Here is a 144179-nt window from a genome sequence, read left to right as displayed (position 1 = left end):
TATTAGACACCATGGGCTTCTAGACCAAAGTGAAGACAGAAGTATGTTAAGATTTGCTCCGATTTTGCATTTCATTACACACTAGTAGGTTGGGAAGCGCCCACATCCAACTATGCGCGGCCCCTCGTAAGCGAACTACTCCAGATAAATCTCTACAAAGTTCCTCTACTCGACGGTCTCTAGCACGTCGTGCTAACAAGCGCGAGTTCGGTTCACTGGTGCTATCATTCCCGAGCAAACGCTCCAACAAGTGCCGTGCACTCTACTATGAACTCAGTGCTTTAAGTTTTCCCCCGTTTGTCGACAGTTCGAGTAGCAGCCCGCCCACGCGGTGCTAGCCGTAGAGTCTTGCCCCCTAGTTTGGCTGGCTCACTGTCCCGCTTCGCTACGATGACGCGCGAATTGTGTGTGCATCGCTCCAGTAAGCGCGACATCGCGTTAGCTTCGCTTTCTGTGTGATCTCGCCATTGTCTCTATTAAAGCGAGTGGTGTTTTTTTTTTTTATTTGGTCGTCGCCTGCATTTGTCTAGATCACACCCCTCACCCATGCGCCGCTTACACCGACGATCCGGTCATCCGTTGCTACAGATCTCCAAACACCCTCGCTAACGGCCTCGCCCAGTTACGATCTCACTCCCACCAACACCCACTTCGCGTTCCTGCGGCACTTTGCACGGGGGCTCCCCCGTCCACAACCCATCGCACACACAGACCGGCCGACCGATACACTACTCAGGGAACCTCCTGCCCCAGGCCTCCGACCTCGCGCAGGTGCCGCCCTCGGACTGGGGGTCGCCACCACGACCCGTAGCGGGCCACGGCGCACTATGAACGCCGGCCCCTACCAGAACCGACTCTGACCGACTAAAGTAAGCTGATGGCCTCCGTCCGTGAGCAGGCCCCGCCGCCACACCTGATTCCCCGGTTTCGAGCCAGATCATCAGACGTTCTCACGACACCCCTTCAAATTTGTATACACGCACCCGTATCCCTCCTCCCCTGCGAAACGGCCTTATTGACAGCCCACAGTTGTGCCTGTTGCCCTATACCAGAAGCCCGTGTCAAAATCGTCTTTCATTTGAGGTCCCATTTAATTAATTGTGAATCTCTTTTAATGCATCCGGCCCCGATGCTGCCACTGTATGTGGGCCGCTTGGCCTGGAGTGCGTGGTCAGAAAGGAGGTAGTTTAGTTTCTCACGCTGCCTGCTCTATCGCAAACGTCACTGTAGACATACTCTCGATTATCGTGCTGTATGGCCCCAACGTGGGCACCTGCCTGTATCCGCCACCTCACAATTTGCCCACTTTCTACGGGTATCTGTCAGATCTCTTCGTTTATTTCTTTCCTCAAATTTCTCTTCTACATCCCCCGCAGCGGACTGGATTAGACGGTTCAATGTTATGCGTGGACTCGCTATGTGAGCCCGCTTACGCCCCGCATCCCGCCAGGACAACTTGGCTAGGCTCCTGCTCGCCTTCGAGAGATATGTTTCGGTGCTTCCGGGCCTTGGTTTTGCACAGCTACGCCGCCCTGCGCCATTACACGCGCAACGGTGCGCTACAAATACGCCCGCAATCTCTGCGATTGCTCACTGTCGAAGACAAACTCTCTACTCGGTCTACAGCGCATATCCGCTCTCTCCGCCGGTCTGCTGAAACGGACCCGGGTGAATAGAAGCTAGATTTTGGGCGAGATTATAGTCTTGTGACTTACCAGTATCCTCGTCTCTGCCGCATTAGCTGCTGACTACGAGAAGAGGGTTCGGCATCTCGCCTACACGTCAGATCGGTTCAGCCTACTTTTACTTCGTCTTCGTCCTACTACATGCCAAATCTTCCCGAATGCTAAACGCTTGATTTCACGCTGCAGCTTTCTATACACTTTGTTTTGAAGTTTGGACTTTCCGATTCCTGTCTCTTCCATTGTAGTTGCCACGTCATTCCTGAATTTTTACTTTGTTATTAGAAAAATAATCAGTATCCTCCATTAGTATCCGCTGGTGGCGGCACTCTCATTGTAGGAGTGATTGCGTACAATTAGGTCCTGTCCCTTTTGAGTCTTACTGGAGATTTCTCCGTTTGAATCTCCTTGCTGCCTTGGCGTCTCTTTTTCGATCTCAACTGCGCTCCTCGACCACAAGAGATCTCAGTGCTAATTTATACAAATCGGTCACTGGAGTAGTTGACCTGGTAACCTAAGAAAACCCTAGGGATCCATTGACTAAACTCTCACCCATGGGGGTGTAGTTAAGGACTAGCCTTCAAACTCACGAAGGGTTTACATGTGTTGTTCCTTTCTTTTTTTTTTTTTTTAATCTTTTATTAAATCTGTGAATTAAATCGAACAATAAGTAGCTTTATCATGGTGAAGTAACTACATGGATTAATAGTGTTGTACATTGTCACACTTCCCTTTAATATCCCATACTGTTATGGTTTATTTGAATAAATTAATTTCAAAGTATCTAGACACTTTAGAGCTAGTACCACATTATCGGAAAACTGACATGTAATTTAGGTAGAACAAGCTTTCTTTTATCCTACACTTATGAAATAGAAGTCATTGTATAACGATGTGGTGAGTCACAAGTTTGGAATGGGCATGATGATGTTTTAACAATATACTTTGAAATTAGTTATGCGTCTTTTTTTACTTAGAATTTGAGATATCTCTTACAAGATCCTCCTAAAATTCGTACCACTTATGTAATTTTTGAACATCAAAAGGACATAAAGGGCCAGTGATTCTATGTTTTATTATGGCTATATTTATCTTCATTTTTACCAAAATTTGTAGATATTAAAAAGCGTACATTAAGTCTATGCCCTGCATACATAATATTTGAGGATGTTTGTTTGTTCAAAGCTCTTGATTATGTATGCAGCATTGATGAAAGTTGGAAGTTCAGCTGAGACACAGTAGATCTGATACCAAAACAGGCACTACTTTTTTTCTGAGTCACTACACTGAAATTTTTCAAAAAGTGAACTATGAAGCTCCATTGTCCTTACTCAGTTTCTGTGAGACTTTCAATTTCTTGGTGTGGGCATCCTGCCTCACTCTTCTTCCAGAGTAATGTTCTCAGAACGGCACTCCTAGAGAGTCTCTCGATGCGTAAAGTAGATTTGGCAGAAGCCCGGTTGATGCCCAAGAAGTGATCGGTAAACTCCTTCACCGCCTAAAAACGTGCTGGATGGGAACCATTTTTTCTTACTGGAGAAATAATAGCGAGGATCATGCTATCTGCAACTCACTAGCATAGGTAGAAGGATCTTTGCGTTGATTTAAAAGAGTATATGAAACTATCCTATGCTCCTCTTATTATATGTCTTGGCGATGAACCAAGATATATTGAAACTATTATCTATCGAGACATATTTCTCGAGGATTTGTTCACAATTTGATTTTCTAACATTGCCATAAGCCTTTTATGTATGCTAATACAAAGCGTGGACTTTGTAACAGGCTCTGAGTATGAAGTATGACCGCCATATTGTAATAAAGTGTACAGATTTACACCTGAACTGGCTCGACCTCTCCCTGAGCACGCAGATTGGTAATTCTTTAGCGCCCAATTGCTTGCATCATTACGAAGCTTTCTAATCCACGGTGACTGAATGGAACAACTAGTAATGGCTATGAGTGCCTTAGGTAGCCACAGCCACGGTGTGGCCTTGGCTGCATTTCGTGAGCGCTCATTAATGTCTTAGTTTGGAAGAAGGACCACGGATATGCAGACTTTCTGATTATAGCACGACTGCGGCCCGATGTTACATGGAGGTCATCACAATTCGGGAAACGCCCACTCCCAAAAAAGTATTTACACTACTACCTAACTTACCGTACATGGAGTGGTGAAGCATCATAGACTCTGCAACGCATATATTACTACGTGAGAGTTTCTGCATGGGAACCTAACCTAGAGTTCGCTCCCTATACACGTGATCCTGCGTGCTTCATTTTTGTCGGCCTTGCGTTTTTTAGAACTTGTTTGTCATGTTCCCTGTGGAACCCAAAATTGATATTACATTGTGCGGAACTTATCTGAGTAGTGTGAATCAGGCACGTCCCTAATGCATCTTTTGTATCCGTTTTTTCTGAGACTCGTCAAGGAAGGCATTGCGCTCCGTCCCCTGGGTTGGCTTGATTAGTCTCACACGACGCGTTGTGCCTCAATAAAGGGAGTGGATAGTCTAGTTTCTTTCTCCTATACACGCCTACCACTTTTAATTGTACCCTGCTACTATTATTTTTTATGAGGCAGGCCTCGTCCCCTTTCTACAGTAAACTATGAAGAGGAAGAGGGAATACATCTGTGGAGGATGGAAGAGACAAAGGAGGAGTGCCCGTTGAACTTGTCTTTGATGTAAAATAAAATGAATAAATTTAATAATAATAAATACTTTAATAGATGATAATGTACAGCAATCGTTCATTTAGATAGACAGCAACATCTTCCCAGCTCACTAGAATAAGACCATCTATAACTGACGTGCCTTCAAATCCGGTTGAATATGTGTCACGTTTTCATGTGAAACATTATTGTTGTAGAATTGCGAGTCGCGGGTAAATTAGAACATTTTAGGAGTGTAAGGTTTTGAACGTGATCCAAAACGTTTATGCTGTAGTCAAGATGGGAAGCATAGTACCAATAAAGAGCAGTTAAATTAAGAGAAATGAGATAACATAGAGAATAGAAGAAGATTTGTCAGCTAAGAAAAAGTATATGCATTATTGTGAAAAGATAAAAACATTTTGTTTTTTGATAAGATGGTAGTCGTATATTTTTGCTTAACGTCGACATGTGGGTGTAAGTTTTGAAAGAAGAAGTGAAGGCGAAGCGAGATACCGAAATTAAGGCTAGTGCGAGGTATACAGTATTGGAAATGGACAAAAGACAGATGCTTGTTGAAACTATGGTTCTAAGTTTTCACCCAAGGAAGAAAGATTATTTTGAGTTAAAACAAATTTATAGGTTCCGTAAGAAATGAGCTGTGCATTTTTGAGATGATTCTGAGACATGAAACTGTTTAACACCTCGTCTCGAATGTTGGCCATAGAAACGAGGTCGTGAATAATGCAAGGAAAACGATCGTCTATTATGATAGAGTATGCCTCCACTTAACTAAGAAGGAAACGCGGAAAATCAGCACAACTTAGAATCAGGTAAGCAAGACTCAGTATCCAACGCCGGAGATAGTGCTCAGACCTACCTATCGGAGATTGACCATGAGCTTGTCCAAACGAATGTAAAGTGTTAAATTTCTATTTATATGGTTCCGAAGCGAGTGAAACATCCCTCTGTAGGTGCTATAACTACAATCACATAAAAAATAAGTTGCGCAGAAATTCAAGCCTAGCTTATGTAGTGCAATCACAATCTCCCAAGATTGAAGAGAAGACAATACCGCTCCCTCGAAACCTAGCAAGTAATTTGTTTGCTTTTTTATGCACAGCAGTGACTGGAGGGTCAACTAAATCTTATTCGGCCAACTGAAGTCTCAGGAACCTGCAGGATGATGAATTGCATGTCGCTAAGAATTATGTATTACATTTCACATTGCAGACATAATATCCTTTCCTTCTCTATCATACCTCCACCCCCACTTCAAAGAATAATAATACTCTTAATCATACGACTTACTGCTCTTCTCTCTCCTGCTTAAAACCCCATACATCCTAATATTAGCTAATCAATGACATAACACGCCCACCACTGTGGTGCCACTCGCCATTTGGCAAGAAAAACTAGGCCTGGAACTTTAACCTATATCCGCGCCAAGTATATGATAATATGAATTTCATCTACTTTACAAGATAGTGTCATACCCACTCGATGAAGAAGACCAACTTAGGGATGACAAATAGATAGTTCCTACTCTGCTATATGAAAAAGCCTATATAAACAATTCTCATTGGCACACCTCTTAAACTATAATAATGTGCCTTACAAATTTCCTTATTCTTAAGATTTACGGGTGATGACGTACTTTAGTTTCCATAGAAGTTTAGCATTAATGTGCTTCATACTCTCAAGACTAGTCTTTATCTCTACAGTGTCGATTTTAGCTCTGTTTTGTCTTAGTTCCTAGCGCACTCATTACTGACATAAAGCAACATTAGCCAAGGTCACTTCTAGGGAGAAAATGTTTAATTGTGCGCCCAGACGTTCAGAGGCTCAGAGTATGCATGTGAAAACACTAGTCATTCCAGCATGAACTGCATGAACGTGAGCAACTTGGCTTGAACCAACCCATAGGACCAGACCAGAGCACAATAGAGACACACGTGTATGACTCGCATGCCTGATACATACCCAGGCGCCCTACGTTATCAGTGCACCACCCTCCCTGCCATACTAGACTCAAACCCCATAATTCTTACCTACAGTTCCATTGAACCTGAGGACGATAACTAGTACGAACACACCGCTACATAAGTCAGGACAGAGAAAGAGGCTCATTTTCCATTTCCAAACTACCACGTTTCAACACTCTCTTTTATATTCTCCTGCGTTTTCTTATGTCTATTGGCCTATCTAAACATTAATGTTTCTGTTGACTACCTTGTCATGGCGTATAGACATATTAGGCAAATGTATACCTCCTCTTATCTTACGTGTTTTATATACCCTAAACTATCCTTCTAATTTATTAGCTGTCTTTTTGCATGCGTGCATTAGGTTAGTGCAATAAAGCGACGCATTAAAATGAGGATCTCACATATAATTGCCTACTTTTTGGAGCATACTATATATTAATATTCTATCAGTATTTAAGCATTAATTGTCTACTCCCTACTGCGATGTTTTATTGCACTCTCTCGTTGGTTCAATATACATTTATTCCTTCATTAAAACACAAAATCTCCTCTCAATATTCCTTCTTGGACAATATGACTTCTAGAATTAACCTAGAAAGGCTATACATTAGCCCATTGTTCTCTTCTAGGAAATTATCTTTGACAGATTTTTAGCTTCCTATTAAGACAGACAGTAGTGCTGACGTTCATGCGCTGATGGTCTTCCACCTATCGATCACCAGGTGATTATTTTGAACTGTGCTGAGATCGTTAATCATTGCTCTGTGCCTATAATTCCACGCAACTGGGCATCTGATGTCGCCCAAGAGCATCCTTTCTAAATAGAGAGGATCTGTGCTTGGTATCGTATAAATAGAGAAGGAACAGAAGCAATAAAGAGGCGAAATGACTCTTGTGAGAGTGCAGGACACAGAAGTGTGCAAGTGCGAGCTATTACAATATTTAGGAGATATTGTTAAGGTATTTTCTCAATAAAGGTTACAGTTTTCCTCAAGTGATTAGAATCTAGTTTTATTCTGCTAAGATGGCCTCTTGCACAGTTGATTGCCCTGAACTGTAGCATAAGCGCATGCATGGTATGAGGCAAACAAAAAAACAAATCGACTCGCACTCAGCTCTATCAGTACTACCAGTTAACTAGTTGTCTCTTATCATCATCCATTATGAGCTCGGGTTCTTATTATAGGCTTTCATTTTTTTCTGTCTTCGGTTAAACACTAGAGAATGTTTTTTGATCGCTATACCATTCTGCTTTGGAAACAATCATTCTGAAATGCACGTCTGCAAACTGCATGCACTGATACATTTGGATTTTAAGTAATAGGGGATTTAAAAACCTGCGTCCCTGTCAAAAGGAAGAGAGAAAAGAAGAGAACAGGCCAGTAGGCTTCAACATGTCACTGCCATGACTTTGTAATAGAGCAAACAGTGAAGTCAGAGTATTTCTATTTGGCTGTGGTATCCCAGGAGTCAAGGATTTGCTCTAAGTCACACAATTCACAATGGTTCACAGTAAAATCATACTCAACATAAAGTCTTTGTGTTCCGTTTCCGCAATGAGTATAATGCTGAACACTGAAGTACTTATTCAACATGTCTACCTCATGCGATTTGATCATAAACAGTGAGACACGCCAGTTTTGTTCTGCACCCTAGGCAGCCGATCTCCTGTCATCACCTTTTCATGGAAAATTGTAAATAAAGGATACATTGTCTTTTAACACTTTTTTTTTCTAATTGCTTTCAATATGTTTGTCAAAGCGTTCAAGAAAAGAAACAAATCTTCTCTCTTATATCCTAATTTTTTTATCTATCCTATATATTTTCTCTCTCCTTTTTTTATACCAAACCATGTGTCCTGTCAACGATACTATTCCTATACTAATCTAAGCTTTCCATATCTTTTGATAAACTCAAATTTTCTAGCTGAATGCTCAATCTAACGAGAGCTAACACCACACAATCACAGACACCAGACCACAGAACATAGAATGACACATACCATGTACATTTACTCTATAACTACAACAGCAGCACACACACACCACACATGCTGGTTATTAGATAGTTTTGAGAACAGGAAACTCACTTCCAAGTGTATACCCTCGGTCCTCTAAAGCCCACTCCATGATCTTTTTTTTTTTGAATTTGTAAATAGTTTCTCTGTTTTTGTGTATCTTTGAGTCCTGTCCTCGATAGCTCTGTAGCACAGGTGGCCTTGAACTCACAGAGATCCGCCTTGCCTCTGTCCTCCGAGTGCTGCGGATTACAGGCGCTTGGCTTTTTTTGTTGTTTGTTTTTTGTTCTTTAGTTTTTTTTTTCTCCTTTTTGATATTACACGAATGCAGTTTCAGTTTGAAATGGAAAAGGACGAAACCTTAAATAACAGGATTTAAGTTCACAATGGGTTAGATGGACCCCGTAAGAAGCTCAAAGAAGTTCCCTACCGAAATATGTTATTTGGGACAACTAAATATCCAGCATTCGATAAAGCTGTTAATGCCCCTCAATAATAATGCCAGCTCACAGTACTAAGAACCTCCTGTAAGCATCGCAGGAGATGTTCCTAAACTTGCAGCGGATAGATATAGGAGGAATCATGATCTGCTATTGAGTCACAAAAAGCTTTCTAGAGCACAAATCAAATCATAATCCGTTGACCCTTCTCCCCGGATCGCTATCGTGGATCCTTAGACCTGACTACCATAAAAAGAAGGAATGACATACCACTCCAAATCTAAAGAGTCTGTCGTAACAAAGAATTTTATGGCCATTTGCTTACGCCAGTAGTATGAGGGTTGAAAGGATAATACTATTAAATAAAGGGCAGAAAATTGACCTCTCGCAAAAACTAGATGCAATCCACCAAAGACTCCTCACGCATAGTAACACCCTACAACAGAGAGCTAGGGAGGACCTGGAGCACACGAATAGCTCTCCAAGTGTATATGGAGAACTCTAATTAATTCGAGGTGCTCATTTTCTAATATTAACTAATCGTAACAGGCAGGAACATTGCAGGTTTTTGTTTCAAGCAGGAAATCCCTCCTGTGCCTCCCTCCTACAAAAGAAAATCTTGGCAGCTGCCGTGTGTCTGGTGTCTTCTTTGCAGCAACAGTTTTTGTTTGTTGCTTTTAAGTTTGGCTTTTGCTCTCTTGAGCTTCCCTAGTACCTCGAGGCTCTACTCTCTGCTTTCTTGCGCCTCTTAATCTGAAGGTAAGGGCTGGAGCATCTGGTCAGCTCCTTTGCAGGAATCTTACCTTTCTTGAAAACCTGAGATTTGGAGTGCTTATCTCTCCTGCCTTATAGGAGATCTCCCTGCCACGACCGGAAATTCGTTTGTTTACAATCTCCGTGAGCGGGAAACTCTCCTTACAAGAACAACTTAGCTTGTTGCATTGTAACCCTCAGCACATCGGCGGGACATATGCTCTGCCGCTGTACCACCTTGAGACTAAAATAGAGCTGCCGAATCAACTAAAGCGCTAGCCCCTCCGTATTCAGATGTACTTGAGGCTGTCTACTGATTAGTCCTCTGAACTAGACTAACGTTTGCGAAGAGAGGAGAGTACTGAGTGCAGTTAATAGGCGAGAGGCGAGCGAGCGTGTAGCGGAGGTTGCGTGCAATAGAGCGCCTTCTGGGGGGCTCCAGAGTGCGAGGATGAGAGGGGGAGAGGAGCGGTCCACGAAGTTGACCAGCATAGTTGATCCCAAGTCTAGGTATGGTTAAGCAATGTATGCCTAGAAAGAAAAAAAGAGTAGGAGAGGAGATGAGAGAGAGCAGTGGCGTGTGGAGCGCGCGGTGAGAGAGGGCAAAAGAGCGGGGGGTCGACGAGCGAGGGGCGGAGGGGTGAGGAGGAGCGTGCGCGAGGGGCGCGAGCGGCGCGTGTCTGAGAGAGAGCAGGTGAGAGCGAGAGGAGGGGGGTACCTCAAGAACAAGTTGCAGCACAGAGGAATTTGATTTGCCTTGCAAAGGAACAAAGAGCCGGAGAAAAAGGGACAGGAGGAGCAGGAGGAGACAGGGAGTGGTGAGAGAGGAGAGGAGGAGAGACGAGACGAAGAGAGAGAGAGGCGAGAGTGGGTGGGCTGGGGGAGAGTCGAGAGAGAGCGTGGGCGCGCGGCATGAGAGGACGGGGGGGCGGGGTGAGCAGGATTGTGGTCCCGGCCTCTCCTACCGACCTTTTTGAGGAATGCACAATTTCGTTATAGCGTGATTGCTAGGTGACAGTATGCCAAATGAATATTAGCGCCTGGGCTTGCACGTGGTCAACTAACAATCCTTGTCTTTCATACAAATGTCTCTTTTCCCCCCACTTTGACAAGATCAGGATTAGTTAGGCGAGTAGCCAACACCAAACTTGAGGACTACGATGCGAGGAGGCTTTACATTGGCTCGGTTTCGGACTATATCTTAAGGTACTGTCGTGAATAATTGAACTTAGAATAGTCAAACTCACGAAGGAGAAAGTGCCAAGTAAAGGCGAAGGACCCATTGCGTACCATAAAGAGTCTGTGACTAGCCCTTGATACTATTTTCCTACGATAGGTGGGCAACAGGTTATGCATGAGATTTTGCGGCGAAAAACGCCGGAGAGAAGAGCGAGGACCTCTAAGCTAACGCCTTTTTTAAGACCAGCAGATTAACAACTTATTCCTGAGTCGCGCTGAATGCAATCACTTAAGAGAGCCACACGGGACATTAACGACCGCGCATCCAACAACGCCTACTGACTACAAGCCTTTGCTAACCAGTCCTCCCACCAATCACACCTTACAAGATCACTCACTCAACTCCATGCATGACTCTACAAGGCCTAATTAATACTCATGACATTGCTATTAGATTTCTCTTTGGTTATTTGTGCATGGCATGTCTTCAATGTTTAAAATTCTGAGAACCGATCAGAAGCAAACAACAACATTCAATCAACATTACTAAGAGTACTGAGGAGACCTTTTTTTTGTTCCCTGAAACCAACATTTGACCAGCCTCTATTTCAGAGAAATCACACGCTAAATAATTGTGTTCGTCTTATCTTTGTAGAATAGAAGTAGATCAATTTGGCCTATTATCCTGTAGGCAATTCAGAAACTCTCTTGACTCTGTGGGCATGTTCCACATCTTGCCCGCGTTTTTTCTCCTCCTCGCTGTCACCCAGACAAAAATGACATATCTGTACCTGCAATAGTCCAGTCGAAAAACTCTGCCCAAATTTTCTATCGTTTAGTTATATCAGCACCACCATACTATGTTGTGAAATATGTTGTTATAAAACTATCACATCTAAATATTTTAACTAGACAAAACTAGAGAAATAAGTTACCGGAATTGTTGGCCTATGATGACAGATAGAGAAGGAGAAAAGTCATTACAAATTCCATATCCAGTCAGTCCCTGTACTACAGGACTGTCTCTCCAAGTGCGTTCCTACCTTACCTATACCCCGAGACTGATAGTTGGCGGACTGAGCTCAAAAATATAGCACCGTATCAAGTAATCTACTGAGAAGTAGCCACCTTTGCCCATAAATGCAGGTTCAGAGCAGTGCTCAGTGTGTCTTTCAATCATTTTCTACGTTGTAATAGCTTTGTCTTGCCTTTACATTGCTGCAAAATCTAGCACTACCCTTGGCTACGAGCAGGCACTCCCTAGCTAAAGCATTATCTTTCCAATGCATGGACAGATACAGCGCGTGTGTGAAATCTCACTGAGTTTCCAGCGTCAGTTGAGTAAATATTGAGAAACCTTTACTAGACCTTAGTTTCCCAAAATTGTTTGTAGAATTCTAAACAACGCAATCTATATTTTATAAGCTCTTACATCTAAAACAGTTTCTAATTATCATCATATACTTTACTTAGGATTGGCCATTAGTGTTTGTTTCATTCGATTTCTATGCTATCAAGACCTTGCCTCATCTTAAGCCTGTAGTTGGCCTGCTCTTTGGATTTGTATGCTCTACACACCAGGGTGAATGAAACAAATATTGATTCTTTTAATAAATACCTGGAAGAACTGCTGGCTACTGCTTTGGTATTAAATGTACAGTTGTAAAAATATAACTTTCCTGTTCACAAATGTCTATCGTCAAGACAGGAAGCCAATGATATGTTGAAGGCTAACAAGTTATGAAGCCATTTTGCTTCAGAAACAACATATACCCCAATAGTTAAATACAGAGCATTAGGAACCACACATATCTCTTACATTCATCTTTTTCAGTACTTGAAAGAAAAAGTAAAATAGTCTTGAAATCAGTGAACAAATGCCACTAGATGTTAAGACCACACAAAGGAAGTCCATTCATTTTGTATTCTTTTTCAGTTTTTGGATATTCTTTTGATAGAAGATACTTCATAATAAAGGAGCATGAGAATTTCAAGAGGAAGGGTCTTTCCAAAATTCTTGAAGTTGATCTGATACAGTAAATACAGTAAAGCCTCCAGCTCTTCCTATCACTTTTGACTGAGTCCTTTGTAACCTTTCTTATGTGGATGCAGTCAGCTGGCAACCGCTCTGAAATGAGTGGTTAGAACTAAGATGGAAACAAGAAACTGCATTTTTTTTTCCTAGAAAGCAGATCTGAAAATGGCAGTATAAAATCCTTTAACTCCATGGAGTTCAGAGAGTAGACAATACCTAATTACTGAAATGAAACATTTTCTGAACCAAAATCCCAGATAACTTTGATTATGTATAACTAGAGAGATCTATTTTAAAACCTACTGTGCTGTGTACTAAATATGGGCCTTACCATAAAGATAAGAATGGAAAAGATGGGCTGCATTGGAACATAGTCACTTCTATTTAAACCTATGAACTGTAGCCAAACAGTAGATATCACAAATGCCATAGGTAATTTTAATTCAAAGGAAAAATCCCCAGGAAGAAATAAATCAAGACAATCTGACAGGTATTGGAAGAAACTCTTTTAGGTTAACCGATTCCCGATATCTCCCAGATGAGTGGGGATTTGTATTAAAAGAGATATCCTGTTCCTGATACATCATTATCACATACAAAAAATGAAATTCCATAACATCTGCAGGGACTTTTAACTGTCAGGCAAATGATAAAATCCTTTTTTTTTTTTTTTGAGATAGGGTTTCTCTGGGTAGTTTTGGTGCCTGTCCTGGATCTCACACTATAGACCAGGCTGGTTTTGAACTCACAGAGATCCGCTTGGCTCTGCTTCCCAAGTGCTGGGATTAAAGGCCTTTTAAAATGGAGGCATTGGACATGATATGTATGCATGATGCATGTAACAGTAATAACTAAGGAAGAGATGATGTATTTGGTGAAGAAGGGTAGGACATAGGAAGAGGTGGAAGGGAGTGGAGAAAGTGATGCTGATGAAGTGCTCATATGAAGTTCACATTAAAATACCCTGAGAAGTGTACACACACACACACACACACACACACACACGTATGTAACAATAAGTAATGAATGCAAGGCTGTGAATTTGAAGCAGAGAAAAGGAGGGGTAGGTATATGGGAGGGTTTGGAAAGAGGAAAGTGACCGGAGAAATAATGCTATTATATTAGTGTCTCAAAAAATGGGGAAAAAATTAAATGATATTACAGGGGGAAAAGTCAATCTAAAAGTCAATATATCTAATAAAGTATATACACAAACATCATTCATGATAAAATAGAATGTAATGGAAGCATGTGCTACCAACGCTTGATGATCATTTGGAAGTAAATCATACAGTGGATTGTAGTGCCCTAACTACACATAATTCTTATAGTTCTCCAGAAGATGCTATGTCATCCAAGAGTTACACATAGAAAATGTGTTTATGTCTCAAATATTGCTGTCACATTCTAAAAGAGTACTTTGGTGAGGACAAGAGATCGTAATCTGTCACTATTTGTAATTAACAGAAAACACACCAAAAAAATAAAGTACTATCTAAACATGACATCATTATGTAACAGGGGGCTTGAAACAACACTTTGAATGAAATATATCCAATTGTACATATAAAACATTCTGCCCAATAGTAGCAGAGCAGCTATTCCTCTACAGACAGCATCCATGAAGCATTCTCTATGGTAGAGAATAAGTCTCAGAAAATGTAAGGGTGGATAGTTTACATTCAATATATATTATTACTATAAGGGAATAAAACTAGAAATTCAAATAAAAATTTTAGAAAACACAAAAATACTTGGAAATTCCACAGCTTATGAACCAACAAAGAATTGTTAAAAGAAGTGATAATGTAAATGTAATGAAAATGCAAGCCCAGCATAGTAAAGCTCAGGGAAAGAAAGTGCAGGTTAAAAGATTAAGCTCAGAATAGAAATTTGCACATCAAAAAAGAACAACCTCAAAGGGTGTGCAAGTCAAGAAACTAAAAAGAGAAAAAAATATAAACCAAGTCTAGCAGAATAAAGAAAACAATAAAGATGGAAGAAACCAAGTGTGGAAGGAAGTAAAAATAGGACAATGAAAGTGCCAGGTGCCTCTTTGGAGAAAATGAACATGACTTTTATCTGAAAACAGAAAAGAAGATGGAATTACTCAAACAAATACAACGAGAAATTTAAAAATAGATATTATAACATATGACACAATAATAGAAAAATCAAGGTAAATCACATGTAGCTCTTTGTCAAAGTGAAGTGCATAAGTTAGAAAAAAATGTACACTTTCCCAGAAATGTATATTCTGCTACCCTGAATCATGAATATATCTGATCAGACCAATAATAAGCAAAGAGTCTGTGTTAAAAATTCCATAAAATATAAAACTGTATTCATGCTGCACTGGATTTCTAAAAACACTTATAGAAAGGCTAATAGTCATTTTTAAAGTCTTCTAAAATGTTAAGCTAAAAACTTCTAAAATCACTTTACAATTTCAGCATTATTTTGATATCAAAGATAGACAGATCCTAAAACAAACCTGAAGAATATTATTCCAATGAATGTACTTGTAAAAATCATTAATGTAACACTAGTAAACACCACAAAAATGTATTTATTCTCCATGGAGAAATAAGATTTGTACCAGGCATTTAAGAATAGCTCAACATATACAAAACAATAAATGTCATGTAGCTTATTAATTAAGAAGATAAAAGTCATGTTAGCACCAAAAATATTTGTATTTGACAAAATTTAGTATCTTTTGTGGTCAAAGGCAAAGGAGTAGTGTATTCCAATAAACTAAAGATTATTTATAAAAAAAATCTACAATTAATATCATACTAAATGGTAAAAAATTTGAAAAAAAATGCACAATTACAAACAAGATAAGGATACTAATTGAAAACTTCTGCTTAAAATAGTCCTGGAAGTTCTGATTGAAACAATTAGACAGGAGAAGGAAGGAAGGAAGGAAAGAAGGAAAGAAAAAAATGAAGGAAAGAAGGAAGGAAGGAAAGAAAGAAAGAAAGGTGATATAGTATAAACAAACAGACAGAAACATAATATAGGATTTATCAACATGTAGATGACAGTTGATAAACTATAGATATTGCTCAATAGAGAAATAGAAAGATAGATGAAAGATAGATTGGTAGATAAATACATCAATTGATATGTAAATATATATATATTAAGTGACAGAGCATCCTGTTTTTGCCTGGTGGTCCTATAGATTTCTATTGTTCAAATTCTCATTGAGAATTTTCGGGAGGTATCTGGGAAAGAAGCATCAGGTTCCATGCGCAAGCATGCATAATGCGAGGTTTGCCAGTGAAGACAGTCATGGCTGGCATACTGAAAGGTATCTTACCTACAGGTATGGGGAAGTTTTAAATAGTCATCAAATATATGGTAGAAGGCTATGTTTCTCTGATGTAAAAGAACTGTAAATAACATCACAGCAGCATTAAGACACATGCTATTACAACATGGGAGAAGTTTTGTAAACCACTCTTTAATTTAATTTCATATATATACATAAAATAAGCATATACATACAGATATATACATTATATATGCTTGTATAAAATATACATATATGACATATAATCTCTTACTGAAGTCCTTGATCCCAGAATATTGTCTGTTATATATCTTACCTTCACTATCCCTAGTCCATGAACCACATAGGATACCTGGTTTGTTGAAATTATTAATTTTTGAAAAGATGATTTAGAAATAATGATTTGATTGACATCATACACTTGATATAAAGAAAAAGTGAAATCCAGAATTGTGAGTAAAGAGAAGTTACTATAAAAATGATATGAGACTGTGAAAGGACCAAGAGTATTATAAACACGTTTTTAATATTGTGGTAAGTACTATATAGTATAATAAAAATATAGATTAGATGACATTTCCATTTGGAAGTTTGTCTTTTTGGCACAAAATGGCCTACTGGGCAAAGAACTGCCCTTGCCTTGATGGCTGACAGTACAAATGCAATGCTGTCCTTTCTGGACAAGCGGGACACAAGGAAAGCGACCACTGTACTCTGCCAAGACAGGGTAAGATGGTCTTTCAGAAATCCTGCTTCTGAAAATGGTCTGTCAGATACTCTAGGCCTGTAGCCAATTTGAATGCACCAACAATGCTGAGAAACATTAGGTGACTGTCCAGGCTGCCAGCTGTCTTGGTCTACTTTTGCAAGATTCCTGAAAGTTGCTTGCATCCATCTACCATTTCTCAGGTACCATTATGTTCCTTCTCAGGTCTTTGATGTGGTTGAAAACTAGATAGTTGTAATTTGCTCAGTTATGATAAAAGATAAGTTAGATATAAAACCTTAAACTCACAAATATAAGATAGATAGGACATCTTCTTTAATATTGTAACTATAATTCTTGCTCGGTAATTGTTTTGTTATATATAATTTTACCATGTTAAAGTTAAAACCTTCCTTTTTTAAAAAAAAGAAAAAAGGGGAAGTGCTGTGGATATTGTTCTATATAAATAAAACACTGATGGCCAGTGACCAGACAGGAAGTAGGTGGGACAAGGAGAGAGGAGAATTCTGGGAAGTGGAAGGCTGAGGGGAGAGACACTGCAGCCGCCGCCATGACCAGCAGCATGTGAAGATGCCGGTAAGCCACCAGCCACGTGGCAAGGAATAGATTTATGGAAATGGTTAATTTAAGATAAAAGAACAGTTAGCAAGAAGCCTGCCACGGCCATACAGTTTGTAAGCAATATAAGTCTATGTGTTTACTTGGTTGGGTCTGAGCGGCTGTGGGACTGGCGGGTGACAAAGATTTGTCCTGACTGTGGGCAAGGCAGGAAAACTCTAGCTACAATTAGATAAATAGATGATATATAGATAGATGATAGACTATAAATTATAGAGAAATAGATGATAGATTGATGGATAAATAGATTATGAGATACAAATAGATAGATAGATAGATCAATAAATAAATGATAAATGATAGGTAGAGAGACAGACACACAGATAGGAAAAACAGAACTGATATTGTTCTCTCTATGCTGGTGATAGCACCTGTTAGGTAGAAAAACTGCACAAAACTACCCAGTAATAACAAAACTTCTAAAATTGACCAATTCAGTAAACTTGTAGCATGAAAAATTCCAGACGGTAACCAGTCACTATCCTTTATGTTAGCTGTATCATATCTGAAAATGAATTTAAGGAGTGCTCTTCTTGCAGAGGACTGGACTTTGATCTGCAGCATCCATGTCTGTTTGCTAAACACCATCTGTAACTACAGTTCTAATGCTTCCACAATCACCTAGGTGCACATGTTCATACCCCATCCCACACACGACACACACACACACACACACACACACACACACACAGATAAGTTAAAAAAATTAGAGAAAACAACTGAAATGCATTTCATTCATAGAAACGAGCAGAATAAACTAGTTAGAAGAAACGTTTACCACAACAAAGAAAGAAGTATAACCTAAATATATGTCAATGATGAAATTGTGGGAGACATAGAAATGTAGATTCCGAGATCCAAGCCAGTATCTGTGAACAGAGAGCACACAGAAGGCGCTGATTTAGTTTAAAATCATCATTAGCTTTTTTCACAGGCAGGTTTTTGAGAACGTAAAAAAGTGAAGGAAGTTGGAATTTCAACATGATGAAGTACAATATGGTATTTTGATATGGATAGAAAGAGAAAATGTGACTGAAGAGCAAGTGAGTGAGCCCCCTCTCCTAAAACATTAAAAACACCTGCATTTAGTGGACTTGCAGAATCATGTGAAATGGTTGAAGTAAATGACTCTGTATTAAAGTCTAATATATAATAATCTTTTAAACATGATTTTTTCTCTGGAAACAAAAAAAAATGATATAAATATTACTACATAAATATTTTAAGGATAAGACTAAGATTTAATAATTTAATTATCCCCCAAACAATACCTTTAAATTTTATCCTATTTATAATTTTACTTATTATTTAAATATTGATCATGCAATAAATTTCATTATTTAAGCACATTTTCTAATGGATCAAAATTAGCAAGTTGTTGATGTGGCATTAATTTAAATATATCATCTAAGATTGCCTAGAAAGTGTGGGTACCTTCTTAATAAAAGAACCCAACTATTTTTATAAGTTACATAAGTTACATATTGACTATTTAATTTATATTTTGAATTAAGGAGCATTGACATTATAAGTAATTTATAGGCCATTTCATATATACAGTTGAAAGTAAGATTTACACTGTCACTGAGAATCCCTAGTTCTTTCCTATGGCAAAATCCATGTATGCTGTCCAAGAATTATGCAGACATAAGTTCAAGGTTTTTTTTTTTTTTTTTTTTTTTTTTTTTTTTTTTTTGAGACAGGGTTTCTCTGTGTAGCCTTGTGCCTTTCCTGAAACTCACTTGGTAGCCAAGGCTGGCCTCGAACTCACAGAGATCCGCCTGCCTCTGCCTCCCGAGTGTTAGGATTAAAGGCGTGTGCCACCACTGCCCAGCATAAGTTCAAGTTTAATAAAATTAACAACAAAAATGATATTGTATTTTATGTAGCACTGTGAGAATGAAAGACTCCCACTCCATAATAAGAACACTGGAGGATCAGAGTAATGAAAAAAGACTGCTTATTTTTTGGATTTTGAAAATCCCATTAGGAGCCCAGAATGGTAGGGTTCTGTTTGAGTGCGGAAAAACAGTTTGTATAATCCTCACTCTAGGGTCCTTCCTTCTTTTCCTCACTTGCTAAAAAGTTAGTCTTAAAGATCATCTGTATCTTATCATTTTTTCTACAAAGTATATTTGTCCTTCCATTGCTAGAGTTTTCCTGCCTTGCCCACAGTCAGGACAAATCTCTGTCACTCACCAGTCCCACAGCCACTAGACCCAACCAAGTAAACACAGAGACTTATATTTCTTACAAACTGTATGGCCGTTTCAGGCTTCTTGCTAACTCTTCTTATAGCTTAAATTAATCCATTTCTATAAATCTATACCTTGCCATGTGGCTCGTGGCTTACCGGCATCTTCACATGCTGCTTGTCATGGCAGTGGCTGGCAGTGTCTCCTCCCACCTTTCTGTTCTCTCAATTCTCCTTTCTGTTAGTCCCACCAATACTTCCTGCCTGGCCACTGGCCAATCAGTGTTTTATTTATTAACCAATCAGAGCATTTGACATACAGGCAATCCCACAGCATCCTTCTTCTTAAACAATGAACATTCACGGGTTCATGTCCAGAATTTGCTTTCTGTGTGTTTTAAAGCCTATCTTCTTCATGACCTTCCTTGTCATGCTGTTTGACTGTTAATCATTTTCTACTGTAAATTTTTAATTTGTCTGTGTGGGTACCTAGACTACCAGAGTTTGGGTGGACTTGCCCTGATTATTTGATGGTAGCAGCATCCTGTAGTGGGAAGATTCTCTGGTCCCACCAGGCCCCAATCAGATGAATCTCTCCCACCTGTGGCCCCATAGCTGCTTGTAAAATAATTACTCATAGAGTTAATATTAATTAAAAATTGTATGTCCTATGGCTCATGTTTCTTGCTAGCTAGCTCATTTAACTTAACTCAACTCATCACTATTAATCTATGTTCACCATATGTTCTGTGGCTTTATCTATGCCCCATTACATGTTGCTCCTTGGACGGTGAACTTGTGTCTTCCCAGTCTGCCTTTCTCTCACTGTCTCTTTTGGATTTTCCTACCTGCATCCATCCTGCCCTGCCATGGGCCAATACAGCTTTATTTATTATCAAATGGGAGTCACACATATTCACGGCATGCAGAAAGACATCCTACAATAGGGTCCAATATTCATCTCTTTGAAGGTGGCATAAGCTCACTTAAGGCATTTTTGAAATTGGACGACTATTTTTTTTTCTCAGAAACACTTTATAATAACTTGCCTTTATTCATTTAAGAAATACAAGTGGGAGAATTGTTCTGTTTTGGTATGTGTCTCAGTTAGGGTTTCTATTGCTATGAAGAGCTACCACAAGTACAGCAACTCTTATAAAGGGAAATACTTAATTGAGGAGACAGCTTACAGTTTCAGAGTTATAGTCAATTATTATTATGGCTAGGAGAATGGCAGTGTGCAGACAGACATGCAGACAGGCAGGAGAAGGAATTGCTATATGTTGATATGCAAGCAACAAGAAGTGGACTGACAGTGAACTTGGCTTGAGCACATATGAGACATCAAAACTCGCCTCCATAGTGACACACTTCCTCCAACAAATCCACACCTACTCCAACAAAGATATGGTGGTCATTTTCTTTCAAACCACCATAATACATAAAGCTTTTCTTTGCATGATTCTTAATAACTAGGTCATGAATAGTCTTTTCAATGGCTGTATTGTTATTTGACTTGCCAATTCCTTTTTGAAGGATGCAGTTATTTTTTGTTTTAAACCTTTACAAACGTAGTCATTTGATACATGTTATTTCACACAGTGGTATTTTATACCTAGGTTGTTTGTTCAGAATTGCCAAAAAAACTTCATAATTGAGGCTATGAATGACAGTTCAATGTTATGACTTCTCCATAATTCTAAAAAAAATCTGTGCCTTAACATTTTAAAATTGTTTCCCATTTGAATATATTTATGATTGTCTTATTCTATAGGTAAACATGAGCAACTCACTGTGTGCATGAACACTTTTGGTTGTTAAGTATGTTTATATCTATTAATAATGTAATATTTATTGACAGGATAGGGTTTTTTTACTCATAATTTCACCTTGTTAATTCACATTTTTTTTCTTTTGTTTTCATTCACAAATGGAAAATTTCAAACAACATACCTATCTAAAATTTTACTTATCATACAAGTTAATGGCTTCATTAAGGAGTGGGACAGACAGACAGAATCACTATATAGGCTATTACAGGCTAAGTTCAGTTTGAATTCAATATATAGCCCAATTCTATATTGAACTCATGGGATTCGCCCTGTTTCAACCTTCCATAGTAGTGAGAATACAGGCATGAGCCACTCACCTGCTGTTTTATTAATGAAGAGCTATCTGAAATGGAATTGTGATCACCCAGTGATCTAGAAAACTTAAGTGTGCCAAACTCTAATTCTACTATGTCCTATGTCTTAGCACAGTGTTTCTTTTCTGTAGGTCATCAAGTTTTATTTTCTGGTAATTGTGCATTCTTCTTTATACTATGACATTCTGTGTACCAATTCTTAAGTAAAATGCTAGACTTTTATCTTTTTCTCCCCTGAAACTTTAGTGTAATCACAGTTAAAGCTATCTTTTTCTCATTTTCTGATATCCCTTCATAGACTATTTGTTCATGTAAATATTGGTGCTCACTTATGCATCCTATCAGCAAGGCATTCATAATGCTCCCCCACAAGCTTTGATTGTTACTGACAATCTTCTATGACTATTTCCTAGTACAACAGTATATCGAATAACTTTAAAGTATATAGTCTGGAGAACCACTCCTGTCCTGTAGTCTGTACTCAGGTTTAATCTTTCTATACAATGTCAGTCTCTTTCCTAGATTTTTAACTAGTATATTATCCTATCGTGAGTATATCGCCTTTCCTTATTCCAAATCTACAATCTTTCTTTCTTTTTTTTTGCTTTTAGATGGTTTCTAGCCATCATATTTTATTTGTGTTTCTTTAGTAATAATATTCATCTTTCTGAAGAAGTTTGCCTATCATTTTACTAATAGCTGCCTTAAAACATCTAGCCCTTTTTTTTTTCATTCCCAGAACCATAGGAGGTATGAAGAGATGATTGTCACACCCTCTCTCAGGCTCGTCATTAGATGGAAGTCCACACCCTGTCCTGAAACTCACATATTTAGTAGGAAAAGTAATGAATGTAAAACATACACAACATTATTCTTATGATATATTAGTTGATAAATGAAATTAGAAAGTAATATACATATTAAGGTAATCGATATTGAAAGAGATGAGGGTAGAACATTGGTAGTGGAATTGGTAGTAGAACAGATGACATTTGAGCAAAGGAATTGGAGAAAGAAGTGCAGTTACTATGTCTCTATCAATGTGATATTCTCTGCCTCAAGAAGAAACAGTTACTGAACAAGATGAAAATGGAGAGTGTCTGGTAGGCAGTGGAGGAAGGCGAGCCTGTGAGCAGAGCCAGATCGAAGACTTGGAAAGCAGCAGTGCAGGAGGCTAAAATCAAGCAAAGACGTAATGGGAGATGGAGACCAAGTCCTACAGGACAGTTGCTATCACCAGCCAATGCCAGAGCAAATGCTCCCAAAGATACCATGTCCTATATCCCAGATTTTGAGTACACTGCTTAAATGTCTTAAAGAGATTATAGAGATGTGATTACACTAAAACTCTTGATGTGAAGTGATTTTCCAGGATTACGTAGTAAATTCTAGTATAATTACATGGATCCATAAAAGAGGGACTCAAGGGGGGCCACCTCAGGAAAAAAAGAGGCATGATTATGGAGTCAGAGGTTGGAATGATTCACTCCGAAATGAGACAAAGCAGCCACAGGTCAAGGAGTGTGCCCCATTGTAAAATGCAGGAAACGCTTTCATATCTCACTTTCTGCTGTCGTTTAACTTGAAAAATCTAATTTACAGAAATAAATCTAACGTGTTATTATTTCAATTCACAGATTGTCATAATTTCTTATAAGAGCAGGTTATTAGTATGTGTTTTTCTATTAATTCTGATTTATTTTTCCTTTGTAAATTGGTAAAATATAGAATTACAGGAAAAAGGGTCAAATATATTAATTATGATTTTTAACTTATACTATACATTTTAGTGTTTGCTTCTTTATTTTACTTTTCGGTATGGCTAAAGCTGACTTTATTATTTCATTTTTTGTTAATTTCTCTCCCATTATGTTTTAAACTTTCATCCTGGCTTATGAATTTAAGGTGAATACAAAGATATTATTTTTGTTTGCATTAGGAAGAATTATTATGGACAGTGCCAGGGCATCATTTTTATTTTGTCCATTACATAAACAGTCCATAAACAGTACCTATTTGGAGATCTATTCTATGAGATCTGCTAGGAACTCAGAAGTCCACTGATGCTACTATATCCAAAGCTTGGTACAAGATAACAATGAAGTCGATTTAATCAGAAAAGAAGTAGGTCTGTTTCCAAGGCCAGGTACATATAAGAGAAGGGGGAGAGAGAGATGGAAAATACTCCAGCATATGTTAGAAGATGGCATGAAGGGGGTGAGGACCTGACGAAAATAAGAACAGGTATTCATTAGCTACTGAAAAATCAAAAGCCAACTATTTTGCTTTTGTTTGCTTTGTGATGCTAATATTAAACTAGGCAGGTTGCCAAAGGAGGCTGTGAACTCCAGCCCCTCCTGCCTCCCAAGTAATGGCATTACAGGTATGTGCTACTTGATAATCTCTAGGGTAGTTCAGAAGACAAGTATAGATACTGTGTGGTGTGTAGAGAGTTAGCTTTGTCAAACACTGATGCTAAGTCCAGTACAACAGACGTGGCCTCGATGACTCTAATATCAGGGACATGATGTGGTAATTCTGAACATAGTGAACTAAAAAGAGAATGCAGAGAAGGGAAAGCAGGTGGATAAACTGAAGAGGTTTTTGTTTGTTTTGATTTCTGGTGATGGGCTAACCCAGGCAGATGAACACCTCTGCGAGTAGGCTTGCTGGGACCATCAAAGGAGACACCATGTTTCTGTCCTTTCCCCTGAGGACACTGCAGTGCAGTAAAGAATAGAATAATGATATGTATAATTCTCATTTTTCCTCATTGCAGAGAAACCATTTACTGTCCTACTATTAAATTATGAAGTTCCCTTCCTTCCTTCCTTCCTTCCTTCCTTCCTTCCTTCCTTCCTTCCTTCCTTCCTTCCTTCCTTCCTTTCTTTCTTCCTTTTTATTGAGACAGGATCTCCCTAGATAACCCAGGCTGTCCCGTAACTCACTAAATAAAGACCCTCCTGCACTGTTCCCAAGTTCTGGGAATAAAGGCATACACTCCCACATCTGATAATAGTAACATTTTAAACACTACTCTATGATTTATCAGAATAAAGAATTACCTTTTAGTTCTAGTGTGTTATGCTGTTTTGCTCATGAACATCCATGACATATTTCCCAGTATATTTATTGTATCTATTGAGAGGTTTCAATTTCCTATTTCAATTTATCCTGAAGTTTCATTAAATAGCATTTCTTATTTGAAAAAAAAAATTACGTTCTTAAAATATCTACATTGGGAATGCTATCATATCTCTCTTTAATTTTGTATTCTTTAATTTTTTAATTGTGAATTTGTAGTCATTCATTTTACACTAGGTATTACTCACCATGATGTATTTTATTTGTTACTGTTTCTATTGGATTTAGATAGTAATTTACACTAGTTGCACATAATTGTTCGGTTCTGTTACCAAGTTTCCATCCATATACACAGAAATATTGTGTGGGACAAATAATTATTAATGTGATGAGTGTTGGACAGAATTCACAAAGGACACCCCGTAGCAGCAGGATGTTGTGGTATGGAAATTTCAGATCCTTTTACAGATACAAGGGTCCTCAAATTCCCTCTTGACTTGTGGATTTACTAAATTACATTTTTGGCAATTATTACATTTTAGTTTTTTAACAAAACAACATAGGACAGACAGAATCTCAAAAAGACATTTAAACAGGGCATTTTACTGTATTAAGGGTTTTTTTTTTTTTTTTTGTGTGTGTGTGTGTGTGTGTGTGTGTGTGTGTGTGTATGTGTATGTGTGTAAAGGTTGTAATCATAGTATCTAAAGATCCTCTACTCTCCATTTTTCCCTCTTAACTTTTAATTACTTAGTGTATATATCACTATTCATATACTAATGGGTATGTAGATATCAACAAAATCTTGTTAATTGTTGTGCTTGCATTTTTTCCCTTCCTTCTCATTTATCTGTTCTATGATCCCATAGGGAGAACATAGTATATTTAGCTGACCTGTATCCTTGGATTCCTTTGGGATATGGCAGTTTCCTAAAATTCTGATTTTAATTACTAATTGTCCAGGATTACCAATGCCATCAGGTATTTTGGATGATATATATTATTGCTGATGGTGGTGGTGATGGTAGTGGTGGTTAAGGTGGTGGTGGTGGTGGTGGTGGTGTGTGTGTAAAAGTGGGTCTGAGACCAAAGAGAACAAGAGGTGAGGTCTCCTTCTTTGAACCTCATACCATGACATACACATATAGGTCCATTACTTGTTAGTGATGATGACTTTGAGAGTTGGCTAGGATTTTGTGAGACCACCAAAAATGTCTGTACAAAAATGAAATCCTGCAGTGATCAATACGTCCTCTATATTAAGATGCTATTGTCAAAGATTTAACATTGCTCTCTAGTAGAAAGAAAAATATGAAAATGCAAACAATTGGTAAATTGATATCATGAAGTATGCAGTCATAGAACACAGCAAGAAAAAATGGAGTGCTTTGTTCTTACCAAATAATTAATTAATTAAACAATAAACAAGAGTGGTTTAAAGAGATTAATTTTCTTCCTAGACCATGACACAGAATGAGCATCTTTGTCATGGCAGGGTAAATTGTCACACTCCTAGCTGAGTGCATTACTGTGAAATATCTCCAAGTTCTCCCTTAAAAGGATGTGTTGTAGTGCTGTCCTTTCCTCTGTGACATTTCATTCTTTTCTTCCCAGCCACCTTCCTCACGAAGACAGTAAGTCTCCTTCACTTTTTATTCTGTGATGTAAGGGCTACAATTCTTCCATGGTTACTGATTCCTCATAGAGATACATTTTCGTCAAATGCACAGTTTACTTTTAATGATTTCAATGGTCTTTGTTTTTGTTTGGTACATTTTCATCATTACTATCTGACACTCTCTTCCAATCTCATTTGTCCTAAAGTATGTGAAGTATCTATGAAAAAATGTAAAAAATATCATGCATTTTAATGCCTGTTCATGAGATAAATTGTATGGTGTAGTCATGAGCAGATTTTTGAGAAAAGTGAAATAATTTGCTACTATGAAAAATTATTTTTATTTATGGAGTGTTTGTCTATTCTATTGATAGCAACATGGCTTATGTTGTCTATAGTTTCTCAAGCTGATATGCTATGAAAATCCATTTTCTAAATGTGCTTGAATAACTAGTGTTATTTATGACAACCAAAACCTATTCATGAAAAGATGCACAAAATACGGACTTCATATGTATATCTTTAACTTATCAGCATTTCCCCTCCTTTCTGTTATGGTTTCTAGCCACAAGTAAAAGCCTAATATTTTCCCTTTCTTCCAGTTTGGAAGTGTTCCCAAGAAACAGGAATCAACTGACATTAAAACATTGTTTTGTCCATGTTCTGCCTTGAAGTAGTGGTGCTAAGGAAAAATTGTTAAAATTCTGAAACATGAGATAATCTTTGTTCTTACCTTTCAATAACCAATGTCATGTACCAAAGATGAGAACGCTATATACAGAAAAATTATATACATTTTCCCAATCAGGCCTCAGTGATTCATCCTATGTAAAAGGCATAGAGGACTTGGAAGTAAGTCTCTTCCAGGTCTTAAAGGAAATAGTATCCCATGTTCACAAAAGAACAGTGGTAGTCATATCTGCCATAAAAATAAATATCAGACTTCCAGATCATTGATTTTACATGAGTACCATGACTCTGTGGCAGAGAGAAGTTAACCCAAGAGCTACTACTCTGATTTTCCATGAAGAATTAATCTTTAAAAATATGCAAATTGTAATAGTACCAGAATAAAGCTTAATGTTATCAATAATGATTTAAAAATACCCAGAAAACAAATGCAGCATGTTTAATAATACCAAAAATATTTAAGTCATGCCGAGCGGCAACAGGAACTAATAATAAAAAGATGAATCAATCTGTGGAAATCCATTCAGAATGTAAACATGGGACAATTAGCAGAGGATGTGGAAGATGAGCAGTGTCATCAGCATAACAGAAAAATTAACTGTGATCACTGAACACCTCAATAGTATGCACCATTTTCCACATTTGGAAGCTATAATGTGTATAAAGAAAGGTAGAGAGGACATAATCATTGATTGATTGGATATTCTAGAAAGAAACAGCTTTAGAAGGCGGCGGAAATTATGCAAAATGAAACACAATGAAAATGCTTTAATTCTCTCTCAAATTGAAGTTTTTATCATTTACTTTTCTGCTTTAAAAGTTTATGAATTCAATTTAGCTATTATGGTGTTGAGTGCTACTTGCTTATTTTTTATGGTTTTTCCTAAACATCACATTATGAACCACGCCATTTATCAAAATGAAGTTGTCATGTGTAATATTATCTAGTGGAGGCAACAGAGAGTATTAGCGTATTTTCTTCCCCCATCCGAATCAAGTTCCAGACACCCTGTGTGCACATTGATTGCTTGTGTACCCACACGTACTTACATCTTCTGTATTGATGCCTTTCACACTTTGCTGTCAATTAGGAATCATCCGCTTCTGTTTTTCTATACTATCAATGCATTATTATTTTTTAAAAATTACCTAATTATTTGTCCTCCTCTTGAAGATACTGTATCTTTTCTGTTACAGTTGTTTGATTGCTTTTTATGATTTTAGATCACAGTCCTCTGGTTTCTGGGTTTGCTCACGCAGTTAAATTTACTTAAAACTGGTGACAGCCAAACTGCCGTCATGGATCCCAGCATCAGCTGTTGATCTTGTAGTATTTATTAAACACAGCTATTTCTTTCTTCTTCTTTTTTTTAATCTCTCAAGCATCACTAAAAGGGTGATTTTTTTTTCACTCCAGTTGTATAGAATGAGTAATTGTTTTGCTTTCTTTTATTTTTTTCATGTAAATGTGTGCTGGTTTGGGGGGGGAGCATGCTGGTTTGGGGAGGCGGGAGCATGCTGGTTTGTGGGGGGAGCATGCACATGTTAGCATGGACATGTGGAAGCCTAAGGTTGATATCGGGGAAATCCATCCCCTTCCAGCTTTTTTATTTTTTAATTTTGTTTTTAATTTTGTTTTTTTAAGGCAGCATCTCTTAGTTAAACCCAGAGCTCCCTCTGAGGCAGAGGGAGGGGCTTGGAACTGTCTCTACTGAATGTACTAGACTCTGCTGACTCCCCAAGGGAGGCCTTACCTTCTTGTAGGAGGGAATGGGGGATAGGCCGGGGCTGAAGGCTAGAGGGGTGGAAGGAGAAATGAGGGTAATCTGTGATTGGTATGTAAAATAAATAAATAAATAAATAAATAAATAAATAAATAAATAAATAAATCTTGCTGGGCATTGGTGGTGCACACCTTTAATCCCAGCACTGGGGAGCCAGAGGCAGGCGGATCTTTGTGAGTTCAAGGCCAGCCTGGTCTACAGAGTGAGATCTAGGAAAGGCGCAAAGCTAGCTACACAGAGAAACCCTGTCTCGAAAAACCAAAAAAAAAAAAAAAAAAAAAGAAAAGAAAAAAAAAGAGAAAAGAAAAAGAAAAAAGAAAAAATTCTTAATAAAAAATGTTTTTATTGTTTTTGTAACATTAAATACATTTTAAGCGACGGAACTATTCATTTTGGTTTATATTTGTGTTTCTTGCCACAAAATATTGATGATGGTGGACACTTACACAATGTAAGAATTAAAGGCAACCATCTATGCATTCAGGCATTCAATTATAAGTTTGGATTCTTCCTAATTTATCTTACGGTTGTTGGAAAATCTCACTGATCGTCTAGTCCAGTTTATGAGCTTTATGTACAGTAAACTCCAAGATGCAAGAAGCAAGAGAAATCACTTTTCCTGTGACACAGCTTGCAGGAGGCACGACCTGAACTGTTTATGGCTCTCTTAGTGTCTCAGACATTGAAATCATGCCTGCAACAGGAACATCCAACTGTAGTCCAGAAGATGGCTCTGTTGTAATGTCAGCAATGACCTGGAACTGCAGTTACTTTTCTGCAGTAATGACTTAACACGGTGTCTTTATACTCTTGCATGTTCTTTGTCACTAGTGGTGCCCTGTAAGGTTTTTGCTTATATATAAATGTTTTGGCAAATTTTAATGTTTTTGAAAATTATCATTTTAATTCTGTGTATGTATCTGTGGTTGTGTGGAGCTATGTGCATATCAGGTGAAGGTACCCACAAAGGATAGAGTGTAATTCCAGATCAGATAATTATATGTGATTTTAAGCCACCTGGCTTGGGTTCTGGGAACATAACTCAGTCATTTCTCCAACATAGAAATTTAATTTTTTGTAATATGCATAACTATTACTGTAGAAAATTATAGAACAGACTGTGTCCTATCTATATTTCACAGATAATAGAAACATGAAGTACCTAGTTTTTTTTTTATTTTTTTTAGCCTACATGTTTCTCTATCTCTCTGTGTGTGTGTGTGTGTGTGTGTGTGTGTGTGTCTGTCTGTCTGTCTGTCTGTCTGTCTGTCTGTCTGTCTCTGTCTCTCTCAATGGTTACACCTTCCCAAAAGAAAATAAATACACATTTAGGTGAGCCCACATAGTTCAAAGCAATGCTGTTCAAAGGACAATTTTATTTTGTCAAATTGAACTCTCTCAGCCCTTCCTGAGAGTCTCAATTCTGTATCTACTATCTTCTTTTCTTTCCTCCCTTATCATTAAATATTCACAACATGATTATGGTCCTGAAATATTGCTTTTTTTTTTTAAATCCCTTTCTGATGTTTTGAAAGAGGTGAAGTGGAATTGCTTGTATATATTGTCTTTTCACGGCTACATACTATTTACATTTGGGTCAATATATTTTAGCTATACATATGAACAAGCTTCAGTGCATAATTTCATAATGCACATAGGCTGTGACAATCACATGTAGCCTTGTTCCATGTACATCCCTAATCCCCGCAACCTCTATTACTTGCTGTTCTTCATTTAGACCAGTTTTGTTCACTTCCACATATGGGAGAGAATATCAATATTTGTCTTTATTTGGTTTAATTCACTTAGAACAACGTTCTTTAGTTCCATCCAATTCATTGTAAATATCAAGATTTTGTTCTTCATAGCTGAATAATAACAGTGCATGTGTTTACCACTTTTCCTTTAATTCTTCAACTGTGGGTATTTAGGTTATTCTGAAGAGTAACCACACTCATTTTGAGTTTGCAAAAGCCTCATTATTTCTGACTTTATCTTTTTTGCGTATAGTCACAGCAAGAGGATATTTAGATTTGGGGGTAACTCTATCTTTGATTGTTAAGAAAAAAAAGATCCTCTCATTCTTTTTACTATTATTCCTTACTATCCAAAGCATTACTATAGATATCCAGAGAATGATTGAATCCACTTTTCTACTTCTACCCTATTAGTTTTCAGTTCTTTTAAAACTCCCTTTTAACTCCGATTTCTTGTCCAGTTATGAGATCCAAGATAATCTTAGCTTTTCTTTACTATTGGCCATATTTTGCTGCTATTATGGTTGTCTGGTTTCTGTAGACTGGTTTTTTTGAAAAGATATGGATTTTTAATTTCCATTTTAAAAGAGTCCTTCCTTTCCTTCCCTCCACTGGTACACTGTTTCCCTAAGTAGCCCAGCTGACCTTGAACTCCTGTGACAGCTTCTCTAATGCTAAGATTCCAGGCATATAACATCACACCCTGTTCAGATATGAATTTTGAGCCAGAAATTTTTTACATAAATTTGAATATGCCTTTGTGGATTTAGTGCCTCCCTTTGTGTAATATAAATAGTGCTGTACTGGTGCCAACTCATGCCTATTTATAAAGAGACTATTATTACTTTTTCTATGCCAGCAGATGCCTTGGGGTAGTTTCAAGTTGAGTATGGCATAGCATTGATACCACAAAAGTTGGAGAACACTACAAATCTAATCTGCTACAAAAGAGCTACTTGGGCTTGTAAAACAATGTGTACTTTGTCAGTGCATAGAATTTAAGTTAGAATTGAGCATGATGGTTTTGGGAACTTTGTGGCGGCACGTTACAGAGACCCAGAGCGTCTCTTCCACCTCTCCCCTTGCTTCTGCCCTTCTTCTAATCGTTTTATTCACTGCAGATCTTCAGGCCAAATTGGAATTTCTTCTGAGTTATTTCATTGTTCTAATACTGACCTTGACTCACTTCTTGATAATGATGCTTCCCTGTCTTCTGAGTTAAATTAATTTATTTTCTTGTCACATAATTCCTTAGTTATTCCTTACTCGGGGGCATTTTCTTACTGTTGACCCCTATGGCTTTTAGCATTAATCAATCTCTTCCTGGTTTAATTGAAGCTGTCCCTATTATTTCTGACATCCTGCAGTTCATTTTCCCCCTCAATTCCTTAAAAACCCTTTCCCTTATCTGTACAGTCTTCAGTCCTCATCATCAGACTGACTGAAGATTCACTGAAGCATTTAAGCAGTGAATATTTTTACCTTCTGTATGCCAGTCAAATCTTACTACTGGCTTTCATAATATTAAGAAATTCACAATGAAGTGGGGGGGGTGTTCTTTCCTCTCTCAAACATTTCAGTTGGAATACTATTCATAATGAATCCCATGTTTAATAATATACAACCTCTAAAAGAAAGAATCCATTAGTAGACGCACTCTTTTACATTCAGGTTAAATTTGAAAACAAGACATCAGAAACAAATCTCATCACGTTAGGTCATAAGTCTGTGAGTCTTCCTCTCAGGAGCCTGTAATCCCCTCACATTTCATAAAACCACGAGATGAGCCATTTCCTAAATCCATTTAGAAAATATAAAAATGATTTCAATCGCAAATTATTAACCAAAATAACAATTGTCAGTACAAATACTTATGTTGTACCAAAGTATTCCATTAAAATGTGAAAATTTAAACTATCACAAACTTTCTCCACATAATCCTGAGAGGTTTTTTAAGTCAAGGCGCCGTGCTGCACTGTACTGAAACTTATTATTGCAGCCCAGTGTAAACTTAAACTCATGGCCATTCTTATATTGCAGCCTCCTGGCATGGCCGGTGTGAGCCACCACATTTGTCTAGAGGTTTATTTAAATTTCGGGAATGGATTGGTACAAATTTCACAACTCTAAATTTCTTGCAGTTGTCAAGTAATGTGCAATTGTATTTTTTTTTATGCAATGCAACTTTTAAGTGTATTTTTGGGAATTGCACAAAGATGTGGAAGAAGAAGAATATATGTCTGAAATGGAAGGTGTTAGGATGCCATACAGTATGCACAGCATCAGCCTCCTTCTGCTCTTTCTGCAGCTTAAACTTCCTGTCAGAAAGGCCATCTGTGGAAGTGAAGTGGTGAGGTCTCCACACCGTTACTTCCCTTGCTGTCTCCCAGCAGGTACTCTGTGAGACACAGTCCTGGGTGAAGCAGGCCTGGGAAACAGGATATTCTTAAAAGGATCCCATAGAGCTACAGCAATTTTCAGCCCTGCCAGGAAAAACGGGGCTATTACATATGTGCAGAGATTTCTGGTTTTCACTAACAGCAAGTATGAACTTAAGACCTTGATGAAGACTTATTCATGTCCATGATTTCAGTTTCCCATGCATAGAAGTGGAATTAGTGTAGTATATGGAACTTCTATATTCATCTTTCGAGATGTCCATTGCATTCTTTACCTCTGTGTTTGTACCACTCTGAGTTCCTAGCATCAGTGTACAAGTTACAAGGAGTTTAATTTCACCAAACTCACCAACACGGGTTATTATTGTTTTTCTCCTATTTTGAGAGCACTGATTTTAGTGTTTAGGTGTGTGTGTATGTGTGTGTGTGTTTTGCATCTCTACCCATTGGCACTGTTTAGTGTTCTTATTTGCTCACGTGTGTGTGTGTGTGTGTGTGTGTGTGTGTGTGTGTGTGTGTGTCAGTGGTGCACAAGTGAAGGTTGCTTTCAGGAGTCTCCCTCGGTTGCTGTCCACCTTACTTTGGAGACAAAGTCTCTTACTGAATCTGCACTGACCGATTAGGCTGAACTATCTTTCCAGGAAGCTCTAGGAATGACCTTGGCTCTGTCTCCTTGGGACTAGGATCACAGCGTCAAGTGCTGCTCCTGGGTGTGTGTTGGCGAGGAAGAATCAGACTCGGTGTTACTTCTCCCCTGGCAAGGGTTTTCTCCACTGACTTATCTCCTTGTTCAATGGGAAGGGGGTGAAAGGAGACTTCTCTGTGGCTTAATTTATATTTTCCAATTGCCTAGTAATGTTTTCTGTGTTTCTTGTAGTTACTGGTTACTTGTTTCTTTTCCTTGAAGAAATGTCTACTAGAGTTGTTTGCTTGGTTTTTAATTAGGCTGCTTGTTTAAATTTCTTTCATTGTGAATGCTTTTATTTTTTATGAGTTGAGATTTTTGTGCTCTCTGGGCTCAATATTTCTTTACAGAGGTAATATTCTTGCTATATTAACATTTTCCCTCTGGTTTCTAGTTTATTTTTTATTATTTTATAATAACTTTACCTTAAAAACCATTCCCGTGATTTTCATAGTAAGAAACTAAATGTAAAATAATGCACATTATGGCAAACAATTTTTTTTTTTTTTTTGGTTTTTCGAGACAGGGTTTCTCTGTGTAACTTTTTGCCTTTCCTGGGACTCACTTGGTAGCCCAGGCTGGCCTCGAACTCACAGAGATCTGCCTGGCTCTGCCTCCCGAGTGCTGGGATTAAAGGCGTGTGCCACTATCGCCCGGCTGCAAACAATTTTTAAGATATCTTTCTATGTAGTAGACCATGAGACCCATTGAACTGTTTGCACTGTAGCTAACTCTAAGTACGTATGGGGAAGTCATGTAATTTCTAGCTTGGTATTTGGGTGCAGTTACATTTGAAACACCATGACATTCTGTCATTCTATAACAACAAGTGACAAAGTGAAAGGGGAAAAAAGTTATAGAAATAAGGTTGCGTTTCTTGGTTGACTTGAAAGTCTGATAGAAATCTTATTAGAAACATTTCTAAGAATCCTTGTGCTGAACACAGTCAACTCTAATCTTGCAAATGCTTGGATGGATTTGGACAGAGGCACTGTCCTTCGCTCTCAGGTTCATGTATGGCACAACCTTACTACCTAGAAATTTACCTGTCATGCTGTCCAGGCAATCTACCTCCCTACAGGCAAAATCTTTCTGATTTCTCTCAACAAAACCAATATTCCATCACAGAAAGGGGCTCATAGAACACCTGCTCTTTTGTATGAGGCTTATTTTCTCAGCATTGGACTTTAGGGAAATGTGGGCCCTCCTAGGTGTCAGTGGTTCCTCCCTGTGTGTTCCTCCCTCTTCAGTTCTCTTGCTTTATCACATTTTGTTAATTTCCCGCTCCTGTTAATGTGCATGTGGGGTTTATATGTGTGCCATATTTAACAAATACGTAAATGTTCAATTTGGGGTCATGGACTTTCTAGGTATTTGCTTAACTTTTTTTTTTTTTTTTTACTTTCTGAAATAAGTGTATGCAAAATTAACACTATCACCCTTAGCATATTAGGGCATCAAATGTTCAGTGATTGTGTGGAGTTTCAAAAATGTTCTGTATTTGCTTTTAGCTGGTGACTACAAATGTTCAGCTTTTGTTAAAATAGTAGCTCAATACAGCTGTCTAATGACTGTGTATCTCCTTATGTATCATATTTCTAAGACTTCTTCACAACCTTTGCTGGTTTACTAGGTTTTAAATGAGTCAGGAGAGTTCAGGTGGCACTAACATAGCAATTATATATGTGATTGTTAAAAAGGTCTTTTCCCTTAGTCACTTTATTTTTGTAGGAGAAAGTTTTAATTTTGAAGGTCATAAATATATATAATCCTTTCATATACATATACATTTGTACGCATATATACAATCCTTTCATGTTGGTGCCTTTTGGCATGTTCTGCAAATCTTCATTTACTTCAGTACCAGTTGATTATTCTTTGTGACTTGCTTCTAATTTCTCCCGACTTGGCTGCTATAAATTACAGTTTCAACTTCTCCACATATACTCTGCATAATTTTTGTGTATGGTGTAATGTTTTTCATTGATTAATTTTCAGTGAAAAATTCCAAGAACACCAATAGTTCTTACAGTGTTTCTACAAATGTATAAAAAGTTGTCCTGTTGCTTTGGGAAATATCCAAATAGTCACACCTTAGTCAAAAGTTGATTGTCCATATATTCGAGGTCAAACTGCACAAAGTGATTTTCCAAAGGATGGTGGTGGAGCTGCTGTTGCTGTGCTTGCTCCCTCCTCCTTTCCTTTGGTGGTATTGTGTTCTCCAAAATATTGTGCATCCCAATAAACTTATTTGGGGTCAGAGAACAGAATAGCCACAATATTAAACACAGAGGTTAGGCAGTGGTAGCACACACCTTTAATCCTAGCACTCCAGAATCAGAAATCTACCTGGATCTCTGTGTGTTCAAGGATACAGCCAAGCATGGTGACTCACGCCTTTAATCCCAGGAAGTGATGGCAGGAGGCAGAAAGGTGTATAAGGCTTGAGGACCAGGAACTAGACAGGTTAAGCTTTTAGATTTTTGAGCAACAGTTCAGCTGAGACCCATTCGGATGAGGACTCAGAGGCTTCCAGTCTGAGGAAACAGGTTCAGCTGAGGAATTGGCAAGGTGAGGTGGCTGTGGCTTGTTCTGCTTCTCTGATCTTCCAGCATTCACCCCAATACCTGACTTCAAGTTTGATTTTTATTAATAAGACCTTCTAACAATTTGTGCTACACTTTCCCTTCTCCTGTCTTGTAACTAATTCTACATCTTTTCCATTTTCATGTGAATGTAGTTTCACCAAAATGTATCTCTGAAATATACTGGAATATTATTAGATTTTAATAAATATAAAAATGAAAACAAAATGAATTAACACCCTCTATTTATTTTGTTAATCTTGCCCGAGAAAATAGACCAGTTTGCCTAAATAACGGAAACTTGTTTTTTCTTTTTTGTCACTCCAAATACCACATCGAGCTGTATTTGATAAGTCTGTGGGAATGGCATTCTTTCTTCCTTGCTCATTGCCAGATAACTCCTCACCTGGCTGTTCATTTTTACAAACATGTCAGTTGTTAACCCGTTAAAGAGAGATTAAATTAGACTCTCACTTTGAGGATTAAATAAAATGACATTTTGGACCCAAATTTGGGTAAAAAAGCATCTTTTTTTTTTCAATGCACACTTGTTTATTACAGTAAAATCAGGCAATGACCGACAACACGCTGCTTATGGAACACTGTTAAACTTGACTTACAGGATGCCTCGCCCGGACAGCTACTGTTTGCCCCAGAAAGATCAATGGCCACACCAGCCACTTTTCAGACCTGATAGTTGCTGCTTCAGAAGGTGAATTCACATATATGCTTAACCCTCCCCCCCCCCCCCAAAAAAAAAACAAAAAACCAAACCCAAATAACCCTTGCAACACAACGAATTGCCTCTATTTCGGTATGCATCCACATTTCTACATTTAGAGGTCCTGAACAGAGTGGGGAACATGGCGACGAGCCAGGAGGCCAGGCCCACCGATCTGAAACCTCATGACACAGAGCTCCTTTGGGTCTTGGTGAGGATCTGAGGAGCAGCAACACTGAAACCTGAGTCCGCAGGGTCAGGGGCTCTGTTCAGCTGTCAGGCTCCATACAGACCTGATGGTGGCCAGGGAGCCCTGTCCAAACCTCTTCAGTGTGTAAAAGCAAAGAGATTATGAGAGAAGGAACCAACTCAGAACCCTGTGCGCTCGGACTCTCCGCATGGCCTTTCTCTAGATGTCACCACCAAGGCCCCTGAGCGCTGGCAGGTTTGTGGCCCCGTGACTGCTCTGTTCACCTCGAGACCTGAGCTCAAAGTGCATCGGCTGATGGTGGCAGCAGGGCTGAGGACCTGGCACCCCCTTCCCGGGCTGGTAGCAAGTGAACGTGTGGTCCAGAGCTAAGTGAGGATGGCCAGGCTCTTCCAACCTCATCTGATGGCTTCTGGCCACAGCAAGGGTTGGGTGGTGATGGGCAACAAGGGAGTTGAAGAGGAGGGGAGAGGAGCACCCCTTGATAAAGGTGGGGAAACAGGAAGTCCTGTAAAGAAGCATTTTTAGCAGACGTAAAGTGATGCAGGGTTTCAGAACTTGAGCACGGGATTGAAGGTCCTAGTACAGCTGCAATGAGATGCGCTGTAAACAGAAGAAATGCGCATATGCACTGCACTGTAGAGTGTCTCAGTGTGAGAGTTGATGGGGAGCTAAGTGAAGATGGCATGATCCACAGCAGGGCTGAGTGAGACTGAAACATGCACATAAAATGGCATCGCTTGAGAGCAGAGATGATGGTAGATACGGGATTTTTTTTTTAACATACAGGAAGATTGAGCAAGTAAGTACATATGTTAAACATTTATCAAACTTATTTTCTCTTGTAAATAAATAAGGAAAGGAGGAAACGACAGTCATTTTTGAGGTCTTGCATAGCAATGGGAGATATTAGTGTGAGTTCTTACATTTTATTATACCTATATTAAATATTAAAATGTATATTATATGCATATACAAATCCTTCTTGATTGCCGGGACATGTGAAGTCCTAGTAGTAATCAATAAACTTGAATTCCCCGATCTTTTCTTGTAAGAACCATTTTGACTAAGGAAATTCAGAGATGTTTTGAAAGGATAATACTCCAAAAGAAGCAAGGGATCTATAATACAAATTAGACTCACCGTGTGCCAGAGAAGAAGGCACTCACAAGACAAAGGTAACTTAAGTACTGTGAGCAGATCCATAGAATTTGAACATCAAAATAAATAATCCTGATGATGAATAATTATAGTCCATTGGAAAAGGCAGGAAGACCTTTTTTCATGAAGCTGTAATTCATTAACTGACTAATAGACTAAGAATTTTTAGAATGAATAAATGTTTATATACTTTCAATCTCACTTGAATATATGTTTTAAATGCATGTGTGAACTATGATCCTAGCAGTATACAAGTCATAACTGAGAAGGCAAAGCAATTATATTGGGAAAGATAGAAATTGGAACATTTTGCCTATTGACAGAACATAAGGAGAACACTATGAAGTTTCTGTGCTAATCCTATGTGTCTACAGAAACATCTCAATATGAGGAAACATCACATCCAAATTGAGTCAGATGCTATCATACAGTTAGAAAATGCTTATCACGATTGAAAATTGTATGAATGAATTTACAAGTCCAAGAAACACTGTTGCAGCTTCAAGGATGCTTAAAAGCAAAGAACACTAAGTGCACTTCATGATTTGAGGTCATTAATTTTACAACATAGGTTACTGGGGAATTCTAGGGATTTAAAAGTAATCTGAGGGTAAGAATACAAAAAACTATATTACATTAGTGATTCATGATGTATGTGTTGAGATTGTGTAAGATAATCCTTTATTTGTGGGAAATACTGAAGTTATTCAGGAATAGCTATGCCTTAAGGTTAAGGCTACTTGTCAAATGGTGAAGGAAAATTGTTGTGGTGGAGGTGAGGAGAAGGAGTAAGGTGGCATGAGGGAGCTAGACAGGGAAAGAGAGAGAGAGAGAGAGAGAGAGAGAGAGAGAGAGAGAGAGAGAGAGAGAGAGAGAGAGAGAGGAGAAACAAGTGCATGCAGTATGTGTGTGTATGCAAGTGTATGTGCCATTGTGCAGAGAACAAAGGATATTGAATGTTTTCCACTGTTGCTCTCTTCCTAATTCTCTTAAGAGAGATAAAGTCTATTGCTGTCTTAGTTATGGGTTCCATCACTGTGATAAAACGCTTTGACCATAAGCAACATGGGGAGGAAAGGGTTCATCATTTCAGGTTGCAGTACCACAGTATAGTCCATCACTAAGAAAAATCAGGGCAGTGATTTCAAACAGGGCAGGAACCTGAAGGCAGGAGCTGATTCAGAGACCATGGAAGAATAGTGCTTATTGTCTTGCTCTTTTGCCCAGTAATACCAGCCCAGGAGCGGCACAGCCCACAGTGACCTGGGCCCTGCCACATCCATCAATCATCAGTCTAAAGAAATACACCATGGGCTTGCCCATGTGCAAATTTGGTGGGAACGTTTTCTCTCTGTAGGTTCATCTTTCCAAATAACTCCAACATGAAGCTGGTCAGTATATTCACTGACTCTAAAAAAAAAAAAAAATCACCATAATGGCTACGATGATTGGTCACTGAGCTCTTGCGACTCCTCAAAGTTAAGGATATAAGCTTGTTTGACCATGCTCATACTGGTTCTGAGGGTGCTGGAGATTTGAAGTCAGGTCCTAATACTTTCACAATAAGCACTTCTACTGACTGAGACATTTCTCCAGTTCCCTCAAACAATTTCTTTCTTCTACTCCAGAGGAAAAATTTATTAGTGTTTAAAAGAAAAAAAAATCCAAGACAGGAAAACAGAGCAGAGATGGAAAAGGATTCCTTCACATGGCAGTGGACAGCCACATAGAGGGGAGTGGACATTTAGAGAAGGAGTAAGAAAGCTCAGTGTTTTAGAATAAAACAAGGAAGCGCACTTAGGTTCTGACTACTGCCAGAAAGAAAAGGGGAGAGAACAGAAAAATTGCACCTCTCAAAGGTTGGTTGTTGGTCAGCTTTCTACAGTCCCATGTTGGGCAACAAAATGTTGTTGGTTGTTTTGCCCTTTGGGGAACCTATTATTCTGCTCCCAAATAAATCACAGGCAGAGGCTTATTCTTAATTATAAATGCCCTGCCTAAGCTTGGCTTGTTTCTTGCCAGCTTTTCTTAAATTAAATTATCCCATCTACCTTTGGCCTCAGAGCTTTTTTCTTTCTATATTCCTATGTATCATTTCTTTCCTTCTTACTCCATGTCTGTCTGTGCAGCTACATGACTCAACCCCGAGGGCCTCCTCCTTCCTCTCTCATTCCTTGATCTTTCTTCTCCCAGATTTCTCCTTCTATCCATTCTCCCTGCCCATTTCACCCTCCTCCCTTGCTATTGGCCATTCAGCTCTTTATTAAACCGTAAGTGTTTTAGACAGGCAGAATATCAATGCTTCACAATTAAATAAATGTAACATAAACAAATAACACACTTTAAAATAATATTCTACAACGGTGGGCAGACCCAGTGAATCTCATGGTGACCTCATTTTGGGTTGCTTGGATTGTGCTAGGTGTCAAGGGTTCTAGGAAGAAAAAGTACATTGAAGCTCATTGAAGGGATACTTATCCTACCAATCTCTTCATCAAGGGTTAAGGTGAGGCCTAAGCCTTGGCTAACAATTCCTCCTCTGAAGGGATAATACAAAAGCCATTTAGGAGATGAACTAAAGTTGGGGAATAGAAACAACCCACTTATACAATAAAAAAAATGTAGATATTCAGCTTCAAAGTTGTTCACATGAAGGGAATATTAATGAGTGGGACAGAATTTCAGTGCCCACACTAATATACACCCTGTAGCTGGAAGTACATACTTTGGAGAGGCTAAGAAACCACAACAATTTGCTGGAATTCCTGGCTTGAGAAGCAAGGGCATTTGGGGAATTTTTTTATTTTGAGGTCTGAGTCCTAAGCTTCCTGTCAAGTTTCTTCCCCTCTTCCTATCATTCTGTCCTCTGAAAAGGTAATCCTAATTGTCATAGAACTGGGGCAATGGTTTTAAAACTGATCAGTAATTGGTATTTTGCTTATTTTTTTCTAATGATATAGTTTTTTCTTCATAGTACATATAGATTTATAATACTTCCAATTCTATCTTGTTGAATCCGATCATCCAGTAACAGTTCTGCTTATGGATCTAACAAAATAAAAAATGAACAAGCTTTCATTGGCCCTGCATTTATAGTCAGGGAGATGTTTTATTGGTTTGTTGTTTGTTTTGGCTTTTTATTTTCAGTTTCTGTGCAAAATCCATAAAAAAAGAAAACACACCTGAGTCTGACCCTCCCCCAATATGAATCATGTAGTCTATAATATTCTATGATTATTGCCTCATGGCTTCTTTCTCATATTATGGTTTCTGAAGCTTCATGCCTCAGCTTCTTCAGAATGGCTTGTGGATGAACTGATCTTATTGGCTGTGGTTTTCTGTTGGGTTTTTATTTTGCTTTAATATCATATCATTCTTTACAGTCTGCAGTTACTCCTAAACTATGAGGATCTCCTTATACCCTATAACTTCTGCTCATGTATGCTATTGAGACTATGTTCTTATAGACAGCTGTACAATCTTACCCTTTCATGCATTGTGTGAAAGACAGGTTGGCTAGAGGTGAGAATGCTTATTGTAGAATTACTATAGGGAAGAGCAGACTGCAGATGAATACAAAAGGTTCATTTTGAGCTCAACCCCAGGGAAATTAGGTTTAAATCAATCCAAGTGAATTTATAACAGTGTTTGGCATGTGTACAGAAATGTGATACTATTTAGAAGTGGCTCGTCTTCACAACTCCTGAATAGAGTTATGGAAAAAATAATTCTTCATGATTAAAAAATAATTTTATACCAGACACTTATTTTTAAAGCTTCTAAGATAAAACATGAACTTTATTGTAATTTTTCCCAAGATTTCTGCTTTAAAATTATGTTTATTATCTTCCATTTGTATTTTTACCCTATGAAATACATTGTAATACATTAGCATTATCTTTGCAAATAAAATATGTACTATTATAAAACAAAATATTAAAGCTAAACAAGTTAATGCCGATTGAAACACAGGTGTACCAATAATTACTTAGTATTTTGAAAATGTTCCTGTTAATTTGACGAAACTTTTGAAAGTAAAAGGATTATCATATCTCCTCTACAAAGAAGAAATTAAAATTTATGAAATATTCTATCATATTTATCCATTAGCAAATAAATTGCACAGAGAATATTCAGACCTAGCACAGATATTATTATTAGTAAATATATGTAAAACCTCCCAGGAAACTACAATTTTATGTAGATTTGTTTAGTTGCAAGGTTCTGACTGAATATTCAAATCTATCAACTGTAACTTTTCAGCCTGAAGTTTGTTTACCCTAAAAGCATACAGAGAACCATTTACAGAAGATGGAAACTTGCATTTTTAGCCACAGTGGAACATGCGTTGCCTAATTGCTGGGGTCTAGCTTTGGCTCAGGTTCTGGTCCTGAAATGGAGAAAAGGTGTCTGTGCAAAGAAAAATTGTGACTACCCAGTAGATTGCACTCAACTGGCCCTGGATAGCTCGAGCCACCTTTAACTTATACTTAAACTGATGTGTTTTTCTTTTTCCTTTTCTTTGTTTGTTTTGTTTTGTTTGTTTGTTTATTTTATGCCAGACTTGCAAGAACAGCTTTATTATTGGCTCCTTTTTGACTTTTAAGAAATACATCATAATTTAAGAAACACATCATAATTGGTATAAAGGCCCCCATTGTTCCCTTTTGTGCTTCTCCAAATACATTTTCCCATACCCTACATAACCTTATTCTAGAAATAGTGTTCAGCATTTTTGTAGGCTTAACTAAATATCTAGCCAGACTCTCACAGCACTTATGTCAACTGGCAGCTACGTGTGGTTACAAAGTTAAAAAGTAATAGATGTGGGTACAATGCTTTAAGGAAAACAATATTCAACCCCAAGCAGTTCTTTCATGTCTGTAAGATACGCTTTTAAACTGTTTTTTTTTATTTTTTCTGATTAAAGGGGTCCCATGTCTCAATCTCTCTGTAAAAGGCAGACTTTGATAAGGCACTCTTTCCCCATCTCACTATACCACACTTTCCCCACTAATATAAGCTCCTGTGTATGCTAAGATGGTTCTATCCATCCCATAGTTTATATTGTATTTTTCCCCATTGGATCATAGTAGATCCTATAATTGATTTTATATGCTTGGTATCCAGGAAACTTATTCTCAACAGTTGGCACTATGTGTATTCCTGAGGCATTTTCCCTATTCGGTGTACGCATGCCTTACTCTCCTTTCCAGAACTGTGAGACATGGTTAATGTTCCAAGTGCTCTTTTCTCATATGTACCCACCCAACTGCCTCAATTGAGTCAGAAAAGTTCCTAGGATTAGGAGTTGTAATTAGCAATCCAGATAAGACATTTGAGAAGCATTAGAACCCTGCTGAATCTTAGGGGAAAATATTCAAGAAACAACAGAATTTCCAGGGATAATTAGAGCTGTTGCATGTGTGACTGACAAAGTAAAACTAAAAACCACCCAAAGAATAACCAATATATATAATGAGAGAGAAAAGAGGCTGCAAACTGCATGGATTTTGCAAATTACTAGACTATCCCATGGACTACTGGTCCCTGCCAATTGAGAGTCTGTTTCTACAGGTGCCTTGCCCCTAGAAAACCCGTTGCTGATCCAAGACTAGGTTGCACAACTCCCAATACCTAATATTTGAGTTTCAATTTACCAAAGATTTTTAAAGGAAACTATCACATCTATTCCAGCAAACTACACTTTTGGAAATCAAAATTTGATGATGAATGTAAAAAATACTCTAATGCTTGTCAAACCTCATCCAGAGGCTGCCAATTCTTAAAACTTTTGTCATACATTAATGAAAATATATACCACTTTTTTCAAAGACTATGTAGTACTTGATGCTATTTTAATTATATAAATAGGAAATCAAATCCAAAGAAATAAAATTTGCAATGTTATTAACAATTAAAATTTCAGCTGGTACAGTGTTCCTGGTTAGTTTCTTTTGTTTCATGTCTTTTCTGCCTCTTTAATATTCAAGAACTGTGTAAATTAAAGGAAATATGTTGAATATTGAAACACACAGAATAGAAATAATTTCAAATGAAGCATCAGTATGCTATTTTTATTAATCAACATAAAGCAAATGAATCCCACAGTTATTTGAACAAGTGAGATCAATATTGCTGGAAAAATTACTCTGGTAGTATAAATTAAGAATAGGAAATGAATAGTGCATGTTTATAGATTAATAGATAAAATATTCAAATCTAAAAATTCATTTCAGAGTGGTGATAAAAGGGAGCAAACAGATTAAAAGTCACATGTTAAAACATAGGAACTATGTTCATTCCTTTAATTCATTTTCTAGTTTGGAAAAATATACAAACAAATATAGATGATCTGTAAAAGAAAGGAACTCATTTTGAAAGACATTTTAGTAAGTTAAATAATTCAAAATCAGAACTATCTATTTCTCATTTTTAATATTACTTTTAAACTCTCATGTGACATTTCTTTCTTCAAAAACTTTGAGCTTTGTTTTCACGGTGTCCTTTAATAAGGATCTCTTTTCTTTAAAAATCCCGCAGTTTTCATCTATTTCATTTTCATGCAAAACTGCTCTTTTCTTTCTGTCCCATGAAGTGTTTACAGTGACTGGACATGCTGTGCATTTTATAAACAACACACAGATTTTTCAAGTAAAAGGCAAAAATTCCTGAAGGAAGTGCAGTTGATTAGATATTGATCAAAGATCAATGTATGGATCTCATAGGTATGCATTTACTTGATAAGAAAAATCAAGATAACTCATTTAGGATGCTTATTTTATATACCAGAGCATACATTGATTACTCAAACTTATGTCTGAATCCTGGGTGACTTTCAGAAGACATCTAGCCAATCCTAAGTCTGTGCTGAAATTTTTCTAGTAAATATAAAAATGTGGGATGATTTGCTAGAGGTGTAAAATATTAACAGTCTACTTTATTTACCTATTTATTTCTTTGAAACAGTGTAAAAATAATTCCTGTGATACTCACCTTTTAACAGCATTTTTATTTGTGAGCACTGATAAAGTGAACCATGGAAGCATTAGCGTGATTTTTTAAACTATTTTTTTTTTAAATCATAGTTACAAAACTCCCTCTTCCTTTTCCTTGTTCCATCCTGTGGCTGATCAATGAGGACACCAGTGGAATTTTGGGCAGGGAAAGGGGGGTGCTTCTGGCATCAGCCCTAAATTAAGAACTAAGGGCTACTATGGAATGCAGAGAGTAAAAAAAAAAAAAAAAAAAATGGTCTCCAGGAAAAGCTTCCAAATTGGTGAATCAATCATACTGAGTGCATGACTTTATGAGAAAAAAAAAAATCATTGACTGCAATACTTTTAAAGTAACATTTTAAACTACACAAAAAGTCTACCACCATTTTGCCCTATGCAAAAAAATTATTGCTACTTAAGTGATATAATATGTTTGTAATCACTGTACATATATGCATGCATCTGCATGTAAAAATCCTCTTTATCACCATGTAAATAGTGATAAACATGTAAGCATTGTCTTAAATACAGTTAACCTTGGAGTTTACTCTGAAATTTAAGAAATTGTCAAGACTGCCTACTCAAAGTCCTATAAATTTTCTTTCAGCAGTGTGTGGTCTCTGGCACACAATGTACTTGCCACTCTCAATATAAAAACTATCATTTGTTTCTCCCCTCTCTTTTTTCTAACAAAGCCTGATTTATTTAACATGGCATAAAGACATAATGTAGGGAACATTTTATTCTCATGTTTTGTTTTATTAAAAAAGATAATAACTTGAATTGTAAACTATGTTCAAAGTTTTATACACAGCAGAAATTTCAGTAAAGATCTCGGGGGTTAAAACAATTAAACTTTGTTCTTGACTGAGAGGTTGATAAGCATTATTTCTTGACTATTTAATCCTCTCTATTCATCTGATTGTGTTTAGTGACTATGCCAGTTTTTAAGTAATTGTTAAATTCAGCAGGGAGGAATTTATTGGAACAAAATCAGTTGCAGATGCTGAAATAGTTCTTTGTTCTCAGAGATGCTTATTGGTAACCTTAGGCTTCTTCTTCTTTTTTTTTTTTTTTTTTTCCTGACTAGAAATTAGCACATCATCTCATTTGCTTTTCGCTTGACTAATGACTAAAGAAGGCAAGCAAACAATTTAAATGAAAACATAAAATTAAGCGATGGAGTTTTAATGGTGTGTTGTCTTTATTTGTGTGTAAAAGGGTTGGGGATCACACATGAAATTAAGCATGAAATTATATGGGATTATTTTGAGGACTTATTTTTTCAGCCAGCGATTGGTGGTGTTTGACTAAAAACATCAAATGGCAATGGAAAATCAGATACCATGAAAGAACACAGATTAAGTGGAGGATATTAAAACCAGATACAGGAAAAAAATTAGAATTCTATTGGCAATAAAATTAAATTTAAAATGATACCAAAAAAGCCAAAATTCACAATGTAAAGAGCAGCTTAAAGAGCCCAGGATGGGTGTACATGTCTATAGTCTTAACATTTAGTGAGGGCTGCTGAGAATCAATGACTTTGGAGTCAAGTTGAGCTACACAAGGAGTTTAAGGTCAGCCTCAGCAATTATAATGAAACCATGAATCAAAACCAAAATGAACGAAATTCCCCACAGAAATCATCCAGACACTCAAAAACAAGAAAAAAGAACCAGTTTAGGAAATATCCAAGGCAATGAGAAAACATATAAATTGAAGTATAGGAAATAAGAACAAAATTCAAAAGAAGTGGATTTTTTTTTTGTTGAGACTTTTCTTATATGGTATAGGCTGGCCAAGTACCTATTATGTAGGTGAGGATTACACCCAGCGTGCTGAGATTATTGGGTGTGTCACCCAGACTGGTTCTGAGCCATGCTTCATTGGAACCATGGCTTTCATGAATGCTAAACAAACATTTTGCCAATTGAGTTGCATCCACAATGGAATGGATATTTCTAGTCCTATTTTATCTTATGTTTAAAATGGCAGACTATAATACTAACAGAGAAGAGACTTGCCTATACTGTCTCCACATACATAACATTTTTCATAGAATTTTGATAGACACAATGAAATGGTCTTGAAACTCTTAAAGGAGAGAATACCATCAATTACATGTTCTTATTAAACATTTTAAAATGTTAAAATAACTTTCACATTAATATGTATCCACTTGGTTTAAATTTTAATTTAATTAGTGATATACATAAAATGTTTTTGTGAATAACTTCTGGGATCAAGTCAATACATAACATTATAGTTGCCATAATATTAGAAAAACAAATTATACTTAACTAATTTTTTTCTTTTTTTAAAAGGCAACCATAAGAAATTGGTGGTTTAGTCTTAATAGGTATATTAAGTATTCTATGAATGTTTATTAACATTTTAATCTATTACTAATAATTTCTATGCACTAAATTATTTGTAAAATTTCCTATTCATTAGTTTGTTAAAGATCTACTCAATCAAAAACTTTGTTTAATAATTAGTATAAAGTATTTAAAGTATTTTTCTATAAAGAAGGATACATAGACTATAACTCTAATTTTAATTAAATCATAAAGAAAACTTTTCCTGAGGTAATATGTATAATAAAATAAGTGCAGCTTATATCTTCTCCATAACCTCAAAATGTAGGGTTTCTTCAGTAAAATTATATAAATTCACACAACACTCGCTCTTACATTTCATTTAATTACATAAAGCAAGCTGTGATTGTCTTTTGTGCAATTAGACGTAAAGTTCAATTTGCTATAATACATCTGCACCCTGTGCTTGAGAGGGAAGCTTTCATTCACCATGCTTGCCTATTTACCCTTGATTATTTCCTTTCCTCTAAGAGAAATGACTGCAAAACAGGTATGGATTAGAACCAGAAAGAAATATGGATGACATATCCAATGTAGAGGGCGAAGTAGGATCAGCTTATTTAGAAGTAATGTGGATTGGGTCGGCATGCTAATTTACGTCAATCATGGTCGTACTACATCCTGATAAGACGAGTGCTGAACAAAGCTGACGGAGAAGTGGGTATTTCCACCTTTAGTTGAACTCAGATTTTTATTCAGTTTAGGTTTCCCGCAGTTGCAGCTGTGTCGTTTAGATTCCCACTCGTCTCTAGCCAGCTCCCTACTCCACTATTAACATAAGGAAAACAACCAACGATGTATCTTCCCAGAGGTGATTTTTGGCTTCCCCCAATGGATGAGAGTGCTTAGTGCCAAGCCCAATATTTGTGCCGGGTGTGGGGTATGAAATCTCATCTTCACATTCCCCATTTGTGCTGTTTATGTTGAAGTTCTCCGATCCCAACAGACATATGCTAGCTGTGCTAGAAGAGAATTTTTTCATAAATCTCTCACATTTCTTCATTTCTGGGTATTAACAACCAATTCACTTAGATTAATTTACACCCAGAGTAATATAAAGATGAAATAACACACTCCCCAGTGATATCTGAGAAACAAAAACACAAAATCTCTTTCTTCGTTCCCAGAGAGAATCTGTTGATATTTTAGGAAAACTGGTAATGTCAGAAGTTTCTTTGGGCAGTTCCTGAGTTCACTGTTTGTGAAATGTGACACTGGCCTACTGCGTGCTTACTGGATGTCTGATTCTGGATCATACTGCAGACCCTGCCCCTCCAGTGCGAACAATGAAAGTTGGGGGTTTTGTTTCATTGAAAACTGAACATCAGTCTGAGAAGAACACAAAATAGAGAGGAAAAAATGTAGGGTGACTAAATCACACCCACCTAAGAGAGAGGGAAAATATCAAGAATTATTAAAATAGGGTGTGAATGAAGCCAACGAAACTTGATGTCCAGTAAAACTTTATAAATGAGGGAATGGGGTAGATCAATGAAAAGAGGGAAAAGAATGACTATGAATGGCAGAGATAATAAATTAATGACAAAGTTTCCAAAGCTCAGGAAAAATCACCATGTTGCAAATAAAAGGACTTCACAAAATTAAAGAGTTTCACTTGTACATTTATTATCAGATTTTAAAATAAATGATAAGATTTTCAAAATTGCCTTGTAATGAAATACAAATTTTGACTTCATTTTTACAAAGTAAAAGTGGATATTTAAAAGAAAGTAGCACAGTATAATTTTTTCTGCAATAAAAAAAAATTAGTGTAACTAGTTTAGTTACTAACCAAGTTATTTTGAGGCAAGCTCTTACTAATTATCAAAGAAGTAAAAATCATATGAAGAAAAAATATTTTGGAAGAGATAAAAATATTGTAACAACTGAAACTACAGGTATATGGGGTTCATATTACTTAGTAATACTCTCTGCTGTGGATATCGCTCTATATAAATAAAACACTGATGGCCAGTGACTAGACAGGAAGTATAGTCAGGACAAGGAGAGAGGAGAATTGGGGAAACAGGAAGAAGGAGAGAGAGACACTGCAGCCACCGCCAGGAGAAGCAGCATGTAAAGACGCCAGTAAGCCGCCAGCCACGTGGCAAGGTATAGATTTATAGGAATGGGTTAATTTAAGATATAAGAACAGTTAGCAAGAAGCCTGTCACGGCCATACAGTTTGAAAGCAATATAAGTCTCTGTGTTTACTTGGTTGGGTCTGAGCGGCTGTGGGACTGGCAGGTGACAAAGATTTGTCCTGACTGTGGGCAAGGCAGGAAAACTCTAGCAACAAATGGCGCCCAACGGCTCGAGTTTCCACCTTAAACCTGAGAATATTTAATAACCAATTCTAAACAGAGCCAAAACCAGGTTCCTGCTTCTTGTCTCATACGGGCAGCTAGACACCGCAAAACGCAGGTTTGAACACTGGCGGGTTCCTGGCGTGTGTGTTTGACCAGCAGTATGGCAGGAATGAGGCGTCTGCCAGTGGCACATTATGCTGTGTGGTAGATTTAGTCTTTACTAGTATTTAAAAAAAAAAAAAGAGGTTTCTGGGCTACACCCTGCTTTGCTAAGAAGCATAGACCCACTATTACTGAGAATTGATGGCTCCCAGAGCTGACTCAAAACGTGCCACCGCCATGTTGGGAAGCTGAAGTGGGAAGAGCCAGCAGCCACAGCGCTGTTTCAGGCTTAAAAGGCTACAGTTTAAAGCAATAAGTTCGCAATAAGACTGATTCAGATAAAATAGTTTATAATGCATGTAAAAATGTACATAGACTTAAAAGAAAAAAATATATACCGTTATATAAACAAATAGTATCTAAAAATAAAGTGTTTAAAAAAACAGTGAAGGTAATAAGCCACGTAAAGATGGCTATCACACATAAAATCTGGATTATGTTGTCTTTGATATTCGTAACTAAAGAAAAACATTTAATTATAAAAGCTGTTCACTTATGCCAAAATGTAAATTTTAAAGGTACCTTGACTTCAAAATTTGGATTTAAGGATATGTTACTTTGGAAAAGAGGTTCTGCTTTTGTTTCCACAGAAAGCCAAAGGCTATGGATTTGTTCCAGATTAAGATACATCAGGTTTCACCAGCCAAGACCCCCTGAAAGGTCTCCGATGACACCATGGCCCAGATGATCCAACATCCAAAGTGGTTTCAAGGCAACTGGTTCACACAATACAGCCTCAAGGACTACCCCATAGGCCTAAAATTTTCTTTGCGTCCCCATAAGATACAGCGCCCCCCTCCAGCAGGAAGTAGTAAGAGATGCTATGCCCAAATTCCCAAATATACCAAGCTGGCTTTAGAGGTGGAATTGGCTCACTCCCCCTCTAAACCCAGACATATTGCTTTAAAAAAAATGGTTAAGAGATTCTTGTGTCCCAAATCAGAAGAGCCCTCTGGTGTGGGACAGAGAAAAACCAATATTTTTATTTAAAACAGGTTGATTATAAATGTGGTCTCTTTCTAAAAAAGAAAAGGGGATATGATATAGATATATAGGAGGATATGGAGATGATAAGATAAAAGGGTAGATTAATGAACCTACTTTTAAAGAACAACTTGTTTAAAATGTTTTACATTGGTATAAATTTTAGTTTATTGATACAAACTTGAAGTTAATTTTGTTATACTGTATATATATATTCTTGTTTGAGGTATTATGTTTATGTAACTCATTTAAAATTGTAATGGATAATTAAAAATAGATTAATAATTAGTCATCTATGATAATCATATCTGTAGCCATGTTAGTTAAGTCTTCTGGGTATACATAGATATATTTCAGATAGATAGGTAATCTTCAAACACTTCATAGACCTAGAGAATATGGCATTTAAATAACTTAAAATTCTGTTGACATGAAACACAATTGCTCCTGGCTGCACCAATTGATCCCGAGAGAATGTTGGGCTTCTAAGACATTTCCATTTGGAAGTTTGTATTTTTGACACAAAATGGCCTACTGGGCAAAGAACTGCCCTTGCCTTGATGGCTGACAGTCCAAATATAATGCTGTCCTTTCTGGACAAGCGGGACACAAGGAAAGCGACCACTGTACTCTGCCAAGACAGGGTAAGATGGTCTCTCAGAATTCCTGCTTCTAAAAATGGTCTGTCAGATACTCTAGGCCTGTAGCCAATTTGAATGCACCAACAATGCTAAAAAACATTAGGTGACTGTCCAGGCTGCCAGCTGTTTTGGTCTACTCTTGCAAGATTCCCGAAAGTTGCTTACATTCATCTACCATTTCTCAATAAGGTACCATTATGTTCCTTCTCAGGTCTTTGATGTGGTTAAAGACTAGATAGTTGTAATTTCCTCAGTTATGATAAAAGATAAGTTAGATATAAAACCTTAAACTCACAAATATATGATAGATAGGACATCTTCTTTAATATTGTAACTGTATTCTTGCTCGATAATTGTTTTGTTATATGTAATTTTACCATGTTAAAATTAAAACCTTCCTTTTTTAAAAAAAAGAAGAAAAGGGGAGGTGCTGTGGATATCGCTCTATATAAATAAAACACTGATGACCAGTGACTAGACAGGAAGTATAGTCGGGACAAGGAGAGAGGAGAATTGGGGAAACAGGAAGAAGGGGAGAGAGACACTGCAGCCACCGCCAGGAGAAGCAGCATGTAAAGACGCCGGTAAGCCACCAGCCACGTGGCAAGGTATAGATTTATAGGAATGGGTTAATTTAAGATATAAGAACAGTTAGCAAGAAGCCTGCCACGGCCATACAGTTTGAAAGCAATATAAGTCTCTGTGTTTACTTGGTTGGGTCTGAGCGGCTGTGGGACTGGCGGGTGACAAAGATTTGTCCTGACTGTGGGCAAGGCAGGAAAACTCTAGCAACACTCTCTTATCCAGCCATGCCTGCCCAACACTATCTACTGCTTTTGTATATCATTTGAATATATACTTAGATCATGATACTGACAAAGCCTTACCTGTCTGTATCTAGATGAACAATTCTCAAGAAATTTCAGTTACACTGGACATGCGGAGATTGGACATCTGAGGTCTGGCTGCATTTCACTGTCTCTGTCTTTGTTTACCATTCACTCTTGCTCTGGCCATCTGTTTTTATGCAGTCTCTGCTTTTCCATGTTGATTCTGTATGTCATAGTTTGTGTAACAGTGTTGTGGCATCAGAGTATCACAACTAACTGTTATCATAGGGACTTGGAGAAGTATACAAATTTAGCTTAAAGTGCAGAGGCTTCCTCACCTCTTCTTACCCAGCCTGGAAAGTCACACAGTGTCATTATGGTAATATTCTAGCAACTTCAAGAGACCATAGCTGGACAGAATGAGTACCAGCTCATTATATGGATAATATAAAAAGAGCACTCAATTCTTCCTCTTGATCAGAGAATACCACCTTACTGAAAGGTGACTGTAGAATAAACACACACATAAACAAACTTGAAAAGTTATCATTGACAATTTAAAACCTGATACCAACATTAAAATCTCAGTAGAGATTTTAACTATAGTAAACACAAGGAAATAAAGCAAAAGATATGGGATAAAACCTGATCCAAGACACAAAGAGATGAAAAGGAAATTCCCTTGGGATCACTATTTGCATAAGTAGGAGTTCCAGAAAGATAGAATGTGGGCAATGAAACTGAGGGACATCAATGAAAAATTCACTGTTGTTACCCTGGGCAGAAACACTGGGACTGCAAAGTCAAAGGGCCTTGTGAGCACATCACAGTTTTGAGAGAACGGCTGTACACAACAAAGAACTATGCCATAAATTAAAATGTAAAAACCGAGAATATGAATGATTCTATAAGCATTCAGAGAGAAATGCATTAACTCTTATTCAAGAATCAGACCTTAGAATGACCTCAGGTTTATTTGTGAGGATATAAAAAGAAGTAATGAATGTTATATTCCACGCTATCAAGAAAAATAATATCCAGCTTTGATTTCTCTTAACAAAAAAAGCACAGAAGTACTTATACTTCTATTTGGATAACACATCAAAGTCAAAGAGAAGCAAACAGAGCGAAAAAAGAATAAAATGTGGACCACTGAAGTGGCTCAGCCTGTAATTTGCTGAGCCTGAAGAACTGTGTTTGAGCCACAAAACTGACATAGTACATACAGAAGTTGTGCTCTGTACACCACATGCATGCTGTGTATGTGTATGCAACTATATTTACATACACACACAGGCACAGTCACATACTCACACAGTTGTGTTTAACGGTTGGAAGACTCATAAAGAACACCACAGGATGACAGCTCTTAACAGTATGGTTCTCAAATATGGCTTCAGAGACCTCACAGACTTATGGAGATTAGTATTAAAATACTGGAGACTCTTGATCCTAAAGCTTAGGAAGAACACAGGCAAAAAAGCATATATATCCAGTCCCCTCCTCCCTACACCAAGGCTGAGCAAAGTGTCCCAGCATAGGCCCCAGGCTCCAAAAAGCCAGCCCATGGTGGATTGGGAGGGGAGAACTGGAGGGTGAGATGTGGTAGGACTGGGGAATCCGGGCCTGATATGTAAAATTAAGTTAATTATAAAATAAAAATATTAAATAAATTAAAAAAGGATATATATCTAAGGTTGTTTCTTTTTCTTTCTTTCTTTTTTTTTAATAGATTTCTCTCTCTTACAATGCATCTGGACCAAAGCTTTCCCTTCTTCCACTCTCCCTCAGATACACTCTTTCTCTGTTTTCCCTTTAGAAGAGCAGGCCTTTAGGGAATGATAGAAAAACAGGAAAATAAGGTACAATAAGGCAAGGCAAAACTCCTCAAATCTAGGCTAGGCAAGGCAACCCAACAGGAGGAAAAGAGTCAGATATATTCAATCCCACTGTTTGGAATTCCACACACAAAACCACAGCATGCTAAGAGCCATAACATGCATGCAGGAGACCTAGTGCAGACCCACGCAGGCCCTGGGCTTACAGTTTAAGTCTTTGTAAGCCCATATGTGCCCTGCTTGGTAGATTTGGTGAGCCATGTTCTGCTGGTGCCCTCCATCCCTTCTGACTCTTCCAGTTTTTCTTCTCCCTCTTCATCAGGGATCCCTGATCTTTTAGGCTAGGGACCCTAAGGAGACCTCCCATTTAGACTCACTCTCCACATAATGTCTTGATGTAAATCTCTGTATCTGCTCCCATCTGCTGCCAGAGGAATCCTTTCTGATGATGACTGGACAAGGCTCTGATCTATATAATCTATGAGTATAGCAAAATATCATTAGGAATCATCTCTCTCTCTCTCTCTCTCTCTCTCTCTCTCTCTCTCTCTCTCTCTCTCCTCCCTCTCACTCTCCCTCCTTCCCTTTTTCTTTTTCTTTTCTTTTCTTTATTTGTCAGTATTGTTTGGTTCTACCCTAGGTCTCTGACCTATCCAGTGTCTGGTTCCTAGCCATACAGGAGTATAGTGCATAGACTCCCTCTTGCAATGTGGACTTCAAGTTAAACATTGGTTGGCTACTCCTCCAAGTGCTCGGAAGGTGAGAGTGCCAGCAGAGACAGCTAGAATCAGGGAACACTGGTGGGTGGTGTGGAAACCTAGTGGACTGGAAACTTCCTGGAATCTATGAGGATGACCCTAGTAAGGTCGCTGAGTGATGGAGGACATGGAGTCTGAACTGGCCACCTTTTGTAATCAGGCAAGGTGTCCAGTGGTAGGACTGGGTTACATTCAGTTGAGGCATTGGCTGAGGAGAGTTCTATGAAATCCCTGAACAACCGAGGTTGATGCTAAGACAGAAGGTTGCTCTCTCAAAACTGACAGTGGGGCCCCATTGCTGAGAATAGTATCCACACAGTTCATTGGATGCAGAGAGATCAAGCTGGTGCCTGCATGGGGCCTACACCTCTAAGTTCTAGTCTATTTAGAGTGAGAAGGCACTCTGAAAACACAGAAAGAGAAACCTGGACACCAACCCAACCACAAAACCCTAGACTACCAACTTGCCCTGCCTGTAAGAATTTTTTTTTCACTTAGTCATGATAAAAAAAGAGACTGTAATATTAGTGACAAATATGTTGTGTGATGAAAGAAATTAACCCTTGATTGTATAGAGGAACAGAACCAAAATCTGTATCGTAGTCAACCGTAATCATGTTGACCAAGATTGACTGATTTGTGAAGAACTGTATACTAATCAAACTTAACAGACAGAATGAAAGGATGCAACATAATTCCCAAAGGAATATCAGGTTTCTTTGAGATCATAAGCAAATTTACAAGAAAATTGTTTTATAAAATTTTACTGAAGTAAATTGAAAACCCATTGGCAACTTTACAAAGTTTCTAAAGACCACAAAAGGTCTTCACAAAATCTAACAGTAAACTTGAGCAAACTATGGGGAAAGTAAAATTAGATTGTGGCATATTTCCTGAGGTATCTATTTCTAATTTACCCCGATAGAGAGTGCAGTAGTAGACCGTATAAATGATCCCACCTAAAACTAGTTTGGTGAGATGGTTAGTTTAATTGGGGCTCATTACAGGGACCTAGGTAAACTTAATCTCTGAGCAATCACCTCTCTTCCCCAAGCCATTATCAACAACTTATGTCTAGAGTTGGAGGAAGGTTGCTTAAGAGAATTATGAGTGCTCAGGCTTTTTCAAGAGGAATGATAATTGAGTCCATTTTGGGATGGTCTCTTAGTCTTAAACATAATCAGTTAGATTTCAAAATAGGAATGGCTGTGTCATACCCAGAGAATAGAGTTTCACCAAAAAAAAAAGAAATATCAAAAGCCAATGGAATGTACTCACAAAAGGAGCTATAAATAGTATTTAAAGAGGAAAAGTATTCATATATTCACAATCATATGCCTTAAATCTAATTTGTAAAGTGATTGCAATTTTCATTAATAATTTACCAAGGATTCTTCTTATTATATAGAAGGTTACATACTTATTTAAAAATCCATGTTGTAACCAGAAAGTGAAGTTTTAGAATACAGATGAAGAAGGGTACTTGTTTGAATATATTTTAACAATTTTTGTAAGAATTTAGAAACTGGAGTGCTGTGATGTGATAGTGGTGCCCTTATTTGTTTTGACTGATGTAACACAGCAACTTAAGAGGAAAAAATCATTCTCCCATCTCTGGAAAGCAAGAAGTCCAATGCTAACATGTTGTCATGAGTCAAGAGCCATTTTAATGCCCTGTCCCTTGGTAGAGGCTGCAGAGGATGTGAGATCAACAGAGAAGCAAACATGCCCTTTTATTCACAGGCCATCCCCATCCTTCTGTGATGCCAGCATCAGTCTCTTTTTGAGGGCATCACTCTTGAACTCTGAACTCTTGCAGCCTAATCACTTCTCCTAGGACTTCACCTCCCAACACAGTTGCAGTGGGGATTCAATCCCCAGCACATGCTTTTTGCTAGAAATACTCAAACAAGGGTGGTGCTAATATGCTCATAGACAAACTGGATGGAATCAAAGCTCTAAAACACACCTCTGGCTACTTCAGAAGTACTCAGATGACTTAATCCCAACTAAAATCAATGACTTCCAGAATGTCTATTCTATGCAAGTCCTGATAAGAAAAACATTCCATGGGTGATGCCTGTTATGCTCTATATGTGTAGTTGAACACAAATGAAGATGGTAAATATCCTTAAATTTCAAGATAAAGCTATAGAAAATGTTTAAATTGAGGAGACTGTTTGGAGCCATATATATGACTGTTGGCTAGTAGATTATTTCTGTAATGATGTGCAGAGTTGTAGAGTGACTGACTGATGAACTTGACTATTAAAATCAAACATTTCTTTAGGACACAAGAACCTATCTCAAACTTACATTACTATTAATGGCATAATTACACTTTGGTAAGGAAGAATATATGAAACATCTTTAAGACTGAGAACAATGTGACAACAGATCAAGAGGACCATAGGGAAAGACAGATATGAGCACACACAGGAAGCCTGACAGATTTTAAAAAGTAAGTGAAGTGAATATTTCTGAGGAATTGCACATGTAGTATATCTTTTCAAGAGACAAAATGTTCAGTGCTTGGAACACAGTAGTAATATCCACATTTTGCATTTAAGAATCATCTCTCTGAGTAATAGGTAGACTAACCCTAAAAGGATATAAATAGAAGCTAAGAGATAAACAAGGAGTATAGTTGATAGAGTCTGAGCACATGATGGAAGCAGTGAAGATTCTGAAAAGCTATTGGGATTTATTTCAAAGTAAAAAATGATTTGACTATAGAATAAGTAGGTAAAGCAAAAACCATGAGCAAGCCATGAATGGATTTCCAAATGTAGGTTGCAGCATCAACTTTAAAAGTTTATTTTTAATTTAATAGATAAATTGCTATGTATCATCAAGGTATTTTTGAACAAAATGAGTTTTAGTAGATTTTTCTCCACAATCTTCTCCTACCCATGCAGGAAGGCCTTCATTTCGGCCCCAAGTTCCTGTTGTTCTTTTGATGGACTTTTAAGATAGTCCTCGTTACCTACAAATCTCCAACGTCCCAGTCCCAACAACTGAAGACATCAAATACTTAATACCCCCATCAATTATCCTCCTATTCACTCCCTCTTGTTTTATTCCAACAGTTGAAAACATTCTCCAGTAGGAAGGGGGCTGTATATTTCTATGACATAGCTATGGAGAAATAATCCTCTTCTCTCTTCCTGGCAGTGGACATTTGTCAAGAGACCAAGCCTTGGTTTTAGACTAGAGGTTTAGACAGCTGTGGAATGCCCATATTGAAAAATGTATATATCTTCTAGTTCAAGCTGACATTTTTAAAGGAACTTTCAAAAGTCACCTACTGTCTTATTCAAGCTGACATTTTTAAAGGAACTTTCAAAAGTCACCTACTGTCTTTATTGCCTTATTTTGTGGTGTTATGTTTTGAACTTAAGAACGATTAATCAGCAAATTCAACGATGACAGTGATGCTGCAGAAATTGTCAGACTGGCATTTGGCACCCCTACTGACTTGTAATTTAGCACAATCTTAAAGCTTATGAGATATTTTAATTCCTCAACTATAGCTGATTTTGTTTTTGTTTTGTTTTGTTTTGTTTGTTTTTCTTTTGTTTTACCCACTTTGGGAACTCTGGACTTGACCCATTATGTCTTCAGAAATACTGTCTTCTTTTCAGATTTTCCCTTTTAAGACTGTCAGTCTTAGCATTTCTGTTACTATGGGAAAAAAAAAAAACACCATGACCAAAAGCCAGTTGGGGAGGAAAGGGTTTATTTTCATCTTTCACTTCCAATTCACAGTCCATCAGCACCATCACTGAGGGAATCCAAGGCAAGAACTCATAGTAGGAACCCAGTGACAGGAAGTGATGCAAAGGAGGAGTTCAGCTTCCGGCCATGCCTCCCATGATCCTATATACCCCAAGATCACCTGTCCAGGAGTGACCCCACACAATAGTTTGGGCCTGTCCACATCAATTAGTAATAGAAAAGATGCCCACAGGTTTGATCACAATAAAATGTTTGATCACAATAAAATTCTTCTCAACTGAGTTTCCCTCTTCCAAAATGACTTTGGCTTGGGTCAAATTTACAGAAAACTACCCAGGACAGACCCCCAAATGACTGATTTCCAAAACAGCTCCTCACCAGTTACATAAATACCATTCTCTACATTTTATTTTCATTTTTTTATTATTTTTATTTTATTTTAGTTTTGTTTTTGTTTTAAGACAGGGTTTCTCTGTAGAGCCCTGGCTGTCCTGAAACCAGCTTTGTAGACCATGCTGCCCCCAAACTCACAGAGATCTACCTGCCTCTAACTCCTGAGTGCTGGGATTAAAGGCATGTGCCACCACGGCCTGACCATTCCCTATCTTTTTAAAATAATGTTTTCTTTATTTTTTGAGAATCTCATAAAATATATTTTGATCATATTCACTTCCCTAACCCAACTTTACCCAGATACACCCTCATTTGCCTACCCACCCAACTTCTCGGTCTTTCTTTCTGTGTTTCTGTTGTTCTTTAGGCCTATCTAGTCCAATTTGTTTTACCCAAATAGCTTGTGATGTGGGACCTGATCCAGAGTGTGGTCACACACATAGGGGTCATATGCCTAAATCATCTCCCTCTTCCTCGCCCAGCAGCTATCAGACATCAACAGCTCCTCCAACTGGGATGTGGCTTCATGCTTACATCTGTTTTCCATGCTGAGATTTTACTTGGATTGAGACTGTGCAAATACTGTGCATGTTGTCACCATACCTGTGTGTCCATATGTAAAACTGCCCTGATGTGTCCAGAAAACACTGTTCACTTGTAGCCATCTACCACCTCTGGCTGTTAACAGTCCTTCTGGCCCCTCTTCCTTGAGTATTCCTGAGACTTGTGGGGTGTCCCGTGATGTGGACATCCCACTTAGTGTTGAGCACTCCATAGTCCTATATTCTCTACATCTTGACCAGTTATGGGACTCTGTGTTAATTGCCACTTATGGCAAGAAGAAGCTTCTATGGTGACAGTTGAAAGATACACTAATCTATGGTGTGGCACTAAGTCATTAGGAGTCATTTTTATAGTATTCCCATTTAGTGGAATAGTAGTAATAGTCTTAATCTACTACTACAAAGGTTCCAATGAGTACCATGTTGAGACTCCTATATGTTCTATGACTGATATGTGTTATGTCTTCAACAACAGGGTCTTACTGTCAAGGTATGGACATTAACCAATAGCTTTGGCAATAGCCTGTAATGTTTGGTGATTCTTCGGTATTCTACAGGCAAACCCCTCAAAATAACATAACTCATTCCTGGTACTTGCGTTTTTATTCGCTAACATGTTGTGTCTGAATGGGTTATTGACCTCTGGTTAAAAGCATTGCTCAACTTAATCTCTTCTTATACATGTGTAAGAATCCATTTTAGAAAGTTTCTACAATTCCCTTCCTTCTTATTACTTTTACAATAATTTAGTAACAATAGCCTCACATTTTATTTCTTCTTCTTTTTCTCTTTAAGCTTTATTTTTGACACTATTTGGATATTCTACAAGTTGCCACTGGGAATGGTGGCATGCGTTTACTGATTTAACTAATGCTACATCTGAACATAATTTGCAGATGTTTAATGTGATCCAGCTTCCTGTTGCGGAGAAAACTGTATTTAAATTTCTATTTCTAAAAGTTTTATTTACACTTTTACCCACTAAACTATATATACATCATATTCCAATTATTCCAAATTTATACCTAATGTACACTTAGATATGAAGAATAACATTATTTTCCCTCCCTCCCTCTCTCCCACACTACTTCTCTCTCTTTTCTGACAGCATCGAGAGACGTGTCCCAGATTAGCCTCATACTTATGATCTTCCTGCCACGCACCTCTTTGCCAGTAGAGAACAATATATTCTTAATGCAAAAATGATAGTAATAACCGTTCCTGTTTTTCACCATGTAATTTTTATAATTTCATTTAACTCAAAGTCTTCATGCGTTTTCAAATATAATACCATAAAATGTATCAAATCTTTCTTCCTCTCATAAAACACTTGCAGAATTTGACTTTGATGTCAATTGATTTCTATTAATAAATGTGTGCTGTGTACTATGAATAGTAAGAGTAGAAAATAATGAAAATGCTATTGTTAGACCCAAAATAAACAGGTGTTACTCTAGAAAAATATTACAATATAGTTCAAAATCATTTAAGGTTTTCATATTATATATGCATGTGTCCCTAAAGTTTATGCACTTACATATAATGTATAGACATTTATAGGCATACATGTATACACACATTAAAAAAAAAACTGTAGTCTGGATACAGAGGACAAGAAATAGAACAGCTACACAATGGGGATTGAAAACATCACTTGTTTTGGTAATAAGGCATACATAAGACTTTTTACAGATGAGTAAGAATTCAAACAGAGGAAAAATCAAGGAATGGAGTTAGAGATAAGTGCTTGACAAATGTGGAGAATATGTATGGTCTGTTGATGAAATTATTGCTATCCCTTAGAGAGTTGAACAACCACCTTTTCTGAAGCATTTCCTGATCTTTTTCTTTGTGGAAAACACAGAAAATGAACAAAAAATAATTCTCAATGAAATAGATTAAGACCATATTTCCGGGACTCTTTTTACTCCCTCCTACAGCAAATCATATCATTTCTGTGTGGATACCACATGCGTATGTTAGCCGTTCCAAGGAGAGCTCTGATAATCCTTCTTTCAGTTTCCTTCAGGGTCTCATAACAAAAGCAAAAGCAGTGACTGTATGCATCTAAACACCATTGCTTTTTTTTTTTTTTTCTCCTTTATGATATCCAGGGAGATAGCAGGCTCCAGCTTGGTCCCTGGGACATCAGGTTATATAGTTGATACCCTATGGCTTCCAGTAGCAAAGTGTCTCTTTAAGCTGTAGAAACCAAAGAGCTTCTAAAATTCTGTAACATCACTCTCCAAAACCTCTCAAGCTCTGAAGCACTGCACCCTCTTCAGTTCAATATAGAGAAATAAAGTTAAAGAAATATTTACATAAACTCTATGAATGAATGTCATGATGCTTAGCCTAGCTCCTTTAGTGTCCTTTCATGTTTTCTTTCACCATAGTTGAAGTCCCTGTTTAGCTACATGTAAACAAAAATGAATAAATAAAACAATATCTTTGGCATAACCTGGTATCAGTATGAGCCTCCTCCAGGTACATGAAAGAATTTTCCTTCCAGAACCTTTAAAGCTGCCTGCAGTAAAATCCAGTCTGGTATTTATTTTTGGTTTTTGGAGTTGTTGTTCTGGCTCATTCATTCTTTCATTTTTAGAGGAGAAAAGGGTTTCTTTGGCTTACACTTTCTGGTGACAGCCCGTCACTGAGGGATGTCAGGAGAGGAACTCAAGCAGACACTTGCATCAGAAACCATGGACAAATGCTGCTTACTGGCTCACTCACAAGCTTATGCATAGCTAGCTTTCTTAAACAAGGTATAAACATCTGTCTAAGAATAGTGCCACCCACAGTGGGCTTGGCTCTCTTATCTTCAATTAATATTGAAGATAATCTTCCATACATATGCCTACAGACCGATGTGATATAGGCAACCTCACTACTGAGATTCTCTTCTTTGGTTTTGCTGGTCTATGTCACATTGATAACTTCAGCAAAGTTTGCTCAATTGTTTAATGGAAAAAAATGTACTTGTTTTCTGTATTAGAGAGAAATACCTCATTGTAAAAGAGGACAGTTTCTCCCAGAGCCTTCTTTTACTGGGCTCTGTCCATCACTCTGCAATCCATCCCACCCCATCTACTATTTCTAAATCTTATCAGAGCCCTCAAAACTCCTGTATCATCTCATATTGATCCATAGTCACAATTGTAATTGCCTCAAGTTGTAGAAAATCAAGTGTAAGATAATTTCTTAGTTACTCAATCTAAAGTAATAGTTTTCTGGGGGTAGGGAGTGTTTGGGTGGTTGGTTTTTTTTTTTCTTTCTTTCTTAATGAGATCTCTGGGGCATGATTTTATAACCATAAACCAACCATATTTTTGCTGCTTCTTCATAGTTCCTCACACTCTCCAAGCACTGATTCTCCATTGTCTAATACCTAAATACTTTATACTCATCTCTGCCCCTGGCCCCAAGAATCGTTTAGAAATGTACTTATCGAGCTAAACAATATATATATGGTGCTTTTAAAAAACATTGTAGTTGTTTTATGATGTTTTTATTGCTCTTTTATCGCCTTTCCATTTCTATTTTTGAATGGAGGATTGTTTCATTGAGGTTTATAGAACTGACCTATGCATTCCTGTTGAATCAATATTTACACAGCATTCCCGAAAGGAACAGATATACACATGGATCATTTTCTGGCTTATTTTGCTAACTAATGTTGTAACTTTGTGTCAGGTCTTCCATATTTCTTCCTTTTACTCCCTAGCCCCAACCAAATGAAGGACTGCTTACATATTTCTGAGCAGATGTTTGCTGGCTTTCCCATGCCTTCAGCTGTGTTTTGAGGCTCCATCCTCTTTATTTGTTTATTGGATGCAATTGCCCCTTTGATTCGGTGCTCCAAGTTCTATTTGTTATAATGTTACTTTGTGGAATACTTAGAGCATTATGCCAATGTTGTTGATACCTGGGCACATTTGTCACATTCCTGATTTTTTAAAAATAAATGTCAGGTATCTCAGTTGTTTGAAAGGAAATGGAGCATAAAATTCGAGGTGTATGTTGGAGAAACTACTTAACAGTTTCTGATATTTTAGATTAATGCATGCAGTCACACAGACACACACACACACACACACACAGATATTGTTAAATTGAAATAGTATTTACTATAATTCTATTGATTCATTAATCCAAATTCTTAAAGAAATTCAACCTGTTTACAGATTTAATTCTGACCTACACTTCCCTTCCTCAGTCTCTGTACTGGAGCCAAATTCAAACAATTATCAATATCTAAAACATTGTCAAATATTCTGAATATTAAATATCTCCATAAGAGAAGTACTTTGATTTTTCTGAATTTCTTGTCTTTTGCTGTAAATATCACTAACTACATCTCACTTTTTACAATTCTTTAATAAACTTTTATTTCCAATCTCTTTAATAATGAGTTAGATATAGGGAAGTATTTTGTTATTTTATATAAAATTCACTTGTTTGTTGAGTGACAAGGAAATAAAAAAATGACCCAAAATTGAAAGGTGAAGACTTGGTATGCTCTAGATGTACTTCCTCTAAAACCCACATTTCAGATTTCTGACTATTACTGTGACGATGTTAGGGGAAGGGGTTTTGAGAGTTGACTGGGTCATATGGATAAAAGAGTCTTGTGATATGTACTGATTATTTTCAACTTCAGTGATTGAAGAAGTGTCTAGAAGTTAATCAATTACATAGCAGGTTTATCAGTGTGTGGGGTGTTTGCTGTGAAAATTAGATCATGAGAGCTTGGACATAAGGAATTAATTGTTTCTTCCATTGATGGACATAGGACAGTTTATACAGAAGAGGTGAAAAGCACAAGGTGAGGACTGGTTTGAACCGTGCTTCTCAACCTGATTTTTTGTTTTGTTTTGTTTTTTTGTTGTTTTTTTTTTTTGTTTTTGTTTTGTTTTTTTGTTTTTTTCGAGACAGGGTTTCTCTGTGTAGCTTTGCACCTTTCCTGGAACTCACTTGGTAGCCCAGGCTGGCCTCGAACTCACAGAGATCCGCCTGCCTCTGCCTCCCGAGTGCTGGGATTCAAGGCGTGTGCCACCACTGCCCAGCCTGGTTCTCAACCTTTTCAATGCTACAACCCTTTAACACAGTTCCTCATGTTGTAGTGACCCCCCCCAACCATAAAATTATTGTTCTTGCTACTTCATAACTGTAATTTCACTACTGTTGTGAATCATAATGTAAATAATTATGTTTTCCAATAGTTTTAGGTGACCCCTGTAAAGGGGTCATCCAATCTGCAAAGAAGTTTTTGACCCACAGGTTACAAACTGCTGGATTAGAGGGTAGTTAACTATTACAGTCTATGGAAGGCATAAGTAACCTGGGTCCCCTGAGCTGATTAGCTCAACTCCACTACACCTTTGCCAACTTAATTTACTGAAAACTCTAAAACACAGAACAAAGAAGTATTTCCTTCATTTAAGCTGTTGTCAGCCAGAATTCCTTTTTCATGACTTTTCAAAGGTCTGACTAATTTGGGGAGATGGTATTGAAGTGAATTTTTTTCCTGTGACTGTCTGGCCGTGTTGTTCAAAAGTCTTTGAAAACAAGAAAGAATTTGGATAGCCTTTGAGATGCAAGTGAGTACAAGAACCAAACATGTTTGGTGAAAAATAAATAAATAAATCAAAGAAAGAAAAGGATTCCTAATGATATTCTGCTGTACTTATAGATCAGTGCTTAGCCCGATTATCATCAGAGAGGACACCATGAGAGCACTGGACACAGAGTCAAGTAAGCAGCCTCACAGGGGCTTAAAGAGACTGAAACAACAATATGGACCCTGAATAGGTCTGAGCTAGGTCCTCTGAATTTACCTCATTGTTGTTTAGCTTGATGTTCTTATGGGATTCCCAACAATGGGAGTCAGGGGTATCTGACTCTTTTGCCTACTGTTGAGACATTCTTCTTCTTAATGGGTTGCCTGGTCCAGTTCTGATATGAGGGTTTGTGCCCAGTCTTATTGTATATTGTTAAGCCTGCTCTTTTTTTTTTTTTTTTTTTTTTTTTTTTTTTTAAGGGAATAATGAGAGGAAGGGATTGGAAGAAGAGAAGGAAGGGAAAATGCAGTCAGGATGCAATGGATAAGCAAAGAAGAAAAGTTTTTATTTGTTTTTTTTTTTTTTTTAAAGAAAATTATAAAGAATATCTAATAGGTGATTTCAGTGGGAATTTAGAAAAAAAGAAAAATTCAATAGAATGTAGACAATAAACATTGCTCATGGAGTTTCAAATGGGAACAAACATTCTTCAGGGAAATAGTCCTGGCTGTTTATGTTTCACTGTGCTAATAAACTTCTACACATTGGATCCATGTCCTGAGGCTTTTTTGGAGGCTGATTTTGAAGGCAGAGTTAATTTTATTATAATCCATCATTGAGACTACGTAACAGTTGTAGTTATTTGGATGTATTAAAATTTATAATAAGCGTGTGAATGTAAGGCAGAGTATAAAGGTTTTAAAATTTGTTGTTTTTTTTTTTTTTTTCGTGAAAGCACATGATTAATAAAAACTAAGTGATTTATAACACCACAGTGGAGATAGTGAATCTCAGGAAGGTGTGAAGCCTTATCCATTGCAGGCTTGAGGGTATGAAGATTTGCACTCACTTAAAAGATACTCTTAATTAACAGATACAGAGCTCCACAGCTGCATAAAACAATCCTGCTCACTGCGTTTTCTACCCCAGCACTCAGAAATGGATTTAACCATGTCCCGAGGGAATATAGCTGGCACTGACCTGACCGCACCGGACCTGGTAGTATGCATGTCCAGCTCACCCTGGAAACACGCAGAATGTAAAAAAGTGTGGCGTCGTGGCACCTTAGATTCAAACTTTAAAGGAACGCTGAGAAGGTCAGAGAATGGATGTCAGGTTCAGAATCCTGGAGAAAGCAATGCGTGGAACTGTGAAACTGAGAGGAATGGAAAGGCTGAATGGAAACCGTGGCACATTAATAATATCTGGAACATAAAATGCCAAAGAAAGTGGAGTGAGTAAATAGAGCCAAGAGAGAGGAGAAGTGGATCTCAGTAGTAACTGCATAGTGCCAAGGTTGAATAAATTTACCTCACGTCACCCCGGGCTTCAGATGCTGGAAATGCCACACCTCAGCCACAGGATTTAATTGTCTTTGCTGGGTTGCAGTTTTACTCTATGCTAATACTTCCTTGCTCTTCTCTTGTGTTCTCCATTCCACCATTTATATGTTGGTGCCATGTTACTGGATTTTTAATGGGTTTACAGAGGCTTACAGCTAATTTCTGCCCCAAGTCTCAAGAAACTTTTAAGTTTGCGCTTTTTTAACAATGCTGGAAGTGTCAAGACTCTTAAGCACTTTGTCACAGTGATTACAAAGCTGGAATAGCACAAATTCTCATGCATTAAATCAGTGTTCCCAAGTCCCCAAAGGAAACCCTCTCCCTTTTCATAACAGTGTAGAAAAGCAGCTAGGAGACACAAATAGGCTCGAGAAAGCAAACTCCCATCTCCAGTGAGGAATCTGGCACAGTGATCCTCAGCTTCCTAAGCGTATCAGCTACGTTTTCATTGCGGTAAGACAATGACCCAAATTACCTTATCAAAAAAGAGATGATTTTTGTCTTAGGGTTCCAGAGAGATAGTCATAAAGGTAGGTGAGACATGGCGGGGAGAGAAGACTTGACAGCTGGAATAGGAAGCAGAGAAATTAAATCTTCAACCATAAGCAAAATTCAGAGCGCCAAATGGAGACAGAACAAAGTTATTAACCCTCCGAGTATGCCTCTAGTGATGCACTTCCTCCAGCAGAGAGGGACTGCCTCTAAGGTTCCATAATCACCAGCTGAAGACCAAATGTTTAAAGGTATGAGCCTGTGGAGGACCTAAGTGGGCAAGCCACGACAGCGATTCTAGAATTGAGAGACATAACATTGTTTTCTTTGGAAACCGCCCAATCCATAGAATTTGAGTATAACAGACTGAACAAACAGAAAGAAGTTGTAGCATCACACTACCTATCCTGCATTGTACCTTAATTTAACTCTTTTATAATGAACATTCATCGCCCAGGCTCTTACATGTTTTGAAGGTGTTTTGAAACAAGATCTGCTACCCTGTCCCTTTTATCTTAGAGACTTTATTTCGCAGAAACTGATGATGAGTGTATGACTATGTCAGAAATATGCTACATTTCAAAGTGCCAAGCATGCTTTAATTTTTGTTTGGGAATTTCCCTTAACCTCTATAGATTGCTTACATGTAAAATATTAAAAATTGTTCAGCATAAACAAGTACAGTATTCGGTTTTAATTAAGCTTATCGGAGTTAAAAAGTTAGGGAATTGGGAGATGACTTTGAAATGTGCAGCACAGAAGGGGTTGTCCTATTTTCATTAGTTGTCATGGATGCTGCCATGTCCTTTATCTGCTGGTGAATTTACAAGGAACACAGCAGGTTGTGAATTTTTAATAGGCTTTCCTCAAGGAAAGGAAAGGTCAGTATTAACATAAAATTCTTCTTAAAGATTTGTGGCCAAATGTTTCACACCGGAAAACAGGTGTTACTGCAGAACTAAAGCCACAATAATCTATTTTCTTTTCCTTCCCTCCCTCCTTCCTTCCTTCCTTCCTTCCTTCCTTCCTTCCTTCCTTCCTTCCTTCCTTCCTTCCTCCCTCCCTCCCTCCCTCCCTCTCTCTCTCTCTCTCTCTCTTTCTTTTTTCTGTCTTTTTTCTTTTGTGTTTAAAGAAAACTTTATGTCTCACATAATAAAATAGCAAAATATAAACCCTTAAAAATATTTTTTTTCTTTAATAGTTGATGCTATGAGCTTTTGAGCATATGATCAATTGACCCCATCTCTTTGCACCATCAACACAATACATGACTTCATTCAAATAAATTAAATAAGTATAAACATTGATGTGTGATATGAAAAAAAAGAAAGGATATTGAGAAAGCAATAGTTTTAAAGGAATAAAGCCCTGTCCAATCTCGGTAAATAAGTTGGTATGAAAATTAGTACTTTTTCTCATGTATAAGATTAAGGGAAAGAAGCCGGGCGTGGTGGTGCACGCCTTTAATCCCAGCACTCGGGAGGCAGAGCCAGGCGGATCTCTGTGAGTACGAGGCCAGCCTGGGCTACCAAGTGAGCTCCAGGAAAGGCGCAAAGCTACACAGAGAAACCCTGTCTCAAAAAAACCAAAAAAACAAAAAAAAAAAAAAAAAAAAAGATTAAGGGAAAGAAACAGGGAGAATTCGGAGCAATTATGCACAGAAAGTAAAGTAAACTAATAAAGAAAGCTGCCTATTGCTGCCCTCTCGACTCAGTACAGCTGTGTTAGTCATGAGCTCTTAGCATACCAGTTATTCACACTGCTCCCACACAAGCCTGGGCCTGTCAACAATCCATCATTGGAGAAGTGGACTCCTGGGGTCTCATTTTACTGAACAACTGTAGGGCTAGTGATAGAGTCTGTGGTGAGGAGTTGTGCACTCACTGCCGAGCCTACTAGGTGCCATAAGATATACCCAAATCTGTGGTCAAACATATAGCCCTGGATAAAGCCTATAGGCTATAAAACAAAATTAGTAGTCTTGAAAATGAGAGATACAAGTTTGTGGTGAAGAAGTTGGCACCAAGTTATGGGTGGGTGGGGAGTAAGACGGGTAGGTGTGTGTTATGTACTTATGTAAAATAGTTCAACAGCAAATTATAATTGATAGAAAAAACTGTGTCAAAGGAAACAATAAAACTGTTGTGAAAAACTAATGCTAAACATACTTGAATATGGGAAGATTTGATAAGAATAAATTGAAAATTTTTGTTGATTTCTTTCTTTCTGAATCTAATGAAACCATTGCCACCAATATAACAATTAGAAGAGGCCTTTGCAATCCATTAGTTTTATCTATGAAATAGGTTAACTACTCACATCTCAGGAGATGTAAAAATTCAGCACAACCAAAATAACAGTTGCCGTTCTTGTCTGTTTAACTCAAGTATTTTTGAATAATGTTTTATTATCATACACTAGTATTAAGGCCCTAATTACCCTCTTCTTTTTTTTTTATTCCAGTGTTAGCGGTGAGTTGTGTTCAATCCTTCCTCACTGTAAGAAAAAAAAAACAGGGCTTAAAAAGAAATATTTCCTTACTAATGTTAAACCAAATGTTTGAAGAAACACTTATTCTGTGTGTAGCTCCTTAACATATAAAGCCCTGCATTTGTAGCTGTCATTTGCTTCTCTTAATTATATTCCAGTTGGACAAAGTAGACATCTTTTCATTCTCAGAATCTTAGAACCACAGTCTAAGTTCCAGCCCTCCTCCTTCAGCATTGCTACCACCGTGTTCAATTTTCTAATCCAACAGAAACTCCCACGGCATGTGGTCCATTTACAAGAGTTGATTTTCACTCTCTATAGTCCAAGTGAAGGCAAAAATCCAGCTGTGGTTTTTATCCTAAATGTAGCTTTATAGAAATTCAAATCCACCTGTTTGTATAATCTGGTAGAATGCTTTGAATTGTTGCCTTGTACATGTCTCTACTTCAGTCTATGCTCTATATTCACCTGTTGTTCTGAGATACAAAATTTGTGAAAGTCAGAATTTCTTTAGCTTTAAAACTATATTCAGTCTGTATCTGGTAGCTTAGATATTACATGCTTAATAGATCCTCACTCACTCCTGCATGCTCTTCAGGGTTTTCTCTGCGTATTTGATTTGCATGTCACATTTGGGTCTTCCATAGAACATAGATGGAATTTTTCATTTGCTTTTAAAAGTACCTGACTATATGGAAAATTCAAATGAAAGAAATTGAATGAATAACCAATGAAAAAGAGAACTGTCTACTCTGAGCCACAGTGCTGTCTAGCCAAGTGATTGATAATGCCAATAGCGTCCGGTTGTTGTGTTTCTCAGACTGAAAAGGGATCTGTAATGCTTATAGCGACAGTGGGAAGATGCCCACAGTGTTGCAAATGCATGTAATTGGATAGTTTCCGAGCAACCAAGTACATTTTTGGATACTAATAACCATCAATCTCTTGACTTCTTGAGAGTGATTCCTGGACTACACACTCGTATGTGACGTCTGAGAGTTTCTTGATTAATAACAGATACTTCCTGAGTTTACTCATATTGTTGTTTCCAAATAGCTACATATGCAGTAAAATTCTCTTTGTTCTGCAACTTCTTTTTTCTCTAAAATACCTACACATTTCAGATATGTATATCCATTATGTCACTAATGATGAATTGTTTGTTCAGTGGAAAGAAGAATGGAGTTGTATACAAAGTAGATTGCTAAATCTAATGAACATAAGCATTTCAGCAAAGTAAACCACTTTTGAAAATTTAGCTGTAGCTAGCAATATAATGACATGTATAATTATGCTTATTTTGTCTTATTTAACTGTATTTTATGCTCATATAACAACTTTGGGGGCTAGGCAGATGACTCAGTTGTCGTGTGGTTGCTCTGTAATCATGGAGATCTGAATTCCAATCATCAACATATTGTGGTGATATTGTGTTCCCCAAAATATTGTGCACGCTACTCAACTTATCTGGGGTCAGAGAACAGAACAGCCACTGATACAGAGGCCAGAAAATGGTGGCACTAACACCTTTAATCCTAACATTCTGGAGTCAGAGATCCACCTGGATCTCTGTGAGTTCAAAGCTACACTGAAAATGGCCAGGCATGCTGACTCATGCCTTTAATCCCAAAAAGTGATGGCAGGAAGCAGAAAAGTATATAAGGCATGAAAACCAGGAACTAGACCTGGTTAAGCTTTTAAGCTTTCAGCATAGGTTCAGCTGAGATCCATCTGGATGAGGACTCAGATGCTTCAGTCTGAGGATTTGTGAAAACAGGATCAGCTGAGGAATTGGAGAGGTGAAGTGGCTGTGGCTTGTTCTGCTTCTCTGATCTTCCAGCATTCACCCCAATACCTGGTTTCAGGTTTGTTTTTATTAATAAGCCATTTTAAGATTCATGCTACAAACATACTAGCATGGAGAATAACTTCTAATTCTGGGATCTTGAGAACTGGCCAGATTAGCCATTTATCTGGAGCAACCAGCTCTAGGTTTCAAAAACTGAAATAGAGAGCAGTAAGGATAAACACCCAGTGTTGTCCTCTGTCCTCCACATAGGCTCACTCACTCAAATATCCATAGATACAAACACTCACAAACATTTTAACATTCATATTCATTAATATAAGATAAACAAACAAATTCTCATTAAGGAAAAAAAAATCTCATTTGAAGAACAAATGTTTACATTAAATGGGAAATTAAATAAAACTCCTATTTGTAGCCGGGCGGTGGTGGCACACGCCTTTAATCCCAGCACTCGGGAGGCAGAGGCAGGTGGATCTTTGTGAGTTCGAGGCCAGCCTGGGCTACCAAGTGAGTTCCAGGAAAGGCGCACAGCTACACAGAGAAACCCTGTCTCGAAAAACCAAAAAAAAAAAAAAAAAAAAAAAAAAAAAAAAAAACCCCTCCTATCTGTGAGTTTTGATTATAAATTACCTGAAGAACAAATCTAATTTATTTAAATAAATCTATAACTCCTGTTCAATATCTCTATAACTAGAAAATTTTGTATCCATATTTAAATTTTCCAGAGTAGAGACTGGCAGAGCTCTTTTGATTTATGCCTATATTTTGCATTATTACTAAAAGCATAACATTTGCAATTATATTTTATTTTAATAAATATTTAAAAATTTTAAGAATTGATACAATGTATTTTGATCATATTCTCCCTAGCTGCTCCCTTTAACTGCTAGATTCATCCTCAACTCCCCCATGTTTATGTCCTTTCTTCTTTTAATTTTAGTGCCCATTTGTACAATTAGCCAATTTGTGCTATTCATGCCCTTCTGTACTGGGGCCATCCACTGGGCCATGGTTGATCTAACAGGAGCCACCACCCTAAAAGTAAACTTAAACTCCCTCTCCTATGGACCTTAACTGTTCATAGCTCCTCAGTTAATGGTGGGGGCTCATAAACCACTTTCAGCTCCATTTTAGAATATTGACTGGCTTAATTTGTGCAGGTTTTACAGAGACAGCCACAGCTGCTGTGAATTCATGAGTACAGTCATTCTGATCTGTCCAGGAGAGACTATTTCCCTCTACTCCTCGCTAACCACTTAAAACCTGGTCCTTCTTCCTTGACAGCACCTCATCTTTGGGGAGATGTTGTGATACTGTAGTTAGAGTTTTTCTGCCTTGCCCAAAGTCAGGACAAATCTTTGTCACCCACCAGTCCCGCAGCCGCTCATACCCAACCAAGTAAACACAGAGACTTATATTGCTTACAAACTGTTTGGCCGTGGCAGGCTTATTGCTAACTGTTCTTATAGCTTAAATTAATCCATTTCCATAAATCTATACCTTGCCACGTGGCTCGTGGCTTACTGGCATCTTCACATGCCGCTTGTCATGGTGGTGGCTGGCAGTGTCTCCCTCCGCCTTCCTGTTCACTCAATTCTCCTCTCTGTTAGTCCCACCTATACTTACTGCCTGGCCACTGGCCAATCAGTGTTTTATTTATTGACCAATCAGAGCAATTTGACATACAGACCATCCCACAGCACTGATACAATGTCTCATGGGTAGCTCAGCCTTGAAACCTCACTTATTCTCTGCTGTTTGATGAGTTATGAGTTTCTACATTAACCACCATCTGCTGCAGATCATCTTTCAGATGAAGTCTGAGACCTGCACCAATCTGTGAATAGGGAGATGTGAATTCAGAGGGCAGTTCAATACTGCGCCCGTTTAGCAAATTAAGAGTGGTAGGTTCAGCCCTGGCTCTGTGAGCACACCAACCACAGGTTCTTCACTACATTTGCTAGACTGGGCATGTCTAGCATGTCTTCCAGGGAGCAGGTCTTAAATACAATCATAAAAATGGTTGTTTACCCTCAGATGGTTCATACCACTACTGCATCCATGGGTATGATCTTGCATACTGGTCATTATATTGCTTCACAAAGTTCACAGCTTTATAAGAATGCTGGATCTCCTCCTCTTCAGACGCCTGCATAGCACCTTCCAGTATTATGAGAGCTAGCCAGCAGGGAAGAAGCTTTCTAGTCAGTATCAGCTTGATTTCTCCATGTTCTATGATCAATGTGTGTGGTGTCCTCAGCAACAAATCTTACTATCAAGTTCTGATGGGAAACGAAGAGCAACATGAATATCCTTTCTTGCTTTGGGAGTCTTTAGGACACTTTGACAAAGATCTTGAAGAGAGATATCCACACCTAACGCTGGGCTTTCTATTTGGCAGCCTGTGACTTCTAAAATGAATATAATTCCGTGTAGTGTAACTTCAATTAAACGCTTTTATATGAATGTCCACATGTATAAAGCTTTTAAAACATCCTTAGAGTGAGTTGTTCTTCTCCAATCCCTTCTCTACCCTACCCTCACATCTTTTTTCCCCAGTTAAAGCTCCTTTCCTTTCCTATCATTCACTTTTACCCTTCATATGACATTTGAAGGTCATTCTCCATAGAAATGAAGAAAGAAGCAAAAGTAGATACATTATTAAGTTAAAAAGTGCATTTTATTACAAATATTAAAACTATAATCATGGCATATTCAATACCTGTGGTTTTGAATGGCACAACTAAAGCCATAGTTATAACCATATATTTCACAGTAATTTCTGTTTTCTCTGTGGACAAACTTCTTCCACAAGCTAAGAATCCCATGACAAGTGCACATGGATCAATGTTACCTTGATACACTGCCACATTATCTGGAAGATGCTTAGGATACATTAAGCATCAGTACTCAGCAGCCTAGAGTTTACTTATTAGTCTTGGAATGATTTCCAGTTCATTCTCCCAAAGTCTGAAGTTACTAATCCATGCATCCACAAGCCTGGCTGGCTTCCTTTAGGGATATCTTTGAAAAACAGTACAGGTAGAATTTTCCTAATACACATAAGTTCCTGGGCCCAGAGTTTAGCTTCAGCAACGTGCACACTAGGATATGTGCACATGACCCAAACTATAACTCTTCATAAGATGATATATTTCTCAAAGTTTGGGTGTGGTTTTGCTATAGACACAGGAAAAACAGTCACAGTCTTGTCTTGAATTCTTTTGTCCTTTGCAGATGTCAAAAAGGTATTTTGACAAGGTACAACGTTAGGGCATATTTTATGTTATGGTTTATTTATTTTTATTCATTCTTTAGTACATGTATCAATGTTTCATATATATCTGTATTCTAAGACATACAAATATTTGCATGTTGGCACCTTTTATATGAAACCAATTATGTTTATTATTCCCACATTTGGAGTCTGTCTCTTGTCTGCTTGAAAGAGTTAGAAATCCTAAGATGTGAATACTTACCAAGCAGAAATACAACATATACTAAGTTGGTAAAAGCTGAATTCCCTGTACAAGGTGAGAGTAAAATAACCTTCCATTTCTAAAAAGAGTTGAAAATACATTGTTTATAAATAAACCTCATGGCTGATGTCTTTATTAGGGGTTATTTGTTCATAAAAGTGGTTATATACCAGGTGGAAAGAGGGAGCTTATTTTAACTTGGGAGAGTTAAATTGTTTATCTGTTTAGGATAAAAAATCACCATGCTAAATGAACAGATCTTTTTGGTGCTTGAGTGTGATAGAATTGATAGTTACTCAATTCTGATTCATAGGACTGAGATTACTGAGGCCATTATTTGTGATGGGATTTAAAGGACCATCTTTGAATTCTTTTACCCCTGTACACCTTTAAACATCATCATGGATATGCTCCTTTTTATTTCCTCTAGCTTCATTCAGACCAAGATAAAGGAGATGGATCGCTCAAATATATTTTATCTGGAGATGGAGCTGGTACTCTTTTTATTATTGATGAAAAAACAGGTGATATTCATGCCACAAGACGAATTGATAGGGAGGAAAAGGCCTTTTATACTCTACGTGCACAAGCTATTAACAGAAGAACTCTGAGGCCAGTAGAACCAGAGTCTGAATTTGTGATCAAAATCCATGATATCAATGACAACGAGCCAACATTCCCAGAAGAAATTTATACAGCTAGTGTTCCTGAAATGTCCGTTGTAGGTAAGTACAGTTACATTATTTGTGATGGTATGGAAAGTATGAAAGTAATTTCAAATAATTCTTGTAATATTGTATTTAATTAATTTAAATCATTTTTTATTTCCTAGCTAATATACATATATATTTGAATACAGAAGCAATGAGTCAGAAAAGAGTTATTAATAATTTTACATGTCATGTGAATTTATAAATCTTCACCACTTCCTGGTGGACCTCCCCCCAAATTAAGAAAGTCCCACTAAATTTCAGTAGAAAAGACTAAAATGACACTTTGTCATATGAGCTTTCATGATAAGCATGTCAGATCCTGAAGACATATGTTTTAGGATCAGAATTGTTGCTTGCTGTCCACAAGAGGCCAAATCGTGGACCCCTTATAGATACTGAATATTCAGTCCCTTAAGTGACACAGTATGGGCATATGCTGATGCATGCCCTCCTGCTTATTCTCAGGAAACCTGTTATTATCTCAATAGTTGCTATGCTATATTGTTTATAAGAAGCACCAAGGTCTAATTTCTATACATGTTCAACAGAAATTTACTTTAGAAACATTTTCAGTCCTCCAACTATATACCATTAGAGACTTAGAACTACAGACCGTAGACTGGTACAGCATGAGTACCAGTGGTAAGATATGGTTTCACGTACAAATACTCATCATAGTTTATCAAAAGCCTTTGTTTAGATTACTTACATATTCAAATAAAAGCCTTGATTATCTTCTGTTTTCTTAAATATTGAAATTCCTTTGTATTTTAACATTCACATATTAAAATTATGCTATTATAGTCTCATATTTAAATATACACACTGAAATGTCATACAATAATTTTGTACAGAAAAACAACATTGAATTGTGAAATATATAAAATAAAAGGAAAAACTATAATTTTTAAGATAATGGAATGTATTTTAATGTTATCAAATGTGATATATGGATAAAAAAATGAAAATACTTGATTTTTACTAAATAGTTAATGATAATATAGTCAAACCCCAAGAGTGCTTGATAATATTTTTAGTATATATTTGGTTTCATAGAAAATCAAACTTCCCGAATGTGTATGAACTTGTTTAAATTAATAACAAACATTTTTTAAATAGCAAGTATTGGTATTTTAATAGTAACTATCAAACTCATACATTTCACAAAACATTTGTTCTGGGAGTGTTATTACACTTTGCTAAACCCCAAGGACCCTGGGCAATCACCAAGCATAAAGCCCTTATAGATAACGTGAACTCTATTAGACAGAACTTAGGAGTTCTAAGAACATAGGGTCATCTTGGATTGTTTCTAAATTTGGAATTCAATCTATTCATAAAATTGTATTCTAGAGCAGATGTTGATTATTTTTAGAGTTAATTAGTGCAGAGGGAGAAAGAATATACTTACTCCTTTGAGATTTAGATGTGCCCTTTACACAAAACAAGTCTATTATACAAAAATTCATTTTAATATCAGACCTCACCATTTGTAAAGGGACCGTGCTTGTTATATTCTGAAATACTGCAGCGTTATCTACTTTGTGCACAAGCACGCATCTTTTGGCTAAATACATATTGTTAAGTTGAACTCAAGATTCATTTGCAACACTATATACCTTTATCTGTATCTATCATCCAACTGTTTAGTTTCTTAAAGTGATCATGTTTAAAGCCCCAAATCACTCAAGTCTTCAATGAAAACCAGCACTTTTGCTCCTCCTTCTGGTACTGTGCAGAACTAAGCTGAGTTTGGATACTTCAGGTACTTCTGTGGTGCAAGTCACGGCTACAGATGCTGACGACCCTTCATACGGGAACAGCGCCAGAGTCATTTACAGCATACTTCAAGGGCAGCCTTATTTCTCTGTGGAGCCAGAAACAGGTCAGAAACAATGTATGGGGATTCGCTGAAGTTACCATGTTTGTGATCTTTGCAAGTATAAATGGGAGAACAGAGATAAAACCTAAGCATTGGCGCACAGAGAAGAGTAACAGTGCCATACTTGATTTTTTTTCCCTCTGTGTGTGTTCATGTGTGTAAGGACATGTATGTACATCTATGCAGATATATTTGGAGGCCAGCCTGGGCCATGAAGTGTACTTTTCAATAGATACACATGTTAATTTTTAAGACAAGGTCTTCCACTGCCCCTGAACCCTAACAATTTGTCTAGACAGCCTGGCCAGTAAATCCCAGAACCCCTGCTGTTTTGCCCCGCAAGAGTTGAATTGGCGGGACCTTGCTGTCATTATTTGGAGTTTGCACATTAAAACCAGGCCTCACTTTGACATATCCTCAGTCTGATTCTTGTAAAATTCAAGTCAATAATTGATTGAACTAACAGAAATGTAACTTGGGCTTTATTTGTAAGTTTAGATCACTATAGTGCATATGATATTACTAGGAGATAGCAAATAAAATGAACTTTAAATATTTGTATGAAATTAGCTTCATAATTTAGCTATATAATTAGCGCACGCGTGCATGTGTGTGTATGTGTGTGTGTGTGTGTGTGTGTGTGATACTTGATTAAATTGGCAGCTGCCACATAGTAGAGTAACACAGCATTTGTATTTTCTCAAAGGTATCATCCGGACGGCTCTACCAAACATGAACCGAGAGAATAGGGAACAGTACCAGGTGGTCATCCAGGCCAAGGACATGGGTGGCCAGATGGGGGGTTTATCCGGAACCACCACAGTGAACATCACACTGACAGATGTCAATGACAACCCACCTCGCTTCCCTCAGAGTAAGTGCCCTCTGATGATCATTCTGTAGAGCATAAGATCTAGAGTGAAAAGGATGGTTTAAGAAGTTGCCAATTAGCTAATAAACAGATAGTAATAATTTTTTTTTTTTTTTGTGGTTTTTCGAGACAGGGTTTCTCTGTGTAGCTTTGCGCCTTTCCTGGAGCTCACTTGGTAGCCCAGGCTGGCCTCGAACTCACAGAGATCCGCCTGGCTCTGCCTCCCGAGTGCTGGGATTAAAGGCGTGTGCCACCAATGCCCGGCTCAGATAGTAATAATTTACTACAAAATTTCCAGGAAAGGTAAAATTACTTATTTTAGCAACATCTCTTATAGAAATGGAAACTCTGAATCTCCCCTACCTCTCTATCTCTCTGTCTCTATCTCTTTCTCACACACATGCACACACATACACATATGCATACACACACAGAGTGTGTAACAATTACCTAATAACTGCTTAATCCAGCAAAAGGAATATGCTCATTTTAAAAAGCTAATAATTTACAATGAATATCTTTTCTATTCTTAAGTAGTAATAAGGAAGGCCCTACCTTGAAGATAAGATTTTAATAAAATAGCTAATTATAAAGGCTCTACTATAAATGCCAATGAAACCAGAACTTAAACTACACTTGCTATCACTATGTGTGGGGAGGTTTTCCTCATCCACATATAGATAAATCCAACGATAATTAATTTTCCAAATTTCCAGAATCAATTAAGAATCAGTTAAGAAGCATAATCTCCTGACCATACAGTGCATGCATAATGCACCTATTTATTCTCTCTTCTTATGAAAACATGGTAGATTATATGTGTGCCACATAGACCTGATGCCATTGATGCTCCTGGACGCTCAGCATTCTGCCGGCTTCCTTCTGTTCCTTCACTAAGTTCTCCATTTGGAATAGAATTTAGAGTTGTAATGAATCAACCATGAAAAACAAAACATAGTGTAACCTCTGTACTATTATTTTTTATTTTAAAAAATTTTCTAATTTAATCACATCATTTCTCCCTCTTCCGCACTTTTGTCCTACCCTGTCATGTCCAACAACCCCTAAATTCAATGTTTCTACTTCGTTAAGCATTGTTTTCACACACACACACACACACACACAAATATATACAGTGTACTCAACATGTGAGTATAACCTGCTGATGCATTCACTGTAGCCTGCATGTATATGTTTGTAGGGATGATCCTGATCTCGATTCTTAATTTTCATCAATTTCTGGACAGCAGCATCAAGGTTGATTATATTTTACTTTTTACTTCAGCTTTAGTCTCTTCATGACAAAATGAAATTTGAATTATAAAGTGTTTTTATGATATTTGTAACTTTATACGAAATTATGACTTGGAAAAAATTATGACATTGTACTATAATTTTACTCTTTATAAGAAGGGTTGTAATTCTTTATGTACTATTAACTTACATTTTCTTGTCAGAAGTTCATGATTAGGATTAATTTGTTTAAAATTGTGTCTGTGGAAGAATTATGAAATCAGATAGAATTATTTGAACTTGCTTGCCATAGGTCTGTATGTATTGTGTGTGTGTGTGTGTGTGTGTGTGCATACATGCTTACATTCACACTTGGATGTTTGTATCATATATATAGATTACTTTTAGCCATTTAAATTACATGCCAAACAGAGAGGGTTTGTTTTTTTTTTTTTTTTTTTTTTTTTGGAATGATAGTTTTGTTTTGTTTATCAACGAAGAGGAAACCTAATGTAAACTTTAATATCACTATGAACATTTTAATAATAGGCACACAATTTAATACCATGCAAAATTTTAATTTCACGTGTATTCTTGACCTTTCATCATGAGTCTCTTATCAAGAGGATGAACAGGTAGAGCTGGAGAGATGGCTCAGCCACTAAGAGAACTTATTGTTCTTACAGATCATCTGGGCTTGGGTTCCAGCACCTCCAGGGTGGCTCACAACAATCCATGATTCCAGCCTCAGGGCTCTGTTGCCTTCTTCCAGCCTCTGAGAGCACCAGGCATGCATGTGTTGTACATACATACATGCAGAGTAAACCTCACACACAAAATAAAATAAATAAATCTAAGAGAATGAACATGCAAATTGAGGGAAATGAACCATGTCTAATTAATTCCATCACCTGAAAAGAACAAAATGAATACTGAAAAGATTTTTTTTCCAAGAATATATGTCAATCTGGAGTAGTATTATATTTAAAGTTCTTAGCAATTGTAAATGAAATTTGTTTCTGAGTGGAACATTCAATAAAGTAATTGATAATTCTAATTGAATGGAAAATAAAACATTTTAAAGCTAAAAATTATCAATGAACCTTTATTTCAATCTGTTTTCCCTTTTAAGTCCTTCATTTAATAAGCATTTATTTGACTTTATCTAATTAAAATTTATGATTGGCATATTTAGGCTTATTACACAAAATATAACACAGTAATATGGCAACAATAATTGTCATGATATTAATTAATAGGAGCAGGAAAAAGGCAGCATACACTTAATTTTTAAAAGAAAAATTTTACTAGACACCATATTATTTATTGGTGTATTTTACTGAATTGTGATTACTCAGTATTATAATATCCATTCAGCAATTTATTCAAGATTACATACGCATTAATACCACACTGGTAATAGCAACAAAGATGTCTTGATCTCAACGTCTAATTTCTGATGTATTGCACAATAGATTTTAATTTTTTTCAATATACCCTGTAACCTACATTGTTATTTTAAATTGTAAAGGAACATATAATTAATTGATTATTTTTATTTTATGAATCTTCACGATGTATCTATTAAGGACACTTACAGCAAAAGTACAGGATATTATTTGGTCGCACAGAAGTATAGGACATCTAAGATGTCATTTGATTTGATGTCTATCATTTTGCAAGTACTGTTCTATGAACACATGCATAAAAAACACATCATTGAAGCCTCAAAACTGAAATATGTGTCATATATACACTTTACTGCCTTATTATTTTCCCCAATGTATAAAACAAGAAAAAAAAACAGCAAACGTTGCATAGTAGAAATTATAATACAAACCAAAAATGTTTACCATATTAGTTTTCTTTTTAATCAAAAATAGATTATTCTTTCATATAATTTATCACAAACTGTTTCCCCTCCTTCTACTCATAGCTCAGCCCTACCTTCTCCTTCCCCAAGATCCACTACCCCTGCATTTCCTCTTCAAAAAATTCTATTTGTCATGTTTAAAGGATGAGACATTTATTTTAAATGCATTATTTTCTTTAATATTATCTTTAAAGAATAGAAGGAGTATAACACTTACTCAGAGATGTAAAATTGTTTCCCTCTGTGTCTTATATGAACCCTGCTCCACTTACATTTCATCAGTTTAGGTTAACTGCATTTCCAGTCCATGACCTCGGGAGGGTTCCTCACTTGTGGGGTGGCTTTGCTTCCTGGACAGCCCAACAACAGACCCTGCAGGAGTCTCAGGGGTGTAATTCACTTAGTAGCTTTCTACTGTGGTGAATTAAAATGAGCTCTATATTTTTTCATTATTGTCAGTAATGCTGGGTCATAGTGTACTCCTCATAGAGTGCTGAAATAGGACTAAATAATTCAGTGTCTCGGCAGGATTGATTCATTAGTAGTTGGTATACTCCCGTGTTCACTAATGTTTGTGTAAGTGATACTTTGCCGACATTAAATATGGAAGTCAGAGCACACTTAAAACCTCTTTCAAGTTTTATGAAACAAATTCAATATTTAACAAATGTATCACAATTTTTTAAAGAAGATCAGAAATTCTTTTATATAAAACTATTTCTCTATGGATCACCACATAACTTCAGAAAGTGAAAATGCACAAATTTGGCTCTTTGGTTTCTTGAGACCTCATTTTGACCATGAGCATTAGTTATTTCTTACAGCATTGCAACTGAAAGACAGAATACCCAAGTACCCTTAGGAGTCATAGTAACCTGACACAAATTCCACACACATAGTGATTTCCTCCCTTCGTTTTTCCTTATGCTGCTAATCCTGCATTCTTCTCAGAGTGAAAGCTGCCGTCCATTTATGTCCAAATGAAGCTACAATGAAGACACAGGAAACCTGGAGTGATGCCCAGCCGTTAGGACAGCAATAAAAACACACTTGCCTTATACATGCCAATTAACACTCAGATTAGTGAGGACTGTAGAGCAACTGTTTTCAACTCATGAAAAATTCAGTAAAGTTGTTCTTTGACATAAGTTGTGTTTCATTTTTGTACATTAAACCTAACATACCTACTTCACATTTGACTATTCTAGCCCTGCTTATTATGTTTCCTTTATTGTGCCCTATTTTTTATTTTTATTGAAAATAGATTCTTCTCTCATATGATGCATTCCCAGCACAGTTTTCCCTCCCTCCACTCCTCGCATCCTCCCCTCCACCCTCCCTTCCCCCCAGATCCACTCCACTTCCTCCTTTTCTTCTTTCCGCTAAATTTTTAAGAAGAAACTAGATTTTCAGATTAAATAGCAGGAACCTGTTCATTGAAGGGACTAGAAAAAAAAAATTGAGACAGGAGGATTTGTTTCTGAATGGGATTTTACATAAACAAACAGACACCTTTGTAAAAATGCAATATTGATTTTCCTGCAGCCCAGAGTCAGTAGGCAGGGATATCCAATCTATGGGGTCAGGCTCATCTTCAGTACTAAAGAATGGGCATGTTTTAATCCTTTCCAATACATTACATGGGGGCTAGCAGCAGAAAGCAGGATTGGATACTAGAGACTCATAGTTTTCTTAAGTGATTTGTATGTGGTCTATGACTTGGATACAGTTTTTGAAGGGACTAGATATGCCAGGAGGGTGTTGAGAGACTCTGGTTGAAAGCAAGATGAAGATGAAAAATACCAACCTTCATATGATGTGCTGCAAATAACTACCTTCATGTAACTCAAAAAGAATTAGAGTCTCTACTCACAAGGACCACTCAGACAAAAGATGAAGAAGGGGGATATTTTACATTCTTATTAATGATGATTACAGGATTTTAGGAACCGAGGCTTCGCAAAACCATGCTGTCTTTCACATTCACATAGAACTGAATCATGGGTATTTTAGCACACATTTTACACTGATAAATCAAGGACTACTACCATATAAATTTATGTCATATCAGTTTAGCTAAGGCTTATAAGGAGGGAGAACTGTGAACTCCCTGAGACATAATTGCAAGACCCCATTATTTGTGGGGTATGATGCCTATAGATACAGATAAACAACCTCAGGTTAATAAGGAATAATGTTTTTATTACATGAAATTCTAGTCTATGATAAATACATTCACATGATTAAATTAATTATACTCTGCTCCACTTTTCACTACAAGTTACTGGGAATAGGTAGCAAAGTAACTTTTCTCCCTTATTTGATTAATGTTAGTTCAGAAATATGCTGCAGAGTATCTTAGAGAGAAGTTTTTATTTAGATAAGCTATTAATAGAAGATATTTTCAGAAGTGCAACAGAATTTAACACAGCTCATAATTGTGAAGATTTCAATACCATTATTTATAATTCTGTTCTGGCTATTTCTAAAGACTATACACAACAATAGAAAATTGAAAAGCAATAACAATTGGTAACAGAACCACTCAGAGCCTAAAAATGGTTTAATAGAAAGCATGCTTGTGTGTTTTATATGAATTCTCCTTATTGACTGATGTTAGCCCAATAATAAATGTGTGTTAAATGTTTTGTTCAAAATAAAAGAGTGGCAGTATAAAATAATTATAAAGTGCATTATTATAGCTTACACTGAATTTTAGAAATGCAAAGTCATTTAATCTTTACAACATCTATATGAGGTGAATATTGTAATTGAGCACCCATTTTATGATTTGAAAAATTGAAATTTGTAAGCTAATGTTACTTGATTGTTAAATTAATGTTACTTGACCAATGGTACTACTTTGGGGATATAAGAAAAATATTTAAAAGGCACTTAATTTGTAATTAAATTTGATGCTTCTAATGACATTTCACCATTGGTATAACAGAAATATTCTATAACTTCTTTTGTTCATTTTACCTTTAATTAAATCCCTGACTCCATGTTTTATTTATGAATTATGTAGTCAGTTTCATGCATGGCACTGAGAATTGTGTGAACTCCTTTAGACAGAAAAAAGGAAATTGAGCTTTTGTTGGTGGTGATTCTGATGCTATAGACAAGAAATGATGAAACCATCCCTGGGTTTGCCATATTCCTTGGGCTGATAGAACAAGTATGTACAAGACAAGGTCTTTCAAAGTACTTTCCTTATAATGTACATAGGGATTTAAGGCACGTACACCACTGAGCTGTGTGACTGACACAATTCCTGCCTGGTACAAGAGAGATTTGATTTAATAAGCGCTGCTTTTCACTTTGTAAATAGAGTCAACCTCTCCTCTAGTAAGGATCCCAAGGTAATGTCAGCCCCAGGCGAATCTGCATATTTAAAGTTATCAAGTAGTTTTTCAACAAGAACAACTGTCAGGTGTGTCCTCAGGAAGATGCTTCAACTTAAGAAAGAAAAAAATGAAGCGTAAAAGGTCTGTTTTCTCTCTTTTATTATCTGGGAAATAGAAATATACCTATAAGAAAAGTACTGTAGTTGTATTCCTCACATTGAATGTGATTTTAATTGTACACACTAAAATAATTCCAAATACCTCCCTTCCCCCATTTCCTAAGTACTTGTTCAAAAAGTCAGAGAAATAATTCCGGGAAAGCCTTTGATTTAGTAAATGTGACCTAAAGTCCTACTGTGTATAGACCTTGGTTGCCTACCAAGATAAATGTAGAAAATGTTAATTAAAATAATCTTAAATTCTGAAATGTGACACAGGACACTGCTTTAAGTTATTTGCATTTTGGTCAGTTAACAGTGCAATATCTTTCTCATCTCTCATATTTACTTACTTTACTATTGTGTATTTTTTTCTTAGCATAATTCCTCTTAGAACTCTTCTTGCTGGAGAGACTGCTCAGTGATTAAGATAGCTTGCTCTTCTTTCAGAGGACCCAGGTTTCACTTCCTAGTATCCACGTAATAGCTCGCAAATGCCTGTGAATCTAGTTCAAAAGGTTCTGATCTAGCTCAAGAGGAAGGCCTCCATGGCTCCTACAAGAAGGTTCAGACACATGCACATAAATTTAAAATACATTTATGCTATGAATATCCACACATACAAGTGCAAACATGGAGTGTACACAAATGGAGATTAATAAAACGTGGGTGCTATATTTTGATTAATGCTAAAAGCACAAGATGATAATTTATTTTAAGTATGGGACATTCAGGCAAGAGACCAACTTCTAACATATACCAAAAATATTCCAAGCAGAAAAGCAAAAGACATTAAGGATTGTCATTGTTGTTGTCATTGTGAGGGAAGACCGACTAAACAAAGGTGGCATTCAATGCAAGGTGTGCAGTTTGACTTCGCTGGCCCCCAGGGTTCAACGGGACTGGATTTGTGTCTGAAGTAATGCTGTAGGGAGGAGGGAAGTGAGATCACAGCGTTTCTAAGTGTGTGATTCACAGGAGTGAGTAACCAGGTCAAGAAAAGATTTGAGGGATAAAAGGCAAAGGTACCAATAAAAAAGGTACTTTGAAGCTTTTGAAGCTTTCTAGAAAAAAGCTTGTTTGGGGAAAGAAGGGAAAAGAGGGAGGGATCCAAGCAGGGACAGATGGAGGGAGGGACAGAGATGGATTTCAAGTTGAATTTTTATGTTGCAGAAATTGTGGATTGTAGATATATAAAGGCTGGAGAAATATGAGTCGAAGATGTGTCATTTAAATGAATGACCATGTAAAATGTCAGTAAAATTGCATGTTTAGTTTGGCAGAACCTGGGGAATGATTCCATTTTCATGTGTGATGAAATAATGCAATTATTTAAGGGGAATCGTGTGGAAAGCCATGTCTCTCTGGACTACCCTAGTTATTCCCGTGGAATTTGCCTCATAGTAACCTATTTAGCATTTATCATATGTCATAATGGGAATCAGAGTCCCTGTTTTCAGCTGACTTACAGAATTAACTTTGACAATACCCACAGTAGTGGAATATGGATAAGTATTTGCTGTACAAATATGTTTAGGCCACTCTTAAGGAGTTTTTAATACAGTTAAATTTCAGGTGAAACGTAAAGGGACTGCACAGTAAGTACAATGCAGTCCTCCATTTATGGCTAATTAACTCAAGGTTTATCCTACCCACCGCAATCTTACATTCCTTTGTGTTTCTGTGTGTTGCAGTTCTGTGTATTGATACAATATGCTGGCAGACAATTTCAAACAGATGCCATGATAGATTCTATAGACTCGGAGATCAATGGTTGCTTTATCACGATGCCTTCCCCAAGGACGTAATGGAAAAATAAATAAATAAATAAACTATCCAGCATGGCTTTTTACTCTAATTTTGCTTAAATGCCCCAAACTAAGGCAGTGATCCTGTCTCTGGTGCTCACAGATTTAGTTTTCTGTCTCCTCTGGTGAAAGTCTTCAATTCGGAAGCCTTAGCAGTTTGTCAGTCTCCAGTGTGACTTTGAAGTCTCCTCTGCTTTCTCCTAAACGCCCATTTAGCACTGCATAATTTCCTTAACTACTCCGCATTGCCTCCAAGGAGCTTTATCTTGTTTTTAATTTCTTCCTGTTAAGCTCATTAAAAAACATCTTTTGAGCATTATACAATAGAATGCTTTATAAACGTGCATAATTGTGTCATTTTTCTTAAAGCAAGTATTGTTTGAGATTATTATACAGCACTGAGATGTTGCAATAAGATTACATACAAAGCAAATAAAAAATTAAACTAATGTTAAATTATTTTGTTGATTCGTATATGTGGAGCATTTTGAAAAATCTCTACCTTAGAAAGTAGAAAGTTCTTATGTAAATGTGATAGCAACAAGGACAGAGAACAAAGGATAAAGAAAAATTATCTCTTTCAACCTCATTTTTTTGTTAGCAACAAAACAAAATAGCAGCTATTTGTCGTTAAGCTCAAAACCTGGAGAAAAGCAATTTGCCCTTGTTCTACTGCAGGTTGATTTCTGGCATTTCTTTTGTTGTTCTAAAGGATGTCACCTATCACATCTCTTAGTTTGACTATGCTATCCCCAAAGTCCCTTACTTAAATTGAACTGCCAATTATTTCTAATTTTACTACAAAAATCTAGTAACAAATTTACTAGCAAAATTTTCAATGCTGCAATATAGAAACCTTGTTACTTGAGTGCAGGGTAGAGCACATGAACTGGACTATCAATCCCAAAGACGAAAGACCCAGGAATACTTCAAAGCTGTCTGAAATCTTTGATAATGACAATTCAGGTGTCATGTGAGGTTTTCGGCTTCACTTTGGAAGTCCTCTTACGCAGCTTACCACATGGGTTGCTCCATTCCTGGGAATGCCTCTTTGCAACATCACCACTAGACTTTTACTTGCACAAGTCTCACATCCAGGCCCAGGTGCTGAAGCGGACAACCAAAGGAGGAGCATGTTTACCAGGAAGAAATATTTATGTGCTCTAATCATTAAAAGAGAAGCAGATGATTCAATCTGACACCTGGGAATGAATTTCAAACAACTATAAATTGGAATTGATAGGAAAGCTTGCCGCATAATTAAAGCTCCATCAACTGTAAGATAAAAAATAAGTAGCATGCAAATAGAGGACTTTAAAAAGAAATGAAAAGAGATGGGTGCCAGGGCTGTATGCCTTTGCCTTTGTCAGTGTGTACATAAGAATCTGTGCTTCTCTCCAGTTCCCTGCCTCATGACTTATGTGGAAATTACCCCAGGAAGGAGAACAGACTGGCTCTCGATTAAAGCAGTATCAGTTTGCGTGACAAAGTGGGATATTTGTGTTCAGCATAAGCAACTAGGCAATAAATAGTAGAGTGTTAATGAATCACCCTTTCACATGTTTAGAACATAAAAATGAACTTTGAAAATTTGAAACAGGCCAAATAAAGTTTGACCTAATATTGGGTCTGAGCAAAGTGTAATTCCAAAGAAAGCATTCTAAAGTTATGTATAGAGATCACTGAATAAAAATGCTCCCAGTGTGTAAACAACTAATGACATTCAAAAAGGCCATGATGAGGAGTGTTTGAAAACATATGTATCTTCTTATGAAATTCTTTGGTTTATTTGTCAATTTGTCAGAACTAAATCCATACTATTTTGATGAATGAGCTCGGCCATGATTGTTTTGTTTTGTTTTGTTTTGTTTTGTTTCTCTGTGTAGCTTTGCACCTTTCCTGGAGCTCACTTGGTAGCCCAGGCTGGCCTCAGACTCACAGAGATCTGCCTGGCTCTGCCTCCCGAGTGCTGGGATTAAAGGTGTGCGCCACCACCGCCCGGCTGATTTTTCAGAAAACTCTGGAACACTTTGAAGACAATTTCATTTAAGTGTTGCAAGAAAATTAATGTTTCTGCATATTTATTTATATAAATACTTTCTAAGAAGTCGCTAAAGCAGAGGACTGATAATCAATATATCAACAAATTCAGAATAATCCGGTTCATTGTAAACCAATTAAACATATGCCCTTTCCTGCTTACATTGTTGAAGCTACTAAAAATTAGCACGATAAACACTACCCCAACAATATCAAACCTTGTAATGAAAATTTCTCTATACTAAAAAAGAAATCAACTGATAATTTTCAGTATTTGAACAGACATATAACAACAAGTTGAAAAGTGAACAGACTTTTGGGTCTAAGCATATGCCATTAAGCAATCAAAGAAATTCAATCTGAAAATAAAAATGTAGGACAAAGTCTCAGAGATATACCCCCAGTGAAACCCACATGAAATTAAAATCAGTGGAACTAGGAACACACAGTCTCATTTCTCCTCTCCCCCTTCTCTGTCTCTCTCTGTCTCTCTCTCTGTCTCTCTCTCTGTCTCTCTCTCTCTCTCTCTCTCTCTCTCTCTCTCTCTCTCTCTCACTCTTCTCTCATCCCATTTGGGCTCCTACAACCAAATATCATAAGAAAAATGTGTGTGTGTGTGTGTGTGTGTGTGTGTGTGTGTGTGTGTGTGTGTGTACACTTGAAAAAGCATGTAAGGGATAAAGATACATGTACATTTCTGTGTACAGATGGAACTCTGCTTGCAAGGAGGTCAACATAGGTTGGGGGTGCCCTGCTGTGATTCTTTATTTATTCTATGCCATGGGTTCTCTCTGAGCTTGAAGCTAGAATGGCAGACAAAATGTTCCAGTGAACTTTATGCCTCCAACTCTCATACCCAAGTCCTCAGGCTTGCTCATTAAGTGGTCTTACCCATGGAGCCATCTTTCCAAACTCCTCAAGGAGAAAAAAAAAACAAAAAACTTAAATTCATCTTAGTGAAATGAATTCATGCCCTCTCCGGGTTTCATCTTTCTCAGTTTGAATCCTTACAGACAATATTTTTAAACTGTTCCTCATTTAAGAGCATGTGGGGCTAAGATACAGGTCTCTAAAGCATGTATTCTTGTTATTTCCTGGTATTTTCATGCCATGGGAACCTCTGCTCCAGCTTGAGAGCTGCTGTTTCATTTTCTTCACTTAGCAGGTCAGGTCCACAGTAGCAGTCCTAGAACCTTGGCATGGCTTTTCTAACTTAGGTTGGGTAATCTCTGTGAATTTCTATAGATGGGAAAATCTTGGGCAGTTTCTCTCTTCTTTGTAGATAGTGTGTTCATGCATTCCTTGGACCCATGGATCTTCATTTAGCCCTTTGTTTTCATGAAATACATCCAAAAGTAATTGGCTGAATATGAAACCATCTTTCTTGGGAATATGAATTTAATTAATATGTTGGTTAGAGTAAACATTCAAGGGCCAAAATAATTTTATCATCAAATTTTCATGACATTGCTAATTTTCTAACTTGCTTTTAAAAAATCCCACTGACAGTCGAATCCATTCCCTTTTGTGAACCTCTAAGTAATATATTAATTTTATTTATCCTCTAGCTCACTTACTCTCTTGCCAGCTGCTATTAATATTATGTTGATCCATCTGCTATTTTCAGCTTCAGTAAATTTTTTTTAAGATTATAATTTAATTATATTTCTCCCTCCCTCCAAACTGTCCCATATACCCATCCTGCCTCTCCTTCAATTTCATGGCCTCCTTTATTTTTTCACTAATTGTTATTACATGCATACACACACACACACACACACACACACACACACACATATATATATATATGTATATATGTATATATATATTTGTATAGGCATATTATTCCTAACTATGAACACTTTGGTCCATATAATTCTACCTGGATGTATATATTCAGAGTTGATTGTTTGGCACTGGGCACAAATGCTGTACTTTTCTCAGGGATAGCCATCTCTTCTGTTCCTAAATTTCTTTAGTTGCCTATAGTTCTTTGGTAGAGCTAAAGCCTCCTGGTCTTCTTTGGTGTGATCATTGTTTTTAGCGTGGTGATACTTTATCTGTGCTGAAATGTGGTGATATTTTACTTGTATGTTAATAAATAAAGTTTTCCTGGAGATCAGAGGAAATAGCAAGCCATTTTAAGTAAACGCAAGTCAGTCAGTGGTAACACACACCCTTAATCTGATCACTTGGCAGGTAGGGTCTCTGTGGGTTCAAGGTCACACTAGGGAACAGCCAAGCATGGTGACACATGCCTTTAATCCCAGTACCAACCATAGAGACCTGAAGGTCTATACAGATAGGAAGTAACAGGAAGTGATGTAGCTGGGCTAAGAACCAGTTAGAGGGCAGAACAGCAAGGCAATAAAAGCCTGGGTAGACAGGAAGTCATGACATTTTGGAAGGTACAGAGCTGGTGAGGTAAGATGGTTGGTGGCTCTCACTATTTCCCTGATCTCTAAGGCTTTCACCCCTATATTTGGCTCCATGTTCTTTATTTAACAAGAGTGCTTAGAAATTTGGCTCCATTTTGGGTCTATATCTAGTATAGACCACAGTGAAATATAGATGATAAGTATCAAACCAAACAAAATTATTCTGTAGTCACACAGAGGACCAGATGGTTTCAGTGCAGAATTCTACCAGATCTTCAAAGAAGAATTCATACAAGTACTCTTTAAATTGTTCCACACAATAGAAACAGAAGGAACATTACCAAACTCCTTCTAGGAGGCTACAATTACCCTGATTCCTAAACCAAATGAGGATACAAGAAAGAAAGAGAACTGCAGACTGACCTCCATCATGAACATTGATGCAAAAATACTCAATAAAATAGTGGCAAACAGACTCCAAGAACACATCAAAACAATTATCCCCCATGATCAAGTAGGCTTCATCCCAGGGATGCAAGGGAGGCTTAAAAGTCAAGGCACGCCCTCAGTGTTCGTGTAGCAATGTGCTGACTGAAGGGCTTCCTTGTAGTCTGTCTAGTCTGTCATTGTATGGTATGAACTTTTAGATTTATATTCTTAAATATGACATTGTTAAACATAACACTGAAAATCCTTTTTCGAGGATATATTGTAGCTGAAAGTTTTCATGTTTTCTGCCCTGGTCCACAGCAGCTCGGACCCAAATAAACACACAGGGTAATATTATTTTTAAACAATGGCCATGGCAGGCTTCTTGCTAGCTAACTTTTATATCTTAAATTAACTCATTTCTATAAATCGATACTTTGCCACATGGCTTGTGGCTTACTGGTACTTTACATCTTGCTTCTCCTGGCAACAGCTGGCAGTGTCTTCTCTGCTCTTTCTCTTTCCTCTCTCTAGTTAGAATGTCCCACCTAACCTTATTCTGACTCACCATAAGCCAAACAATTTTATTTATCAACGAATCAGAGCAACACATTCACCACATACAGTGTAGTAGGTAGCCTTTCCAGCTTTGACCTGGAAATACCACCCCCTTTGAGGCTTCAGTAACTGTCATGCCTACAGAGCAGGGCCGAGAGAGGACCCAAGAAGACTCAAGATCCAGATGGGGGAGCTCTCTTGGTTCCTGGACCCTGGAGGCTGGAGGTAGACCAAACACAGTTTTCCAGAGAACACCGCTGGGCTGTGCTACACTTTTCCCAGACCCTGTTACCTATCCCTTCACTTGTAAGTTCCCTCACAAAATAAACCTCCCTTTTAACTAAGTGGAGTTGCCTTAATAATTTCACCAATAATGCAGAATGACATTACCCATATATAATATATACATTTGAAATATCAGATGATGTGCTGAAACATATTAACTTACTTCTATTGAAATTATCCTGTTAAAGATGTATTAGATTCTTATTTAGATCTATAAGATACTTATTTCAAGTATAAATAGTTATCTTCTTTTTGTCTTTAACATTTATTTCATATATTATGATTCTGTGATTCTAGAACACCTAACTTCATCAAAATTTTCAGAAATATATTTTTTGGTAACTAAAATTATATGAATACCTAGTTGATGTTTTATGTCTTGGGCTGGAAACTTATAAGAAGAATCTAGAACATCTTGTGCCTAAGATTTCAGTAATTATGGGGAAAATATGAGGAAGGAAAACTCATAGGCATTGAAGCCAATGGGCAGATAACTAGTTTCAAATCTCAAAGAATTACAGGTGGAAATCAAATTATTCTTTTGGAGGGAAAAACAGACTTTGAAAAAAATGTTTTTGAAGCTGCACTGGTCACTATCATCTCTGTAATAAAAATGAACAAAAATGAAGGAGGTAAAATAAAGCTTTTACAGAATTCTAAACAATAATTATGACACTATGAAAAATCAAGATCACTATCATTAATTCCCAGCATGCAATATGCTGGCTATATTACTGATTGATGTAAAAATTAGGGTGAAGATTTTTGATGAGACATGGTATATTTGTACAAACTCAAGGCATTTTCCACAAGATAGCCATCAATTACATCAATTATAAATAAACACATACTAAGTTAACATTAGTGGAAAATGGCAGGGACACAGTAACCAAGTAATCAGCATTCACTTTCTCAGCCACAAGACAACCTGATATCATGCAATGCAGCTAAATACTATGTACAGGGAAAACACTGAGGCTATTTATATTTAACAAGCATGCCTTCACGAAGAGAGAATGGCATAAAATGCTATTTTTAACATAACAGAAAAGGAAAGCAAAGGTAGATCAAATCACAATGGCTGTTAATTTGGAGAAGTCTTTAAAAATGAGTTTGGTATTGTGGTTTTTCTTGTGTATTTATTTAAATCTTCGCTATTCCTTGGTTTTGTTTTAAGTCATTTCTTTGGGTATTGAGTTAATTTATTATAGCATCATTTTACATTTAATGCTCAAGTCATTCATTTCATTCTTTCCCTGTTCCTAATTGCATAAAGTAATACATTTCCCTCCTCTGTAGTCCTATTTTCTCCCTACACAGTATGCTTAGCTTCCTTTAGTGCATCCTTTGGAAACCTTTTGGAGTTTTCTGCTGATGGTTGTTTTGGTTCTTTGCTTTGGGGTTTCAGTCCTCGAATTTGTTGCCTTATTTAAGCAATAAAGAACTTAATTTCCTTTTGTTTTAAACCCTCAAGAATGTGTTGGTGGTTATCTTTTCTTCTTGTGTATGTGTGGGATGTACATGTATGTTACAATGAGAATACATAAGCACATGGGAGCATGTCTTCAATATTAAGACCCTGTCTCTTCCTACCTTGATCTGTATGCTATATAGTACATGCTTTAAGCAATGAGTCTTCTCAAAACTGTCATCAAGTTGTGTAATGTGGATTGCATTGTGTATGGAGATTTTTTTAAACATTGATTAGATTTAGGAAGGCATAGGACTTGGTAAACTAATTATGAAGGTTCTATCACATATGCAACTACTATATATACCCTACTACAAAGAAATATATATATATATATATATATATATATATATATATATATATATATATATATATATATACTGGACAACAGTAGAAGAAAAGAACCCACTGGGAAGACAATATTGAAAACATACCAAAACCCTATTTCATTTTATACTTTAATGCTACACACACACAAAATAAAAAACTTAGCAGTGGAAGGAGATTAGGAAGAGTGCCAGAAAGCTCGGTTTGTGGTCATGTTGTTTTCATCTAGTTTGCAGCGACGTTTTAACAAGCTCCCATTTGAACAGGCACCTGAAGGATGTGATCAACTGAGCCACTGGGCAACTCAGAGTTGAGAAGTTTTAGGGAAAAGAAAGACTGGGAGCAAAAAGCACCCATAGGATAGTAGCCAAGTCAGTAGTGGAGTCTTGCTGTTAACACTGCAATACCTCAAGTACAGATAAGGATACGTAGAAAATCACAGGATGAGACCATTCTGAATTCCAACATCATGTTGTAAGAAAGACGCTAGTACTGAGAAATCCTCTTGTGCCATTACATGGTCCTAGAAAGAGCACATATCAAGGACATGTTATATTTGGAGAACTCTATGAAAATATATGGGGATAATGAGGAAAGAATTTATAATATAAGAGTTCATGTGACAAAAGTACAGAGAAGGAAATAAAAAATTCTTTAGCCAGGAAAATCCTGAAGGTCTGATTTAATGCAAATCTTTCATAGATATTACTAGAGGTAAAAGATATTAAGAAAGAAATACGAATGTAATACCAGGCCAGGATCTTCTGATGTATACTAAAGAGAATTAAGCTTTATGGGCACGTGAGGCTATAATCAGAGGTGTGCTTGTAGTCAATTAACCCATCAGAAATTGTAGTTTATGACTAGGTGTTAAAATTGAGATCTCGTCAGCGGTAGGGGAGGTTCATGCTGGAATCACAGACAGGTACACGAAGGGCTTACTTATATTCCTGCTTTGCTCCTGAATGAAAGAGGCTTTGTCAGAATCGACTGTTCATACTCTGACACTGTGAAGGACATCTTTTTGTTTCTAACACAGACTGCTCTTTGTTTTTGTTGTCACAAACAGAAATGAGATTCTTATACTGTGTGACTGATTCTGTGGTTTTCTGAGCTGTTTTGATCTGCAGCTAAAGTAAGAGATGTAAATAACTACACATAGCCTGGAAAATATTGAGTACAAATATTCACTGTATATCAGGTGATTTGTTGTGATTATGTAAACACGTTCAGGTGCCTTTCTGTACTCAGATACCATCTATTCAAATAAAATAAGCTAATTTTCAAAATCAGAATCACCAGCTGACGCTATTTAGACTGCTATACACAGGACCAGACCCTTGACATCCCACCTTTTCTGGTAGCTTTTAATAAATATTCTTAAAATATTAATTCATCAATGTCTAATATAGAGTATAAGTTGTACCATATTCTTTTGCAGCTATAGGTCTATAGTCTGTGAGTTCCCACAAGCTTGGTTCAGTTGTCTCTGTAGATTTCCCCCTCATGATTGTGACCTGTCCCTCCCCGCTCTCAGAGCTTGGCCTGGTGCTTGGTTGTGAATCTCTGCATCTGCTTCCATCAGTTACTGAATGAAGCTTGTATGATGACAGTTAGGGTATTCATTAATCTAATTACCAGAGCCTGCATGGGAATGGACTAGGTCCTCTACATGTGGGAGACAGTTGTGTAGCTTGGGGCCCCTGGCAGTGGGTTCAGGATTTATCCCTGGTACCTGAGCTGGCTTTTTGGAGCCCATTACCTATGGTGGGATGCCTTGCTAAGCCTTGATGGGGAGATGGGGGGTGTCTTGGTTCCCACCTCAACTGAATGTACAAGGCTTTGCTGACTCCCCATGGGAGGCCTTACCCTTTTCAAGGAGGGGATGGGGGTGGTGTAGGGACGGGGAAGGCTTGGGGTGAGCAGGAGGAGGGATGGAAGGGGGATCTGTGGTTGATATGTAAAATGGATAAAAAAAATTCTTAAATAAAAAGATTACCATATTCTTCTCCAGAGACTTTACTTATGAATATTCTTTACATAAATCTCCTTGTTCACTTCTTTCTTATATCTGTATGTGTGTGTTTATATGTAGATATGTATATGCATGTACATATATATGAGAAAGAAATTATATATATATATGCATAATAACATTTAAATATTTCTTTGTTCTGTACAGATACCATCCATCTTCGAGTTCTTGAATCCTCTCCAGTTGGCACAGCTGTTGGAAGTGTAAAAGCAACTGATGCTGACATGGGGAAAAACGCTGAAGTAGATTACCGCATTATTGATGGAGATGGGACTGATATGTTTGACATTATAACGGAGAAGGACACACAGGAAGGCATCATTACTGTGAAAAAGGTGTTCAGCTTCAACATAAACAAGCATCTCTGTGTTTAGAAAGTAGAGATTTCACTGTGTACTGTTTTGCTCTTGCATTAGCTACCAAAAGAAACAGCGCTGCTGTGTTTGGTTGAGTTTTGTATTACATGTAAATAAGGAGGTTCTGATGCCAGAGAGCCATTAGACATTCTGACAATATGCTCTTCATATCAGTAACATGAAACCTGAGATTTGAACAAAAGTTTAAACAGGCAAGTTAAAATATGTGTAATTATATTTCTTAGCCGTGTTATTAAAAGACCACTGTAAATGCAATGTTTTCTTAAAGAGCAGTTAATAACTAATAATGGCAATATATCATCACAGTTGGAGGCATAAAAATAGCATGCTATCCAGATGTATGAGCCAATAATTAGAGTTGCTAATAAAAAGAGACAGAATGGATTAGAAGATAATTTAATTGTTCACATTTTCCCTTCTGCTACATAAATTAAATTTTTCTGCTAACATATGCTCAGTGATAGAATTTAAAGGTAGCCAGGTTTTACTGTAGTTGGCTCCATCATTATAAGAAAAATAAGGCACATTTCTATTTAGGTCAAATTGAAATGCTGCAATAAAAGTAACCATTGAGACACTGGTAACCAATACAGTTTTTCTGAGATTCTATTGCAGGCATGGGACCCACAACCAACTGTTCCTTCCAGTGACTAGCAATGTTAAAAAGCCACTTCTCAAAGTCAGCAAGAAGGAATTACTAACCAGAAAATAGCAATAAAGCAAACAAAAATCTTTTGCTTTTCTGAATGAAAAAGATGAACAAAACTTGAGCAAGCAATGATTTTTATTCAATACTATGGGTCGAAGGATTATATTTTAAAACTGTGATATTTACTCATAAAATTGCTAAAAAAATTTCTATTCTCATGACCTAATATATTGTTTATCTTGAATATTTCTTATAACTGCTGATGTTTGAAATTCTATAAAGAAGTTATAGTTTCATGAGCCCATTACACTGATGAAAATACTTTGATATAGATGTGTAAATGCCCCCCAAATGTTTAAAATCATAGAATTTTTGCCTTAAATTGTTGAGTCATAACCTTTTTATCATCAAGTATATGTACATACAGAATCAACAAGTGCATCATCAACCCATGTTTTGTATGGAATTATGATGCTTATGAGATAAAATTAAATAATCATCCAAATTTGTACAATAATTAAAATATTTTCCTATGTCCAAAAGCACTACATATTGGACACCTACAATTATAAATACTAGTGTAGAAAATAGGAAAATTAGAAAATAGTGTCTAATTGTTATTTCTTTTTACTAATGAGCAAGTTTCAGGATTTCAAAGTTCTACTATACTTAGAGAGAGCAGACATCCCATTACCCACAGTCTAATTTGATAATTTTTGTCTTTATGCAGCCACTTGACTATGAGAGCCGAAGGCTTTATACTCTGAAGGTCGAGGCTGAAAATACCCATGTGGATCCACGTTTCTATTACCTAGGGCCATTCAAAGATACTACAATTGTGAAAATTTCCATAGAAGATGTGGATGAGCCCCCTGTTTTCAGCAGATCCTCCTACCTGTTTGAGGTTCATGAGGATATTGAAGTGGGTACAATCATTGGCACTGTAATGGCAAGAGACCCGGATTCTACTTCCAGTCCCATCAGGTATTTATGCCAGTGTAAAAGAATGAAAGGAACAGAATTGAAAGGCATATGGGGACCATGAAATTATGCTTTATTACAAGAGTTCCTCTGTAAATTCTACATACATTTGGTGTGCACAGATGTATGGTGGATATTTTGACTGAACGTCATGGGCAAAGCACACACCAGCTTTACGGTTTTCTAATTCTTGCCTTTTCCATTAGGTTAATTACCTATGTCATGAGTTTGATTCATTAAAATATTGGCTATTCTGACCACTGATGTAGGACAAAAATACATAGTTGAATGTATACTATGCTAGGCATAATTCATCTATGATGGATGGGAAGATTTTTGTTTCAGTTTCATGTCATGATTGTGTGTGTTTTGTTTTCTTTTATAAAGCTGTTTCAAAAAACATTTGAGTATTCCAGAAACATGAGAACCATTTCTGACTTTTCATTTTTTTTTTGCTTTTCTTCCTATTTAATAAAGGCATATGAGATGTGATAGTTACATTAAAATGAGCAATATTCAAAGTTTTTGTTAGCATTTGAACTGCTATGTTAACGAACTATAAATATCTGTGTTCATTGTTCAACATCCAAATGAGCATTTCATCCAATTTGTTAGTCTATTGTGGGTTTTGGATTTCCTTCCTTTACCAAAATGCAGGAAGCTCAATTTGCATCTATGTGACCCAGTCAAGTATGAGTTGCAATGTTTGTTTCTGAGTGAACTCTTTTGAGTATGTTTCATGTTCCATGAGACTCTGAGTAGATTCAAATGAACAATTCTGCTGATTCTGCCAGTCCCAAAACAAAATTGTAATAGTCAAATATTATATATATATATATATATATATGTGTATGTATATATAGTCCTATATCACTTATTCATGTATTTTATGCAAATGCATTGTCTTATATTCATGCATTCCTCCACAAGTTATATACTGGCAGAAGAAAAAGATAATTGTACATGATAATCAGACAGTGCTCCCATATGCCAGATGAACTTTGCCCCAAATGCCTCTATTCTAGATGCTTTATCAAAATTGCTACATTTTATGGATGTTCTCTTCCTTTGAATTTTATTAAAGTAACTAATATAGGTATTTAATTTTCCCCATTAAATACTTAACATTTTCTTGCCAGAGAATCAGCTGAAGTAGGCTATGTCCTTAGTTCCCATTTTCAAAGCAGATTTTAAAATACGGTGTGCTAGTTTTTTTTTTTTTTCTGTTTTAAAACAGGATCACATAACTCATATTTATCACAAGTATACAATGTTGCCAAAGATGACCTTGAAGTTCTTATCTTCCTGCCTTTATCTCCCAAGTTCTAGGATTTCAGGCCTATGCCATTAAGCCCAGGCTATGCAGTTCTGGAGTCAAACCCAGAGCTTCATGTATGCTATGCAAGAACCTTGCTAAATATGCTACAAGCCCAAAACTTATATACTGTTTATGAGGGATAAATTTCAATCAGTAGTATTGTTATAATAACAAAGTATTTCTCAAGAATGTAAAAATTGATTAATGTCTTTATATAGACTGGTCATTATTATAACAAATCTATCTCTTGACATTTACAGATGAACTAAAATGTTCAATGGTAATGCTTTTCTAAGTACCGAGAGGAAAAGTACATTTTCGTATGCCAGCTGTCTTAGCTAATGTTTCCATTGCTATGAAGAGACACCATGACCACACAGCTATTATAAAAAAGAACATTTCATTGTGGTGTCACTTATAGCTCAGGAATTTAGTCCATCGTCACATTCGGACATGGCATGGAACAAGGAGACATGGTACTGGAGAGGTAACTTAGGGCTCTACATCTTGATATGCGGACAACAGAAAGTAAACTGTCTCACTGGGCATGCCTTGGGCATACATGAAACCTCAGGCCCCCCTCCCACCCACCACAGTGACACACTTTCTCCAACAAGGTCACACCTACTCCAACAAGGCCATACCTCTTAACAGTGCCACTCCCTTTAGGGGCCATTTTCTTTCAAACCACCGCATTCTACTCCCTGGCCCCCAAAAGCTTATATCCATATCATAGTGCAATAAGGCATTCAGTCCAACTGTAAATGTCCCCATAGTCTATAACAGTCTCAAAATTATTTAGAAGTCTAAAGTTCAAAGTCTCCTCTGAGATTCATGCAAACTCTTAACTACAGTCCCCTGCAAAATCAAATCCAAAAAGCAAATCACATACCTCCAACTTAAAATTGCACAAATTATACATTACCACACCAACGTGTAGGAAAGGGTGCATAGCAAGGAATGGACCAAAGCTAGACCAAAAACAAGCTGGGCAAACTCCAAACTCTGCATCTCCATGTCCGATATCAAAATGCTTTTCAGATCTCCAACTCCTTTCAGCTTTGTTGACTGCCATCTACTTCTGTACTTGGGCTAGTTCCACTCCCTGTGAGCAGTCTCCTCAGCAGGTATCCCAGAACTCTGTTATCTCCAATATCTTGGGGTCTCCAAGGCAATCCATACTTCAACTTCACAGCCTCATTCAATGACATCTCTAGGCCCATGCAGGGACACCCCTGACACTTGCCTGGCCTCAGCGGCTTTCCTTAGTCATGGAAGCAATTACCATAGTCCCTTTCTTCTATCTTTAACTCCAGAATCATGTAGGCAAAGCTGCCAAGGTTTGCTGCTTACTGGGGCTAGCACTTGGCCCCCTCATTTAAATACATTTTTTTTTACTAACTCTCTGTTTTCAATGGTTTTACTTCACTGCCTAAGCTTGGCTGTTCTGCAACTTGCTTTGTAGGCCATGATAGCCCCAAACTCAGAGATCTACTAGCCTGTACCTTCTGAATGCTGGGATTAAAGGCATGCTCCATCCACCCAGCTCTAAACTTTTAGCTAAGTTGGAAATTTAGCTGGTAGGAGGCTTGCTCTGAGGTCACCGCACCATTTATTCCAATTTTTAATCATTTATCTCCTTGAACACGGACTTTAGGTCTATTCCACTTCCTAGCTTCCCTGTACATTTTGTATTTTTATTTGCTCAGCTCTATCCTTTTCATTATAAATCTTCATCAAATAATCTTCATCACTAATAATCACTCGATAGTCTCTACTAGATTGTTTTGAGAGCTCCTCTGCCAATGAAATTAATTTGAATCTCTTCACTTTAGCCTCAGTCAGACTCTTCAGACATGGGCAAAAAGCAGCCACATTCTTCACCAAAATATCACAAGACCAGTCTCTAGGCCACATACTAATATATGTCCCCTCTGAAACCTCTTGATCCAGGCACGCACAGTTCAAATCACAATCAACATCATTGTTTTACATGTTTCTACTAGAATGGCCCATTAAGCAGCACTTAAAGTGTTCAACTGGTTTTCCAATCCACAGTCCCAAGGTCCGTATTCCTTTGAACAACAACAAGAAGAAGAACAACAAAGGCATGGTCAGGCCTATCACATTAATAGCCCACTTCTGGTACCAACTTCTCTTAGTTAGGGTTTCTATTGATGTGAAGAGACACCATGAACATGAAAATGCTTATAAAGGAAAACATTTAATTGTGGTAGCTTGCTTATAGTTCTTTTAGCATATAATTCATCATGGTGGGACATGGCAGTATGCAGGCAGACATGGTACCTGAGAAGGAGCTGAGAGTTCTACATCTGGATGTGCAGGCAACAGTAAGTGAACTGTCTCACTGGGCATGGCTTGAACATATCTAAGATTCACAGCCCACCTCCACAGTGACACAATTTCTCCAACAAAGCCACACCTACTCTTACAAGTCCATACCTCCTAATAGTGTCACTCCCTTTAGGGGCCATTTTCTTTTAAACCATCACACCAGCAATAATAGTCTATGTGACAATGAGTTTATTGATGGTGATTGATGTGTATTTTGACTCTCTTCTACCTAGATATAGAAAATGCAGATATTTTTAGATGTTATGGTTTAGATAGAACCTAGAGATGTATATCTGATATGAATACAAATATATTTATGTAGATTATAGATTATGCTTTCTATATCTAGGGGTTCATCTTTCTCTTGGCAGAAATAGATAATATTCAGAAAATATTTACTTTTCAAACTAAATCCAGTACACAAGAAAAAAAAACACATAAAAAGGACTGAGATTAGTCAGTGATGCACTGTTCTTAGGGTGTTTTATGAAGAAATCAAGACAATTCCGCTTTATGACTTTTCTTTTCGAGTAAGGGACTTCACAGTTTTCTAACATGCCAAGGATTTCAGTATTTTTTTCTTTAATTTAATAACTATTTGCAGATTTTTCTCATGTTTGAATGTATTCTCCACTCAAAAAAGCTTGCTTCTGAGAGTCAAGTAATATTCAATAAGTGTCAACTACAGCCTGGTGCTGGGTGGAGCAAGATGAGCAGCAGGCTTGATAATTTCATGTCTTATTTCTTATTTTCAATTTGTGATAAAACAGCTTAAAATACAGTGTCATAAGTGGAGAAGATTAATATAGGGAGATTTAAATTAGAAGGTTGCAAACAGCTTCTACCATGGATAATCATGGAAAGCTGTTAGAATGAGATAAAATTTACCTTAGGATTTATTGAAATTGGATTAATTTTTTTGTGTGTGCATTTTTGTTTTTTTTTATTGTTGTTCTGCTTTTTTTTTTTTTGAGATAGGGTTTCCTTGTGTAGCCTTGGTTATCCTATAAAGAACTCTGTAGACCAAGATGTCCTCGAATTCACAGAGCTCCACCTGCCTCTGCCTCCCAAGTGCTGAGATTAAAGGTGTTTACCACCACCACCTGGCTAGTGAGTTAATTTTTTATTTGGAAATTATTCCAGATACAGGAATATAATAATTTGCTTTACTTGATTATGGCAAGACCGCTGGTTTGATAAATATATTTATGTTTACCTTGATTATGCCACCCTGAGTGACAAATGCTGGTACTACGCTTTCAAATGACATGTAACATGATGCCTGCTATCAGTTTCTAAAAGAGCTGTTTTCATTTATTTATAAAACTTTATTCTTTATAGATGCATAAACATTTCTTATACTGAACTGTAGCAATTTTAGAAGACCTTAAGACATTTATTTTATAATGATACATGTGATTAAAAAACCTAAACAAGCGTGGATATCACATATAAAGTTAAAAATCATCACAAATTGATAATGTGCTGCTTTGATGAAAGTAATCTGGTCTTCAATTTTCTCATTAATAAAAAAAAACAACTAAGTTTCTGACATTAACCTTTATGATGTACAGTTGTAGTGATTCATCATCAGAAGACTTGGTTACTGAGTACAGTCAGTTGATAATGAAACTACTTGTGATACATACTATTCTGTGTCCCAAAATACAAGCAAATTATTTAATTTTTATGGCAACCAGCAATAGTTTAAGTCATGGACATCTGCAGAACTTACATATTTATGCAAAATAAAGTACCAGTTCATGCCTTGAATGATCAATGTTTATCATTTTTAACTAGTGAAACAGTTTATATTCTACATCAGCTCTGTGGTTTCCAATAATTCTGAGTAAAGTATATATCTTTGTATTTTAGGATTTGCTCATGAAAACCATCAATATTATTGCCCTATATTTTCTTTATGATTTATTTCTAGATTCACTTTGGATCGCCATACTGACCTTGACAGGATCTTTAACATTCATTCTGGAAATGGATCACTTTATACGTCAAAGCCACTGGATCGTGAACTATCTCAATGGCATAATCTTACTGTTATAGCTGCTGAGATCAGTAAGGAGTTATATTTAATGAACAATTTTTATTTTGTGAATATCTTGCTTCCTGTATTTCAACATATTTGTGTGTTTGTTTTATATTATAAAAATTATGTCTATTCAAACTAAATTTCATTGTGTTCTTTCAAATCATTTTTCAAGTGTCAATTTTTTCATTAATTCTTTTATTTGTAAAATGAGGACTAGCTAAACATATTGCAACTATAGTAAAATGTTTACTCTGCTCTCTCAAGTATTATCATGGTTTGAGTGTTGAATTGCCTAAATCTCCTTTTTATGTCTAGTAGAGATTTGGTTGTCATATGCATATAATGTGTGTATATTATATATATTTGTATAATGAAGTGCTCTTGCAACTTTTAGGTTATATACATTTATTATATTACTCTGATTTGTTTCAAGTAGCTTTGAATGTATTTAATTTATTTTTTTCTCTTGTAAATTTGAGTGTTTGTTGTATTGGTAATATTTGTTGCTAATTTTTTATTGGCATGTTTCTTTTTCTATTGAGATTCATTCATGTTCTTAATAATGGTATTTACCAATTTCTTTCTCCTTTGAGTATAGTATTCCTGTAAGCACCGTGTAATTCTGGTATAGTTGTCTGGAATTCTCTGAATTTATCCTTTTTATGGAAGGTCTTTTCTTTTTCTTTGATGTGAAGGAAACCTTGGTGGGTATAATAATCTTGGTTGTCAGTTATTTTCTATCAGGACAAGAAACACACCATCCATGTCCTCCTGGCATATAGAGTTTCTTCAGAGCTATTTGCCTTTGAATTTACTTGGCATTGCTATTTCAGACTGAAATATTCTTTCTTTGATCTGTACTTCCAATAATTTAACTAATATGTTGTAATGAAGTACATTTATTGTCATATATACTAGAGGGTCTAAATGCTTCTTGTACTTAGATGTCCACGTCTTTCCCAAGCTTTGGGAAATTTTTGCTTTGGTTTCACTTAAGAGGTTTTCTGTGCCCCCACACTTTGTGGTCCTTCACCTCAAGTATGTCAGGGAGTAGAATATTTGTTTATTTAAGGGAACTCCACAGCTCTTTTGTCTTATCTTAATACTTCTTACTTTTCTTTTGTTTCTGTTGCTGACAATTCAAATGATGTGTTTTCAAGCTCTGTTATTTTTTTTCTTCTGCTTAATCTAATCTCATATTGAGAGTGCCAACTGATTTTCTTATTGAGCTTTAGAGTTTCTTATTTCCTCTATGATTTCTGTCCAGCACTCTTTCAAATCTGTTGTGTTCATTAATTTACTTAATGTGGTTTTTTATTCATTTTTCTTGTATTTCTATGTTGAGAATTTTTCCTCTATTGAGGTGGTCATCATTTTTTCCTGGTATGTTATGGCCTTCTTTTTTTTTTTTTTTCATTTATTTTACACACCAAAGATCCCCCTCTTCTCTTCCTGCTCCCCCAGCCTCTCCTCCCAACCCATCCCGCACTCCCTCCCACAAGAAGGCAAGACCTCCCACGTGGAGGCACATTCAGTAGAGGCAAGACCAAGCCCTTCCCCTGCATCAAGGCTGCACAAGGTGTCCCATCATAGGTTGGGCTCCACAAAGCCCATTCATGCACCAGAGATGGAGTCTGATCCTACCACCAGAGGGCCTCCCAAGCATATCAAACTACACAACTGTCTCACCAAGCAAAGGACCTAGTCCAGCACCATGTAGGCTCCACAGCCATTGATCTAACTTTCATGAGTTCCCTCTAGTTTGGTTTGGTCGTCCCTGCATGCTTCCCCATCATGATCCTGATGCACTTGCTCATAAAATCCCTCTTTTCTCTCTTTGACTGGACTCCTGGAGCTCTGTCTATTGATTAGCTGTGGATCTCTGCATCTGCTTCCATCAGTCATTGGAGAAAAGTTCTGTGATGACAGTTACGGTGTTCACTGGACTGATCTCTGGGGCAAGCCAGTTCAGTTCAGGCACCCTCTCCACTATTGCTAGTAGCCCAAGCTGAGGTCATCCTTGGGGATTCCTGGTAACTTCCCTAGCACCAGGTTTTTCCCTATCCCCATGATATCTCTCTCTATCATGGTATCTCTTTCACTGTATTCCCCCTCCCTCCCTGCTCCAGTTCAACCATCCCATTCCCTTATGCTCTCATCCCCTATCCCTTATCCCCTACCCTCCATTGCCTCCCCCCATCCCCAGTTTACTCATCTATTTCCCCTTCCCAGGGTTGCGCATACATCCGTCTTTGGGTCTTCCCTGTTAGTTGGCTCCTCTGAAGTTGTGGCTTGTCTGATTATCCTTTGCTTTATATCTAGTATCCACTTATGAGTGAGTACATACCATGTTTGTCCTTCTGAGTCTGGGTTACCTCATTCAGGATGGTATTTTCTAGTTCCATTTGCCTGCAAATTTCATGATGTCAGAATGGCTAAGATCAAAAACACTGCAGACAGCTTATGTTGGAGAGGATGCAGAGCAAGGGGAACATTCCTCCACTGCTGGTGGGAGTGCAAACTGGTACAGCCACTTTGGAAATCAGTATGGTGGCTTCTCAGAAAATTGGGAATCAATCTATCTCAAGACCTAGTTATATCACTCTTGGGCATATACCAAAGGAATACTCAATCATACTACAAGGACACATGCTCAGCTATGTTCATAGCAGCATTATTCATAATAGCCAGAACCTGGAAACAACTGAGATGCCCCTCAACTGAAGAATGGATTAAAAAAATGTGGTATATATACACAATGGAGTACTACTCAGCAGTGATGGCCTTCTTAATAACTTCCTCTAGTAATTTGTCTTTGGTGAAATTAGTCCTGGGTTGGATTCATAGCTCTGTGGGAAGTTAGGTCTAGGTAGAGGAAAAAGCAAGCTGGTGATATGATGAAGTTGGGCACTGCATTTCCCTGTCCAGAAAAATCTAGTGCTGGGTGTTTCTCATTCATGTTATAAAGTCCAAGGATAATCTTACAACATGTTTATTTCCCTCATGCAACCTGGTATAGCAGAGCTAAAATTAGTAAGCAGAAAGCTGGGAGCTCACATGCCCACAGCAAGGCAGCGTGGAGACATGGATTGTTCTTAAGGACATTAAGTTAGAATTCCTCTTGCTAATTTTTTTATTAACCTCATCTTATTGAAGATCCTGGTCCTTGGAGATTTTTGTAATTTTAAAAAGTCACAATGCCAGAAGCAGTAAACTAGGCATAAAATTCATTATTTGATTTCTAGATCTAACACTTCATTCTATGCATGCTTTTAAAAAAAATCAATAGTTCATCCAATTAGAAAATGAGAAGTTAAAGTCTGAGAACAATATATTTGTAAAACTGCAGTAGATATTGTTCCCAGAGAGGACTGCATCATTATGGATGCCCCTGTCATTCTTTAGTGGACTGTTGAAAATCATTATGGGTCCAGATGTGACAGCACTTGCCTATAGTTCCAGCACTCAGAAGGCAAGAAGGATAAATCAGAGTGATATCAGGGAGATCCTGCCTCAAAGAACAAGAGCATGAGCAAATCCTACAGAAAAAAAAAGAGACAAAAACCATTAAGAAATTTGAGACGGTGGCAACAGAGCCTTACATCAAATGTGTAGTCTGTTACCTCATAAAGAAACTGGAACAGTCACATACCCATGCTCGTAAAAACCTCACAGTGCCAAACCTCTTGCTGAACCAATTATAAGGCAGAACAGCCCTGTAAACTTTTTACAAGAAGCTTTAACTTTCAGCTGAGCCATGGTGAGAAACTGCCTCCAAATTCTATACATGTAATACTGAGTCTACACACAGCCATTATGGGAAGCAACTATTGCAGACGAAAACCAGATCCCAGTCTCCCAGGATCACAGAACTTTGCAAGTAGTCTTGTCAGTTCACCATTCAAAACTTCCAACTAAAATAATGGATTAAGCTTTATCATTCTAGCTGGGGTCGAAATAGAGATTCACTTCTTCCTTCCCCAATGATCATGCTTTGTTTAGGGAGTTATAAATGGTGGTATCTCTTGAGGCTATCAATTTAAAAACATATTTTCTCCTATAAGGAACACTTCCATTTCTCTGTCTTCTCCTGTATCTAATGAGATCCAATTTGGAGCTTCTGGAATCTGATTGTTTGTGCTGTCTGCTCAGCTCAAGATCCTTATTCGAGCTCACTGAGCTTCGAATTGCATTTTCTATTTCAGATACTTTGAGAAATTTAACTTCTAAAGCTAGTTGAAGTAATTATGATTCTGCAAAAAGCTTAGCCAATTACTTCTTAAGAGCTAAGCCTATTCTTGCCCTTAAGTGAAATCAATCTGCGGAATGAGTGCTAGAAATGCCCACCTGCCAACCACATGTAGCCAGGGTCCCATTATGCTGTTCTGGGCATTCAGTGCAATGAGGGTGGAAGAAAAGCACATACAGGGAATTGTTTCACTAAACTTTAAACACTGGTTTGATGGTAAGTGTGTCCCTCACGAAGCCCTGAGCAGGACAGAGGCATGTGTAAATGAACCTCTTCCCAATGTGTTTCCAGGTCCGCCTCTAACAGTTTAATTCCACATTGCACAGCAAAAGTCACATCATGTGACAAGTGCGGTCTGCCTTAGGTAATTATTCAGTGCATTATAGCGTGGCATGATTTTTTTCCCCGTTTTAAAATGCCAGGTGGAAAATGCAAAACTCTAAAATTAATGCCACAATCAGTGACTTCATAATAAACTTGAGATCTTAGAATACACAGGAAGCCAAGGAGTTCCTATAATTACATCTAAAAACTGATCATATTGCATGTATATATGCATATGTCATATATCATACATAATGAGAAAACATTGTTCAATGCATGCAGAGAAGTTACATCTTTTGAAAGCCCCAAGTTTTAAGAGAATAATTCAAGCTTGCCTCTTTTGGGCTGATTGGAAAAGCTTATGCATGCATGGGAATGGCCTTACTTGAGGACATACATCCTGAAAGCCTTTATTGCTCATGCTTCCTTGTATTACTACAGTTTCCCTGAAGGATTCTCAGGGAAATTCAGGTGGTAAATATAAGTCAGCTGCTATTCAGTATAATTCTTCCTTGGAATGCTTTATACTTTTATTTATACATAAGCTGTAGCATCTGCCAGCAAAAAAGATTAGTGTAAGCACTGTTTTCTGAATAGATGACTCCAGGCCTTATTCTTTATAAAGCACATTCATCCCTGTGGATTTAGCTTTTGATTCAAAGAACCTTGAGTTATTCGGAAAGAGGTTGAAGAATCTTCCTATTGTGCTAGAGAAGGATCTCACAAAGCAGTTTCTTACCTATGAAACTTTTTTGGCCCTTTTGACTCCACTTTCATAATTAGGAATTGGAACTTCCAATATAAATTAAGTCCGTTTCAAGAATAATAAAAATGAGTATTTTGCATATGTCTCACTCTATCAGTAGGTAGAAGAGTATAATCTAGAAACGTACCTTTCCATTCTTCTCCATATGAACCAGTAACTAGGGAGGTAAGGGTCCATTCATAGCTGGATATACCTACCTCTAAGTATTAGCCAAATATTAGGAACACTGAAGAATAGCATTTTTTCCTTTTTTTGTTTGTTCTGTTCTGTTTCATTTCTTTTTATCTACTTCTTGCCTATGTACTCATCGGATCCATGTAAATGGAGGGAAACTATTAGCACTGTTCATATCTTTTTATTTTGTATATTTTATTGAGAGGAAAATTAGCACAAAAAGTAACAAAAGGAAATTAAGGTATGTCAATGATCATAACGATGATCTCATGGGAATATTTAACATATCTTGAGGTCTAATCTCAAAATTGATGCTTTGTTAAAAAGTTTCTTATCTAATTTTCCAAAGAACTCCTGTGAGATGGGAAGTTCTACTTGATATTTTTTTATGAACTGAGGAAAAAGAGAGCTGGAGTGCATATACTGACTAAAGTCAAAATATGTGAGTGTTGAACTTGAGAGTCAACACAGCTCACTTGACTCTGAGGCCAAAATTCTCAACTCTACAATGCACTTACAGGTGTATTGTATGCATTAAGAGTTTGAAAACTCCTAAAATAAATTTTTCTAACTGCATGCATGTGAGCTAAAAAGAAATGGGCAAGACTAAAAAGATGGCAAAATTAAGATGATCTTTTCTTTTTGTGAAAAGAAGAGAAGGTAATTATACTTCAAATTATATAGAACCCTGTAGCCTCTCCTTTATAGGCTACTAGGCTTATGATCCACTAGATAAGAAACCAGCTCTTCGTTGTGTAGGCTCATTAATTTATTAAAAATACAGTTATATAGAAAGGGTGGTAAACTCTTTCAAATTGTAATATTTTCATTGAATTTTTTTTGTTTTTGTATTTGTAAAACACAAAGAAAAATATTAGGAAAAAATGATAAGTATCAGTAGAATAAGTAATGGTATTCATAATCATTTTAACCAGATATTTAACAATGGTGCTAAACCTTATTTCTTCATTTCATTTTTAGACTGTCTAATCTTCTCTTAAATTTTTATTATTTTATTAATACACAAAAGCATGAATTTCACATATTAATATTACTGTGTACTCTTTTATATGTGTATGTAGGGCATTTGATAATTTTCTTTATTATGAACTTTTAACATTCTTGATTTTGAAAGTATACTGTTTTCTTATTTCTGTAATATCCTTACTGTGGAATAGCACACTAGAATATACCTGTATCTTAAATTGTATTAATCAATCCTGCTTATCCTTCCTCCATCCCCTACTCTCCAATACTTCTGAAAACCACCATGATTCTTCAATGTTTTGACTCAATATATGACTTCAGTCATGTAGTACCTGTGTATACTTGCTTTACAATTTTCAGCTTCATCCATATTCTCTTAGTGACTAATTTCATTCTGCTTATCATTCTATCATCTGTTGTGTTTATATACCTCATTTTCTCCCCCCCCCATGCCTAATTTGATGGACATATTACATTTCTTGATTCTTGTGAATAGTACTGCCTTAAACATGAAGTACAGACATATTTGAACATGGCTTTTCAGCTTGTGGCTGGCCACATTTGCATGCAAGTTTAACTGTGTTCATATAAACGGTGTTATGAATTCTGAATGACTCTAACTTGAATCCATAATGTAAACCATTCAGCTATCAGGACTGCCTAGAATATACATGGCAGACATAATGGCATTATGAAAAATACAAGGATTATACTAAAGCCAAGATAAATAGACATGTTTTAAAATTTCATTCATCAATAAAAATATTAAAAATTTTATCTTTCTTCCTAACAAATTTGATACTCTTAATTTCACCATGTTTAACAAAACAGACATGGTGAATATGCTGTTTTGTTTAAGGGCTGGTTTAGATAGAATAAATTGATACACAAAGTCACTCTTGGAGCCAGTGTGATGCCTCAGTAGGAAAAGACACTTAGTACCAAGCCTGATGACCATAGTTCAATCTCTGGGTCCCACAGAGTGGGAAGGAAGAACTGGATACCACAGTTATCTTCTCTTTACTACATACCTTGTGGCATTCTTACGAACATAAATATAGACACAAATGTACATAAGGTAAATGAATAAAATTAATTAAAATAATAAAATTCTGTTAATGGTTTCATAAGAGAATATGTCAATGAAATATCTGAAGGATGGTATTTCATTATTTTTTTCTAATAAATGTGTTAAGTCAGTAGGTATGTAGTCCAGTTTCCAATAGATATTAGAAAATGTTTTCATTATAGAAGTATCAAAGTGATGGGTATTAGGAGTTTGTGATCTTGGCCAAGTATTTAATCTATTTGAAAGTGTTTCTCTTTCATTAAAGGGAAAAAACTGTAGTTGGGATGAATTTTATGAGAAGAATCTAAAATAAAAAAATAAAAAGGTGGTTAAAAATTAAGTAACATGGCCATATATAGCAAGGATGTAATAAATAATTATATAATACAATCTCATCATTGGACATTAGGGACACACATAGAATATGAACTCAATTACACTGCATTGTACTTTTAAAAGTAATTCTCAAAATAATAGTAGTACTCTTGTGCCCAATAATAACAGAATTCATGACTACCTAACTAGGCTCTGCAGTAATTTTCTTTATTGCCTTTGTTCATTATATCAGGAAAGTGGATATGATGTTTATTTGTATGTGAGCACTTAATGTCCACAAGATACCTATCTAAATTGAATCCTGCACACAACTCTGTTTTCCTAAACACTGTTTTCCTTTCCTCTTTCTAGACAATCCTAAAGAGACCACTCGAGTGTCTGTTTTTGTGAGGATCTTGGACGTTAATGACAATGCTCCACAATTTGCCGTGTTTTATGACACATTTGTATGCGAAAATGCCAGACCCGGACAGGTGAGCAGCTGTGCAACTCCAGTTCAGGATGCTTTCGGTTGTGTGCAAAATGTGTTTTTGTCAAAATCTTGGAAAAGATGAGACAACCAGAGTTAGGAACACTTCTTTATATTCTCATTAAAAGTTTAGAAAGTGGTTGGTGTTTATAAAGTTGAAAGTATTTTAATAGGTCAGATTTCTCAATTCCTTTCCAAAGTTGTAATGCAAGAAAATAATAATGACATCTTATTCTACAATAATATAATTAAAATAATAAAATAATAAGACATTGTCTCTCCCATAAAATTGAGGTGTGGGAAATAGCTTTAAAATTTAAAACTACAAATCAAGAGCAAAAAAAAACAGAATCTGCTCCATGACATTGGCTCTATATTAGCAACCCTTTAGAGAAATAGAGGATGGTATTAGTACAGTTTTTAATCTCTATCTATCTATCTATCTATCTATCTATCTATCTATTCTTTTTACTTTATTTGTTTATTTATTTATTTATTTTGGTTTTTCAAGGCAGGTTTTCTCTGTGCAACAGTCTTGGTTATCTTGGAACTCACTTTGTAGACCAGGCTGGCCTCAAACTCACAGACATCTGCTTGCCTCTGCCTTCTGAGTGCTTTGATGCATGCATCACCATGTCCGGCATAATACAGTTTTTATGGTCAGAGCTTGCTTCCTGACAGCTCTAGTCAGATGGTCTCTGCTACCCATTCTCAAAAAAGCAACTAAATAGGCATATAAGAGTGAAAGGCAAAAAAACAAAAACAGGGTTTATTCAGCATGGCCAGGTTGGACAGAAAAGCAAATACAAAAGGGCCAATGATGCCCAACTGGTCCATTGTTGAGGTCCTAACATGAGGTTTTGATTAAACAAATTTCACTGAATATGTATAACAAAGAAGTACCAGTCAAGCGTGGCCCTCCACATCATTGACACTATCTTGTTTCAGTTCCAGTTTCTCCTGTGATTTGGTCTGTGTGGTTGTCCAAATTATGTGAATTCATTTGGGGAGACAAGTTTCTCCTGTGACTAGCACCTGGTTTCAACCTTTTCTTCTCCAGCATGAGATGCCTGGGAAATTTCCAATTTCTTGGTGACTTCTCGTTCAGTAGTCTAATAGCATAAGTGTACGACCCAAATATCTCCTTAGAATATCTCCATTGCTACAGAATGGTGACCGTGAGACTGTGGAAATACAGAGACAAGTGCACAGGATCACTGAAACACTCAGTCAGTGTTGGGTTATACGTGACCATGTTTTGAAGTAAGGCAGCCTCATCCATTGTTCTGGATTCCCTGTGTTTTTCCTTGGTGTAGCGACACATAAAATGCTTAATGACTTCATTTTCGTCCTTTGAAACATTCTTCCTACATCAGCTTTGTTTGGAATTATTTAAATCATTTCCTCAGTGGACTCATTTTGTTGTTTGAAAAGCTCCAGCATACATGGCTGAGAGAAATGCTCTTAATTGGCTTGAGTGCTATCTTCACAGAAGGAAGCTGCATATTATAAATAATAATTGGGAATCAAAACTATTTTATTAGAGATAGAGAAGCCATTGAGAAACCATGTCGTGTTTTGACATCATTTAATGCTTTTATAAACATCAATGCCATTGCTATATTTTTATGCAAATTGCATTGTCCAATAACTCCAGTTCTTCTTGTGAATATTCTAATGAGAATTCAATAGCTTGTCTATTGTTTGAAAGGATAAAATTACTGCAATTGGATATTTTTTTTACTTGAAATGTTATGGAAATGTTTATTTCTGAATATTTAAATAACTTAGGTGCTTCTAACTTTTTTAATGAAGTAATGCCTATCCTAAAAATACCATTCCATCCAGTCCTTGGCCTATAGGCCCAGAATGATTTGCTGAAATCTTTTCTGCACATAGTAAATTATCCACTTTGCCACTGCTGTAGGCATTGCCCCCTCCATGATTATTCAATTTGATTTTTAAAGAGATATCTTTCAGACCAGTTGAGGCATAAATACTGATATACTGATGTATTCAAATTATTCAAAATGATGATGCATATTTTCTTCTGCTTCTTCTCTTGTTCACTGTAGCTAACCCACACATGTCTCAAGACTTTCTGGATATTTAAAAATAGTTAATGGTGGAAAATAAAATAATTGCTTTAAAAAGCATTTACCAAATCTTAGCAACCTTAATATGAAGGCTCTGATTAATTTCTCCCTAACTGGCCACTTGTGCACATATATCCAAGTTAACTCTTTTCATTCAGACTAGCTTGTTTTAGTCTGACTGCATGAGACATGTTTTTGTGTAAACAAAGCTTTTATATGTGAAATCACTAGCAGAATCTGTTGGTGTGTGTCAGTATTCCCAGCACTTGGGAGACTGAGACAGTGGCATCAGGAGTTCAAAGTTCCCCCACCTACATAGATAGTGTGCTCAAGGACAGCCTGGGCTGCATGTCGTTTCTCAAAAACCAAAATCATGTAGGAAGTGGGAGGGGATTGGATTCAGAATCAAAAGTCATGGCATCCAAGTAAGACAATGTGGTTATTCACTAAACTTCCTCACTAAGCCCTGGTTGAAATCTGCTTACATGTTAGGTCTCCCCAGATCCTAGAAAAATAGAGTGCTAGGTCTTCTGGGTATACTTGAGCTATTTATTAAGTACCTAAACAGGAGCCCTATAATTTAAGTGTTCTTTAAGTAACACTTAGATCTACAGCATGGGGTATAATCCCACTCATTTGGTGTGTGGACAAATGGGTGAGTCAGAAATAAAACTGCAAGCCACCACATTTTCCTTTACATCCCTTTCCTTGGTCTTGTCAGTTCCTTGGTTTAAGAAAGGGGCATTTCCTTCAGGAAGGATGCAGCTTGCCACTGATATGAAGCTAATTGCCTTCTTGTGCACCTAATTGGGCTACTAATGTCACACACCCTTCAAAAAAAAAAAAAATAAAGGTCTTTCAGAGTAAGGAGAGTTGGCTCTTTTCTTATCCATTTTGAAAACTCATGTGCTCTCCTTCAGTTTGGGGAGTATATTTTCATGTCCAAGGCAGCAAATAGGCATTTACATCTCAAAGAATCTATTTGAAGGAGTCTCCTTTCCAGGGAAAGTGATGTTTATATTTACTTCAGTATCTATGGATGTTATCAAACAAAATTATTTAAAACCGACATCACATGTCAAGAGGCAGCCCAGGCTTTGTCAGACCCAAAGTATGCCATGTACGTTATCCAAAGAGCAGTGTTCAGGTTTATCTCTCACAACCAGGAATGATGTGTTTGACCAGAGCAAAGGAACATTTTTCATCAAGAAATACTTGTCTCCTCACAGAAAAAGTTAAATATTTTCTTTGTGCATCTAAGAATCCACCCAACATCCCACACATGCTTCATTATATTAGGATCATTAAAACAGCCTTGAGGTTGTAGCATGTTCACTGTATGTTTTCCTTCTCATACTTGGGATAAATATTCAAGAGCACTCGGTCTGGGCTTTTGGGTTTTTTGGTTTTTTTTTTGTTTTTTTTTTTTTGTTGTTGTTGTTTTTGTTTCTTTGTTTTCTTTTTATAGCATTAAGATGAAATAAAATAGTGAGTCCTTGGTGAGCCAGAGGAAATCTAATTTTTATTTTGGTCATGAGCTTGTATTCTAGAATGATAGAGATTCAGCTGTGGAAATTTCATTCATTATCCCTTTAATACTAGCATATTGCTTTCTATAACACAATCATTCAGTTAACTTCTAATAATTAATTTATTGGTGCTACACCCTTTAATCAATATATACATTTCATTTGAAGATGTCATGTAAATTTCATAATGTGCTATACACACATAAAATTAAGTGGACATTGGTCCTCAAAAATATATTATTTTATTCTATAACAATGGACTGGAACTTTAACTTGAAATCACAGTTACAAATATTATTTTGAGATCTTATAATTTTTCTTTAAAGGATCATTAGTTCTACTTTTATATTACTAATATATATTTATATATTATATATAAAGTATATATAAATAATATATATAATATTTATATATATTAGTGTCTTTTTGTAGTAACCTTAATCTTAGTGACTAAGAATTTCCATTGGTCTTTATTCTTCTATTATTTCATTATGGCATTTATTTCTTCTTCAATACACTAATGAATCACAAATTTAAAATGAAAAATTTCAAAACATGATTGAAAAAGGAAAGTTAGGCAAGAAGAAACAGATGAATTAATTACTTTTAAGGACCACCTGCCTGTTACCATTATTTGTACATTTTATCTTGAATGTATTCAATTATCTGTTCTATATTTTATTCTATTTTAATTTGTTTCTCTTTATTCTTATTATTCTTATTATAATAAATATTTAGTCATTCATGATTTAATACTGTTTTAAAATAATAACACTTAAATGATTATTCTTGTTCATTATTTCTAGAAAATAATATATTACTTTGTGTGGTTTAATTAAATTTCTTGAATTGCTTTGAAATAAATAATTAGAATTACAATAAGTAGGCTATTTTTACTGTTATTGTTATAACATATTTTGAAGGAAAGTAATTTTATATAATGTGATAATAATTTGCTCGTGGTCCTAATCATTTTACATAATGTTTTAAGCTTAAAATTCCTTGCTAAATCAACAGAAACTCAAGAATTTTTTTACCAAGTATACATACAATGATAAACTAATGTTTTAAAAGTATATTCTTCTAACTAAGCATAAGTTTGAATGGTTATACAAGCATTAACGAATGTAAGCTTTTGATATTTTCCTAAAATTAATTTCTTAAAACATTATGCATGTAAATGGAATATAATCAAGAGCACATCCATCTAGAATGTTCTAGATATACATATCTGTCCCTGATGCCCTGTCACATAATGAAGGTGACAGATGTCTAAAACAAGATATGCTACTACGTTTTCAACTTCAAAAGCAGAAAGTTTCTTTTTTCATTTAATGCATTTGTTTTTTACGTGTGTGTGTGTGTGTGTGTGTGTGTGTGTGTGTGTGTGTGTGTGTTTGCATGCCATATGTGTTTCAGTGCCCACAGAATTAAAAGTGGGTGTCACATCCCTTGGAGCTGAAATTACAGATGTTTGTGAGCTGCAGGTTCTCTGGATGAGCAGCAAGTGCTCTTAATCCATGGCCCATCTCTCTAGCCCCTAGAGAGTGGCTTAAAAATGTCTGTTTTTTTTAAATCAAAGTTGATCCTTAAAAAAGCCATTCCTCTATGGTATGGATACATTCAGTCTGAAACTATATTTGTAAATGAAGTGGATAATCTTTTCTTTTTTTTTTTTTTTTTTTTTTGATTTTTCAAGACAGGGTTTCTCTGTGTAGCTTTGCGCCTTTCCTGGAACTCACTTGGTAGCCCAGGCTGGCCTCGAACTCACAGAGATCCACCTGGCTCTGCCTCCCAAGTGCTGGGATTAAAGGCATGCGCCACCACCGCCCGGCTCTTTTTCTTTTTAATTATAAGAGTTTCTTTGGAAAAACCATTTATTACCTATAAAGTTTCTATTTCTTTTTTTAAAAAAAAATTGTTGTTGTTTTTTGAGACAGTCTTTGTTGTTCTGAAACTCTCTTTATAGACCAGGATGGCCTCCAACACACGGATATCCACCTGCCTCTGCCTCCTGAATGCCACCACACCCAGCTGTAAAATTTCTATTTCATTTTAATATTTTCATAGTTCTTTTGGCAAGGCAAAACCTACCACACAATAAGTTTCTAAACTGGGTGAACTCTTCTAGATCATTGCTTTAACTTACATTAAATAACCCAGTTAATGCAAGTACTTCCCCTCTCTGTTCCCTCTCTCTGCTCCCTGCTCTCTGTTCTGCTCCCGGCCATCGGCTCACCTCTCTCTCTGCCTGCCCCCTTTCCTTTATAATAAAGCTGTCCGAAAAAAAAAAAAAAAAAAAAAAAAAAAAAAAAGGCAAGCACTTCCTAAAATTTGTTTGAAAACCTCAAATAATGAAATAATGTCACATGGCATTTTGAAAGACATTAGGTAAGCTTTCACAAAAGCAATCATTAAAAATTGAGGTTACTGAAATATATGTGCATGAGGATCAAAATCAATTTACTTCTAAAAGTTTTGTGTCTTTTGTTTTTGAGATTATACTCTAATCATGTCTTTCCCCTATCCCTTTCTTCCTTCCGAAATCTTACCTCTACTTGTTCTTTCAAAAGTTCATGGCGTTGGTGGCGCACGCCTTTAATCCCAGCACTCGGGAGGCAGAGCCAGGTGGATCGCTGTGAGTTCGAGGCCAGCCTGGGCTACCAAGTGAGCTCCAGGAAAGGCGCAAAGCTACACAGAGAAACCCTGTCTCGAAAAACCAAAAAAAAAAAAAAAAAAAAAAAAAAAAAAAAGTTCATGGAAGCCAGGCAGTAGTGGCACACACCTTTAATCCCAGCACTCACTCGGGAGGCAGAGGCTGGTGGATGTTTGTGAGTTCCGAGGCCAGGTGGTCTACAGAGCGAGCTCCAGGAAAGGCACAAAGCTACACAGAGAAACCCTGCCTCGAAAAAAACCAAAAAAAAAAGTTCATGGAATCTTTTTACATTAATTGTCACTACTTGCAGCTCTCTCACTCTCTCTCTCTCTCTCTCTCTCTCTCTCTCTCTCTCTGTGTGTGTGTGTGTGTGTGTGTGTGTGTGTGCTTAAGTACAACCTGCTCAGTCTGTGTAATGCTATTTATAGTATGTGTCAAAATGTGATCCCTATTCTACCAGCAGACCTGTGATGATTGTGATGTTCTCTTTCCTGCAGCTGATACAGACCATAAGTGCAGTTGACAAAGATGATCCCTTAGGTGGACAGAAGTTTTTCTTCAGTTTGGCCGCTGTTAATTCTAACTTCACAGTACAGGATAATGAAGGTCATTTTTGAACTCTTTTTCATATCTAATATAATGTCATTGGGAATTTACCCCCAATGTAATTATTGCAATATAACAATTCATTTATTTATGCTTCATATCAACTTAATGATGTAAGCATAAAAGCCTGTTCATCTCCATTTGTAGTAATGTATTACTATAATATCCTGTTTGAGTTTATATACTCTCTTAAATTTAAAATAGTAAAATACGTTATAAAACTGTGGGTGTTCAGAGAAAGACTAAATGTTGAAATGATTAGAATGGCTGCGAATAATTAGTTGATATTATAAACATGATAAAACGTGAATGGCTGTAGGAAAGAAAGGTTCTATGCTTTTATTACACAAACTTTGTTGGGACATCATGGTAGCAGAAATACTAGAGGCAGCTAGGCGTAAAGGAAATAGTGGGGAAGGAGAAAAAGCCATGAAATCTTCCAAAAGCATCTGCATATTCCTTGTTATAGTGACAAGCATGCTATTGTCCTTTGTAAAATACAAATAGTATCTCTCTGAAGTTATTTTTGTTCCCATAAAAGGCAGAAAGTATTTTACATAAACATTGTGAAAATGACTATTATTAAAATGTTGATAAATATGCATCATGAGAACTGTTCTACTGTAGAGTATACGCATGCCCACACAGACACATGAGTGTGTGTATATGTGTGTTATTAGGACTCATCTATATTTTATATATATCATACCTTAGCTCATGTTGGTAGAAGATATATTTGCTTTACCATGTCTGCAGATGTATTTCAAGTAAATCTTGTAACCACACTAGCAAATATACAGTACTATCTTCACAGTGTCTGAGAAGTGTTAGCAAGGCCAAGTGGCTGTATTTCCTCAAGGTGGTTTTCATGTGTCATTAAAAAAAAAGCTTAAGACATTTGACCATTTTACATCACACTAGCTACTCACCAAGAGATTGCATCCAGTAGAATGTTCACATAAATGAGACAAAGAAAAGTTATCCATTTGAGACATGTGCTTTCACTAAATTTTAAGATTTGAAATGTCCTTGTTTTCTGTCACTGTAGACACATAAGAGTAATTGGATTAGAAAAGAGTAACATAGACTTGGCAGTCGATATACAGAATGTTGAGCTGAGTCGGAATTTCAGATGAACAACATCCAGTATAATTTCAATTTGCTGAACCTAGCAACCTGAACATAGACTTCAGATTACAGCTGTCTGAATTGAATCCTCAGTACTAAATTGACAATATCTGTTTCTGGGTTTACTTAATTTTGATTCTTTTGCTCTGAAGCTGAGCACTAGATGTTAAAAACTGAGGTAGATTAGGATTGGTACTATCATAGCACTACTTTCAAAGGTCCCGAAGAAACCACTTAAGACTCACCTTAGTTAATCTTTGACATAGGTTGTGATTTTGTTTTACTAGAAATAATTCTTGAACCTATATAAATTACTCAAAGCAAGGAACAAACATATACAAATACCAACCTGAAGAGCTCATTGACTTGCATTCCATTTAATTTGGTGGAATATTTGGTCTAATTTATATATGCCATTGTTTTCTGTTTTGGGGTGAAAGTTTAAAGGAACTGCAATTATACAGAAAGTAACTAAAGGATATGCTTTTTGTGAATGTTTCCTCATGTTTATTCACATGTTCATCTTAAATATCTTATTTAATGATACCAATCCTTTTGAAATTAATTTATTTCTGTGGTAAGTTAAATACATATATCATAATTTTTTATATCTAATTCTTCCATAAAATTTAAAGCATAAGAGGTATTTTAAAATAAAAATTCATTTTGGTACTTACATGTGGCAAAAGTATTACAAAATTAAGATTTAAAATTCACAAAAAGACACCTAGACAAGAAGATTCTCAAAATGCCCACGTCCGCACTTTTTATCTTAGATATTAAAGCTTGAGAGGTACCTTTTTCAGATTTGCTCCTATGTTTCTATTATTTCAAACTTCCGCTTTCCTGACGTAGTTAACATTTCCCTGATAATGTAGAGAGCACTTGTTTTAGATTCAGCCACTGAACCAGGAAGCAAGCGCCACTTTCTTCCTCTGTCCCGTTTGTTTCACTTACAACTGATTGATCGGCGTTTCTCTATTGGCCTTGCAGATAGCCTTTGAGAATCGAGACTAAATCCATCTGACGGAAAAAAAAAAAAAAAAAGAAAGAAAGAAAGAAAGAAAGAAACTAACTTACTCAAAGAAAGTAACATACGCAGTGTTTTCTAAAAGCTGCTGATTTGAGACCAGAAGCAATGACATGTACCTTCATTCACAACTCACATTGAGGAGAATTGGGTTACTTATCAGATCAGGGAAAACTTCACTAGCAGAGTAGGAGGCCAATGCATGGTGAACTTCGTTAAAATTCTACATTTTTTGAAATGTGATTTGGCACTCCCCAACAGTGATGGCAAGTTGCTCATTAATCATATATGTGATATATTTGTTTATATATATATGTATATTCATTTATATATAATATTTCTTAGGGTTTTGTTTTAATGGATGGAAGCAGTGTTCAGAAATATTCAATATTTTCTAACCTTTGATTATAAATCTGAATCTTTTTTATTTGAAATATTCATTTATTTAAAAGAATAAGATCAATATCCAATGAAGTTGCAGTAATATAGCCAGTCATCTATCTGCTCCACATCAACCATAAATCTAAAAGTCATCAAATATATTCCAAGTGCCACTTTACTATGTAAAGCAAGAATATTTAAAAAAAAGAATATTCTATACAGAGCTCTCCATACATTCTGGCCTAGACACTGCTTTACATGGAAGTTCTACACATGAACATAAATCTGAATCTTAATGCATCTTGATAATTTTATGTGCTTACACTGAGCTGTATTTTCTTTATAATTATTGCAACATATTTTGTCATGTGAAAGTACACATTCAGACATGTGTAAATTTAAACAAAAGGATTATTTTTCTTGATTAAAAACTTATTTTTTTAGCCTCTAGAATATTTATCATCTGTACAAACATCAAAAATGAATTTATATGTTTACCATTATGGGACAATCACTTGAAACCTAATCATCTATGCAGTCTGGGCATAGAGCTGCAATCTGTAATCTCAGTACTTGAGAGTGTGAGCAGGGGAGCTGATCTTAGTCAAGTACAGCCAGGGCTACAAAGCAAGATCCTTTCTCAAAATAAATGAAAAACTAAAGAGTAATACATAGCACTAGGTTCTCCATAGTATCTAGTATATCTTGCCTAGTTTGGATTGTGTTGTGCATATTGAATACAAAAAAATCCCAATTGATATAAACTGATGATGATTTCTTATTTAAAACCATGGTTCACATTAAAACACATCGACTGCTCCAAACTGTATGTAATGATTTATCATTGGTTTTAGATAACACTGCCAGAATTTTAACCAGAAAGAACGGCTTCAACCGACATGAAATAAGCACCTATCTCTTGCCTGTGGTGATATCTGATAATGACTACCCAATTCAGAGCAGCACCGGTACCCTGACCATCCGAGTGTGTGCCTGCGACAGCCAGGGCAACATGCAGTCCTGCAGTGCCGAAGCCCTGCTCCTCCCTGCCGGCCTCAGCACTGGCGCTTTGATAGCCATTCTCCTCTGCATCATCATTCTGCTGGGTAAGAAGTGTTAGAGAACAGTGTTAGTGAATGGGAAAGGTTAGCATCAAAACATACCACCCCTCAAGTTTAAAGATTCCTGCAAATTAACTGGGAAAATCTGTTAACCAAGAAACATTTTATCCAATCAGAATACATAATGCTTAAAGGAGTCTTTACAGTAACAGAAGTAGTGGGACTCTATCTGTGGGAATTAGATTCAAATATTCCTAAAAATATACATCAAAAATGTCTTTCATGACAGTATACTAAATGAAATAAAAGCAATAATAGTAACACAAGCCCCCATCCCTAACCTGGTGGCTATCTCTGCTTGATAATTGCTGACAAAGGAAAAATTATTTTCTCCAACAGAGTCTCCCCAGGGATAAAAACCATCACACTTAAGAACAGGCCCCCAGCCTATGAATAGATGGCCAATACAAAAGGGGCTCAATGGGATTTTTAAAGTTTGAGGGGATTTTTTTTTTTTTTTTTGTCTCAATGCTTTGTCAGAGTGCTTTTTTCTTTTTACCTTATAGGTCTTTTACTTATTATATTATGGTCTCTAATTTTTTGATGGGATCCCTATATGTGCAAATTTGTGTGTCTTTTGTAAACTAAGGAAGAGCAAAATGAGCTTTTCTCAAAAGCCCAAATTATAAACATAAGAAAAACAACCAGAGCATTTAATGTTAATAAATATAAATAACAGAAAACAAAGTACATTTCGAGTAATAGTGATTCCTACCTGCTTTAAATACATTTTCTAAATAGAGATATTTAAGGAACTAAGGTTTTTCCTTATATTTTCCACTTGAATGAATTCACATTTTTCTCCAAATATCTTAAATGATCAATAACAAAATGTCTAAGGAGAGTAAACAGAAAACTGCAACTCCACCAGTGGCATTCACAATAACTTTCTCCTACAGGTGCGTGACTACCATTTTTGTGATGTGTCTCTTGTTGTACATATTTGCTTGTGTGAGATGAGTTTCTGTGAAGATTGCAATTGTGTTTTGGAGTTAATTCAGTGTGCTATGAGTTTACTCTTGGATCTGAATTCATCTGATTTAACAATTTTGTAGGAAGTTTTCTTACAAGGCATGGATAAATTTCCAAGGGAAATATCATAAGCAAAATTTTATGTTTTCTAAACAATGGAGTCACCTTTTCCCCAATCATGAACACCTTTTGGTAAAGTTAGCAAAACGCTGTGTAAATCCATCAGCAAAGCTGTGGAACTAAAATTATTAGTCTCAATTTTGTGATAAACATCACTTCCTCTAATTGTGTAAGGAAGTGATAGAATGTGTGGGCCTATCATATCCTTTTAGTAAAGTGGAATTCAATTTGACTAATTTTTTATGTCAGTTCTTTGGGGCCGGTGTTTGACCCTAGAGCCTTGAGCAGTCTCTACCACTGAGCTAACTGAAAGATGATTCCTTCATATAAGTTTAATATTTAATGCAAAAAATAATATTTTCCATACTATCAGGAATATACTTTATTTCTCCGAAAAATAAATAACAAGTAGTCACTATAGTTAAGGAATAATCTACATTGTTGGAAAAATGAATCAGAAACACCATACTATGTAGATGAACGTTCTTGTTAAATAAGAAACACAGAGCCAATGCAGAGATGAAAGCCCAAGAGGTCAGAGCTAAAAACCTTACCCTTCACCGCTGCTGTTGTCCTCTTCAGCAAGAGAGCTACTTCCCATCTGTCTTTATATAGACTTTCTGTTCTGCCTTCTCATTGGTTGTAAACCCAACCACATGACCACCTCATCACTGCCTGTCTGTACAGACCTCCAAGTCTTCTATGGTTGGTATTTAGATTAAAGGTGTGTGTCTCCATGCTGGCTGTATCCTTGAACACACAGAGATCTGCCTAGCTCTGCCTCCCAAGAGCTGGAATTAAAGGCGTGCACCACCACCGCCCAGTTTCTGCTATGGCTTGTTATTAGCTCTGACCCCCAGGCAACTTTATTTATTAACATACGAATAAAATCACATTTCAGTACAATTAAAATATCACCATAATACTAACCATCCCAGCTAAACCCTTCTCAGCCTCTGAACGAAAACGTCCAAAAATCATCCCAAATTCTGGCTTCCTGTGCAAGATATAAACACCTTCCCACAGTGTAGTGCTTGAGTTCTGGATTGGTAGTTTTGGGGATGAAGTTCTAACGCATCTTCTTGTCTTTGTTCAAGTTATAGTAGTCCTCTTTGCAGCTCTGAAAAGGCAACGCAAGACCGAGCCTCTGATCTTATCCAAGGAAGATATCAGAGACAACATTGTGAGCTATAACGATGAAGGTGGTGGAGAGGAGGACACCCAGGCCTTTGATATCGGCACCCTGAGGAATCCTGCAGCTATTGAGGAGAAAAAGCTCCGGCGAGATATAATGCCTGAAACGTTGTTTATACCACGGAGGACTCCTACAGCCCCGGATAACACGGACGTCCGGGATTTCATTAACGAGCGGCTCAAAGAGCATGACCTGGACCCCACCGCACCTCCCTACGACTCACTGGCTACCTATGCCTATGAAGGAAACGACTCCATCGCTGAATCTCTGAGCTCATTAGAATCAGGTACCACTGAGGGAGACCAAAACTACGATTACCTCCGAGAATGGGGTCCTCGGTTTAATAAACTAGCAGAAATGTATGGCGGTGGAGAGAGCGACAAAGACGCTTAGCCTGGCATCAGAGTTCTGCTCCAGGAGAAAAAGTAACTTTGCGGATCTTGTCTCCACTTCACAATATTTGATATTCAGGAGAATTTTTTCCTGCCACTCAGCACAAGTTTTCCACTTATTTCTTAATTTGTTCATTAATTATATTAATTCTTTCCTGTAGGATGTCTCATGGAATATATACAACATTTTATTTAATCACTTCCAAGAGCCAAAGCTATGGAAATTCAATGTTGTCCATCATAGTAAATAAAAGAAACCTGATCAGGATAGTCCTCCCTTAAGCAACCTCATGAACAAGCCGCTTCTGTTAGATACACGTCTTGCCCTTGCAAATGAAGCTTTGAAAAGGCAAAGAAAACATTTAAGATATATCCTGTTCTGTACATTAAGTTAAAAAAAATAATGTACATGTGGTGTTGTAGGTGTGATATGCAGCCTGGTATATAAGCCTTTGTGCAATTTCATTTCATCAAATTCTATCTGCTAATGTTTTATATTTATATTTTTGTATTTATTTTTAAAAAAATAAACCAGTTTTTACAACTACTTTGTCTCTAGCTTTTCTTTTCCTTAGGAGCATATTCTTTCTCCATAAATTAAATATCTTGTTACCAAATCAAATTAAATACACGAGAAGAGAAAATCGCTTTATAAGCAATGTTGAAAGCCTTGACCAAACAGATATCACAGGTAAGCACTGCTCTTCTGCAATAAATCATTACACTGTGATATGTGCAAAACTTTCATACTAAAAGCATCCATCAATTATAAACCACTTACAATTTATCATTTGAAAAATTTACAAAAAATGGTGCTCTAACCCCTAAAGTCGCAGAGTCAATCACACTTAAATTATTGCCATTCCTGGCTCTTGTGCTAAATACACTGGTGGTCCAGAGTTTTCCTGTCACCCATATTTACTAAAATAGCATCTGGAAGAATAAAACATCTTCTCGTTTTTTTGAATGACATTTGTGCTATTGAGGTTTATAGACAATACGAGTTCAGACAGTTCTCAGGCTGGAATAATCATTGAATGGAATTATATTTACCTCCCATGGTGACTTTGAAAATGCCTAGTACTGACAGTAATAACACTGAATATTCCATTCAGATGCAGTTTCACAATTATGTCAGCTTTCCGACATGCATCACACATTATTGTAACAAAGCCTTTTTGTGTAAGAATGGCTTAATAGACAGCAAAAGAACAAGTTGAAAAACAAACTTTAAAGTGCTGGTGGTAGATCATCAAATGTTACTGAGAATTCTGGAGGTGAGAGCAATATTATTACCTGTTGTTCAAGTCCGATGCCATGATTCATTTGTAAATGGAATTCTTTATTAGTAGATATGGAAGTCACAATCCCTGCTGAGTATATTGTAAACAATACCAAAGATTCATGTGCTAATTAATGAAAATGCTATGAGTTAAGTAGGTCTGTCTGCTATGTTGATATATCCTTAATGCAGAACTAATTATTTCAGTCTTTTTGGATGGTGACTTTTTTCTAGCTTCCAGGCTGAAAGGGCCCATACTACTCTACCCACTGATGCTTCTGTTTGTCTAATGGTCTGATTATGAAAGAGAGACAACCCATGAGGCTCAATTAAAATCACAGCCAAGTAGTGCAAAGGACACCTCAGGCTGGATATTAACACTTCATTTGACAGAACCCACTAATGTATATCATACATTGGCTTCCAAAAGAGACTAGGTTTAAGAAAGAGAACTTTTCCCTTTTGTGCTGATTTGAAATGAATAAAATGCTGTTTCCTGGAGAGATCAGTCATTAAAAGAAGAATAAGTTGACAAAAAAAGAAAAACAAAGGCCTCCAACTGTCTCAAATTGGTCATAATTAAATATAAAATTTTTGTTGGGATTATTTCTACCTTTTCCACACAAGTAGTTCCTTGTCTCAGTCTTAGATATCAATAATGTAATTCTTATGTCTATAATGGAATTCTTATGTGAAGACTTTTAATTATCTTCATTCAGAAATGTCAAGTGATGCTAAATTTTTCTGGCATTTACTTAGTCATCCATTACTTTAAAAACCAGAAATTGTGACAGTAATCTCTAGCATATCCAAAATTAACTTCAGATATGGTCTTTAGTAGGATCGATGGGCAGGCTTATTTGTCAGTTGTGGGGAAATTGGTCAGTAGCAGACCACCAATATTGTTATTAATGAAGATGGTATGTTAAAGTTATTTCTTGGTAGCCATGAAATTGAGAACATATGTTATAAAAATCTATTTTTAGTCTCTCAGTCACCTGCTGGTATTGTGCTTGCACAATGGAATGGCCAGAATGTAGTTTTATTCCAACATTAGTTTTCGGTGTCAATGGGGCTACTGTCTCAAAATATTATTGATGTAACTGAAACAATGTAGGTTTTTCATTTCTTCATCCATATATATCTTCAATATAAATTGTTTATTGAGCATCTATTATAAAAACCAAGGAATGTTCTAACACCCAGAGATGTAATAAATTATATATAATTCTTCTATTTATAACTGTGTATTTCTTTCACTTGTAAAGTTAAAAGATGGGGAAAACTATATTGTAATGAAAACCACTGAGTTTATAAGAAACTATCTAGGTCTTATGATTAGCTTTTCTAGGAACAGAATCATTCTGTTCTCTTTTTTTCCATGACTTATATATTTAGAAATTTAAAAATGACTTCTGAACTTTGGAGCATTAAAATGCTAACCAAGTATCGTTTCTACTTGTAGCAAAATATCAAAGGTTATGAAATTACAAATTCATGGTCTTAAATTGAAATTTCTCTCTCTCTCTCTATTTCTCTCTCTCTCTTACACACACACACACACACACACACACACACACACACATATATATATATATATATATATAGTGTTATATAACTTCAAAAATATTGGGCATGTACTGGTAGGTTAATTGACATAAACTACAACTGATTGAATATCTAGGGTCTTTCAAAATAGAAGAGGCTAATATTAGAATTTGTATGTCTTAATATATCAATATATCTCCATAAGTTTCTAGATATAATTTATTTCTACAATATGTGCACATGTAACTATGAGTGTGATGAACCAATTCCATAAAACATTCAAGGATATCCTATGTTTTAGAGTTTATGAGTAGACACAAAAACTAATGTGTATGTATGTGTTTTTATGTACAGTTTATCCATTAAGTAATGTCATCTAAACACACACAGGGAGCTGAGTCACTTCCTGTAGTCATTTTATACTATGAATCCTTGTATTTTCATACCAAAAACAATAGGAAATCTCCACAATCACGTACAACTCATTCACCAGTTGTGAATTAATGGTTACATCTTGTTTGTTTTAAGAGGAAAATGAATTAAAGTTCATAAACTTTCAAAGGATCCTGAAAAGATGGAACAAGCATAGGCCTTTCTCCTGGAAAATCATGTACAACAAATGTTGCATATGAGTGCATATGTATGACACAACAGTATATCAGATCAATACAGAGGAATACAACTAACGAAAATATGGTAAGAACGGTGCTGACTTTCTGTCTAGGCGTGCTAAGTACATAGTACCTACCTAGTTTGTGGTAGTCATTCACATATTTATCTTTCATCATTACAAAAGTACCTATCTGTAAAATACATTTGTCCAAAACAGAACTGGGTCTTGTTGAATTTTGTCATCATTCTTACCAGTGTCTGCCACCATCAGACTTCCAATCAGCCTACTCACTAGTATTAAGCACCGCTCTTTCACTTTTTTGTCACATGTGCAAATTATTTTTTCTTCAATCGCATTAAATTGCCTAGCACTTTAATATCCCCACCTAATGCATTATGAGCCGAATAACTATAATCTTCCTCATGTGGATGTACCCTCCTTGTAGCTGACCTCATAATTTCCTCTATGACAGCTACTAAGGTAATTGTCTCAAAAGCTCTCTGCCTCTTCAGATGTGCTATTCACTACCCACTCATCTAATACAACATCATTGATCTTTCTAAAGTTAGAAGTTAATATAAAATGTTATGTTACTCTGTTTTTAAAAAAACTTCCTTAGAACCTCCTTCTCTTAAGATTAATTCTAAATTACTACTAAGGATTAATAAATCCCCCAACCAGAAGACATTAAATCTCATTACACAATTAGTTGCGTTTATGTTTTTCTTTTCCCTCATTACTAAGATAACTTTGGTTGTTATTTTAATGCTGCTATCCCACAATTTATGCCCAAGGTTCTCTGGCAATCTTACTGATGGCTGCTCCTAATAGGAATCACTTATATACGACATGTCAAGGAAATAGCTATGCATTTCTCCACCAAACATGCAAGCCTGTTGCACTTGTATCCACCCTACTGCTGGGGCAGCATTGTCGTCTAATGAGATGCTCACTCCAAGTCCTTAGAATCCTTTATGGTCTTGTATTTTATTTAATTTTTAATGAAAATTTTTCATATAATGTATTTTGATTATGTTTTCTTCTCATCCAGTTCTTCTCATACCTTTCTCAACTCCCTATCCACACAAGTTTGGGTTTTTCTTCTTTTATCTCTTTCAAAACACCCAAAAATTGAAGAAAAAAGAACACATTCCAAAATGTGTCCTATCTAGTGTGATCTTGCATGTTACTGAAAATAGCAGCTTTGATCTTTGACCTTGTCTAATATACAAAAGTGTACACCTCAATATCTCCATTCTCTTGTCCAAGACAACTCTTTCCACAATTGCTGGAAGTAGTTAATCATCTTCCCAACTTTGCCCTTTCCTTTTATCTAATTCTCCAATTATCAAGGTCAGGAAAATGTTTCTCAGAGAGTTTCCTATGTGATTGTTTCCTTCTCCTAAACTCAGTAATGATTTCTGGTTTTACTCAAAGAGATAAGAAGATTCTCAACATGACATGAGTCTCTCCCTTCATCTTGAGCCCTTCATCTACTCTTCCGTTTACAAACCCACCTTGCCACCTGCTTTTTCATTCCTTTCCTCCATCATGTGTTCACACTGGCTACCCCTTCTTTCTTTCTCCGTTTACATTTTGATCAATTAGTTAAATCAAGGTCTGCTCTATTATTTTTACATTATGGAATTTGTAATGCCGTGGCCAGCAGAACTGAAGTTGAATGTCATTGCTTGCATTTTTATATATCTATATATTCTTTTACATTTTAATGACTTTTTTCCCCTATGGCTAATTTCTCTCTCATTCAATCACAATATGTTTACAAGAACATGAATTTTGTCAGCTTTTCCCAATATATAGAACTGTTTATTTTACAGATGCTCAATAAACATTTGTTGGAAGAATTTTTAAAAAGTATTTAATTATTTTACTTAAGAGCTAATTCTTTGGAATGCACATAACATATTAAAGGTTTATAGGACTCCTTTATGTTTCCACAGTGACCTTCTCAGACTAATAGGATGTGCCTTAATGATACCTTTACTTTCTGGCAACAATTTTGGATATTATTTTAGTAATATACAATTCTAAATGCTTACAATCCTAGCTACTGAGACAAGAAGATCACAAGATCAAAGCTGTCTTGGTGTTCAGTGTGAGTTCAAAGTCAGTCTGGCAACCTTGTCTCAAAAAAGGGAAAAATAGTAAAATTAAAAACACAAAATAACTAAAAATGTAGCACAGTGGTAGTGTCCTTGCCTAACATGTACAAAGCCTTAGGTTCAGTCTTCAAAAGTGAAAAAAGAAAAAGAACCACCTACAGTAGTTTTAACAGGCGTACAAACCTCTGAACTGTTTTCTGTGAAATAAAACAATGTACAATTATTTCAGAGGACACACATGTCTAATTGTTTTCTATGAAATAATATTGCAAAAGATTTTAAAATTCAAAGAGAACTCCACTAAAATAAATGCTAGCATCAGAAAATGGTTATCACTTCACATAGAATTCTGGTGGCTTGGAATCTGTGTCATAATTGGGGAGCTTAGTCTAAAACCGTGGAAAGACGGCATAGTGAGACAGGTACTTTGGGAAAGAATGAGGAAAGATCATGAAGAGAGGTAGTGTTGAAATGAACCAAAGCGCCACAGACTTCAATGAACCCTTCCCTTCAACAGGACAAGGTTTACCTTTGAATTAATCTCCACTTACAAATTTTTATTTATTTCATTCAAACCATAATATCTGCATACATTTGGAGCTTATGGACTACTTTGTACAAGTTTCAATTACAATATCACTTAGACCCACTGAGATATTGACATTCGAGGAGAGCCTTCAACGCTACATAGGCATGGACTTTAGAGACTAGCTTGATTTATAAATCTAAAACACAACTATCACAGAAATGACAAAATAGCTCTTGATGAGAATATGTGCTTGGAGCCATAGAGACACTGTTGATTTTTAAAATAATGAATAAATTTAGAGAATCAAAAATATATTTTAAACATCTGTCCCTTTTAAGTCATTAAAACCACACTGAAAAATGTAAGTACCAACAACCTTGCGTTTGTTTCACTGAATTCATTTATTGTATGTATTTTAATTTGCATGAGATTCTGTTGCAAATCTCGTTAATTACTTATAAGTATGTATATAATGCTTACCTCCATGCTGAATCAGCTATTAATAGAAAAGACGAGGGGGGAAGTCACTTTTCACAACTATGATTAATGAAATTAAAAAGTAAAGAAACAAAAATAATTTTTTCCAGATAGGAGTTTTGATTCTTGCTTTAAAGGGTTCTACTTCAGAACACATGCAAATTAGCAAAATGGACATTCTTTATTACTTTAATAGGAAAGGATTAAAAAGATTAGGAAGAACATAATGAAAACCTGGTAAACTATGTGTGAATTTTTTTTTCCAGTTGTGGAATTATCCTGAATTGGGAACGTGACATTTACAACTCCACAGGAAGGTAACACAGCAACTTCATCCCCAAATTTATCCGAACAAACCTCCTACACATTGTGAAACATTTAGAAGCAGGCCTGAGGTTCTTAGTATGTTTTTTGCCTCTTTTTACAATCAAAAAGATTGAAGCTGAGTTTTCTTCTCAGCGTGTACCCAGCCTAACTGTTACAGCTTCACTTTATTTTCTTTGCTTTCACTTCTAATATACCGAAATTTTCTTACATTATTTTCCCAAAAGGGATCTCTTCTAAAGCACTGTGCTAACATGACTAGATCTGTGTTATATAAAACGCTAGACAAATCCAGTGATTATTTCTGCTGGTGTTTTAATGTTTTTTTTTTCTTTCTTTTTCAGAATAGGCCTTTAGCTTTGTGAAATCCTTGTGTGAAATTTTCATCTGAATACATGATTAAATTTCAAATTTCTTTACTTTAAAGGGGTTAAAATATTTAAAGTTGGCCGCATTTGTGATTGTGTGAGCAGCCCCAAGATTGTAGGTGTATTTGTGATTCCAGCGCATGATCATTACAATATACTGACGTGTCTATGTAATTTAGATGAAAGAAACTCCGAATTTATCCTTCCATTTGCTTAAAACACTTGAGCCTGATAAAACACTAGTCCCTGTTGCACACTGGGCAATCTAAATAGCTATTACATAAATACTCGTTGAGTGACTGATTATTCTTGGCATTCCAATACTTTGTTTTCTAATTTTGGCAGCATGGAAAATGTCAGGTTCCATACCTTCCCCACCCTCAACCAAAAAGGCAACATGTTTCATTCATATCTGAAAAAGCATATTCTAGAAATGTCACAGCAACCTTTAAAGATGACAGTCTCTGCCTAGGAATTCTTGACAGCAACTATGCACAATTATGCCAGCTATATATCGAAATTTTCTTACATCATTTTTACCAAAAGTGATAGCTTGAGAAGGCAGCATGCAAGGATTGGTTGGAAGGAAGCAAAAATTTGATGCACTCTTTAAAATTTTATTTTTAATATAGAAGTAGAGAAAGTGGGATTCAATTTTAAGTTGTTGAAAATAGAAAACTGAATGGCCTCAAATACTTAAAGGTAAACTTTTTTTTATAACTTTTCTACTTGAAAGTTTTTTATAATTATAATATAGAACATCGATTCCAGTTTTATCTTTCTTCATATTCAAATGGAAGGAAAAAATGAAGACAAAAGAGGGTACACTCCAAATAATTTATCATCCTAGTGCTAGGATAAACTTCAATAATAGCATCACCCACATGTGTGCTTAAAAACCTTGCACATTGAATTTTGACTCATTTATTATACGGGAGTTAATTGAGGATGTATAGGCCTAGTGGTGGTGGTGGTGGTGGTGGTGGTAATGTTTATGATAGCTGAAACTGGTTTGCATTCTCTGTTCCAGAATTTACATTGTCTTTTATAAAAGACATAAGCAATTGTCACAAGGAATCAGGATGGTAAATAATATTATTATGCTCACTTTCTAGGTGAGGAAAATTTAATGTCTGAAAGATAAATGACATTGCTTAAAGTCCAACTACTACTAAATGAGTTGAAAGTCAACCAAACTTAGTTCTAAGTCTGGAACTCTTACACCAATAATTAATACTGGGGAGAAATTTTAAATGTCAAACTTCATCTCTCAAGATATTAATGATAATGAATAGATTATTCTCTACAGTGCTAATTTGAATGATTTTTTATTTAAAATGGTAGCATATTACCTTTGCACATTGCCACTGTCTAGTTTATTAATGATATGTGAATTTGTAAGAATTTTCATCATCACAGGTTAATTTTCATCAGAATTAATATTAATAAATATACATTTAAGAATACATTTAGAATAGTAGGGACTTTTTCTGTTATAATTTAGCTTATCTCACATTTAGATTTGTAAAACATCATACTGGATACATTCATACAAATCTTTGGTAGCTAATGAATTAGAAGTAATTGCATTAATGACGAAAATTATGGACAATACAAAATGTTTTTATTGGCAAAGGCAAAAGGATTTTGGGTCCTTGCTAGCCAAACAGTCTATTGAGTTGATGAGTTCTAGCTTCAGTGATGGATCTTATCTCAATAAAAAAAAATGGTGAAGTGAGATTTAGGAATACATTCACGTTTTGTCCTCTTGTTTTTACTTGCTCACAAACATGTATACAGCTCTTCTCATATATTCGTATCCACACAAATACACCAAAAATACACACTAAATAAGAATGATTTTTATTTCCTTTATTTCCTTTAAACAATTAACACCAAACTCAAGTTAATATAATTTGCTAGTGTGCACCTTATATCGTCAACAACTCAAAATAGCACTTGTGTGTGTTTGTTGTTATGGGGAGTAAGGAGTTAAAGACAGATGTAAAGATGAATCCTCTTTCACAACTCCTAATTTATTATTTGGTATTAAAAACAGAAGAAACATGATACAGTTCTATGAGGAAGACATAGAAAACAAGATTTGGTTCAAGAATGAAGAATTAGTTTTTAATATAAGATTATAAAATTAGTTTTTAACATAACATTGTAAAAATAATATCATCAGGTCAATATACTGAATTTAATTTTGGATTATAGAGAATGATGAACAATTTTCTCATTTGTGTTGTTTACTTAAGCAATATTCTAACTACTCTAAGATTATGTTTTTCTCAATTAGTGATTGATTTTTATCTGTATATTGAGTTGTTCTTGCTATCTCTTACAGCATGTCTAGGCTAAGGGGTGTTTTAGTTGTGCTTTCTATCATGATGCTACATATCAAATCACCTTCACAGAGCAGAATCTTTCTTATGAACAGAAATTACTGCTATATAAATATATGGGTTTTTCCATGAGCATTTGGTTATTGCATTTGAAAACTGTATGATGGAATACCATGGTCTTTAACACCCATTTTCCCATGCATATTAAAAATGGGAAATGTCAATTAACATTGTCAATTAAAATAAGCCTTCAGAACTTACTTAAGGAATTGAAACTTTTCAGTTGCCCAGTTGAAATAACACATACACATAAATTCATGTTAGTGTGCTCTCACACTGGGTTTTTCCAAACACAACTGCACGTTTCTTGTCTGCTCTTGAGTTCATTTTAAAAGATGCAATTTTATGTAATGCAGTGACTCCCAGTACTAATTATGTCTTGGATTTGTTCTGTTCCATTGCTGGGTGAGGACACTGCTCATTAAGGCTTTCTAAAAAATAAACAAAAAGTCCACTTCATTTGAGCTTATACCTGCCCAAAATTTAAATAAATTTAGCTGATTCCTCTAGGCCAGAATATCTCTCCATCTCTCCTCTCTCTCTCTCTCTCTCTCTCTCTCTCTCTCTCTCTCTCTCTCTCTCTCTCTCTCTCTCTCTCTCCCCCTCTCTCTCTCTTTGTGTTTGTGTGTGTGATCTCTTTCTCATATCATGGAATACCAGTGTCAGGTATGAAAAACAAAGGACAATAAGACAATGAGGAAATATTTATTTGGAATTTATATGAGTAAATGGAAATATTAAAAGTTTAAAATAGTTTTTTCCCATATCACAATTATCATAAAAGTGAGTTGGATTTAAGCATTAGGCCGCCATCTGTCTCTACACACTAGGCTTTTAATCCTATCTTATCTGTGAAAATTAAATCTAAAATTAAATTAATTCCTTAGGGAAGATGATTATTGATGAGAAGACCATGCTTCAATGCCAGATTGAAGGATCATGACCAAGAAGTAAAGAGATCGCTGAAAGTATGAAACTTATTTAAATATGAAATCTGTTCAGGAGTGGAAATATGACAGGCTCAGTCTCAGCCTTATTCACTCCTAGATTTAAAAAAAAAAAATGAATCAAGAGACTGATATCAATGGGATGATGGCTTCCAAGGCCTCAAGAGAACCAGTTACTGAAAAAGGGAACTTGAGAGGCTTGAGGAGTCATTCAAACTGGAATTAGATACGAAGCATGATTAATTTTTGCCACTTAAAAATATACTTTATGTGAACTTTATCAATACATAGGTTTTATTTTTTTAATTCTATACTCTTGATGGATTGGTTAGAAGAAATATAGTTGCTTTTTTGTTTTTGAACTTTTACTTTATACAATGAAATGAAATTTGTAATTGAAATTTTTTCAAGAAATTTAGATTCATATAGGAAATAGAATAATTTTATGAAGGTATATTAACTGCACACTTGTAGCTTCCTATTCTTTGAGTTTTGTACATGAAAAACATTGAGGCAGACTGATTCTTTAAGATGAGGGAAGAGTATTGCCTGCTAGCTTGCTGAACTTAAGAACATCAAATCAAAAAATGAATATAAAGGCATCCAAAGATTTTTTTAGCAAATATGCCTGAATTTGAGAAAATGTACAAAAATATTTAAAATTAGTTACATATATATTATCATATCTACAAAAATTAATTTTTTCTCAGTATTATGGTTTTTAAATTAATTATAAATTTGCTTCCAATTTTTAAATATAGTTTTTTTGTTTTTTTTGTTTTTGGTTTTTCAAGACAGGATTTCTCTGTGTAGCTTTGTGCCTTTCCTGGAGCTCACTTGGTAGCCCAGGCTGGCCTCGAACTCACGGAGATCTGCCTGCCTCTGCCTCCCAAGTGCTGGGATTAAAGGCATGCGCCACCAACGCCCGGCCTTAAATATAGTTTTTGATGACATCCTAATGCATCAAATATTTTAAAATACATATGTATAGGATAACAACATGGAATTGGTCTATAAATATTGAATTTTTATTTGAAAATTATATAAATAATATATTTGAAAATTATATAATATTTGATCTTGATGTACTGACTGTTATAATGAACAAGTTAGAAGAAATTTATTTAATTGCCTTGCTTTATGTTTTTTTCATGTACAGAATTAAGTAGTGTAGTACAGAATTAAATAGTGTAATTTAGTAGTAGCTGGTCTGAACTGATGATATACCTGTTCTCAATAACAATAACTTGTGGCCAATGCTTGAAATTTCTTAAGTAAAACCAGACAATATTCTTTTCACCCTTGTTGAGAATTTACTTTACAGAAAGAGTATATGCTTATCACCAGTTTTTAATATAGCAATAATAATTAGATTCATGCTTTACTGGTGGTTGAAATGGAGATCATGCACTTGTTGCTATTCTCACAGACTATGTATGTTCTATCACCTTTTATATACACAAAAACTATTCATTTCCCTCTTTCTTTCCAACTTTCTTTTCAGTGGCATCTTGTCTATTTTATACAGTACATAAATGCTTGTATACTGTAATGATTAATTTTATTTGTCCACTTCCCTAAGTTAAAGAGTGAGCAGAAAACTAGAAAACATGGTAATAGATATGTCCAGGAGTAAGTGTATGGAAGAAAAGAGCACTTGGTAGTATGAGTAAAGGTCCTTCATCACTGAGGGTAGGTTTAATCCAAACCAGTGAAGGCCTGCATAGTTCTGAAAAGGGGGAAATGTGCTTCTGCTTGGATACCTCCTTTTTTAGACATCATTTCTTTTGCTCCCCAGAGCTTAAGACGCAAGCTAAATTATAATACTAGCAGACTTACATCTCCAGCTTGCTGACTATAGACTGTGGAAATTCCCTCCCTTCCTAACTGCATGGATGAACCACTGTTAATAAATCACAGTCTTTGCCTCTGTATCTCCCACATGTGCATATAGAGACTTGTCCCAGTTTAATATGCAGTTCTTATTTCTGTTTCTCTGAAGAGTCTGCATGAATATATATATATAACTGCCCTGCCCATATCTGAACCTTGGTTCTATTTTCACATTTTTCTTAATACTTGTTCCAGTTTACATTGTTGAAAAATTTCCAGATATATATGTATTAATGAACTAAAATACGCATGTCTAGAATTTGGCAAAAAATAGTAAGTGGCAATACCTGAGCCTTTATTCTTTCAAAATATTTCCTTTGATTATTTCATACTTTTTGGACCATGTGGGCAAATATAAAATTTACCAGCACTTTGTTTCTAGAGTATTTTAAAAATTAATAGTTATTGCTCAATTGTCATTTATCTTCTAATGAATCTGAACCTAGACAAATACTAACTAGAAAGACATTAGATAGCTTTCTTTTAGCACTTTCAATAAACTTTTCTGTTTCTTAATTTTGAAATATTCTTCAAATACTCTGCTTATTTGAGGTTTTTAAAACTCTCTAAAGATTTCTGAACCAAGAGTGTGCTGATAATATGAAATATTTGTGGTCCACAAAAGAGGGATAGTCATGGCTTAATAAGTAATGTGTTTGTCAAGTTGACAAGAGGTCAATTGTACTAGCTCATTTTCTGTCACTTTGACATAAACTAGAGTTAGGAAGAGATATCTCAACTGAAAACTTGTCTCCATCAGATTGCCTGCGTGCAAGTCTGTATGGCATTTTCTCAACAATGATTGATGTGGATGAGCCTAGCCCACTGTGGTTGGGTGTAGGGTATTACAAGTCCTCAAGTATGTTATCATTGAGTACCATAGAAAGCAACCTGAACAAGCCATGAGGAATTAACCAGTAAGCCATGTTTCTCCATGGCTCTACTTCAGTTCTTGCCTCTAAGTTACCATCCTGCTTGAGTTCTTTCCCCATTTCGGTGATGGACTCCTAGAAGTGTGTGATGAACCAAACCTTTTCCACCCCAAGTCCTTTTGGTCATCTTGTTTATCGTAGCAAGACAGAACTAATTAATGCACACCCAAGATTCTCTCTTACACTTATTCCAACAACTTCCTCCAAACAACTCTCCTTTTTACTTTTGTCTCTTTTGTCTAAGGATTTATTTAATTATGCTACATTCAGTTGCTTGCATCTACATGAGTCAAAGACTATTTAAGCAAGGACAGCTTACCCTATGTGTACACCAATGAGGAATATGATTGTATCTCACCTAGCAATTTCAAACTACTTATAGATCCTCATGGAAAGATAGTTAGGGCCTTATCTACCAATCTATAGAGTTGGTAGGCTGTCTTATGCAGGTCCTATGGATATAAACACCACCCCTTTCATGGATATAACAGCCATATCATATTCAGGAGCAGAACCTCATAGCACTCCTCAGTCTCTATTCTGCCTTCCTCTTATGCAATGCACTCTGAATCTTGGAGGGAAGAGATATAGATGTCCTGTTTAGAGCTGAGGATTCAACAGCATCTTATTCTTAGCACTTGGATCAGTTATAAGACACTGCATTAATTATTGTATATGGTAAGCAGCAATTATATATTGGTATAAACATAAATATTAAGAAGCCATTTGAAAACACAAGTATTTAGCAAAAACAATAGTAGCAGGTTGCTCCCTAGGGCTTTTGAACTCCCAGGTTATGGACCCTTGATCAAGTTTACAAGTTCATACAGTCTATGAACTTCCCACAGTGAAGCAGGCCTCAAAGGTCATCAGAGAGCAGCTGGTTACCTGCAATTCTCATGCCATTAGCACAGTAGTGGTACATCTTGCTTGGCAGATTGGTGTTTGTAGCTCGCAACAGCAATACTTGGGTTAGACCATGGGCAACTTTTCTCCCCAATCTGCTAGCATAGCACTTCCAGCAACTATGAAAGTGGGCAGGCAGAGAAGTTTCCAGTTAATGTTTAGCTTGATTTTTCCATGCCCTGCAATAAAAGCATGATATCCTCAGCAAGAAGGTCTTATTGTCTGAATCTACTGGAAAGCCAAGGATGGTGGTATTAGCCTGCATTGTTTTGGGTACCTTTAGGGCTCCCCTAACCACAAAATTATATGGTCGAATTCTGCAACTAGCTCTATAATTATAATTTAATAACCTAGAACTTTGAGGAGGAGCAGCACCCACCTATTATCCCTTTAAAATTTATTTTTATGTATTTGACAATATAATAAGTTTTTATAGGATTCTTTTTATGCCTTTTAGTTTGATTAACCTAGGCTAGCACTTGTTCCTCCCCCTACCCACCCACTTGCACCCTACCTAACCCTTTCCACCCTAATTATTTTCCTGAACACACCAGCATTATATCTTTATGCTAAAATCAGCTGACTTGCAAACTGAATTCCATGTGCTTATTTTATTTCTTTATTTGCTTTTCTCATATAAAGAGACATGCTGCATTCTAAGAATAAAATATAGTATAATTTTCATTATCTTGTAAGGATAATGCATAATCTACTAACCACAATATTAGATACAGATTTTTTATGAATACCCTTCATAATATTGGTAATATTACTTTCTCTACCTAATATATAACTGGCATTTTTAATTACATAAGAATGTTATTTCCATATTCATTAACATTATCATATGAACTAAATCAGATTTTAGTAGTCTGTGAGGGTAAAGTAGTGAATTATACTGACTGACTTTTGAAAGTTGATCTATTCTAAGTAATTTACTGATGTGAACTCACTCAATTCTCATAACATTTCAAAGAAAGAGATGGAATGAATTTACCAAAATTCATGTAGGTATTAATTTGTCAAAACAAAAATTGGCCCTAAAGTCTATGTGTTCTGCTACTATATTTAATAATAGTTTTGGAATAATAGTTACATAGATATAATTATTAAAAGAAGGAAAATAAATACAAAATAACCTATCTTATACATAAAGACATATAAAGATTTTAAAACCCCTGGGTCTCCGGGCTGTCCATTCTCTGGGTCTCTGCCCTCCAGGCTGTGTCAGCAATGGGATCCCTCTTACAGTATGGTTTTCAAGCTGGACCAATCATTGCTTGGCCACTCCCGTAGTTTCTCTGCCACCTTTGTCTCAGTATATCTTGTAGGCAGGGAAAACTCTAGTCAGAGATTATGTGGCTGGGTTGGAGTCCCAATCCCTCCACTGGAAGTCGTGTCTGGTTACAGGAGATGGCCAGTTCAGGATCTGTATCCTGCGTTGCTGTATTAACTAGAATCACCCTCACAGGTTCCTCGGAGTTTCCATTGTAGTAGGTTTCTAGCTCATCCTAGAGGTTCCCTGATTCCAGTTGTCTTTCCCAGTATTCTCTCCCTCCATCCTCCCACTGACCTAATCCCTCCTGTTCCCCTACCTGTTGTAAGTTGTTATTTGTCTCTTTTTGCTCTTTGAGGGACCCGCCATCCAGCTCCCAAATAAATCCCACATGGAGGCTTATTCTTAATTATGAATGGCTGGTCTTTCCTTAACTTAAAGTATCCCACCTACCTTTTGCCTCTGGGCTTTTCCTGTTCTCTTACTTTAGTCAACCTTACTCTTACTCTGTGGTCTGCTGTGTAGCTGGGTGGCTGGCCCCTAATGTCCTCTTCCTTCTCTGGCTCCTAGATCTCCTCTCCTCCCAGATTTCTCCTTCTATATATTCTCTCTGACTGCCAACCCTGCCTATCCTTTCCCCTGCCTCGCTATTGGCCGTTCAGTTCTTTATTAGACCATCAGATATTTTACACAGGCAAAGTAGCACAGCTTCATAGAGTTAAACAAATGCAGCATAAACAAAAGTAACACACCTTAAAATAATATTCTACAACACATACCCACCAGACAAAAAGGAAAAAAAATCAATGAAATTATTCCTAATGATATTCTGCTGTACCTGTAGATCATTGTCTAGCCCAATTATCGTTAGAGAGGCTTCACCCAGAAACTGATGAAAACAGATACAGAGACCAACAACCAAACATTGGGTTGGACTTAGGGAATCAGACCAGAGGAAATTAAACCAGAGAAAGAGGGAGAAGAAGGATAATGAGAGCCAGAGGGGCCAAGGACACCACTTACAAAACCCACAGAAACACCTCACCTGGGCTCATAGAGGCTTACAGAGGACTGAACCGCCAACCAGAGATCTTGCAAGGGGCTCACCTAGGCCCTCTGTACATAAGTTACAGTTGTGTAGCTCAGTCTTCTTAAGGGTTTCCTAACAGTGGAAGCAGAGGCTGTCTCTGATGCTGTTGCCTGTTTTGGGGACCCTTTCCTCCTTCTAGGTTGCCTTGTCCAGCCTTAATAGGAGAAGAGGTACCTAGTCTTATTTCAACTTGGTATGTTCTGGCTGGCTGATATACATGGAAGGCCTGTGCTTCTCTGAAGAGAAAGAGGGAGTGGATTGAGGGGATGGGGAAGCAAGAAAAGGAGAGTTTGGGGGGGGGGAGGGACTAGATGGAGAGGAGAAGGAGGAAAACTGATCAGGTTGGTAATAAAAATAATTAGTTAAAAATATATTTTAAATCGGGTGGTGGTGGTGCACACCTTTAATCCCAGCACTCAGGAGCAGAGTCAAGTGTATCTCTGTGAGTTCCATCAAGGCCAGCCTGGTCTACAGAGCTAGTTCCAGGACAGCCACTGCAGTTACACAGAGAAACCCTGTCTCAAAGAAAAGAAAGAAAATCGAAACATTAAAGCTATAAAATAAAACAATAAAGGCAAACTGCCAAGCTGTCCTTTGACTTTCATTCCCAAGTTGTGATTACTCTATTATCATCTAAAGCAGGAAAGAGATGCAAGACGTTTCCTCTTGGCAAAGAGTCTCCTTTCTGCCACTTTCATTAGTGTATTATAAGAAAAACACCATAATGATAAAAATCTTACTGTCGATTTGTCAAACATTTAAACGTATGACTATTTTTTAAATTGGTGGTATTTTTTTCCTAAAGAGCAAAGTTAGAAAAATTAACAGACCAGTGTTCTTCTTAATTTTTATAAAATTCTTCATTTCTTTAGGCCAGTGGTCAACAGAAATCTATGAACACAAATTTTCTCTTATGGTAACAATGGCAAAAATAACAGAATATTATTACAGAAAATTTTAAATTGAATGGAGTAATCATATTTAAATTTGCATAGTAAATAAAAATTATCAATAAAGCTTTTTGCTATATGATTGTTACTTAGCCCAGTAAATAAACTGAATTAAAATGTAGTAAGATGGATTTTTAAAATATAGGTAGATTATATTTATTTCAATGATAAACATTATTTTTTAAAAACAATATTTCAAAATTCAATGACATATTTTGACCCGTCTTCGAGACTGGATCTGGATTTTTAAGTTCAGTGGTATTTTTCTAGCATACACAAGACCATATTCACAACAACAGAAAAACATATAGGTGAATTAACTAAGACAGATCTTTATGACTGACAAATTCTGTCACAGAGTTTC

General features: G+C 36.5%; 1 protein-coding gene across 1 annotated transcript; it reads left to right on the top strand.

The window, feature by feature from the left end:
• Positions 1-67684: 67684 nt before the first annotated feature.
• On the top strand, positions 67685-126696 carry LOC114697804 (cadherin-10). Its single transcript, XM_028876153.2, has 12 exons — positions 67685-67799; positions 72876-72976; positions 75845-76139; positions 77893-78012; positions 78716-78883; positions 96970-97157; positions 98579-98832; positions 104439-104575; positions 112806-112927; positions 119702-119810; positions 123204-123455; positions 125660-126696. The coding sequence occupies exons 1-12, from the start codon at positions 67685-67687 to the stop codon at positions 126148-126150; spliced, it is 2352 nt and encodes a 783-aa protein (XP_028731986.1). The 3' UTR covers positions 126151-126696.
• Positions 126697-144179: the final 17483 nt, after the last annotated feature.

This window comes from Peromyscus leucopus, chromosome 11, assembly GCF_004664715.2.
Source record: "Peromyscus leucopus breed LL Stock chromosome 11, UCI_PerLeu_2.1, whole genome shotgun sequence".
In the NCBI taxonomy this organism is placed as follows: domain Eukaryota; kingdom Metazoa; phylum Chordata; class Mammalia; order Rodentia; family Cricetidae; genus Peromyscus; species Peromyscus leucopus.
This window is presented reverse-complemented; position numbering and strand designations above follow the sequence as displayed.

Excerpts from the sequence above, each read along its gene's own strand:
- LOC114697804 (XM_028876153.2), top strand. The coding sequence starts at position 67,685 with ATGGCGGGGAGAGAAGACTTGACAGCTGGAATAGGAAGCAGAGAAATT. Across the intron at positions 76,140-77,892 it reads TCCTGAAATGTCCGTTGTAG|GTACTTCTGTGGTGCAAGTC; the intron begins GTAAGTACAGTT and ends TGGATACTTCAG. Across the intron at positions 123,456-125,659 it reads CTGCATCATCATTCTGCTGG|TTATAGTAGTCCTCTTTGCA; the intron begins GTAAGAAGTGTT and ends TCTTTGTTCAAG.